This window comes from Xenopus tropicalis, chromosome 1, assembly GCF_000004195.4.
Source record: "Xenopus tropicalis strain Nigerian chromosome 1, UCB_Xtro_10.0, whole genome shotgun sequence".
Lineage (NCBI taxonomy): Eukaryota > Metazoa > Chordata > Amphibia > Anura > Pipidae > Xenopus > Xenopus tropicalis.
The window spans coordinates 100,415,295-100,559,473 of NC_030677.2; the positions used below are offsets into that span (position 1 = coordinate 100,415,295).

General features: G+C 39.2%; 2 protein-coding genes and 1 non-coding gene across 7 annotated transcripts; 1 reads left to right on the forward strand and 2 right to left on the reverse strand.

The window, feature by feature from the left end:
- Positions 1-20,930: 20,930 nt before the first annotated feature.
- Positions 20,931-30,819, reverse strand: wdr18 (WD repeat domain 18). The gene is given in 10 exon segments (NM_001037264.1): positions 20,931-21,618; positions 21,749-21,820; positions 21,918-22,081; positions 22,770-22,894; positions 23,240-23,298; positions 23,378-23,521; positions 25,396-25,537; positions 28,282-28,415; positions 28,742-28,852; positions 30,548-30,819. Coding segments are annotated over 10 exon segments (1,287 nt in total). The 5' UTR covers positions 30,758-30,819; the 3' UTR covers positions 20,931-21,492.
- Positions 30,820-50,345: 19,526 nt separating this feature from the next.
- Positions 50,346-97,112, reverse strand: arid3a (AT-rich interaction domain 3A). Of its 5 annotated transcripts, none has more exons than XM_012960732.3 (9): positions 97,014-97,112; positions 92,190-92,790; positions 88,801-89,053; positions 62,782-62,854; positions 60,853-61,036; positions 60,192-60,442; positions 59,593-59,850; positions 58,264-58,356; positions 50,346-57,607 (listed from the first exon to the last, which is right to left on the reverse strand). In XM_012960732.3, the coding sequence occupies exons 2-9, from the start codon at positions 92,549-92,551 to the stop codon at positions 57,456-57,458; spliced, it is 1,626 nt and encodes a 541-aa protein (XP_012816186.1). In that variant the 5' UTR covers positions 92,552-92,790; positions 97,014-97,112; the 3' UTR covers positions 50,346-57,455.
- Positions 97,113-142,877: 45,765 nt separating this feature from the next.
- On the forward strand, positions 142,878-142,949 carry trnaa-cgc. The gene has a single exon. It is a non-coding gene; the product is annotated as a tRNA-Ala (tRNA).
- The last annotated feature ends 1,230 nt before the right edge of the window (positions 142,950-144,179 follow it).

Here is a 144,179-nt window from a genome sequence, read left to right on the forward strand (position 1 = left end):
ATGCATCCCATTGAAATATTAACTCCTTCCCTGCCAGATTAGAGCTCTTGAACAGATCAGTATGGGCATAGGCGGAGGGTGACTTTTTTGTTTGGGGAGGCTTAAGATGGGCCATACATAGACTGACCTAAAGCTAATGTGGATTCACTGCTGGTGTAAAAAATTAACCTTTTGCTTTTTTTTTTTTAACCCTAAAATGCTTAGGATGTAAAAGTATTCATACGTGCACTTCTGTGAGGGGATATGCAAACATTTGTCTTTGTGATCAATCAGTTAGCTTAAAGGGGTAGTTCACCTTTAAATTCACTTTTATTTTTAATGGTTTTTCAGTTATTTAGCTTTTTGTTCAGCATCTCTCCATTTGGTAATTTAGCAGCTATCTAGTTGCTAGGGTCTTATTTACCCTAGCAACCAGGTAGTGCTTTAAACATGAATAGTTAAGGGGCCTACATAGAAAAATAAGTAATAAAAAATGATGATAATAATAAAATTGTAGCCTCGCAGAGCAATAAAGTTTGGCCCCCATCTGAAATCTGGAAAGAGGCAAAAGAGAAAGGCAAATTATTTAAGAACTATAAAAAAAAAAAATTAATTAGGAAGACCAATTGCAAAGTTGCTGGGAATAGGCCATTTTATAACATACTAAAAGTTAACTTAAAAGTGAACCACCCTTTTAGATGTGTTCACGTTAGTTTTATAGCAAGAAAGGCAGTGGGTAGTGACACCCCAAGCATATTATATAGAGTGAGATGCAGTCTGTATTTACAAAACCAGCACATTATATGCAGTGAGAAGCAGTGGGTACTGATGGCAGATATTCAGGCCCTGGCACTATAACACTGGCACTGATACACAACATTGGCCCCACTGTCACTAACTAGAAATGAACAAAACAATGACAAAAAAAAAAAATTGTAAGTGCAAAAAACAACAACAACAAATATATAAAAGCACAATGAGCTTTTTCAGGGAAAAGAGTTAACTTACCCTCCATCTGTTAGGGTAGGGGATAGATTATATATTATTATAGATGTCAGGTCAGGCAAAAAACAATTTAATATCAGCTAGGGATTCAGCCTTTAGAACTGTATAGTACCTGTGGGAGTGGGATGAAAACTGCAGCCAAAGTTTAGAGTTGGTTCTCAGGTAAAGTTTACAGCCTGCAGATTCTTCTTTTTAGTCTTCATTTCTGCACTGCCTTCAGTTTGTAATATCTCCCGAGCCCTGTCTGCATCTGTGCCTTGATTGGTCAATTTTACTGTCTGTGCTCTGATTGGAGAAGAAAGATCCAATCAGAGCACAGCAGAACCGGAGCTTGGAGGAACTGAAGATTTCCAGGACAGTGTAGAAATGGAGTGAGGTTTTTTTTGTTTTTTTTTAATGTGCCAAGCAGGTTTGGGGAGGCTTAGCCTCCCCTAGCCTTATTGAAAATCTGCCTATGAGTATTGGATTCTGAGAATGCAGTTAGTGCAACTGTACATTCTAAATTGTAGAAGCAGCCAGTAATTAGATTACCACCAGCAAAAGTCTGGTCACTTTGAACCTTTCTACGGGGAGATTAGTCGCCCGAGACAAGGGAGATTTGTCGCGGCGCAACTAATCTCCACGTGTACCCCAGCCCTAAGCCTTAAAAAAGTGTGTGTCAGGAATTTGAGTAAAGTGTTATTATTTAGGGCTGTGACACACGGGGAGATTAGTTGTGCCGCGACAAATCTCCCTTGTCTCGGGCGACTAATCTTCCCGAAATGCAATCCCACTGCCTAGAATGTAGATCGCCGGTGGGATGGCATACGCGGCGGCGTGATTTGCTGAAGTTGCCGAAGTTGCCTTGAGAGGAAACTTCGGCAACTTCCACAAATCACGCCGCCGCGTATGCCATCCCACCGGCGATTAACATTCTAGCCGGTGGGATGGCATTTCGGGGAGATTAGTCACCCACAAAAAGGGAGATTTGTTGTGGTGCGACTAATCTCCCCGTGTGTCACAGCCCTTAACGGAATCCTTTGGCAGCCCTAAGTTTCTCTGTGACACTGATGTTGGTATGTAAAGAAATGAAACTTATTCTCTGGCATTTCTGTAACGGTAATAGTTTAGAGCAGTTGCACCCTAACATCTTTCCCTTAGCTACTTATTAAAAATTGAGGAACAGGGCTAGTGTGTGGAGGGTAAACCTACAATTTCACCCCTAACTTATGTCTGGCTTTTAGGCTTTATAGCTCACCTAGTGCCTGGGACTAACCACCTGCACAATGTTCTACCCTAGGCTGCAGTTCTCATTGGTGCGAGTGCTTACATTGGTATGCCAGACAGGGCCGTATTTATATATAAGCATGGGGTGCCTATATAATAGATTCAAATTTTTGTAATAAAAATCTTCCCAACAGAGATTTGCTGTGTAAATATGGTGACATAGCTGGGGGGGGAGAGGGTAATCAGGTCCATTGTTGCACATTGTGGGCAGAAGTGATGTCACACATAACTGGAAGTGACATCACTCATACTAGTGCGCATGCATAATTCACAAGCTGGGGGGTGTACTTAGGTCCAGTGCCTTGGGTGACACGGAACCTAAATATAACACTGATGCTAGGGATATCAAAAGCTGACAACTTATAAGAACTAGCTAAAGCAATACTGCATAGGTTTCAGTCCCAAGGATTCCCCCTTGTGCTACCAGTCCTAGCTATCCATATTCAGTAACCCCTCCCCCTGTGTTCCCTATATAAGACCCCCTATTTTTATACATAGTGTTGGCCTGCAGTGGATGGGGAGCCTGTAAGTGTGGGTGAATGGGGTGCTTAGTTACACCATTGGTAAGGTTCAAATGATTTCAACACATCACCATCTGTGTTGTTCACAGTGTATGGAACTATTACACCAGCATCAAACTTTGCACCTTTTAGTACATTACACCCTCCGTAATTGTTTTCAGCATAGAATGCAGGGCAGTAGGGAATTATCTGTCATACCTATTAAAATACAGTCACTGCACACAGTACCAACATCTAGGAATGTTTTAATAAATGGCCATCAGAGGCATTTACACAGGGCCCTACAGAACATCAGGCCCACTATTAGACATTTTTCCTGCTATGTCCTATGCATGAATTATCTTCCAAAAATGCCTCATTTTACACCATAACCAGTTTAATTTATTCTCTTTTTATTACTTTAACTTTGACATTGAGCAAATGTCTCTTAGACAGGGGGCCCAGCCGGGCAGCTTACATGATATCTTTAGTGAAAATGTTTTTTTGTTGTCGTGTAGGGTTGTGAGGTTCTGCTTGTTTATGGTGATGTAAATTATGCTGTGTGTGCCTAAAACATATTCAGCTCTTATTACAATGCTCCACATGAAAAATTGTGTGTGTCATGACACAGCTTACAGCAAACAATGATCACAGAGCAATGCACTTCTCATAACGGGAATATTTGAAAATATGCACTTATCTCTTATTTGAGCAGATGGGCTGAAATGAATGAAAATTAAAACAATTCTAAAAGGTTCACAGATATCATCTTTCTCCATCTCATCAGTGAGCTAATGATCCAATCCTGGCATTTCTATGCTTTAGTAAATGACCTGGCAGTTTTTACCAAGTGGTAAAGAGCAGTAAATGACTTGACAAAACTTGGAATGGACCATTATCTCAGTTATAAAAAGAAGTGAGCTGACATCTGTGGGGGTATTTGCTTGGCTGACTGGCCAGTTCTAGTTACTGACATTCCCCTTGCAGGGCAGTAGCGGTTTAAATATACCATTACTTTTTCTTACTAGGGAAAAACACTTTTCAATGTTTTTTCTCCAGCTGTAACATTTTTGGTTTATTTTGGGCATGTACTACTATTGCCAGCAATTTTCTGGCATGAAAATTTCTGTCACCAACCATGAAATTCCAACAGGCATTGATTTTGACTATTTACTGTGTCAAGTAAATACTGTATCACACTGTTTGTGTAAATTTTTGTCAATTTGCCCTATTTGCAGGTGACATTCTCTAATGCTGAACTACAATGCACACAGGCTGATTTACCAGTGATTATGACTCTGAGGAACAGGGCTGGAACTAAGGGTAGGCAGAAGAGGCAGCTGCCTAGGGCGCAACGATTGAGGGGCGCCAGGTAGGAGCCTCTCCTGCCTACCCCTAGTGCTACTTTGTCATTGCCTCCGCCGCTTGTCATTAGTGGCGGAGGCAATGACCGATCTAATCGCCCTGCCCCCCTGCACCGCCTCCTGTGCTTTGGCGCGCATGCGCCGTTTGGGGGGAGCGGGGAGGTGGGCGTAGTTGGCCGACCGGGTTGCCTAGGGCGCCCGGTCGGCTTGGCCCGCCCCTGCTGAGGAACCATTCATAAAAAAGACTAGGGACTCACCAAATCCAGGATTCGGTTTGGGAATCAGCCAAGTTTTGTCCTTTTTCAGCAGGATTCGGATTCGGGTGTATCCATGCCTCTGGCCAAATCTGAATCATGTGACTTTTTGTCACAAACATGGAAGTTGGAATTTTTTTGCGTATGCAAATTAGGATTCAGATTCGGTTTGGTATTCACCCAAATCTTTTTCAATGGATTTGGAATTTGGCCGAATCCCAAATTAGTGGATTTGGTGTATCCCTAAAGGTTTAGAGGTGCTGGTCAGTATTCTAACCAAGGATATTTGCTAAGTGTACTGCCTATTTGTGCAGTGCTAGTGTGCTTGGTATATGGGGTGCTAAGGGGAACAACTACGCAAAACTGCTGGAAATGTTTTGCACTCCATTACTGTTTAATATTTTGTGTTTTTTGTGAGCATTGCCTGTGGGAATATATATTCTTTTGCACCAAGTCACTGAGGGTGCGGTACACTTTCTCTATATGTTTTTTTTTTTACCTGCACCCAGGGCTGTTATTTTGGCGACGTGTGTGCTCCACACTGTTCTCTCTCTATATATATATTTATACACATCAAAGTGTTTATATTATATTTATTTTGGTTAGATCTATAACTGTAATTAATCTTCACTAAATGAAAACTAAGCACTAAAGGTGAATTTTGCTAGAAATGCCATATTTAATATAATAAACTGAATGCACTAGGTTAAAGTTTCAGCAACACTATAGTAGTAATAATATAGGTCTTTACAGTTGTCACAGGAGCTCCCCATCTTGGATTCTATCCGGGGTCAGTGCGCTCTGAGCAACTGTTGAGCAGCTAAGCTTAGGGGGTTGTCGCAAATTATCAAGCAGAAAATGAGGCTGGCCTGTCACATAAACTGATGCTACAGGGCACAATTATGTTTATATAGTACTACACTATATAGTTCTATCTTGTAGTTTACTCTAGAGCAGTTTGAGCACTGCCCTTGAGTGACTCCTAATAGCTTGGTGGAAACCAAGGAAAGGACAGCAGGAGGACAACTTCACCAGATGACACCATCCCTTCTACCCATACACGTAAATGGGCATAATAAAATAGGTACAAAACTCTAAGTGACTAAGGTAGAATTCTTACCCTGGTTAAATGAGGGTCCAGGTGTTCATGCCCCAGACCTTCAGCTTGAGGGAGCCAATTTAGGAAATCCAAAAATGAATGAAAGGCAGGCACTCCGGAACTAAAAAAAATGTCTATAGTAGATATAGTCTATATAGTCTATGTAAAAGCACAAAGTTTATTATAACTCACACAGAATGCCTTACCCTTACGCATTTCAAAGGTCTCAAGGTACTTAGTCATAGGCTTAGTAAGTAAATGGGCATGCGAGATATATTAAGCCATTGTGGTGTTACTTTGACCTTGTGTTCAGAATCATTGTTCTACTGAAGAAGGATCTTTTCAGTGACTTTTTATGATGACTTCCAACCAGGTTTAGGTTGCTATTCACTATCCTAGTCAGTGGTAGTAGCTGCCCAAAGGACTACGTACACAAGCATCTTGAGTCACACTGCCTTCTGAATCTACATGGTCTCTCCTACCCCACCAAACCAAAAACAATTATTTGAGAACATAAACATGGTCTTGGGGACTGGGATTCCAGACCAAGTGTAATTGTTCTATAATCAAAAGAGCCAATGTGCCTTAATCACCTTGCACTCCAGATAATGTTCATATATTTTAATTATAGTTAGGAATAAACTAGTGACTACTTTTAGATAAAGCAGTACTTTAAGTTTGCAAAATACCATCAAAGATATAAAGCAAATGATTGTTTAGTATAAATAAATGCTGTTTATGGGCTATAAAAGCCTTTAATATCATGGTGGTTATTGTTGTAGTAAAGCATTTGTCGATAAAACAAAAAGAAGGTTGTATTGGAGAGCATATATACACATTGTATATATATATATATATATATATATATATATACATACATCTATTGAATGAGGACTGAATAATCACTACAACTGAAGGTCACAAGTTTCACAAAAGTGGTTAATACCCAGGTAGGTTCTGGGTCAAATTACCTTAGCAGAGTGAATGATGTCTGTAAGACAGAGACATAAGATTAAGATATTTCTCCACTGTATGTCAAGAGGTATAATTATTTCTAGCAGTGAGCGAAATCAATTTGCTAGTGGTTACAAAGCTAATCTGATAAGACAGATGCAGAATGCACACAGCCCATATTTCTCTTTTTAAGACAATACTTTGATAAATCAGAAAGTCTATGCAAGGAGATTCTTTCTCTTTCTTTAGTTGGGACATACAAGTAGAGCTACAGTTGATAAATAATTGGTGCAGGTAGTCTAGTACCCAGACTATTTATTTGTTAGGAGCTGATATTAAACATATGTACTCGTGTACATTCATGAATGATTTCCAGGCAAATTTTGAGTACTACTAAAGGTATAAGGCTGCTGAAGGTGTGGGCCAGATACATTTCTGGCTTTAAAAAAAGGGACCTGCTTACTCATCACCAAAAGATTTCAAAATAACACATAAATACATAATATATACAAGAGAACCACACAGTTTCAGGGCAGATTTAATAACATTCTGCTTTTTATGGTTTTAGAACCAGGAATTTTTTGTGGTTCTTATGTTTCTCCATGAATCTTTGAGGACTCTCAAAAGAAAACAACCCTGAAAACCCCGTTACAATTTGCCTTGGACAGCTCCTCTTGACTTCTATATAACCTTGGCAGTTTTTAGATGTGTTTCTATGCAATTTTTTTTGTGCTTTTTACGCTTAATAAATCACACAAAAAATTACACTAAAAATTTGAGTTTTAGTGCAAAAAAACACAAATTATGAAAAAAAGAAGTGTTAGTAAATGCCCCCTATAGTGTAAAACCCCAGAAATTAGAACAGGCACATAGCAACAAGCATTACATAGGTTCCAAAAGTAACTTGGCTCAGACACTGTTCAGTATAAAGAGAATGCTTTGGCTGTGGGTGGGCCAAAAGGGGTCCCGACTTCTGAGGTGTTATCTATTGTACATATTCTGCTTGGGCTGAAGGAAGAAATTGGAAATTTTGTTTAGGTTTAGGGTGGCGTCAGGGACAGCATTAAAATTTTGACCAATGGCTTTGCATTCCAGGTCCTCTACTCATCAAATGGCTAATATTTGTTTAGATGCTCCTTATCATACAACTGCCTATAAAAACATATTTTCATATCTGTCTGGACCAGGATATAAATAATGGAATAGTTCAGTCCAGCCCTCTATAGTGATAACAGGGTTTCAAGAGCCTGTTGAGAGTTTTGAGGCATAGAAGTGTAGACAGTACTTTGGATTTCTAACTGATGTGCAAATTTAATAAATACATTTGTTAAACAGATCAAACTCTAAAATGTTTGGGGTCCATAAAAAGCTTTTTCAAATCAAAACTTTTAACTTAAGGGAATAAAAAATCTTGTTAGTCAGTGGTTGCCTAAAATGATATTGAGCTTGCTCATTGATTTGCTTTTATCGATTATATGTAGGCTTACTATGACGTAAGTGCATACCTTACATTTAGTTTCTTCCATTTATCTGCCACTACCCTGTCCAATCCATCCTTCTGTCTAGTGCTCATCAATTGACTACAAAATTAGTGTGTAAATATTGAACGCTTGTTGGTTGTTAAGAGAATACGGTCATTTTTATAGTTAACTGTGTTTATATTAATACCTGCCATAAAGCAAGACACCACTGTTGTTTTTTGCCAGGTTTCTTGTTCCTGTTTCTAAGTGTTCTCATTCCCTCTGAAGACTAATGTCCCTGCATTAAAATGAATTTATACTGTATATATATATATATATAATTACCAAAACACATGATTCTCAACCTCCAAAAATCTGAACAAGAGCCTTTTGCTGAGGAACTATATAATTACTATGTGGGTCAAACTCAAGATTGACATGTTATCACACAAGCTCATTTGGCAAGAGCTATTGTATATATATCCCATCTGTGCCCTCAGGTACCAATTTATAAATACAGCTTTTCTCAGGGTGATAACATCATTTTGAATGTTCTTTATTATAATACTGGAACTTTCTTTTGCTCCTCTGCATATCTGCATGCTTTAAAATACATAACCTGCAGCACTGGCATTTTCTAACTTCCTAGTTGTATTGTGACACTTTGAGAAAAAAAAACATATCTTAAGCTGTAGAAACTTAGAAGATGACAGTACTGAAGGTTACGCCTGAATTAGAGAATGAATTAGTAGAAAGATAAAAAATGAGGAAAAAAATATAGAACTTAAAGCAGAGAATGAAGAAATTGCGAATAAAGATGAAAAGGGGGTGGATAGTAGGATACAACCAGTGTAAAGGAGTTAAGAAGGGAAAAAGTAAAACAGAGAAGTTAGAAAGGGCAGAGACAAAGAACATATAGAAGCTTTAATATGTTTTTCTAAACCCATTTGCTCATTCTCTATTCTTTACATATAGTAATGCAAAGTTTTGTTTTTCTCTTCTTTTCATTCATATTACTCCTCTGTTGGCTCTTTCCATCTTTAATAATGCTATTCTTTTTCCTACCACTAGTATCTTTAAAACCATTTGTTGCAATAGGAGTGCAATAAAGTCAATAAGAAAGATACACAGCTTCAAACCATTACATGGAAAGAAAAGTGACAGTTTTGCAGACTTAGGGGCTGATTTACTAATCCACGAATCCGAATCCCGAATGGGAAAAAATCGGATTGTAAACGAACATTTTGCGACTTTTTCGTATTTTTTGCGATTTTTTCATCACCGTCGCGACTTTTTCGTAGCCGTTACGACTTGCGCGAATTGTCACGACTTTTTCATAGCCATTATGACTTTCGTGAATTGTCGCGACTTTTGCATAGCCATTATGACTTTCGTGAATTGTCGCGACTTTTGCATAGCCATTATGACTTTTGTGAATTGTCGCGACTTTTGCATAGCCATTACGACTTCGCGAATTGTCGCGATTTTTTCGTATTGAGCGCTCGAAAAATTCGCAACAATTCACGAAAAAGTCGCAAAATACTGATCATTACGAAAAAAACGCATTCGGTCACTTTTCGGACCTTCGTGGATTAGTAAATGTGCCCCCATGTGTTATTATTGAAGTGGCAGACATTTTTCCATGTAGTGGGAAAGTTCTGGTGCTGCATACTATATGGCAGGCATATGAGGCATGATTGCCCCGGACAAATTGCACCTTCTAGGGCCCAAACAAAGCACACCTGTCCCAATGGTAAATAAGTTGCAAAAGTGAAATGGGAAATTTTAATTCCTCTCTAAGTTAACAAGCTCCCCGGAAAAGGGTCAGCTATAGAGGGTTAAAGAACAAGGCCATTATTAAATGCATGTGAAAATGTGCTGGTTGGAACAAATACCCTCTCAACTGTGGTTGGCTACTGAGTGATTGTGATAATATCTTGTATGTTTTCATTTCCTGCACCATGTTCAGATAATTTACAGCTAGCTACCTCTGCAAAATGATCCTGTACTCAGCATTCTAGTTACAGAGCATAGCATAAAGAGAGCACAGAATTACCCAGAGATGGTGAGTCAGTGAAGATATACTAACACATTTTAGAAACAGGATTTTTAAGCTCTGAAAATATCACCTTGAATTAAAATATAAAAAAAATAATTCCTCAGCAAGTGTTGGGTTTAAGTACAGGGAGTGGGAATGTCCTACTATACATTGTGAAGGGGGAATGTCCTGCTATACATACTGACAATGGTAAGTACATGCATACAGCTGGCAGGGACATTTCTATCTGAACAATTTATTATCTTCTGCCTGTCAGATTCCTATACTGCCTACAGGACACAGATAGGGATTTTGCCACATACTTCCATTACCTAGTGTAAAGTCTCTTTACTGGTCTCTTTATTGGTGGCGAAAATAACCAAGGTGACATTACACATACTGACACAGAATATGTCAGCGTCCTTCCCATGGAAATTTATTCATCTTTTCACAATTACACAGAAATAAGGTGAAGGAAGGTTCCATTGTGCATCCAAAAATTGCACTTTGCACAATATTTGTAAATGACCCTTTAAAAGTCCTAATGGATCAGGTAAACATCAATGTAGGCCTGGCCAGACCAAGGATGACAAAGATGTCATTGGCTAACTTGAATATATATTGTAATATTTGAATAAAAGGAAGAAATTTCTGTAGCAGCTTTTTGCACAAAATGATAAATGCCCTTAGTTTATTAATACAGGAAATTGATAGTCAGAGACATAGGGGTTGATATAATTGCGACTTTGGAACAATCTGTTCTGATCGTTATTATGTAATGATCCCTCTATAATGAGCTGGATCAACTTTGGGACAAAATGCAAATTAAAATATCAATGAATAAACCACCCTGCATTCTAATCAGCAATGGATCTACAGAGTAAGGCTAATTACCCCCCACTCCTAGCACTTAACCAAGACAGGTGGCTAGGGGGCCATTATACCTGTACTAAGTACCCCAAACACATTACTGCAGAACTGTCCCATTACCTACCAACCAGAAATACATAGATATATATATATAGATAGATCTATGGATGTATATATAGATATATAGATGCATCCTACCCAAAAGGTTTATTCTAAAGAATGCCAAAATCCTTAAATGAGATGTTCACATAAAATGTTCACCTTCCAATAAAAATCATTGACAGTTATTATATGATTTTAAATATTTTTTATTTTTACCATTTCACATTATCTTTGTTTTTAAAGCCGACTGGCAGAGGCCCAAACAGAAAATTGCTATTGACTTTCATTTATTAATTTCTTGCATTTTATTTCATCATTTTGCTCTGCTGTTCTCCAGGGTTCAGTGCCCTCACTGTGGTTTGAATTGCAAACTGCAAGATTAATAGAAGTGTACCTGGTTTTTGGGGAAATTATTTTTTTTTTATATCAAATTGGAGACAGGCATTGTAGACTAAAAAACAAAAACAAAAAAGGTGAACTTTACTGTCTTTGATTTGAAAAATTTAAATATTCAGCAGCTTAATATTTAGTGAGCATCTATAGAAGGCAATGGGAGGTGTATTTTCAACTCTGAAACATTAAGGGCAATGAAACAAGTGGAAATTTGTAGCCTCCATTAAAAATTCGGTACCGCGGATGATAAATCTCACGTAAATACTTTGCCCTTTGCTAACATTGTAATCGCAACATGTAAATTACATTACTCTTGGCGAATCAGCTTAATCGTGGGGAATTGCCTGCCTTCACATTTTCAAACCAAACTGTCACAAGTAATGTAATTTCCTTGTGGCAATTAAAAAGTTACTAAAGGGAAGGCATTTTTGGAAAGATTTGTCACCTGTGGTAGTGAATTTGTAATGTGGGAGACAAATCTCCCAGTGTGTCATGCCCTAAAGCAGGGGTCCCCCAACCTTTTTTACCCACGAGCCACATTCAAATGTAAAAAGAATTGGAGAGCAACACAAGCATAAAAAAAGCTTCCAGGAATACCAAATATGGCCTGTTATTGGCTATTTGGTAGTCCGTATGTAGACTGGCAGCCTACAGGAGGCTCTGTTTGGCAGTACCTGCTTTTTTTGCATCCAAAACTTGCCTTCAAGACAGGAATTCAAAAATAAGCACATGCTTTGAGACCACTGATAGCAACATCAAAGGGGTTGGAGAGCAAATTGTTTCTCGCAAGCCAATGGTTGGAGATCACTGCCCTAAGGGCTCAGAGTGGATATCTACCTGTCACTACTATTTGTGCTTTAACTAGAGCATTTTGCATAGGTCTCTGTAGCAGGCAATAACAAAGAGGCTTGTGTCATAATGGACCACAAGGGATCACAATATGGTGGCTCAAGGTAAAAACATGTAAAAGTGCAAAAGTTACTGATATATAACTTCCAGTTTGGTAATATTCTTTAATAGTCTACTTAATATGATATAAACTGTTGGTTAAGTATTCATTATTTGGGTATAGTTTTTTTTAACAAAGATTATGCAGGCCTTGGTGGGGGCTGATATGTGAGGGGAGATGTAAATGGGTCGGTCAGTGATATGAAAGGGTAAAGTTGTGGTTTCAAGGGGTGGAGTTGGCTCATCATTCACTGAATCAGGGCGAGGATTTGGTAAGTGTGGATGCTACGAAGAGGAGAAAAAGGAGGATTGATTACTTTACCAGAAAATACATTGCCAGTAAATTTGTAATACCAGCTCCAGGGAAGGGAAAGGGAACAAAAAACTGCATTAAATGTCATTATGAAAGTTGCATCTTGTGTGGCTGCAAGCCTAACTTGGAGAATGTTGCAAAGGTGGAAAAACTGTTCTAAATGGCTCTAAAAATTCTTTCAAACATATGGATATTTCTGCTTACAATGCAGAAGCTGCTCTTAAAGTAAGCTTTTATCAAACCTGTCTTGAAAAAAATGACATCTACAAGCACACCCCTACTAAATAATGTTTCATACTTCACTATACAGCAAAAAAATCCAGTAGCACACTGAAGATGCAAGCCGTGAAAAAATTTGTTTTCACTATACATCCTAGAGGAAAAGGATCTCATTGAATGCAAGAGCATACAAACGGTTTGCTAAGAAAGACCTCTTACTGTTTGAATGTCCATGTAACATTTCTAGCCACGAGATTCCATCTAGGTGGAGCTGGGTGGATTATGTTCTCCTGGTGAAGATTACAAAATAGTTTCCAAAATACCTTCTTTTACATAGATAGCCGAGGTACCTAATTTTACCTAAGAAAACTGGAAAAACGTATTGACTCGAGTATAAGCCTAGGGTGGGAAAGGTATGTCCTTTTTCATTATGTCATTTGCAAATAAATGTCTGACTACACTGCACTGACTCAGGGAGGGGAGGCCAAATTACTACAGCCCAGCTTTACTACAGCCCTGCATTACTACAGCCCTGCATTACTATAGCTCAGCATTACTATAGCCCTGCATTACTGTGAGGTAGGCAAGCCGTTCCCTATGTATATACAATAGCGCCTGATACAGTAGCCCTATGTAAGCCAGGCTTTAGAGCAGGATTAGTGCTGCAGCGCTTCCCCTACATATATAACAGGCCAGAGAGCACACACTCCCCCACCCCTCGCTATAGAATATTATTTCCAGGCTGCCCCACGGTAGCGGTACCTCCTCCTCCTCGGTTCTCTCATCTACGTCGGCCTTGGCCCCCTCTCCTCAGTCGAAGCTTGAGGAGGATGCCAGGCCGGATGCGACGTTATGCGCATGAGATCCAGTGTGTCGCCCGCGGCCCGACGAGCCCTCACTGGCAGAAGAGCCTCAGGAAAGCCCGGGGCTCACCGGCCGGAGTAGGACGCAGCTGGACAGCTGGGGAAGGAGGGAGAGGGCAGGCTGGTCCGGGCGAGGGGGCCCTGGCAGACAAAGGAGCCAGGGGAGCGGGGGGGTGCGTGCGTCGAATGTCAGCAGCGTTGCTAGAGGAATATGTACTCTCTTCTGCTCATGTGCAGTCATAGACATACAGTATATACAAGCCGAGGCTGAGTTTTTCAGCACATTTTTTTCGTGATGAAAAACTCGGCTTATACTCGAGTATATACGGTAAGAAATAGTACTGAGCACTCCAAAAGCAAGACTGACACCATAAGAAATTACATTACACAACTAAATCTCCCTCCCCATTCACCTCCCTTCCCACCTCCCACCACACTCCTGTTTCTTCTTTGTTCCTTCTACCCTGTACCCTTACATAGTACTGAGCACTCCAAAAGCAAAACTGACACCATAAGAAATTACATTACACTAAATCCCCCTACCCTGTAAATGAAAAGGAAGTCTCAAAATTTTGGCCTCCCCTCACCTTACTACCTGTCCACTAGATCCCATTCCCTTCAAAAGTCTCCACAATGCCAACCCCCATCTAATCAAAGCTGAAACTCATATATTTAATCTTTCCCTCCCAACTAAAACCGGTTTTCATCTTACCTTACAAATAGTTTTCAGTGTCTATTTGTTGCGGGCGACTAATCTCCCCGTCTGTCACAGCCCTATGACTTTACAAAAACTGCGCCCCTTCTCTGGACTTTCCTCTGCCTTCAAAAGATCTCTAAAAACGGAGAAGTTTACCCTCCTTTAGTTTAACTTTAGTGTACTACTAAATGCAATACCCAATGCTACATATCTTCCCTTGCTTCTGATTTTACCCATTCCCACACTTTGTGTCTCAACACCACCTTCTTTTAGATTGCAAGCTCTTTTGGGCAGGGTCCTCTTTACCTCTTGTATTGGTTACTGGTTAGTTTCTATGTAATTGTGTTGGGTTGAAAACCCCAACATACTGTTCTTCGACTTTGGCTTATTCTTCCGCTTCTTCTTATTCTTAGCTCCCCCCATTTTCTAAACGCCACTCCTCCTACAGTTTTAGGGGTACAACACCCAAACTCGCCACACATCTTCGCCCTATAGCGGAGCAGGTTGCTTGTGCTTTTCTAAATGATCCGGCCCCCCGTCTTTTTGTGGCTCCACTCCAATCAAATTTCACCCATTGACTTTAATGGGAAAATTTAAACTGCTGCCAATGTTACAGCTTTGAGGCTATACTCTCCATACTTGAATCACACAGTCAAGGGCTCAGCCTGAATGAAAATATGATGATTGCTGGATGCCCAAAAGTGGGCGGAACTGTGAACAGCCAATCAGATTTTACCTATTGATTTGGCGGATATTCAACCTGCTGCCATTCTCACAGTAATAACTCCAGGGTCCCCAAACTTTTTACACTTGGTCACTAGGGGACTGCAGTTTTAGATTTGAAAAGTGGGCGGAGCCACCAACAGCCAATCAAATTTCACCTATTGATTTTTATTGGTTTGATGCCAGAGTTCCCAAACTTTACACAGTCAGTCACTGGGTGACTACGTATTCAAGTTTTTAAAAAAAATAAAAAAAAACCGCCAAGTGGGAGGGGCCAACAACAGCCAATCAAATTTTACCCATTGACTTTTATGGGAAAATTTAAACTGATGCCAATTTTACAGCTTTGAGGCTACATTCCTCAAACTTGAATCACATAGTCATAGGGTCAGCCTGAATGAAAATATGATGATTGTTGAATGCCCAAAAGTGGGTGGAGCTGTGAACAGCCAATCAAATTGGACTTGTGGAAATCCAACCTGCTGCCATTCTCACAGTAATAACCCCAGGGTCCCCAAACTTTGCAGGGTTAGGCACCAGGTAACTGTGGTTTAAGGTAAGAAAAAGTGGGCTGAGCCACCAACAGCCAATCAGAGTTTACCTATTGACTTTCAATGGGGAAATTCAACCTGCTGCCATTCTCACAGAATTAACACCAGGGTTCCCAAACTTTTCACAGTTGGTCACTAGTGGACTGCAGTTTTAGTTGAGTGGGCGGAGCCACCAACAACCAATCAGATTTCACCTATTGATTTTTATTGGTTTGTTGTCAGACACTGGGTGACTACGCATTTAAGGTTTTTTGTATGTGGGTGGAGCCACGAACAGCCAATCAGATTTTACCTATTGACTTTAAATGGGGAAATTCAGCCTGCTACCATTCTCACAGTATTAACCCCAGGGTCCCCAAACTTTTCACAGTTGGTCACTAGAGGACTGCAGTTTTAGTTTTGAAAAAGTGGGCGGGGCCACCAACAGCCAATCAAATTTCAACCTATTGAATTTTATTGGTTTGATGCCAGGGTTCGCAAACTTTGCACACTGTCACTGCATGACTTCGAACTCAAGGTTAGAAGAAGTGGGCGGGGCTGTCAAAAGCCAATCCTATTTCTTCATTGTTTTCAGTGGGGAAATTTTAACTGCTGCCATTCTCACGTTTAATGTCAGGGTCCCCAAACTTTGCACAGTTTGTCACTGGGTGACTATGTTCCAAGTTTAGAAAAGTGGGCGGGGCCAACAACAACCAATCAGATTTCACCTATACACTTCATATGTTTCAATTTAAACTGCTACCATTCTTTAAATATTAATACTAAGGTCTCCAAACTTTGCAGAGCTAGTCACCAGGTAACTGTGGGTCAGAGTTAGAAAAAGTGGGTGGAGCCACCAACAGCCAATCAGATTTTAACTATCGATTTTCAATGGGGAAATTACCCCTGCTGCCATTCATACAGTATTAACACCAGGGTCACTAGAGGACTGCATTTTTAGGTTTTAAAAAGTGGGTGGAGTCAGTCACTGAATGACTACATATTCAGGGTTAGAACAAGTGGGAGGAGCCACCAACAGCAAATCCATTTCCACCCATTAGATTTAATTGGTTTATATTTAATTCCAGGGTTGTTATATTTAGTTTCCAGAGTTAGTTACTGGGTATTTGCCGTTCAAAAAAAGAAAAAAGTGGGCGGAGCCACCAACAGCCAATAACATTTCACCTATTTACTTTCAATGGTGAAGTGTAAAATGCTGTCAGTCTCACAATTTTTATGCCTGAATCCCCAAAATTTGCAAAGTTGGTCACTGGGGGGACTGCAGTTCAAAAATAGGAAAAGTGGGTTGGGCCACTAACAGCCAATCAGATTTCATCCATTGAATTTTATTGGTTTAAATTTAAAATGCTGCCGTTCTGTAACTATTAATCCTAGGGTCTGAGTTAGTCACTCAGATGTCACTCGTTGACTTAAAGTGGGGAAATTTAAGTTGCTGCCATTCAGACACTATTAAAACCAGGGTCCCCAAACTTTGCACAGTGGTTTTTACTATATAACTGTGGTCCAAAGTCAGAGAAAGTGGGCAGAGCCCATTCAGTGACATCATGTTTTTCAACCCAACATGAAGTTTGTTCTCAAACTTCCCTTTCTAGTTCTGTATGTTTAGTGTATAGACCCATTTATTTTACCATGCTGTGGAATATTTTGGCGCTTTTATATATGATGATAATAATAATAAATGTGAAGTCCAAAGAATGAACAAGGTAATCTGTGATCTCTGCTCCAAATACTAAGCTCAGTGGCACCAAAGACACTATTGTGGCTCCCTGCTGGTCCTGTCAGTATTATATGGCCACTGGGTCATTTTACCCATTTATTTGGACTGCTCTAAAACAGAAAAATTGTTCTCTGCCCATCATTCTCTGAAATTCCTTCAAAACAGAAGCTTTCATTAACTGTGGAAATGAATTTAAAGGGCGAGATGAACCACTGACAGAATGAACTTTTTTTGACTGTTCAAAAGCAAAGTTATACCAATTTTATCAACAACACACATATATGGAATTTGTCTCTATATTCAGTAACCTTCATAATTAGTTTTTTTTCCATTAAAATGAAAGCTAAGAGCTGTCATGTCCCAGCAGCTTGTCATTTTCTAATCTGAAATAGCAGTACATAGGCACCAGTTACTTCCAATGAAAAACACATGAATCCCAAAACTGTGATCAAAAACCACAATGTTTGTTAACATGGATTGTTTCAACATGATCTTAACTGGCTAAAATGTTCTTCAAAAGAGGCTCAGAATGTGAATGGTGTGACTTAAATATTAAAGAGGATTTTAATAGAGTGGGAGGAGACCCTGAGTAAATGTTGTTTTAAGTTTAGGTTGTCGAAAATAGCGAAATGTAAACAAACTAGAAAGTTTAAAATCAATATAAATTAAATGCAGACAATATAAGATATACAAACTTAGAGGATTTTAACAAAGAGGATAATGCCACAGACGGATATGGAAAAATATAAATGAAATGGTAATATATTTTAAGGAAACACCTTGGAAATCAGATCACAAGGAAAAGTGGCAAAAAAGAGGACACAACACTACACAGTTCTTGTCACAGTTCTATTGAGGAGTCTGTCTTATCCGATGGTATGAGGAGTAGATCAGACTCCACACATTCACTTTGCTGACAAGGGAAAAACACTAAACTCACCTCTAGAGCAAACAAAGAAAGTTTGCTTTCCATAGCAGAACAACAAGGTTTCTTTTCTATCTAGTTTTACCAACACATCTGTGAGGAGACTCCAATGGTGCTCCTCTTAATGCCTAAAGATTAGTAGGCATTAGGACAATACTATACGTAGTAATCCAGAGCATACATATAGTTAATCTATCCTCTTTATCTCTAACAGCATCAAAAATATCTCTTACAATCACAGCCTTTGTGAGTGATTTTAAACAGGCTCGAAGGTTGCTGTATCAGATAGATCAACAACAGCAAGAAGACCATATCAACCAGACTTTCTAATTATTAGCCAAAATATGATTTCAAGATCTTAAAAATTCTTATGGATCTTTGGAATGATCCTAGTAAAGAGTCATTTAACAAACATGTACAGGGGACTAATGAAACATGATTGAAAATTTACAGAGAGATGCATTTGTTGAGAAGGTCAATATATAAACTAAACTGATTTCAAAAATGTGTTCACAAAAACAAGAAATAACCTTTGAAGGTTCCTCCATTGGCACAATATAAAAACACAATATATACTACAATTTATTGTGCTTTTAGAATGGAGTTAAATTGACGATGAGGTTACTGAGGATACTTGTTGGACCTCCTAAAAGGTTTCTGCTTTGCCAAAGATGTACATAACACTCAGTAAGCCTTCCCAGGTCTATGGTCTCAGAAAGAGGGTTCATTGATTTATCCGATTTGTACCCTAACAGATGTGGCATTATACTGCAACTCTTGAGATTTGGATACCTTCTTTGAGATTGGATTCGCATTTGGTAGATTAATCGCATCTTGAAAACTGATGTTTTCTGTATAAGTACTGATTTGAAAGCACTTTATATATGTATACTTAATCTAGGTATCCAGAAGTTGATTACATTCCTATTGGAGTCAACCTGATACATGGTTTCAACCAATTTGTTAAGACATTTTACATTTTGTATTGCGCACAATATATGGCAACTTTGGATAATCATGCTCCCAGTAATCCCAACTTTTACAAGAAAGGTTAAAAGCTGGCTCTTTCAACAACAGAACATGTAGATTTTAACAGTCTAAACCAGTGCTGTCCAACTTCTGTGGTGCCGAGGGCCGGAATTTCTCTCGCATACATGGTGGAGGGCCGCTAATGGAAGCAAGTTTTGGCCACTCCCCCATTTTAAACCACACCCACTTCAAACCACACCCATTTTATCACAATGGTCGCTGCAGGGATATCAACCATCATTCATATGTTAAAGAATTACAGTATATTATGTTATATTAAGACACACCCTTAAATCCATATGCCTCCTCCTCCCCTGTGGATAGCACAGCAACTCCCAGCATATAATTACACACCTTAGGGTCCATTTAATGGCTATTTCCAACTGCTAACAAACTCCCAGAACAAACCCCTGGCAGGTTCACCTCCCACAGGCAGCATAGGGTAGGCAGAGTATGGCACACACAGGCAGCACTCTGCCTGTCCTATGCTGCCTGTGTGTGCCATACTCTGCCTGTCCTATGCTGCCTGTGGGTGCCATACCCTCCCTGCCCTATGCTGCCTATACACAGGCAGCATAGGCCAGGCAGTACATACAATGTCTGAGGTGTGAAGAGGTGAACAATGTGGGTGATTATAGCCTGAGCCTGAGGTGTGAACACTGCAGGGGATGAACAATGCAGAGATTAAAAGGTGTGAACAACACAGGGGATTACATATTTAAACAATACAGAGAGATTACAGCCTGAATCTGAGGTGATAACCATGCAGATGCCAGTTAATCTCAGTAGTGATACCATTTAAAGCTAACACAAAATTAAGCCATCAAAGCAGCCAGACAGGTGGGGGGCCACACAGAGGGGGTTCGAGGGCCGCATGCGGCCCGCGGGCCGCCAGTTGGACAGCACTGGTCTAAACAGTTCCATAAACATACAGCTAGCAATAAGTTTTTGCAAGCAAATTCTTTACACCCCCAGAAATGTATTGAAGGAAGCCTATGAAGACACTTTTAAGGAGTTTTCCCTATAATGCTGATGTATGACTTCTACTATCAAAAGGAGAATACAGTGTATGCATTGATTAAGAAATAATTGACCCACTACATATATTAAGTTGGACAGCATTGGCCTAGAATAGAAATCGAGATATAACAAACATAAAAACAAGAGCCTTAAAGTTTTCTTGGTGTGTAGTCATTGTAGTACACATCAGGGTTGTTGATGCAAATATCCTGAAACATGTAACTAATTAGTGTCCTGCAGTAGACATGACAGTTGCAAGAAACACAATAAGGACACATAGATGTGAGCGTTTGTAAGCAATTTTTCCACTCAATGAAGGTGCTCTCAATTTGTATATATTTGTCCATTAGAGAGGACATTAGAGAGGTGGGGGGGTGCATGTAATGACATTTAAAAAATTGAACTCGAGTGTGATGAAATTAAATGCTTTAAGATGTATCCGTGCTAATTTGAAATAGAATAAAGAACATCACAAATAGAGGCCTTGTTAACAGCAATTTTGAATGCAGTACACCTTAAATGGACATAAAACTCCTTATAAAAAGTGCTCATGTATGATGTACCATGGAAGAAAATCTTCCATGTTAGAAAACCACACTCCACCCACTCTACAACTTAAAGTATAAAAGCTGAAAACAGAGTAAAAATGTACAAAGCGATTATTTTATTAACCAATAAAAAAAGTACTAAATACAAAACATGTGGTACTATATGCCCCTGTGCCAGAACAGTTCTCCTGTGCATATACATAGCTTAGTTATGACCTATTGTAAATGATATTACAGAGGTTCTGTGGCTTAATAAGACATAAATAAGATATAATACCCCAACCTGCAATCACACTGGCATGGTCAGGATAATTATCATACCAAAACATGCTGTGTGCCATTACCCTAAATAACAGAAATGGCAATGGAAAAAATAAGATATGACTAGGAAAATCAGTATCACCTGTAAATACCATGTAATGCCTAAGGTTGATTATTAAGAAGATAAACTTCGTTTATGTATGATACATGTGTGGGGAAGAATAATAAATAGTCATTCATTTATTGTCATCACAGGTACACAGCACAGAAAGTATAAAGCAAAACTTTGAAACCGCAAGGCACAGAATATTCTTGTGCATGCATTTCATTCTGCCATTTTATATGTTGCAATTGCTAACTATATAAAATGTAAATATATGTGTAAGCAAACATTTTATTGCTTAGTGATAATCCTGGCTGAAAAGTCAAAGAGATCCTTGTTGATTTTCCGTACCACATTAAGTTCTTCTTCTAGCTCGGACGTTCTAGACCGAAGCTGTTCCACTAGTCCTGACAGGTTCTGGAAAGAAAGCACGTGGAAAGAAAAGAAGTAGAATGGTTTAGAGGGATGCTGAAAATACAAGCAACAACAAATTCATTTTATTTAAAACTGCACCCCTCAGAACAGGACCTAATCAAAGTGTACGTACCTTGCCCTCACTTTCACCAAGGAGGGACTGCAACTGCTCTGCTCTCTGCAGGTATGTATTCTCCCTAGATCCCTAGAATTTTAAATACATGTTAAGAAAAAAAAGACACATTCACACAGAAAGGAATGACTAAGCTGTATCAATACTCTCTTCCAGTTGCAATACTGACCTGCTGCTTCCCAAGCCGCAGGATTACTCCTCCGCTCTCTGGACCCTCACAGCCCTCAGCTCCCTGCAGATGTTTGCTGAAGTGTGGTAGAGGGAAGCTTGGCTTACTCTCTGCTCGCAATATGTTACCTGGAGCAGGTATTATAAATACATTTGTCACAGGTCCTAGAACAGAAAAAGAAGGTATGTCATAAAAACATTTAGTGCAAGTGATAGGAGCTGAAATGTGACAAAGTACAGATATGCAATCTATTATTCAGAATTCAGGATTATTTTGCATAAGGGATCTTTCTGTAATTTGGATCACCATACCTTAAGTCTACTAAAAAATAATTTCAACATTAATGTATTGCCGTTAATAAGGATTAATTATATCTTTGTTAGGATCAAGTAAAAGGTACTGTTTTATTATTACAGAAAGGATGAGATTGCACTATGCCAACCACAGAGACTCCAGAATTCCAGATGCCTGTCGCTTTGAAGCTAGTATCAGAAGGCTAGGCTTCAGTGGTGCCCTTGTGGGAAAATTTACAAGGGCAAAGTTTCTATGTGCTCTAAAGCATTGGATTGATAATTGTATATAAAACGGATAGCAGTGAGCCAATATTAATAAAAAAAAAAGAACCTAACCAATTTATTGCAATAATGCACAATTTGTGAGGGGGGGGGGTGACACACAAAATAATTTCTGTGTTTGCTAATTATGCTTTGTTAAATGAAGATGAAATCAACTTTGCTTGTCATTTACCTTCTAAAATCTGGTCAGTATCATGTAAAGGTTCTGTACAGATTACAAAAATTAATTCCTACTAAAAATTAGTGTTGCAGTAATAAAAAAAACAAAAAAACACACCTCTATGGGCAACAGTTCGTAAACACTGCTTGCTGTGAATGTCCCAGACACAGACAGTTTCATCATGAGAGCCAGAGATCAGCATGCTTCCATCCAGAGACACTGACAAGCACGTAACCTGGTTCCTAAAAAACAGACATATATTATGGAATGCCGTAACAAACATCCTACGCCATGCTAAAATTTGCTACTTCATATCACTGACAGGGTGAAACCTATATACTAATAATATTATTATGCAATGTTTCACCACTCTGAGGCTCCTGACTGACAAAAAAATAAAATGTAAAAATTAAAAACAAATACTGCTGGGAAGCCTGTAACATTCCCCAGTTGATATTCCAATAAATCTATGTTATTTTGAAAAAATAGCATTAGAATATATAATTTCCACAAATTTACATATTTCAGTGCCAGGAATCTTAAACTAATATAGACTAAGGTTGTTCCCCAATAATTTTTCTTCCTACCTGTGTCCTTTAAACACCATCTCCTGTTCAGGATGGAATGGCCTTTCTCTCTGCTCTGGCTGTAAGACAAGGCTTGTTAATTGTCAGTGATTATGTGTATTATAGGTGTATTTCTAAAAAGCCATTATGGAAACAAACCGTAGCGTAGAGGTCAACTTGGTATATAACTCCATCACTACCCCCACAGAACAAATGATATTCAGCAGGATCAAATGCCACCGACATGATCCGAACATCAAAAAGGACAGAGAGAAGGAGGTCACCTGAACAAATCTCCCATAGCTACAAGAAAGAGAGAAAATCAAACAGTGCTTCATATCTGTAGACTGCTAATATGTTGTCACTATATTTGCTGATAGATACACACAAGATTTTACAAAATTAAAACAAAAGGGATTTAGAAATTCTACAGTGACTTCTCCCCAGGACGTGGTACTCTGGGGATGGCACTTTTTTTTTCAAATCACAGAATATTCATGGCTACAGCTGCATGAAAATTCAGGTATGGGATCTGTTATCTGGAAGGCCATCCCCCTTAAGAGTCCATCGTAATCAAATAACTCAAATTTAAAAAAAAAAAATCCTTTTCCTCTGTAAAAATAAAATAAATCGATCCTATCATATAAATCAGTGATCCCCAGCCAGTGGTTCATGAGCAACATGTTACTCACCAACCCCTTGGATGTTGCTTCCAGTGCCACAAAGTAGACATTCTATAGAGCCCTCTATAGGCTCCACAGAGGGACTACCAAATAGCCAGTTATATCTCTTATTTGCACCCCCAGAAACTTTTCCCATGCTTGTGTTGTTCCCCCAAACTTTTTCCATTTAAATGTGGCTCACGGATATAAAAGGTTGGGGATACCTGATATAAATAATCATTATTGGCGTCAAAACAATCCTATTGGGTTGATGTAATGTTTATATGATTTTCTAGCAGAATTAAGGTATGGAGATCCAGATTACGGAAAGAACCCTTATCCGGAAACCCCCAAGTCTGAAGCATTCCGGATAACAGGTCCCATACCTGTTCTGTCTTGCCTAAGGTTAATGGCACACAGGTAATTTTCTAAGCTGGTGTATTCACCAATTTTCCATTAGCCACATTCTGACTTCTGGTACTCTAAAGTCATTATGGAATGACTGTGGCCACCCCCAGAATGTCAGGTCCTAGGTCACAATGAAAAATGTACAAAATATTATCAGCATTCCTTTCAAACGTATTACTACCTGGCAAACCCTGAAAGCAGTTTGAAGATTCCTATAGTCAATAGGCAACATTCTAATGCAGACATCCAAATCCGGAAAATCACTGGGTAGTGTGCCACATGGCATTCAGTGCCTCTGTATGTTAATCACTAATTTAAAATAGACTAGCTTGCTTCCACTAAATAAAGGCTGCCAAATTCTCTTTTAGAAAGATGGAAAACATAAGGTTGCCAGGGTATGTGGGGCCCAAACAAAGAAACAGTTTAAATTTCACAATGGACGGCTTCAGAAGCTGTGCCTCTTCTGTCCTCTCCTAGTTAAAATTTGAATTATTTACTTAAAGGAAAAAGAAAGGTAAAGTCACTTGGGGGTGCCAAAATGTTAGGCACCCCCAAGTGACTTTAACCGCCTACCTTTTACCCCGGGCTGGTGCCGCTGTCAGGAGAAAACAGCACCAGCCCGGGGTAGCTGCCGGCGCTTCCTCCTTCCGGCTTCGCTGCGCGCGCATGCGCAGTAGAGTGAAAAGCCGAACTTAAACATTTAAGTCGGCTTTTTCGCTCTACTGTGCATGCCCGGCCACCGGCAGTTTAGGAAGTGGAAAGCGGAAGGAGGAAGCGCTGCGCTCCAGGTGCCCCGGGCTGGTGCTATTTTCTCCTAACAGGGGCACCAGCCCGGGGTACAAGGTAAGCGGTTAAAGTCACTTGGGGGTGCTTAACATTTTGGCACCCCCAAGTGACTTTGCCTTTCCTTCCCCTTTAAAATGGACTTCATGTCTTCCTGTAATCTGGAGTTTTCTGGATACCATGTTTCCAGATGAGGGATCTCATATCTGTAGTATCAATTGATTTCGAACTATTTAGCCATAGTAATTGGAAGGTTGATTTTTAATGAGACTTATGCCACCTAGATGTTGAAAATGTGTACTGCACAACACAAACGTCACTAACCTTTACTGTCTGATCTAGAGAAGATGTGACTACTCGGGCCTGTGGACCCCCAATACCACACTGTACATCTGTGATTGGTAAGCTGTGACGGGACCATACATAACGAGGTTCAGGCCCTCGGGAAGTTTCCACCTGCAAAACACTAAAAGAACACACTCAGTTGCAAAACTGCTAAGGAATAACTAAGCTATGCACTATCACAACAGAAAAGACCACTGTTTGACAAGCTGCAATTTCCAGACTGCATGATGCATTCATTCCTTGTGGCACTTCCACTCAGATGCTATTTATAAATTATGATTTTTATATGGAATGACACTAATAAAATGCTATACACTGCTCCTTCTAAATAATGAATTAAATGCTAACACCACAAGTATCATTTGAAAGAGAAATCTCAACATAAATACAACAGTGGGGTACAGTTATCAACACTGGATAATTTTGCATCTGGGCAGTATCTTATAAAAACAAAAAATTTGCTTTCACTCTTCTACAGGAAGTTTGCTAAAAGACATCTAATTGGTGACTGGTATATTTGAGTTATTGCCCAGAGTTAACAAATGAGCCCAATGTCTTGAGGGGTCTTACAGAACTAACTGCTGTGGGTTTCCCAGCCTAAACAAAAGTTGTAAGTTGTTACTTTGCAGGTACTGCCAATTTGGAAACCCCTGATGCTCAAGGCATAGAGATGTACCAGTTTTTAGTACTGCCGGTCTGTAAGCCAGCATTTAACTAATAGAGTGCAGAGAATACTTCGGCTTCTTTATCAAGGCTACTACCACATGGGGGGGTTTCTTAGCCTACGTATAAACTGAGGCTGATAAACCGCAACTCCACAACGATCTGCAGAGGCGCTGTGTGGGCCTGGGTGCAGACACCATTCTACAGATCAGAGCAGATTCTCAGCCTGTGTGGCTGTAGCCTAAATGAGTGGTTCACACTAACTAATAGGACGAATTACTATTTAGCTTTTTGTCCAGTAGCTCTCCAGTCTGGTATTTCAAACTGCATTTTTTACATACAATCTAGGTTAATGGTATTAATGTATATAGCATAATGTTCAATCGGAGCTGAGCTATACTATAATTATTGCGCTGAAAAAAGCAATATTGACAACATTATCTTTTACTTTCTCCTGTCATGGCTCAGTTATGGTACATAGCAGATGTATGATCTTTTACTGCTGCTTATTACTGGTTATTGCTGCCAGTAATCATTTGCCATTACACCTAAAAACGATCAAAGTTGATTTAGACAACTAGCTGCAGTCAAAGCTGATTCCACAGAATTCAAAAAACATTCTTTCAAATGGAATCAAGATCGGACCCTCCCCCTACTGTCTCCTAACAATATCCACTTTAGGATAAGAATAATTGAGAATAATTTGTGGAAATGTTTTTCTGTATATGTTAACCGTATTGTTTTGTATTTGTATCCCTTCACTCTGTAAAGTGAGCATGAAATGATGGCACTATATAAATAATAATAATAAATTGTTCCCAGGACTGCCAGCACTGAGATAAACGCTTAAATTCAGTGAACCACTGAAAGATTCATGTTTTATAATGTGTAGAGCAGACTAAGGGGCACATTTACTAAGCTATTTTGAGAAAATTGTGTAGTGTTATTTATGTGTAGATATTTTTGCGATTTATGAATGGGTTTTCACCAGTACACAATTTTTCCTATTTTTTTTTTTGGAAATTCTTGCTAAAAAAATAAGATAAATTCCTATAATTTGTGATTTATTAACGTTTAGTAAACTTTTTTTGGGCAAAAACAATTTGGCAGGTTTGATCTGTCAAGTACCATTGAGTCCTATAGAGGCTCAGTATAGCCCATGACAGCCTGTCCTTGACACATTTTCAAGGGGAAGTTAATCACTTCATTTCTTTTCTATGTCACACATTTTCAAGGGGAAGTTAATCCCATTATTGTTTTCTATTGCACCCAGTTTCAGGTGAAACTTAAACACTTTATTGTTTTCCAAGAGTTTTAAAAATAATGTGATTTTCAAAATGTAAATTCAAATTTTTCATATGACTGATAACAGCATTTTATAAATACAACAATGATAAAAAAAAAAAAAAAATTTAGTAAATCAGCCCCTAGGTGCCTGCCTTTATCTCTTAAGATGTTACATAGTTACATAGTTACATAGGGTTGAAAAAAGACCTGTGTCCATCAAGTTCAACCCATCCAAGTAAACCCAGCACACCTAACCCACACCTACCAATCTATACACTCACATACATAAACTATAAATACAACCACTAGTACTAACTGTAGATATTAGTATCACAATAGCCTTGGATATTCTGATTGATCAAGAACTCATCCAGGCCCCTCTTAAAGGCATTAACAGAATCTGCCATTACCACCTCACTAGGAAGGGCATTCCATAACCTCACTGCCCTCACCGTGAAAAACCACCTACGCTGCTTCAAATGGAAACTCCTTTCCTCTAATCTAAAAGGGGTGACCTCTGGTGCGTTGATTGTTTTTATGGGAAAAAAGAACATCCCCCAACTGCCTATAATCCCCTCTAATGTACTTGTACAGAGTAATCATGTCCCCTCGCAAGCGCGTTGAAAGTATGTTCTCTCCTGAAGGTGCAGTACCCTATTATGAGTTATTATTTTCACCTTTGTATGCCTTAGATACCTAATACAAGACATGGGAGACAGAGCATAGCTGTTCTTTGCTTTTTTTTTGTGACAACCAAAATATTGGGCAACTTTGCCTTCATCTGACATGACACTGAGCCCGTTAAAAATGTTGAAAGTCTGGCATTAAAGAGCCTGCATCTTCGTTTCCCTTATTTGGCACTTAACTTACACACTATTGAAAGGACATAATCTTATAAGAAAGAAGTTTGGCTACCTGTAAAGACTCCACACCAGAACCAAGCTGTCCTTGGCTCCAGATATGATATGACTGCTGTCATCTGTGAAAGTCAAGCAGGTGACATCTTGGTAGTGATTGTTTAGTATAGCAAGGAGGCGTCCAGTGCAAACCTAACAGAAAAATAGGCAAATTGAAATATGAGCAATATAAACTTATATCGGCATACTGGTATTATCTTAATTATTATTAATAATAATATTGTATTAACTCGCATTAATATTGTATTAACTTAATATTATTAAGTTTAAGTAAACATACATATGCAACTAAAGAACGTCTAAAGGTTTAAAGCTTGTAGAACATGTGCAGAATACCTTGGATTATTCATGTAAATAAAATAATGTATAAAAAAAAAAAAAGAGAAAGCTATGAAGAATATATCCATTTATCTTTTCTATGACATGATGCAAATCCCACAATTTGAAGATTGCCTCACCTCCCAAAGGTAAATACTTTCAGCAATGCCAGACACTAGGTAAAGTCCATTCGGAGAGGTAGCCAAGCAGTTCACAGGCCCTGGACATACAATCTTCTGCTGCAACTGGTCCTAAACATATAGAAACAGGTAAAACAATGATGGTGTGCCCCAAAAGACTGGTTATGTTTCAGTCACAGAAACTTAAAAAGTATCCTAGATCAGTTCTCAAATAAATATCTGAAGGAAAACAAAATAAAACAATTAAGTGACACACTAGGTTCATCTTAAGGTGCCCGTAAATTCACTGATATTATCATATAAAACAAGGTTTCGTATAATATTCAGTGTGTGTATGGTGGGTAGACAAGGAAAAAGTTATTCGCAAAACTCTTGGATTTCAGTCATATTGTCGATCAGCCAGGGTGGTGGCAGTAAGTTAATGTTAAATTGTCAGATAAGGGTAGAATTATATTGTTTCTACCTGCATATCTGATGATTCAGCTCTTAACATTAGTGGAGAGGATGAACGAGCCTTCCTGCGAAAGATCATTATTGTAATGTATATGGCCACCTTTAAGCTGGCCATACACGCACCGATACTATCGTACGAAACCTCGTTTCATACGATATTCGGTGCGTTTATGGCATGTTGGCGAGTCGACCGATATCTCAGGAAGCTGCTGATATCGGACGACTCGCCGATCGGCCAGCTTAGAAAATTTTGATCGGGCGCCATAGAAGACGCCTGACCAAAATCTGCCGTCAGGGCTGAATCGGCAGAAGGAGGTAGAAATCCTATTGTTTCAGCCCTGACTGTGTGAGGCGGATCTGATGGTTGCACGAAACATCGTCCGATCGCCACGTGTATGGCCAGCTTAAGACTAACTTCATGCTAGACACCAAAGGGTCCCCAATTATCCTAAAAAAAAAACAAAACAAAAAAAAAAACGAGGATACCGGTACTCTATACTAGAAGCTATAACAATCTCGGGCATCCTATAACCCGATCCTATGGCATTTCTGTCACCAGAGGCTGTAAATGCTCTTCTGCGAGTAAAAAACTTGAGCCTGGTGATATACCTAGTTCCCACCACTAGCCAAATGTCAGTTTTCAATTTTCCTGGCTATTTAATATGTCACAAAATTTAACTGAATCAGATTTTAGTCCTTTACTGCAAAAGTTCCACCAACCCGGCATCCCTCTTTTCTCAATGAATCCAGTGAAGTGGATAAATCTGAAAAGTCAGTGCACAATTCCATTAGTGCAGCATTTCTTATCCTTTTTTCTCAAGAAACCCATATTAAGTTGTGGGATGCACTTTGCTTTAGAACCAGCCATACACCTTGTCTTAATTGCTTTTATCTGTTATAATAAGAAATGTCACATTGCTGAGAGACCATGGAAACCCACACTAAACTAATCACTAGTATTTTTGGCTAGCCTGTGTCTAAGCAATGCACACAGTTCATTTTCAACAACTGCATTTTCAGCACATACAGTTAATATTGGCTGAGAGTGACACCAGTTCAGTCACAGTTGGAGTGGAGAGTCACAAGAAGCATAGTATTGTAATCTTGACATTTCTGAAAGCACAAAACTTGGCCGATCTAAAATCTGAGTAGCCTCGCACATTTACTTCATTGATTTAAAAAGAAAATGGCCAGTCCTGTCAGGATTATTCTCTGAGAATCATATAGGGATACAAAATGCCTGATGTAAAGCAAGCGGGAACTGTTATAAAACTACAGCCCCCCCATAATCAGTAACAAAGGTAGAACGCAAACATTACTAACATCCAGCCAAAGCGCGGCCCGGTACCTTACCCGTCTCTGCAGCTCCCACACATTGATATAGTTTTTGCCGAGCTGTGCGCCCAGCAAGTACTGACCACCGAGTACCGCCAATCCCCGGTTCGATGTATTTCCCCCTCTATAAGTCAGAAGCACAGAGCCCGTTACCGGCTCCCAAACCGTGCAGTTTGCAACTTGTCCTGTAGCGTCAGCGCTAAGCACTAGCTCCATGGGCGCCGCCATGTTTAGTCAGAGCGGAAAGTCACGTGGTAACAGGGCAGGGATGGCTTCTACACCACGTGACAGTGAGCCTACACGTCCCCTCCGAGGTTAAACAGTTCTTATAATGCAGTTATTTTGCGGAAGGGCTGCCTAGAGAGCATTTAGCAATTTTCATATAATATCACAAATGGCAAGTAAAGCTGTTTATAGCATGTAGATTTTGCCTGATTTGCCAACCAAACTTTTGTGGACTATATGGCTGACCAGTGTCGGAATGGGACCCCAGGGGCCCACCAGAAAACCTTAGGCCATGGGCCCACTCTCCAAAGTATTTTTCCTCCTTTCCTCACTCAACCTCTTTATTCTCCTAGTCTCTTTTATTTACATGCTAGGATCTATTTTTTCATCTATTTCACCTGTTTGTTCCAATTCAGAAATAGGGAATGAACATGAAACAGGCCAAATGGTCAGGAGCAGGAGAGCCCACTGACACCTGGGCCCACCGGGAGTTATCCTGGTGGGCCAGTACCACACTGTGGCTGACCCAATAAAGCTGAAAATGTGATACGGAATTATGCTCCTCTTTTCCGCCATTGTGTTCTTGTTTCTCCTATTTAGTGTGTAATGTTGTCTCTTCTCCTGCTTATCTTTCCCTTTCTTGCTTATTTATTTGTCTTTTCCCACATGTAATTCTGTGCAAATGCCATTCTCTTCCTTTTAAACCCACAGGTGTGCTAGCCAACCCTTTACTGCACCATTCAACTAATGTGCCTTTTCTCCCACCTTTACCCCACCCCATGTGCTAGTCTCTCTTACTCCCTGGTTCCATGTTCCAGTGAAGTAACATTGAGCTCTCTGTTAGTAAAATGTTGCCACCTTTTCTGGAGAAAAACACTGGCCTTTTTATATCTGAATCTTTGTTCCCTATAACATTGGCATGATGCATCTTTTTTTACCAGCCAGGTGGTAACTCTTACCAACATTTACTTTCCACCCTCCCCACATACTAGTACTAAATGTTAAAGCAGTGGTTCTCAACCTTCCTAATGCCGCAACCCTTTAATACAGTTCCTCATGTTGTGGTGACCCCCAACCATAAAATTATTCCTAAGACTATCGGAAATATGTGTTTTCAGATGGTCTTAGGCGAACCCTGTGAAAGGGTCGTTCGACCCCCAAAGGGGTCCAGACCCACCGGTTGAGAACCACTGTGTTGAAGGGTCAGGGTCTGAAACAGGCATTGTGGACATTAGGACATCTGGAATGGGATTGCAAGCTGCAGTGGGGCAGAATAGGGATTATGGCTGGCCCACAATGTGTCTGTATTTGTCATGGATCCTTAGTGGGCCCCTGCGGCCCCAATACTAGTTACGCCACTACATGTATCACTTTACACTTTTTTTTTTATCAAGAAACCTTTTTACTAATTTAATATAAGAAACATTAAACACATCAAGGTTCATGTTTGTTTTCAAGCCATACATTGTTAATAGAAATAGAGCCAAACCACTGATCCATCCCAGGCACTCCCTTTATGCTAAAACCCAAAGCAAAACCTGACAACTCTCTTGTAAGAGAACTAAACACTAAAAAAAAATATTGCTAGTAATACCATATTTTATATACTGAACTAGTCATGTTCAGCATCTTTATAAAAGTAATGATCCAGTACTTCAAAGTTGTCACAGGTGGTCACCATACTGCAATCTGTTAGAAGTGTCTCTGACACTCACATTCTCAGTGTGCTATGAGCAGCTATTGAAAGGCTAAGCACTGCAAATTATCAAGCAGCAAATGAGGTTAGTCTGTAATAATGCTACAGGGCTTATTATTAAATTCTGCAGCTAATCACACTGGTTTCAGAGCCGTCATGCAGTAATAATCTGTACTATTTACTAATCAGCTTTATATTGTGACATATTCTCTATATATTCACTCTTACCTTCCAATTTGTGCCTGTATGTTACCCAACCACTCAGATTGTAAGCTCTACAGGCAGGACCTCCTTCCTACTGTGACTCATACCACATGGCACTTATTCCCTGTGTATTTATATATATTTATTGTTTTTATTTATTATAACACTTGTCCCCCTGTGTGTAATTTTGTAAGATTGTACAGCGCTACGGACCCTTGTGGCGCTTTATAAATAAAGTTATACATACATATACAGTATATTGTGAGTGGGTCCCTAAGCTCAGTAACTGACAGCAGCACAGAGCATATGCAAGGAATCAGCAGAAAAGAAGATGGGGAGCTTATAGGCACAGATCTTGCCTGCTAAAGGGCTGTGGTTGCCTTGGGCTGGTACAGGAGGCCAAAACATAATGTACAACATTTTTTTTAACTTTTTTTAGTTAAGCTTTAGTTCTCCTTTAAAGTAACAGTTCAGTATAAAAATTAAACTGAGTAAAATAGATAGACTGCAAAAAATAAAAAAATGTTTTCCATATAGCTTTCTAAGCTGTTAGCAGTCAGTAACCAATCAGTGACTAGAGGGGGGTCATAAGGGACATAACTGTTCAGTTAGTTTGCTTTTGAATCTGACCTGCGTGCTCACAAACCAACTAAACAGTTACATCCCATGTGGCCCCCCAAAGTCACTGACTAACTACGAGGTTAGAGAGCTGAAAGCAGGAAGTGGTGTTCTGGCTGTTATGTTAGATGTCTTCTTACTCCAGACTTTATAGATTACATTTTTGCCTAACTATATTAGAAATATTTTTTAGTTTGTGCAGTCTGTTTTACCCTGTTTCATTTTTACATGGAACTGTTCCTTTAAAGGAGAAGGGAATTTACAATCACTGAGGGTGCAAAAATTTTAGGCACCCCCCCAGTGATTTTTATCGCTTACCTGAAATCTCTGGCCGGTGCTCCTGTTAGTGAAAAAAACTCCACTTGCCTTGGTTTATGCAATGAAATGATCATCTTCCTTCTTTAGTCTTCACGTATGCACAGTGGAGTAAAAAGCCAAACTTAAACAAAAAACTGGCTTTTCACTCATCTGTGCATGTGCGGGCCTTGGGATCTTGTCAAAAGGAAAAGGCAGGAAGAGGATCGCTCACCTGCATTAAGTGATTACAATCACTGGGGGGTGCCTAACATTTGGAAACCCCCCCCCAGTGATTTAGCCCTTCTTCTACTTTAGGTCTCTTGGGACCCCTAACTGCAGCACCCCCTCTACCCTCTTGATGGCGGACCTGCTCACAGCCATAACCTACATAACATTAGTGAGGTTTAGCTCTTATTCGTGAAATAAAGTTGTTTTATTATCCTTTGACTCTCAATTCAGCCTCCCACCATCCAGTCTATATGTTCTTGAATCATTTTGGGGTACCTCTAACCAAAAATGTAAGCTTAATCGGGGGCAATGTATTGTTAACAAGATTTAGATACCAACTTTTGGATGGTTTGAGCAGGATTAGTGACAATTCATTAAAACTAAAATGTCAAATGTAACAAAAAACCCCCCAAAGAATTACAAACAAAACCCCTTGCTACTCTGGTCTCCAGCTTACTAACTACTACAGGAGTCCCTTACTGGGACAAGAAACCTACTGGGATTCACAGGGTCACTATACCTTTTCTAGACCAAAATAGTTTCTTTCAGAGTCCTTTTCACTTTTGTAAACTAGCAGCACTCTTCATTTTGGGTCTCTGGTTCTCTAAAGACCCTAGGTTGCTAGCAGATCTAACCTGCTAATTATTCCCTAGGTGAGATAAGCCAGAGGAATTAACCACCTCAAGACTGCTATACATAAAAAAGTAGGACATGAACCTAGGAAAATATATCTCCCTTCAAACTCTTTGCCCCTTGTATTAGTTAATATTTGTATAGAATCTGTATGTTTGGTGTATACACCTGGTAGATGAACTTGAAAGAAAGCTTTACCTCTTGTATCAGTCAATATTTGCATGCAATCTGTATGTGTGGTATACACCCAGGGCACAGGGGTCATTGAAGTTAGGGAAGAGTGGGCCCCAAGAGGTGTAAAAGTGCAATCCGTGGGTCATGAAGGTGGTCAGTCTTGCAGGAGGGCTGGTGGGGTTTGTGTGGATTGTGGGTATGGGTTCAACAAATGCGACATGGCTAGGGCGGAAAAGGGTGTGGTTTTGCATGTGCGAGATAACGTTTTTTCATTAGAGAACAAGTCTTGTTGGTGGGGCCCAGGTGATAATTGGTGCCCGGGGGCAGGGTCCTGCTATCTAGGTAGTGTGGGGTCCAATAATTCCTGATGGCAGCCCTGTATACACCCTTGTATTGTACAGCTCAGCTCAGTAAAATATGCCAGTGCTTTATAAATAATAATAAAGTTAGTAATGATAATAATGTGCACTAACACTTCCCCAGCCCAATATTATCCAGTAGACTATAAGCATCATTGTCTGCAACGGCTAAGTGGCTAGTTGGCCAAAGGGGGGTAAGGTTGGATACAGGTACTGAGGAGAAAATACTACTTGGCCCAGCTCTGCCATCATCAGTATCCAGACAAAGATGAAAGGTTTACAATGATATCTTTCTGTCTTGGGTACATTTTCAATATAAATATTGATCCTGATCATTTGCTGCTACAAGTATATAATATATATGCCGCACACACAGGGACTTTAAAAAAAGAGCAAAAAATCTTTATTAATCCAATGTTTCAAATTTTTTTTTTTTTTGCACAATTAAAAACTCTCTGTTCTGGGTGATTGGATATGTGTTTCAGAAGATACCTGTAAAACTCCTGACAGGGAAGTTTGCTCCGGATAAAGAGAATTTAAATATGTGTTTGCTGAAGGCACATAAGCATATCTACTGACGTACAGTTTCCCCTTCTTGAAGTATGCAGTAATAAGTTGTATTATCATTTCAGTCATTTAACCCATTCTATCTTAAAATGTTTTTGATCTATTGTGACCAAACATATTCTTAAATATCTGAGAAGAACAATATTGAAGAGGAGATACATAAGTATATGTAAGTGTATTCATGACTCCAGTTGCTAACCTGAAATCCTTGGCCAAACTGAGCTCATGGTGCCACAATGAGCATCATGCTCCTGATCATGAAAGTTTATAGGCACTGTTTTAATTTTGGGGGATCTTCCTTCTTAATAATTTGGCAGTCTTATGTATGTTTGGCATCATATGGGCGGATGCCTGTATACTTAATTATGATGTTTTGTCTTTGTACCTATTAGCCCAGTGATCCCCAACCAATGGCTTGTGAGCAACATGTTGCTCACCAACCCCTTGGATGTTGCTCCTAGTGTCCCCAAACCAGGAAGTTATTTTTGAATTCCTGACTTGGTGGCAAGTTTTGGTTTAATAAAAATGAGATTTACTACCAAATAAAGCCTCCTGTAAGCTGATAGTGTGCATAGAGGCTACCCAGTAGCTAATCTTAGCCCTTATTTGACACCTCCATATACTTTTATGATGCTTGTGTTGCTGCCCAAGTCTTTTTACATTTGACTGTGGCTCAGAAGTAAGAAAGGTTGGGGACCCTTGTATTAGCCTATGGAAGATAAGATGTTGCAAGATGCTTGCAAGCTTTGCAGTATTGTACTATTATGAGAAATCTAATATTTAAAATGATTATGGCTGAAAATAAATAAATAATTCATAAAAAAACAAACTTAAAAAATTTAATTAATATTTAAAGAGTACATCACATCTAACTAAATACTAATTTCAAGGGGCTTGCCCCTTCAGTCTATTTACATTCATGGTTCTAACTGTCCTTTATGTCCATGGGCAACTTTTGACTCAAACAAATAAAACTGTATCTTTTCACTCACTGTACCTACCCCTTAGGCCATTTACTATGGTAGAATGTTTCTAATCGTTTGATAATGATAAAGACCCTTCTAAGTGTCTAATTACAACTACATCTGTAGCAACAGATTGTTGGTAATTTTGGTTAAACTGGCATCTTGCCTTTGTTTGGCATAATCCAGGGGTACAATGACTTCATAATGCAGAAAAAGGGATGATTCCTGGGAGAATAAACAGAAAAAAGAAACTCATCACGTGAACCAACTGCTTCATAACATGATATTAATGATGCACATTTGACAAGTTTTGTATTATGAGACTGGCAAACTATTCATTTGTAGAGCAAAATCTGGTACAGGACTATGCATAATTTTGTATGATAAAAGATTCTAGAATGTGAGAGAATTATGATATATGCAGCTTGTCTGTATGGGTATGCAAAAAATAACAAACAAACAACAAAATCAATTCCAGGTAAACGTAAGATCAGGGTACTTAAAATTAGAGTTCTACTGTAGGTTCTTTGTATTCATTTGTTTGTGGTGGTGGTGTTGATAGTAAACTTTACCACTAAGGGGCAGCAAAACCTTAGCACAATTTAGGTGTGGCAATAACTCAGACACCAATCTAGAGAGGGGAATATGCTTGTTTTAGAGGGAAGCCACTGTAGATCATTCATATTAACAGCAAATCAACCTAATGAATTAAAAGAAAATAATTCCCTCATTACTGGTGATTTGATTCTTGATTAATTCTATTCTTGCTTTCTAAGGCTAATGTCCCACGGAGCGATTTAGTCGCCCGTGATAGATCTCTGCTACCTTGGGTGACTAATTGCTCTGAAATCCCTTTTCCTCTGCCAACAAAGGCAATTGATGGTGGAAAGGCCTACACATTGCTTTGGTTTCCCAGAGTTGTACAAAGTTTTCGGCAGGAGGGAACCTCGCAACTTTGGAAAACCAATCAATGCATAGGCCTGTCCACAGGGGATTGCCTTTGTTGCCAGTGGAAACCGTGCAAAGGCATTTCGGAGCGTTAAGTCACCAGTGGTAGCAGGGATCTATCACAGGCTACTAAATTGCTCCTTGGGACAGCCTAAACCACTGGCTTTATCTAAATTAATATCCCTACCAACCAACAGACAAATACACTAGGGCTCAAGGCTGTTAATCCAGGCTCACTATCAGAGTGATATCTTTGCTTGCAAACTTTCCTTGCAGATGATTAGGGATTTGGCCCTAGTATTTTAATCCTTTAAGTGGCAGCAATGTAGAGTCTACATTTCCAAGTTCCATTCAAATTCATGGAAAAGTGCATTCCCAGGCAATACACAGGTACCGTAGTTGGCAGTTAAAGGGTTACAAATCATTTGGGAAGGTTGTTTGTTTTTCTCAGCTTTAGGATTCTCTGGCTCAGCATCTTAAGTGCTAGGGCCATTGTACAAATATGGAATGGACTGTTAAAAAGTTAAAAATGTTTGTGTCTGAATGATATGTAAACTGATGCATAAATTAATTCCTGGCCCAAAACCGTTGTGCTTGCTCAAACAAATACAGGGGTGGCTTTAGACAACAGTAAAATGGTATAAAGTGCCATTGTACTGTACTGTACAATCCTGTTAGACCCCATATCTGTAGAAGACTTTCTTGATTGAAAATACTTTGAACTTAGATGGTATGCTGTGCAGGACAGTGACCTCCTTCCTCCTGTGTCCAGTGGTGTAACTAGATGTAACTAGGCCCCAGCAAATTAAATTTAGTGCCCCCGAAATATCCAGAAGTTAACATGTTTTACCAATATATACATTGAAATTACTCATTAATAGTTAGGGTTTCATGAGGCCCTTTATACATCTTGCCCCCCTGCTTCCTTTAGTTATGCCCCTGCCTGTATCTCAATCTTTGTAACTCTGTATATTTATTTATTGAAATGTTTGCGTTCTCTGTTTGTACCATTATTGTATTGTAAAAATGTACAGCTTAATATACGAATACCACTATATAAATAAAGTTATATATACATACATACATACATACATACAACACTGGAAAAACAAATTAAATTTCTAAAGGGGGAAAATTAGAGTTTACCACTTTATCTTAATGATGAATGTCATTAATGGACTGTCATTAGTTCCTTTTCATTATTCTTACCTATGGCATTTGAGATATAAATGTGCATCCTCCACAAAGCACCCTGTCTTCTACTGCAAACAACTCATGATGGATTCAGCCAGTCGTGGCAGGTAATATCTGTCAGCAACTCACAGCAACAATGTCTTGCCTGCAGTTGGAAAAAAAAGGTTAGGTTAAGGAACTCACAGATCAGTTACTAAACAACTATATTGGGTAAAATAACTATTTAGATAAGATAATTCAAAATTAGTAGTTTCTAATAAAAACAGTTTTACTTTTTGCAGTATTGCCATGTTCCAGGATGGTATAGGTGTGATACAAGAAGGAAACTGTTACAGTTCAGGTAATCGGAAATCACTCTGGGTAGATTACAAATCAGCGCAGTCAACATGTTATTCACACGAATGTGAGCTTATGATGTTACTATTTATGTTCTTGCAACTTATAAGGCAAATATGTACAATTTCCTCCTTTCTAGGAGAAAACTATCTGTTATTTTCAGTTGTTTTATCAGCACTTTAAACAAAAGGGCAACAGGTAAAAATGTAGTTGCTGCTTATTAAAACCAGCCTAATATCCACCCCTTTTTTTAGATTTCAAATATAATTCTTTTCATCTTTCCATATCAATGAAACTGAATGGTTGACACAGTTGTATTTACTTGCAACATATGTTTTGTCAAAAAGCATATCATCCAGGATATGCCTTACCTTTCTGTAAAGTGGAAAACCATACATTAATCACAATATTTGCCTAGGTAAAGCAGTGGTTTGCTTTGCCTGTGTGCTGACAGAAAAAATAATACTAAGTTAGTACTGGATCACAGACAATAGTAATGGAACTGGCCTGAAAAGTATAAACAACCCATTTCCCTAATGTTTTGATTTGCACGTGAAGCACGCCTTCTGTAATGTTTTTGTACACATATGAAGCTGTAAGTACGTGGCTGTGTATTAAAATTACATATATATATATATACTGTATATATAAAAGCCAAAAGTCAAGAATGTCGGCACTCACAATATAGAAGCATTCATCCACCTGGGTGCAGTACTGAAATATTGTCTAGGTATGTATCTTTTGGCGAGGAATCCGCACTCACAGGACTTAAGTACAGCAAAAAAAGATCTTTATTTTATGAAAAAACTGACTTTGAGAAAGGCTGTAGCCACAGCCGAAACGTCAGTTTTTTCATAAAATAAAGATCTATCTATATATATATATATATATATATATATATAAACTTCCAAGTAAATGCCGGCACTCAGCGTATAGATAAGTTTCTGTTGCCTGGGTGCAGGTCCAAATAATGTTGAAGGTGCTTGAGAGAGGGTCAGCACTCACAGGACTTATACAAACAAATTATTTTATTAAAGAGGAGACTAACGTTTCGGCTAGCACTCTAGCCTTTTTCAAAGTGGTGAATACAACAAACACAGTGTCTAAAAAGCACAAAGTGGTGGGAAAAAGTGGAGATGACGTCATCAATGTCGCCAGAGACAGAATACCATGTGGGTCTATTTCAACTCATGGGGCTCATGTGAAACAGAACTGTGTTGATACAAACTTGTTACTTTCTCGGCTCATCCCTGACAGCTAGCTACAGTAGCGTGTTAATTTTGATACTTTTGTTTCTGTTTAAGCTGCTGCTTAGACCTTTTGATTACTTGCTTGTACTGATTATTTCTTTTTTGTTTTTTGTTTCATTGCATGTTTTCAGTTTTTTATTGATTTATCTCTGGTATTCTGTCTCTGGCGACGTTTGATGACGCCATCTCCACTTTTTCCCGCCACTTTGTGCTTTTTAGACACTGTGTTTGTTGTATTCACCACTTTGACAAAGGCTAGAGTGCTAGCCGAAACGTTAGTCTCCTCTTTAATAAAATAATTTGTTTGTATAAGTCCTGTGAGTGCTGACCCTCTCTCAAGCACCTTATATATATATATATATATATATATATATATATATATAATACACATATGTAATACACAAGAGCGATGAATATCTGGTCACCGGTTACAATCGGGGCTTAGTTATGTTATTTTTGACACATTACTCACTGAAACTTATGTATTATTATAAATAATATACCCCTTGTTGTAAAATATGAGGACATTAGAAGTCACTTTGGAGTTCCATGACCTGTATAGAAGCACAAGGCCTTAAACCTTGTGTTTTATTTTGGTCATGGAACTCCTCTGTGTGCTCAGGTGAGGACATTGGGTGGGGGACCCTGCAGGGGGGGCCAGGTTAGGGGATGCGGCTGGCGGGGGCACCAGCAGGGCCCATGGGGCAGGAGCCCCGGTGGGCCCTGCACCCCACAGTCCGACCCTGAATATCCCTATATTTTATAACAGGGAGTACGTTATTCACTATATCATTTATATAATTAGCTCTAGGTACTGAGGTTAGTTGCACTTCTTAGTGAAATTGGGTTATATCATAAAGCAGTAGGATCACTTGAGGTTGAAGCACTGACCCAAAGAATACCGTTACCATCCCAAGGCATGTATGCTTTCTAATGCATAGAGAACGCTGTAATAACCACCTGCCTAAGGTGTTCAGTGTGCTAGTTACTAAATTTGAAACAAAATATAAATCAGGGGAGCAAGAAGACAGAAAAGTGTAGCAGGTTTGTACTCTGCAACCTTCCAATAAATGGCCAACAGTGAAACAAAACATTGCTAAACATTTGGTGGCAGACAAGGAATGTGTTAAGACGTGCCCTTATCAGCCCATAGCCTGCATTTTTTTCCTAATTTGGGAAACCACAAATACCCATTTGTACTGGACAAAAGACAAGCTTCAATTAAAGCCAAAGATGCTTGTCTGGACAACACAATGGTCACCCCTAATGTACTACTTCCTGTTCCACTGGGGAGTGTGGTCTTTTCTTCTCACTCTTCTTTCCTCCTTTCTCACTACCCCCACCACAGTTATCTCTTCCTATCTACAACTTTATTTGCTCTGATTGTGGTTCTTCCTACTCTTTTAGGCTACTGTCACACATAGCAGATATGGGAATTTCTAGGCCCATGGAAATTAATTGTTGGAAACTGAGCCCTAATTTTATAATTATGGAAGATCTTACTAAAAAAGTATAAGATGGTCTTTAAGATTACATACCTTAAATAAAATATGTTAACCAGTGCCATGGACACACACTGAATTTGATTTAGTGCATGGTTGCCTGGAATACACACTCTCCTTGTCTCTCACTGCAAGTGTAGTCAAAAGCTGGCTGCATATGAGCAGATAATATCTGCGGGCTTAGCCACTCCAGACCAGTTTGTTAGCTGATTTGCTTTTGCATTGTGGGAAACTGACGGCCTGCCCAAAGAAATACAACCGATACAACTGCTCCCTGGTTTCTTACCCTTAGCACCAGCTATTCCTGTTGTCACTGTATCCAAAGGAATCTACCTGTCACTACACATGTGGTGTATATTTTGGTTTAAAAATGCACAGAAGTGTTTGGGCCTGAAATCCTCCCCCGCCTGATGCCATTTAAATCCATGTCAACAGATACAGGAAGTATATAGGGTACTGATGTTTTCTTTGTGGAATAAACCCCAAGTGCAACCTTAGCCTTAGTAGTGTATGGCTGAGTTGTGCTAATTCCCCTCAGGGTTATTGTCTGGAATGCTCTTGTTAAACCAACAGATCTCTTCATTCTGTATTCTCTCCACCCCTACCAAATTGTGTACTATCTTTGTAAAAACAGGCAAATTATTTTTGCTTCTTTGTGAATGGAAAGGTCCTAGTGAGGAAAAAGGTCAACTGTGAATCACTGCTAAGGTACTAGGAGTGCATTTGTAATAATGATTTGGGGCAGGGTGTATGTGTGTCATAAAACTGGTGTATTGACCAAGTCCTTTTACTTTTGTAGATCTCACTTCTTCATAAGGTAAGAAAATATTTGGGGTAGGGAGAATTTGCATACCTGTATTGGATTACTCTAAATTACCCATAGCAAAGGAGGCTGTGAGCACAGTGGTTGAACAATGGTATAGGAGGAGTGCTCATCACCTCACCACTGTCTCATGTTCCTTGTGTGTGTCAAACAATTCCTAGAACTGCAAGATGCAGCGGAACTGTTTTTATTGCTGCTATTTACTTTTGGGTGTACTGATACTTAAGAAAATGTTGTTTGTAGTTCTTGGGAGTCCTTACTGCCCCTCCCTGTTACTATGATGTGCTTGGAAAGTCAGGGGCTGGTGAGATTATGAATGCTACCCCACCAGCTTGGCTCCCACTTCTGTTTATATTCCCTTAACTTTTGTGCTGAGTCCTTTGAGTGTGAGATACACAGATGGGGGGAGTTAATGGGAAGGGGGTGGGAGATTTTCAGGTGTGCTTCCTCTCTGTGCCTTTGAAGTGGTGCTGTTGAGATCATTAAGTTAAATAGAAGCTACAATAAACTTAGCATATTTCACATTTTTATGCCCCCAGAATAAAGAGGGCCTCATGAACACTTCCTGCTGACAAACTTGTTCTCATTCTGCACCCCTCTCCACTGCCCGCCCCTCTCTCCTTTAGTTAAATTGCACATAGCTACCAAACAGAAGCCGTTTACAAGGCTTTATCAGCCACAGCATATGTCATGCTTCCAAATCTCTTGTTAAGTCCTGGATCTATCACAAAGGGGTGTTTATCCTATACTACACAGAACTAGCTACACATTCTCACTTGTGGCTTGCAGTGGGAACAAATCTACAGCAATTTGATTTTATTTTAATAATGTTGTTGTGTAACTGTATATAGTGCAAATTAACAAGGCCTGTGGATAAAGAGCCTAAGAGGAAGAGCATAGTGCCTAAATAAACTGGTGCAATACCGAGGTAGCATAGTAAACTGGACTTTATACTTTTTAGAGAATTAAGTGAATGCCTAGTTGCTAGGATCAGTGAGCTAGCAGCCAGATATTTGCCGGATTTGGCCATCCACAAGGTTGATCATAAAGGAAGGGGGGGGGGGGGGGGGGGGGGCAAAGGCGGTTTGTTGGGAAGAGGACCACAACAACATTTAGACGTGACCCTCTGCCAACTCGATTTTCAAGCCTGAGTTTAGGCAGAGTTTAATATATTAATATGTTTGCTCTATAAATATATAAGGGAAACCAACATTGACATTTCTAAATAAAAGCCTTATGATTGATTCTCTTTCCTACATTAAAATACAAAAGGATATCTATTTAATTGGGAGACTCCAGATCTTTCAATGAGCCTCTGACCTTCCCTGCCTAAACTTGTGGTAGATCATTCATTTCTGTGAATTAATGACATTTGCAGATTGTTTCCCTGCTTAACTACCCTGTACAAATCATCCACGTCAAGAATGGGCAAAAGTTGGGGATTTTCTCTTATATCTACTTGTTGTGTATTCTCTATTAGTGTGTATAGTTTGTGCAGGGCTGCCAGGTGAGGAAGCAATTGGCTAGCTTCTGAGAGACCTTTTTAAGACACAGTATAAAAAGCACACCAAGTAGTAGACAGCCACAAGGGGCAAGTTTATACCTGGGGGGGGGGATACATGATGAAAAGGTGAGAACAGATGAGAAAGTGGCATGGGGTAGAAAGCAGCAGTTTCCTCTCACACTACAAAAACATACAGGAAGAATAACTGATTCCTGATAAAATTAACCATAGTGTGTGGGAATGTGACAGCAATGTGATTATTGTAAACATGGCCATAGACTGAAAGATGCACTCCTTTGGTAATGTCACAAAATGAGCAGATCTTTTCCCCAATACGCCCACCTTGAGGCCAAATAATCAGATCACATTGATGGGATGCAGGCAGCAGGGTGAGCACTGCATCAACAAACCAATGCAATCTTCACCATGACAGGATTTTTAAACCCACCAAGTCAACATTTGCCCAATTTGCAACCAGATATCCGTCGGGTAGCCTGTCTGAAGGCCCCCATATAAGGGACAGAGAAGCTGTCTTTCAGAAGCTATTAACAGCTGTACTGGGGATGTGAATAATGTATAATCTCTGCAATTCCCAATAAAATAAGTCAATACTATTTAAAGAATAAATAATATTAATCTACTTGAGGATAAAATCATCTTGCCTTTTTCTAAATGTAAAACTAAGAATAATTTTAGGGTAAAGACACACAGAGCTATAAGTGGCAGCTACGTGTCACAGCTACTAAAATAGACAATGTTGATAATTTACTCTACATGAGTTTTAGCAGAGGCAGTTCTCAGTATTGTCTGTGGCAGGGTATTTTCTGGAGTTTAGTAGCCATGAAAAAGTAGCTGCTACTAAGCAGCTGTGTGTCTTCATCCTTAGGCTTATGGCACACAAGACATTTGAACCACAGCTGCAGCATGGCAGAAACCAGTGACTGTAAGAATGCCCCCGTCTGTCTGCCACCGCTGCTAATGTTTCTGAATGAAAAGCACAGTGTAGGAGGCACATGGTGTGGTAACAGTTGGTCCACTACTCAAATATTCAAACAAGAATGTTTGAGCAGGGGTATGCATGTCACTGCTCTGTGTGCTTCACAGGGTCCTTCTCATTGAGCTGTAGCTGTGGTGACAGGTGAACAGAAGCCTTTTGACCACCACTGTTTACCAATGGAGGGTAGCGGTGATATGCCATTAGCCTTTCTAACCCTAAGCATACAATTTAATTTGCAGCTCTTTATAAAAGTTTATAGCCTGTTACACACTGGAGAAAATATAGCTTTTCTAATGATAATGTATAGTTTTAACTGTATCAAAGATGCTTTTGCCTATTGTCTATTTATCTATATTATAAAGTGATTACCCACTATGTATTATTGAGGCATGGTCCCTTTAAATCAGATGCTTCTGAAACAACTGACTTTTGTGACGACACAGACAGATATTAGCAGGAAATGTCCTAATGTCGTTAAAACAGTTGAAAGCAAATTTTGAACTACAAAAATGCTCAGTAGAGCGCTCTAAGCTATGAATGTAGAATTTAATATTTTTTGGGGGGATGGGGAATGACTTTAAATTCTATCCATTTCAAACATTTGCAAATGATGTGCAGTAAATAATTGCTTAAATATGTTAAAGAAATGCATAGACAACAGCACTGAGGCTGCTGCAAGCATTATGGAGTTAACATTTGGATGGTGGTGGGGGGACGAACAGGCCGAAATAAGAAACTTTAATAGGTTTTGGGTTTCCCCCCTCCCAGCAATAAACGTACATCCTGTGCACACACAACCCTTTCCTGCCATCTGATCAACATACCACTAATTAAACTGTAAATAACTCAGATGGGTATAGCAAAACTTCCCCCCTTTCTTAAATAAAAAGATACAGGAGGATTAAGGGGCAGGGTTATAAGGCAGATGCAGCATTCTTACACCCTGTTGAAGATACAAAGCCCCAGCAAATATGTTCTAGCTTTCATTTTGGATGTCTTTAAAAAGACAACAACATATAAAATGCTTATTTGTAAAAGGTGTTTAGGAATCTTACACATGGGCCATTTTGCGCATTACTCAGCAGAGAAAACAGCTCTTAAGTGAACCCATTTTTCATAGACAGAAAGCCACTGCACTGGAACACAATTAAAAACACAGTCAAGTATGTGGCAACACAAAGCTGAATTAAAGCTTGCTTCACATGGGTTTATTTGCTTGGGCTTTCGGAATTTGACTATACTGCCTGACTGTCTAGGCATGTGAATTAGCTCAGGGGTCAGGTTCAGCAGACAATCCCTGCAATTTTATTAGATTCAGAATGAAAAATTAATCTGCTGATGCACTTTCATGGTTTAAAAGCACATACATACCACAACTCCAAAATGAGAGATATATATGGATATATTTTTTTCCAATTAGAACCTAATTCAGCAGAGGTCAGATGCTTTGCTCCTTACCCATGATTTAGAATCAAGTTCACAAAACATGGTTTTCTGTGTAAAGGGTCATTATTTTTCTTACTGGAGGGTCCCCCAGTGGTCTCACATGTCGTCATAACTTTGTATTCTTGGTATTCTGTAAAGCTAAGCCAATACAACCATTGAAGCCACACCTTGTTTTCCTGCTTTGGATCCTAGGTTTGTATCCTATACAAACTAATCTAAGGGCAGAGACACACGTGATCATAGTCATCGCACAACAAATCTTCGTTGTTGCGGGCGACTAATCTCCCCGCAATGCCATCCCACCGGCTAGAATGTAAATCACAGGTGGGATGGCATATGCAGCACAGCAATTTGCAGAAGTCGCCTTAAGAGGAAAATTCCAGCGAGTTTGGCAAATCACGGCGCGGCATATGCCATCCCATCAGCGATTTACATTCTAGCCGGTGGGATGGCATTGCGGGGAGATTAATCGCCCGCGACAGCGAATATTTGTGGGGCGGTGACTAATCTCCCCGTGTGTCACTGCCCTAAGGTGGTTAGAATTTAGTTGATCTTTCTGTGTCTGGGAATAAGCATTTTGGCAGAGTAGGCAAAATGGATCTTTACTATTGGTGAGGTGACATTGGGTTATTGAAAATAGAAAAACAGAAAAAAGTGTTTGTCTTCATTGTACAGCCAGTAAAGGGAGGAAGAAAGTCCTTTACTTGTTGTCGAAATGGTTGTAATTAGATTTGTAAGAAAGTACATTTTATTCTTTATACATCTCCTGCAAGTATCCTCCAATCTATGGAACCACTTGTCCTAATACAGTAATACATGCAATAAAGTATATTTATTTTGTTGTGGGTTTTTTTTTTTATGTCAGGCCTGGACATTTGGCAAATACCAAAGGGGCTGCAATAAGATGCTATAGACAGTTATTATTTATTGATGGGGGTCTGTTTGTGCCTCTGTGTACTTAAAAATGCCAGGGACTGTTTGACCTTGATTAATGTCTTTGTGAAACATACCTCAAACACAGTGTATATGAATTATAGCTTACAGTTCTGATTTCATCCAGTTCCATGTCAGGACTGCCTTCACTAACAGCATGGTGGAGATATATTTCACAACTAAGAGCCTTTAGTACATATGGACACTTTACAACAGACATATCTCTATTAAAAAAAAAAAAAAAAAAGCATTAAAATGATCGCATCTGCTTCTGATCAGAGCTACAAGTCTTGTGTGAATAAGGTCTTATGTTTCAACATTCTCTTTTAGATTGTAAACACTAGCGAGACTGCAGCAGGCACAGGGAATGGCAGCTGGCTTCAACATGTCTTTTATAACTAGTGATCTCAGGGGCACTACAAAGAGATTACACTGAAATAGTGTTGCTCTTATAAAGTCTTTAGACTTAAACTGCAGCTACCAGGAGCAGTAAAACCCACAGCTGTATTTCATTTGGAAACGTTGTAGATGAAATTTATATACAGCGAATTCCGTGGGATGAGGCTTAAAGGGGCCAAATCAAAATTTAAACTTTGTTCATTTAAAGGTGTGTAATGTAACTATCTATATAGCAAAATAAAGATTTAGGGTTGCCAGGTACAGAGAGCACATCTAGTCTGCCCTGAACCAAAAAACAGGAGGGGTTTATGTATAAGGCTGGCTTTATTAATAGTGACTAAATTAGGACCATTCTGGTAGGGGCCTCTTGGACATTTATTTCATGCTATCCCAAAACAAAACATAATTTAAAGAAAAACAGGTAGGGTGAACCAGTGGGGTGGCGATGGTTAGTTACTAGAAATTCACAGCAATCGGAAGATATGGAACTTTGCCTTGGCCCTCCATTGTTAAAAAGAGAACAGGGCTTATTATGAACATAATTAAATTAAAACTGACAAGTTTTATCTGGGTCAAGTAATAAAAGAAACAGAGAAAATAAAGCTACTACATGTGTTGTCCTTGCAAATTAGATAATTAGATAACCAGAGTTCTGACACAGGGTGCTTCATCGCCTTGCAAGAAATTTTCACACCCCACACAACGAAGCTTCTTTTTAACATAAGTTTATTTTGTTCATTTTAAAATATCAAAATAAGGTGTAGATATGTAATTACTTCTGCTTGTTACCTAGTCACAATTGACAAATCGGCCAGCAATATTAAGGTGACTGACTCAACACTGCAGACTTTATGCATTTTGGAAAGCTGGCTAAAACCAGAAAAATTAAATTCACCCCCAGCTTACTCTTAAGTCGTCAATCATGTGGGCTAGTTGACGGACAGCTCAACAGTGAGCTAGGAAGGCAAACAATCTGGCTACCAACCCTCCAACAATAAGCAGCCAATTGGCATCTATTGCTGTCAGGATGTATCTGCCAATAAAGGCTGCCTTTTTAAAGCAAAGACAGTTCTTTTCAGTTGGGGAAGCCAGGCCCCCAATGATAAATAAACATTTCTAAACATGGTACAGCCGGCCAGCAATTAAAAAAAAAAAATTATTGCCACACAGATTATGGTGATTCTGGACATGGGGCTCTCATCATTTAAAATGACTGCCCATGGGCAAATTATTATATTTTGACAAAACTACCTTCAGACTTTGCCTTCATGCAGCCAAATGCAGATTTAAAGGGGTAGTACACCTTTAAATTTAATTATGAAAGACATTGCTATTCCAAGAATTTGCAATTAATCCATATGTATTAATGGTTGTAGTTAAGTTATTTACCTTTTTGTTAAGCGGCTCTCTAGTTTGACATTTCAGCAGCTATTCGGTTTACCAGGCAGTGGTTTAAATGAGAGACAAGAATATGAATAGAAGGCCTGTATAGAAAGATAAGTAATACAAAGTAACAATAAAAGTGTAGCCTCACAGAGCAAAAAAAGAGTAAAGCAAATAATCCAGAAACTATAAAAAAAATAATGAAGACCAACTGCTAAGTTTCTAGGAATTGGGCATATAACATACAATACTAAAGATTACCAGTGTCAATGCAATGTTAATATTGTTTAAAATTGTTTACATAATTGTGTATGGAGGCTTGAAATTTCGGCTGATATCCACATAATAGATATTGGCTGGTTCAGGGAATGGGCAGGGTTGAAGATGTTTTCTGCCTAGACACCATGTTGGCCAGTGCATTTACAGTAGCAGCTGAGGGGGTTCAGAGGAGCCTCGGTTGTGGTTCATGATGTTCTGATCTTTTGCACAAATGATTGAAGCAATAGAAAGGCCCCTTGTACTCTCTCTGATCTACAATCCAGTTGTCTGAGAACACAGCCATTCAGACTGTTTACGACTGCCTTTACAGGTTTCAAGTAGTTTATGGTGGTTAAAAAGCAAGGTTTGTCGCCTTAACCCTTTAAGGCTCTGGCACACAGGAAGATTAGTCGCGACAAATCTCCCTGTTCACGGGCGACTAATCTCCCCAAATTGCCATCCCACCGGCAAAAATGTAAATTGCCGGTGGGATGGCATACGCGGCAGCGCGATTTCAGTGAAATCCCGGAAGTGCAAGAGCCCTCAAGGTTAATGGCACACAGGGCTGTTTCAGGTGGTAAATATTGGGGAAAAAAAGCTAGATTACTCGCATAGAGTAAAGGTAGCTCTAACAGGTCATGTGTATGGTGTGTTAGTCTGAATGTTGGGGATGCCAGTAACTGTAGCCTACCTAGAGAAGCCCGTGTGCTTGCAGTCACTCAAGAGAAATTCATGGACACTAGGAGAAAGTGCCATTTCTGGCATAATCCGGGTACAATGCTGATGCAATGCCACTGTAAAAAACACAGTCTAAAAAGCATTTGGGATAATCCTCCATTCTAGGTAGACATGCCAAAAATAAGGAGAACAAGCCACATTAAAAGAAATTTGTTTAATATTTCCATCCAGCTCAAAGTTACAACATTTTTTTTGCCTCTTTAAATATTCTGAAGTTTAAATACAATCTGCATAATGTTATAAAATGTAAACTTTCAGGGTTTTTTTTTTTTTTACCATTTTAGTTTTTACAACATTATAATATATTTATAATCACAAGGCTTTAAAACCTGAAGGATTGAAGAAAAAAAAAACAAAAAACAAACAAAAACAAAAGAAAGAAACCTGTGAAATACAATTCCAGCTTTGTGAGTGTTGATACCCACACAGAGTTCTGAGGTAGAGATATGACATTCCTGAGTTTAACCCTTTTTGCTCCAGAAGGGGCTGCAACATATTGCTGCACAAAGTGTTCCAGGTCCTTCTCGCGCAGAAGGGGTAACTAAATGATTTGCAGTTTATTGTTTTCTTCACCACTAAATTCTATAGCCCTGATGTATGCAGAACAGGAGAATACCCCCCTTCCCTACCCCCCTCCCCTACTTCCATTAAATCGGGTATGAACAAGGCTACAGGACGAGGTGGTGAAAAGTTTCCTACATAGGATTTCACTTTTTTTTCTTTTTTCTTTTTTTAAATTCAGCAGAATTCTCCCTCACCCAAACAAAATAATTACATAACACATTACTAAAACTAATGAAATCAGCCCTTTTAGCCCCTAAAATACAAACAAAATACAAACTGGGAAAGCAGGAAGAGAGATGTGCACATGAAATCTAAGTTCTCCTAGCCAGGATACAAAACGCTGCTTAGCAATGAATTGCTATAAAAGGCATTGTATGCATCACAAAATATAGCTGTGTGCTAACTATGGTGCTATAAAGGCAGAATGCAGTCCTTCAAAAAGATCATAAGTTCCCTTAGGCAACCCTAAAGATGGAAATTGAAAATAGGTGTCAGAAAAACCACCCAAGCCCAAACAAAAACACATTTACTAGTCAAGTTTATTTTTAATATGAATTGATGCTACCAGTTCACCAACCTTAGGGCTACAGCACACATGGCATTTTATTACAGAGACACAAGTCCCCAAAGTTCCCCATAATTTAGCCTTCAAAAATTTCCTGATAAAAATCCATAGTGTTGCAATAAGCTGCCTTTACATGGGACACATACAATGAACCTAAGTCATGGCTTCATCTATTTCAAAGCAGTCAGACACAAAGCATTGTCAAAACATCCCTTATTAAAAGGTGGCTCACCGTAATCATAGCCACTAATGTCAGCCATTAAAGGGGCAATATACACCTATGTTTAAACACAAGAAGTATAGATGTAGGCTGTGTATAAAAGTCAGATTTCTTGTGTAAAAAAAAAAAAAAAAACCACAACAAAACCCAATATTATTTTAATGCAGGAATGCCACATTTCCAGAAATAATGAGCGCTATACAAAATCCAGGCTAATTCGATTGATTTCAGGCCAGATATTGGTCGGGCGGGCCCGTCGGTAGTGCCCATACACGGGCCGATTAGCTGCCAAATCGGTCTAAGGGGCAGATATTGGTGCCCCGTGTATGGGGACCTTTAGGTTTTCTCTCCCAACTGTTCTAAATATATATATATAAAAAAAAAAAAAAGGTTGGTGGGAGAAGTGTAAATCCTACAATGTTACATCTCTTAGCAGATAGGTGCAAAAAACTAGGAAAATCTCTTAATTCATTCATGTTGCACACCGGATCTATATATTGCCCCTTTAATAATCCCAGCTAGCAAATTAAGCAGATAACGAACGCAACTGCCTGCCTGAAGGCATGCAAAGCAATAGCCTGTTTCATGCAAATCATTGATCATATGAGAAATAATGCTTACAAAAACAGGGAAAACATTGAAGACCAGTGTAAACTGATTAAAAAAAAAAAAGATGCACCTACTTCATGAAGGCTAATGTCTTTAACGTGTAGAGAATAAGGTAATCTATGTAGGGCGCTTTAACTTGTGTAAGAGCAGTGGGTGTCTACACACAGAGCAACGCCAATTGGTTTGCACAGGCAAACAATGAAAATCCTTTTTCGGCATTATTAGGATTAAAGAAAGGAGTAAGCCTTATCAAATCACTGTGCTCAGTTCCTGTCAGTGCTATCACGGATTCAATAACTTCACACAAATGAACATATTGGATGAGTGAACACAGTCCCATGTAGATGTATGTTTTATCAACTGCTGACTGAACACACGTCACTTTCCTTCTTTACTTCTGATTGTTCATGTGGTGGTTCTTAAAGTACACAAGAATAACTATTACAATTGGGCGCTTACACTTGGTAATAAAGGAATGTTTGTCTGGGCGTGAGCTATTTTAGACCATGATAAAGTAATGAAACAAAAATAAAAAAAAAAACACAGCCATGTGCTCCAGCTGGCAAAACTACATGACCTAAGTCACAGCTGACATTTATTATGATATTTATTCCAAATTCTTGTTTGCATACAAATATATACCAGGAGTGTTTTCATACGAAAATACATTCAGTGGCTAATAAAAAAAAAAAAAAAATAAAACAAAATTGTAAAGGACCAATAAGAAATGTCCATGTGCATTTACACAAAGAACAGGCACTTAAAAAAAAATGCAGCGTAATTTATGTAAATATTTCGTATTTTAAAGAAAGCAAACATTTACTTTTTTGGGGCCAAAGTCATGAATATGCATAGTCTTATAAGGTGCTTCACATATTTCCAAAGGGAAGATATAAGGAGTCATTTATAAGACAATATGCCAAACGTGACTTCCTCTTTGCAGAATTGCTATAGCTTTCAACTCTTATGGGCTCATTTTTGGAGTTTGTTTTTATAAATCGAATGAACTCGTATATTGAACGGTCACTTATTTTCTAAGGATAACTCGTTTGAATAAAAGGAAATCTAATATCTCCAATTTTTAGAGTTTACGAGCTATAAAATCTTGAAAAATTCCAGTTTGAGAATATGGCTTGACTTTGCCCATGACAACTCCCATCGACTTGTATAGAAACACGCAAGCTTTTAGAAGGCTAGTTTTTACATTCAAGTTTTCGGGTTTTTTTGCACTTGAATAGCAGACATTCGAGTTTTCGAACCAAAACTCCAATTTGTGTTTAAGCGCAAAAAAAACAAACAAACAAAATCTCAACAGTTGATAAATCAGAAATAAGCAACTGGTTAACTACATATAGATTCTGTGCATACTACATGATGATGAGACCAGAGAGGATATCATGTAATCAGATTTTTAGATGAATTAATTGGATCGGTTTTGATCATTCTGAATTCATGGTGGACACAGATTGAGCTATAGGATAAAGTTCAGTCGAGCAGTTTCTTAGGCTCATGGCACGCAGGTATTTAAGATGGCCGTAGACCTCTCACGCAAAACCATGAACAGCTGCTCCAGTAGGCAGGGATCTTGGAAGTGATGGCGCCATTTGATAAGTGCATGAATAGGAATTAGATGACAGCAGGCAAAGGTATTTACAGTCATTGTAGTTTAGTGTGCTGCTGCATTCTTAAGTTAATGTGTGTCACAGCCCTTTAGAAGCCTTCCAAATAATTTTTTCAACTGGTTTGCCAGAAGCAGAAGCTACTAATATTTGTTTGCCCTTTAACACTAAAACATCACATCTACTTGAATCCATGTTGGCACTGACAGGGAGAAAGCTATTAGAATATGATCGCATTTATCTAAATACATTATTTTGGGTGGACATGAATGGACTGCCCACACCTTAAGATGACAAAATGACCAGGTTGGTGAAACTCATACTGTTTAAAATGACTACTCGCGCTAGTAAAAACAGTCTTAACACAGGCTTGTTTCCAGAACAGGTAGCACAAACAAGTAACTACATTAAAGGGCATATCGGGAAAAATGGTTATAAAAAGAGGAAAAGAAACACTGTTTACACCGCCCATCGCCGTGTATAAGGCTCTAAGAATTTAGCACTTCTCTTCAAGCCAGCATATTTACACTACCAGCTTTATTAGATTTACAGCTGTGAAGGCCTGTGTTTCTTTAATGAAAAGCTGAATAAACATTTTTTTTTGTAAATGTTTAAGCAGAAACAATCCAAATGTCTCTACTAGTCAAGTCATAGGCAACCTTTGGCACACCAGCTCTTGCAGAACCCCAAAAAATGGAAAGCTGGGTAAAACTATTCCAACAGAGCTGAAGTTCTGAAGCTTGCCTGTGCCAAGAGCTACTTACCCCTTGTCCTTCCTAAGAAATAAAACAATGTGCTAATATCTAATCTGTCAAATGTGAAAGTTTAAGCAGCAGACAAAATCCCATTCCTGCAGTATGAGAAGTGAAGCCAGACAAAACAATCTATTCCCCTGAGTTATAATCTGGCCCCTCCACAAACCCATGCAGAGCAAGTCATTATATACACACTATATTATATTTTTATATATATATTTATATATTATAGAGAATATTTCTTTATTTTACTATCCCAAACCCAATTTTAGGGCACGGACAGAAAAGCAGCGAGAACATGAGAGAAAGTAGGGCAGCGCACACCCTGAGAGTTACAGAGTCCCTACATGACGCACCCTCTCTCCTTATTAGGGCACACACAATTGGGAAACTAATTCTCTATCATACCTCTTCAGCAGTTATGCTCAGACGGGGACTATATAATAAGGCCTCTGTGACTTGTAGAAATTCATATTTTGAGTGTTTTTGCAGAGATTTACTAGCATGAGGGAGAAGGAGATGGCTAGCCCTTAATAGGGGTCAGTAATGCTTAAAAACAAGTTCTGTAGAATGACCATGTATATACAATGTAAATTACATGAAAGTATGCAATCATGTATCCATCTTTAGTCTAGCATTTTAAGTGACCCACACCCCACAACTGCGCACACTGGTGCTTTGAGCAATTATTGTAGACAATGGCCTACTCACTTTATTTCCCATTGCAGTCAGTGGAAGGGTAATCTGCGGAAAGTCACATCACTGATCAAAACATCCATGTGCCATAGCTTTAAATTAAAAGTTCTCCCTAAACTGATATTACCTCACAAAATGTCACTTTATTTGCCATGTTTAAATGCATTGTGAACCATAGATCCATGATTTTGCTTTGTAGGCACAGTGATTTCATGTATCAAAATGTTACTGAACTGCTCAAGTATTGCACATTAACAGGGAACACACACACTTTCACCCCTGGAAAAAATCCAATGCTCTGCTTCAGTGGTTGAACACAGAGCCACGGGGCTTGGCTTATAACCAGGCAGAGAAGCTTGCCTTGTTTTATATTCTTAACTTAAAAGTGTGCCTCTGTTAAACTGTCTACCAAGATTACTAGGCAAGTTTATGGATTGCTAGGTGGTGTGCAATGCAAACTTGGATCTTTTGAAAATGTTGATCCTTCACTCAATTTCCAGCCAGTTAAGTGGCAGCTCAGATGACACACTACAGAGGCAAAAGCAGCAGCCAGTCTGGAGGGGTCTTGGTGATCAGTTTGGACATTTGGACAATTTTCATGTTAAAAAAGTTTATGACAAGGTAGTCCTCAGATGAAAAAGCAATAATAATAATAATAATAATAATTTGTGGATTGGCTATTGCTTTCTTATAGTAAAAAAATTAAGTTATCTTATTTGATAAAACAATGGCCCTTTAATTCTCTGTTTCTTAACACTGGGAGCCAGGATGTTGCTGCTTCAACCAAGCATGGTGGCAGTTGTAGTCGAGCAAGATCTGGGGATTCAAGGCTAAAAAAACAGGTGACTGCACAAATGATGTGCAATGTAATATCCTAAACAGACCTTTTAACAAACCTGTCTCAAAGGGCAGAAAATGTAATGCCATGAATCCCAACAAATCCCAACATTCCTTGGCAGCTAGATGGTTACATGCTTGATACCCCTGTTACAAAGTTTGAATTTCCACATGGGAACACCATTTTAGAAGGTTGCCATAACAAAATAGCCCTATGTTCAAGTTGTAAGTAAACAAGCTTGATTTTAAGCAGTACTGACCAATGACCTATTTGATGAGGTGAGTAAAAGTTAAGGGCTGTATAAGCTGTATAGATATTTTTTCTGTCAGATTTTACACCTACTGTAGGACATCAGTCTCTCAAGGGAAGAACACAGATGTCTCAAATACCCACAGTGACTAGGAAGTGGGGAGAACAATAACAAAAGTCCAAGCCAAAATGGCTGGCACACATTGTTTTGCACTCAATTGTCACTCCACAGAAGCAGACCTCAAACATCCTCCAAGGCCTGTATCGTCAGGATTCAAGATGAACTTGAGGCAGGAGGCTTAAATACAGATTAAGTAATACAACCCCAGAAAAAATAACTGCAAAATCAGAAACAAAGAACAACCCGCTACCCGACATGGTACTCGGGTTTTTAACCAAACGATATGACCCGTATAAATATTGCAAAGGTTGGTTTGAACGGAATGGTGGAGGCTATAAAGGTTCAGATGCTGCCTGAAACCCAAATCTTCTGGCAACCACAAAAATAAAATAAAAAACAAAAAACACATTCAGTGATCTACATTCCCAGCTGCCCCCAATAACATTCCGAGTCTGTGGAGGGGTGGGAATGTCAGGACTCACATGCCCATTGGGGAGACGTCTTAGGCACATCCCACTTTGCTGATATTCAGTGCCTCTTGTAAGTCCAAAGTGGGGGGGGGGGGGGGAGTGGGGGTTACAGAAATATCCCATTTTTATTTTTTTTTTTAAAGTTTTTCTTTGATTTTCAGAATAAAAGGCATTTACATGAAAAAATCCATACCCCCCTTGTTTTTCCTATTTAGATATTAAAAGTTAAAAGGGAAAAAGATATTTGCATGTGGATGGATTCCGGAGCGCAGCTTGGGATGAAGGGGTAGGCAGTGTGGTTTTGGAGGTAATATAAAATATATTTTAATTGCAGTGCAAGAAATGAGGTATTTGTGTTTTTTTTCGCTTAGGGAAGAGATTTCTGACTGATTCTGCGCTGGCTCAACCTAGCCCCCACCTAAAAACACCCCAGCACTGCGTTCCGGGAGCTCCCTCCTGCGCGGAGTAATAAACCTGAGTGTGAAACAAGGAACAATTCCAACATTTTTGGCGTCAGCTGTGTGAAGATTTGGCGGCTCAATGTCAGGGAGAAGGATTGTTAGACGTGGGCGCCGAGGGGGCTGGGGGGGGAGCAGCTTGCGAGGTGCTGCTGCCTCCTCCAATGCTGCCAGTCCGGTTGGAGCTCCCCTTGCTAGTCCCAGACGCTGAGGTAGGAGGCTGAGCAAAGAGCACACCTGTGGAACACAAGGGTTGAAAGAATGTTGAGGCAGACTACACTGCAAGCTGCATACACAGAGAAAGTGATAATAAACATATACACACACATATATACATATACACACACACTAAAAAAAACATTTAAGAGTTGTAGAGCTGTTCTCCCTTAAACCAGTAACCAATGCTTTCAAAAAGATTTTCTTTTTCTGGAAATTCTGACTGTACGTTATTAGGTATGTTTATACAAGGAGGCACTTTATAAAGCCTTGCACACCTAGGAAGGTGGAGGCAGAACAGGAAAGCCAAGGGGGAGGGGATCTGGTTGCAGAATTCCATCAAGCAAAAGGTGAGCACAAGATGGGGGCTGGAATTTAAAGTACTGCAACATACTAAAGGTGATCTTATGCAACCTGTCATTTACAGCAAATACTGCATATTTTTTATTTATATATATATTTTTTTTTTTTTACACAAGTCTCAAAACTCTCACTTGGCTTCAAATTGAAAAAAAAAAAAAAAAAAAATAGGAATTGACAATTTTCCCTTTGTAGTCCAATATAGAATGCATAACACATCCCACTGATTTTATACCCTGAGAAATGTGCAAGTGGGGGAGGTCACTTAGTAAGGTACGGTTACATCCTACACTAGGGTCTGACCTACAGTAGCTTACCTGTGTACACAATACCATTTAGCTCCACGGACATGCTAATACTGTTAGTTCCATTGGTTGTGAGGTTCACTGCAGAGTCTTGTCTTCCTTCAGCTGAAACCAAAGTTAAAGGGTTGTGTGAGACTGCAGCTGTACTACATTTGTTCATTTGCATGATAATCATAAGGCTATAACAAACAATAATCCCTTTATACCAAATATAAACTAAAAACAAAAGATCTGTGAAAATGCCTGTCACATTACAAACAATGCAAGTTTGCATGTAATGTAACAGGTGTTAGAATAGACCTAGTTAGAAAAAGGGCTTTGCATAGACAAAAAGGAGTTCAAATGAAAGGGTTGAGAGTTAGAGATGCTAGTATGCATAATTAAGGGATATATTTATCATGCTGTGTAAAAAGTGGAGTAAAACATTACCGCTGATTTTGCTCATAGCAGCCAATCAGATGCTTTGCTTTGATTTTCTAACTGTTGAAATCTAATTGCTGATTGGTTGCTCTGGGCAACATCACCAGAAATGCTTCACTCCACTTTTTACACAGCATGATAAATATACCCCTAAGTGTTCATCTCCCCAGTTTTGCATGTACCTGCAACTGGATATTCAAATCTAATTAACTAAGGCTCCTAAATCATGATTGGCTAGTGCGAAGTCCTCAAAGGATACAAATATAAGGCTAATGCCACACGAGGCGTAGGGCGGATATTTCTGGCAAGCGTAAAAGGAGGATATCTTTACACAAAAACTAATTTTGCTTAAAATTACATCTTTCATTAAGGTCCCCATACACGGGCCGATTGTAGCTGCCGATATCGGTCCCTTAGACGGATTCGGCAGCTAATCGGCCTGTGTATGGGCACTACCGACGGGCCTGCCCGACCGATATCTGGCCTGAAATCGGCCAGATCTTGATCGGGCAGGTTAAAAAAAAATCTAGTTGGATCGGGGACAGCATCGGCTTATTGATGCGGTCCCCGGACCGACTTTGCCTATGCCCATCGTTATAATTCGATCATTTGGCCCCAGGGCCAAACAATCAAATTAGCCTGGATTCTCCCGATATCGCCCACCCGTAGGTGGGGATATCAAGAGAAGACCCGCTCGCTTGGCGACATCACCAAGCAAGCGGATTGGCCCGTGTATAGGGAGCTTTATGCAATTATTCAATTTTATCAGATGTGGGAGGAACCAGAGAACCCGGACAAACACACACAAGCACAAGTAGAACATAGACTGGTTGCAGGTGGTGCCACGACTGGAAATGAACCTGCAAGGCAGCATTTCTAACCATTGCAGAGCTGTGCTACCTCACTTCTATGGAATATTACCTTGACTGTTAATGCGAATGTTCATGGGTAGCTGTGCAGTCATTGCCAGGAGATTGTGCTGGATGGCTCGCTGCAGTCGCTGCTGCTCTTCTGTACCCAATGCCATTTTCTTTTCTGGGGGCTCTCCAGATTCAAGCTTTTCTCTGAGTTGCTCCAGAGCAGCTGCCTGAGCAGCTACTTGTGCTGCCACCATAGAATGCCCAGCTAAGGAGACTGGAATTCGCGGTGGAACTGTCAAAGAGATTGGGGAGTCCTCCTCTAAAGGAGATGGTGACATTTCAGTATTTTGGCACTTGGCAGATCACTGGTTATTATGCAACAATAATAAAATAGCCTAGACAAAAACACAGAATGTACACAAATGCAAGACACTCAAGGATGTTTCTCAATCATAATCGCCATGCTATGTGACAAAAGTGATTTAGGTAATTATAAAATGTGTTCAAAAAATATCAATATACACAAATGTATGCTACAGTGTGTAATTACAAAAAAAAAAAGTGAAAACAGCACAAATTATGAAAAATCTTAACATTTTATAGGTCTGTACTGTCAATGCAGTCTGACCAAAATCTCAATTAACTTTTATATTGACTCACCTTTTTTGATTTTCTGCATGGATGAGAGAGAGCTCCCATTTGTTGCAACACCCCCTAGTGACAGAGCAGACACTTGTAACTTGGGGGATGAAAGCATGCTTGGGGCACCACTTGGTGAATATGTGAATAGGGAGCCCCCAAAGCTTTGCCTACGTCCTTCCCTCCTGTTACTGTCAATGGCAGCCTGCAGTTCATTGGGATTACTAAGGCCTCTCTTCTCACATTCATAGGGATACAAGTACTTCATGTATCTGTGGGAGGGGGGGAAAGTAAAGTCAAGCTTACAAATAGCTGAGAGCTTTTAAGTCTAAAATATATGACCTACTTATATTCCCTCTACATATCTACATACATATACAAAGTTATAATTCATTATAATCATATTGCTTGCCTTGAGCAGAACTTCTACAGTTACAGAATAGCTCAGTGTTTGTTGATTACAAAGATTTAGGTAAAATTTAAATAAAAGTAAAAGGAAGGATAGCTAGACTGATTCTTCAAATTCAGGATTTATAAATACATAAGTAATGGTGGATGGGTTTCTATAAAGCCATAGTTAGAAGTATGACAAAAAAAAAGCCTATATCCCACAGTTTTCAGTTTGTGCCAGTTACAATCTACCCACTCATGCCATACTGACCCCATATCTCTGTATACTTACTGAGTGCGCAGTGTAAAGGCTGCACTGGTGATTGAAGTTGGTAGATTCAAGCCTTTAGTGATCTCTCTCCACAGCTTTTTGTTAATAACTTCCACCAAACCACCCTTTTCTGTCACCAGGACATACAACATGTAAAGATCAAGGACCTGCTTGGCCATAATTGGGATCCGATTCACAGGGGTTCCTAAAAAAGTGGTATATTAAGGATGTAATTTCCCATTTTCACATTTATTTAGTGTCTTACCTATAACATTATCAGGCTGAACAAATCCAAATCAACCATGTTAGTGCTGATGCAGTGAGAATAAAAATAGTGCACAAGATATCTCTGAACCTCTCTTAATGGATGTCAGTATATACAGAAGTGGATGACAAACTAATCTAGGGAGCAGCTGGTGACACCACTCAAAAGAAAATCATCATTAATCATTAAAGTTTCATTGTAACAAGACCAACCAATTACAGTGCAATGTGAAGATCTCACTGTTTATACAGAAAGTATTCACACAAATTGACTGGGTCATTTAAATGTCGGCTAAGACCAATGGCACACTCTACACTAAGAGAATATGCCGAGTGTACCTTTGGTCTTAAGGTGTGATGTGTGTTGAATTGGCCCGTTTGTCAAGTTGTTTCTCCTGTCCTGAATTTTGGTGCATTAGAGACTCATTATCTTGGGGTAATTTCCAAATTGAAAATAACTGTGCACAGTATCATGCGGACAATATACTTCTCTGCAGGCTGAGAAAAGCAGATCCAGGTACACAGAGTGAATTTTTGACCTGAAATGCACCCTCATTTTTAGGCCAAAATAATCTCAGTGTAGCTGCACAACACCATGGCCAACACCATGCCTGCCAGCGGAGTAACAAATATGTGGAAGGGAGTGGATCAGTTTTTCTCTGCCTTTACAGAAAATCTGATCATCCAAATAGTGTAACCTTAACCTAGTGTATTAAGCTAAGTTTTACACCAACAAATTACTATCTTAATTGAAGATACATGTGCTAGGTAAAAGTTACAGGTGAAATATGGATGTAGTAAGATGAAAAGGCAAAATCATTTACAAATATAAGCAATGGAGGAAAAAAATTGAAAAAATGCTACAAAAAGGTCGAACGAGGCTGTCCAACTGGAGGCCCACAAGCCAGATGTGGTCCTCCAAATGATTTCTATGCCCCCAGTGTAATTCAACTCCACAGACTTGCATGCTTCAAACAACCTTTTTGGCTGTAACGTTCTAGGGCAAAAAATATAATAAACAAAAAAACAACCAGAAAATCATACAAAAACATTTGTAACAAAGAATCAGAAATAAAAAAAAAAAAAAAAAAACACAAATACAAGAGTATTGTAGAAATGATACCTATATTGGCTAACAAAAATACATTGCAAGCTTTCGGAGCTCTAAGGCCCCTTCATCAGGCAAAATACCTGATGAAGGGGCCTTAGAGCTCCAAAAGCTTGCAATGTATTTTTATTGTTAGCCAATACAGGCATCATTTCTACAATACTCTTGTATTTGTTTTTATTTTTGACACTGGCTAACATGGTACTACAGTTTTTGTTTTGTGAAAGAATCAGAAGAAACTCTGGATGGTAGAGGTGTGACACTACAAAGGTCTGCCCCTAACAGCAAACAAGTTAACCCCTCCCATCCCAGTAGCTCAGCTTATTCCACTAATTGCTCTGTTGATAAGGACAATACCCTTGGGGAGAAAAAAAAAAAGCGGGTGGGGGTCTGGAATGCTGCATTCCCAGGTGGGTGAGAGATCAGAGAGTGCCCTTAGCTGAAATTCCTACTGCCTCTTCTCCTCCCCCAACTAATGTGAAGTAAACAGAAAATTTAGGCGACTAAAAAAGTTCAGTGTTTGATCTTATGATCATAAAAAGTAACCGACATGTACAGTAGCAAGGGCACATAATTACCTCTTTTCTGCATAAAACTAAACAGATCGTCCAGAAATTCCTTCCTTTTAGGATCACCATCCAATTCATAGAGCTGTGTAGGGAAAAAAGTCATGTTGATGAATGTAAGCTGACCAAAGCAAAAACATGGGTAACAAACACTATAAAATACCCTATGGGAGACTTGGAAACATGCAATGAAGAGAGGCAGTTGGCATTAGAAATGTTAAGTTGTCAGGTTTTTATTGTATTTTCAAAAAAAAAAAAAAAAAAAAAAAAAAAAATCAATCGTCTAGTATAAAGAGCACACATAAGCGGTCATAATAAAGACATAAATGTTCTGAAATGTTTCTGGAGGCTACTGGCACAGTGAATAGAGGTGAACACATTAACATCTGTTGCTACTGGGAAAAGGAAATTAAAACGTCAAACTGAACGAATGAGTAAGGCAGACAGATCCCCTGGAACGCATCCAGCATCTGTCAGCATGATGTAACCTGTGGGGGATCCCTCTAAGTGGAACACTAAGGGTGTGGGGGGTTTGTAATGGAATGCCGCAGGGATGCTGCTGGGTCTCATCCATATACACCAGCTGTGCCTCCTGTGCGTGGCAATATGTAAGCAAATTTACGGATTGTGGTACCTGTAACCACTATACTGGCACGTTGCCATCCTAAACAGTGTTGTCCTGCCAGAATCTCTGTTTACTCTTTTACGTATCAGAATACAGCTTTGGGCGATGAGAGATTGTGTTTAACGCCTTTTCAGCAAGAGCACAGATTTTCCCAGCTTCTGGTGTACTTCCCAGCACAGTAAGAAATTAGAGCTAAGGCAGCATAACAGAGTGTAGCAATTACTGTTAACTCTCTCAAAGGCACAAACCTCACTGCAATACCATTCACTGTTCTGTCAGTAAAACCTTACAGCAATGATCCCCAAACAGTGGCTCGTGAGTAAGATGGACATTGCTCAGTGCCCCCAAAGCAGGTAGTTATATTTGAATACCTGACTTGGTGGAAAGTTTTGTTTGAATAAAAAGATTTACTACCAAATAAAGCCCCCTGTAAGCTGATAGTGTGCATAGAGGCTACCCAATAGCCAATCTTAGCCCTTATTTGGCACCTCCATGAACTTTTATTATGCTTTTATGTTGCTCTCCAAGTCTTTTTTCCATTTGACGGTGGCTCACGATTATAAGAAAGGTTGGGGAACCCTGCCTGACAGTATGCACTCCTACTCTTATGTACAGTAGCAACTAAAGAACGAAGATCCAGCAAAGCCTGATCACACAACACATTTGTGGAGGTTACAAGACTCTCTAAAGAGTTTTTTTTTACTTCACTAATCAAGTCAGACAGATTGTGTACAAATGGAGAAAATGTAAGACTGTTGTTACTCAGAAGTGGTTGACCATCAAAGATAACTCCAACTGCAAGGTGTGTAATACAAAAGAAGTAATTTCTAAACAATGGAATATTAATGTTCATGAGTCCACAATCAGGAAAAAACTGAGCAGCAATGGTGTGTATGGCAGGGAAGCAAGGAGAAAGTCAATGCTCTCCCACAAAACTACTGCTGACCAATTACAGTTTACTAAAGATCATGTGGACAAACTAGAAGGATACTGGAAAAATGTTTTGTGAATGGAAGACGAAATAGAACTTGAGAAAAAACTTGGACTTATAGAAAAAAAAACACTGCATTCCAGTATAACATTAACCCGCCTGTGAAACATGGTGGTGGGAGTGTTCTGGTTTGGGCCTGTTTTGCTGCATCTGGGCCTGGATGGCTTGCCATCATTGATGGAACAATAAATTCTGAACTATTCCAGAGAATTCTAAAGGAAAATGTCAAGACATCTGTCTGAACTGAACCTCAAGAGACACAGGGTCATGCAGCAAGACAACAATCCTAAACACACAAACCATTCCACCAAAGAATGGTTAAAGAATAAAGTGAATGTTGTGAAATAGCCACGTCAAAGCCCTGATTTTAATCCAATTGAAATGTTGTGGAAAGACCTAAAGCAAGCAGTTCATGTGAGGAAACCCAACATCTAAGACCTGAAGCTGTTCTGTATGGAGGAATGGGCTAAAGTTTCCCAGTCTCAATGTGCAGGACTGATCAACAGTTACCGCAAACGTTTAGTTGCAGTTATTGCTGCACAAGGAGGTCACATCAAGTACTGAGAGCACAATTCACTTACTTTTGTCACATACATGTTTTGGTTTTTTTTTTTCAATAAATACATGACCAAATATAATAATTTTTGTTTAATTTGTTTAACTAGGTTTTCTTCATCTATTTTTAGGACTTTCAAAATCAGATAAAGTTTTAGGTCACATTCACATAAAATTACATTTTATAGGGTTCATAAACTTTAAGTGAATATATAAGAGCCGATACACACATTAAACCCCAGTGTGTTATGGGCTGCCCAAAATAATGATTACCGTATTTTTCGGACCATAAGACGCACTTTTTTTCCCCCAAAAGTGGGGGGAAAAAGTCCCTGCGTCTTATGGTCCGAATATACTTTAAGAAAATGTTTTTACTTGCCCGTGTGGTCTCCGCGCAGGGCCCTCCTCTATTCACCGGCGCTTAGCTGCGGCGCTGTGCGCATGCCCATACGCATGCGCGTCATTGTGCATGCGCACAGCGCCACAGCTAAGCGCCGGTGAATAGAGGAGGGCCCTGCACGGAGACCACACGGGCAAGTAAAAACATTTTCTTAAAGTATATCTGTAGGCTATATGCTGGTACAGATGGGGGCAATATGTTGGGTGCTGCTGGTACAGGTGGGGGGAAATATGTTGGGTGCTGCTGGTACAGGTTCGCTTTTAATGCACATAAAATATTTTAGGACAGTATTTGTTTCAGAATCTTTTTTTCTTCATTTCCCTTCTCTAAAAACTGGTGCGTCTTATGGTCCGAAAAATACGGTAGTTCTGCATTTCCCAGAGTTTCTGTGGTATGCATCAGAGAACACACTTCCCATACATATTTAACCATTTGCCTTAGATTTTAAAAATGGGGATTATTATCTCCACACACATAGTAGAACGCCCATTTAATGTTTTTCAGGGGGCCAGAATAAAGTGTAAAATCTGCTTTATTTGTTGTTTTTTTATATACTTGAGCATAGGCATTTGTTCTGCAAACTACTGTTGCATTCTGACAGTACTGTAAACAATATATGAACTCTAAAGAAATCAAAGGCAGTGGTGGCAATCCTTTTAAAGTTTTGAAGGCAGATATGGGCATTCTAAGCAGCTTTGGGTGTTCTCGAATTTGGCAAATGTATCACATACCTAATAAGACTTTAGAACTTTCCTAGGGCTCACATACTGACTTGCCCTATGAAGTGGGTGTTATGTTATTCTGCTATTAGGCTAAAAAAAAAAAAAATAGAAGATGACTAGCCCAACAGTCGGTTTCCATTAATAAAACAAATCTCTACATTCCTTTCTTATAACATTTAAAAGCAGAAATAGTCTTTTATTCCAGGAACAGCGTACTTTCCCAGGATAGGGGACTGACTTACAATAAAAGAAAGCTTTCGGCCATGTAACCGCTCCTCCTCATGTCACTCTGCAAGCTCTGAACCGTACCCACCCTTTGGTAAAGCCAAGATAAATAAAAGATGAGAATGGCTATATAGCACTTCCCTTGGATTAATTATTTAATGAGTTGCTGCCGCATCAGCCAAACGAGGGGGCGGGTGTCAGAGGGAAAAAAGGAAAACAAAGGGTGGGGAGCGGAGTTTATAAAGGAACAGAGGAGAAATGCAATATTTGCATTGTTATATTATACAGTACTGCAGGAAATTATAGTGCATTACCTTAATTATAACAAAAACTAAAGAACTTGTCATACAACAAGTCTTCAAGGAGAATATATGAAGCATTTTTGTACACAATATATTACAGTTGTTATGCTGATTTTATACACAGGATAACCAAACATTAATTTTTTAAACTAAAAGCCCATTGAACAAATGCTCAGTTTCAGACAGAACGCGGGAAATAGGAAAAAAAAAACCCCAAAAAAACAGAAGTACAGAGTGGGAGACACTAAGGATTATGAGTGAAGGAGATTTAAAGAACTATATAGGGATATACAGGATACCGAGAAGGCTGGTACGGGGGCCACATGGAGGAAAAAATATCTAAGAATTTATGTTTTAAAATTCAGGTAAGGGATCAGTTATCCAGAAACCGGTTATCTATAAATTATCAAGAGAGTCACATTTTTTAATGTTTAAAGGAGAAGGAAAGTTACAATCACTGGGAGTGCTCGAACGTTGGGCATTTCAGAGTGATTGTAATCACTTACCTGACACCCTGGGCCAGTACTCCTTTTAGCAGAAAATTGGACCGGGACGGGGTCTGTGTAACTGCGCAATCTCTTCTGTTTATATCTTTGATCTTCCAAATTCCTGGGCCGGCGCATACACAAAAGGGTGAAGATGCACCCTATTGTGCTTTTCCATCTACTGCACACACACAAATGATGCGAAGACAGAAGCCTCAGAAGAACACTCAGTCACAGATACCCTGGCCCGGTGCAGTTTTCTGCTAAGGGGCACCGGCCCGGGGTATCAGGTAAGTGATTAGAATCACTGGGGCGTGCCTAACATTTGGGCACCCCTCAGTGATTTTAACTTTTCTTCTCCTTTAAATGTTTTAGTAGCACCGGAGCTGTAAACTAAAGTGAAAATTTGCATAGAAAAGCAAATGCATATGATTTCATTTTTTTTTGCAAATTTGTAAGGTGTTTCTACATTTTAATTGCTATTGAAGTGGTATTTTCTGTCCTACAACTCTATAGCTGCACTGATGGTCCCCACTACAAGTACCACTGAAACAATACAGCAAGTCAACTCCCCTCCAGAAACATTTCTCACAATGCCTTGCATGCTTGGAGATTTTCTTTCACAGGCCTGTTAATCGCAGAACAAGCAAGGCATTGCAGGAAATGTCTTAGCTGCAAGAGAGCCAACTAATTCCTAAATGATAACTGTAGTCAGGAACAGCAGTGGAGGAAATAGCAAAGGATGGAACATTAGTGCTTTCAACAGCAATTACAGTAACAAATAACACTGCTAATTTTGATTGATTTTAATGAATATCGAAAAGTTCATTAATCCAAACTTTCAAAACAGAATGAAGGCATTATGATGCATACCAAAGAATTACTTTTTCTGAAAAACCCTGGTCCAAAATATCATGATCATAAATGTCATACTTGCTTATCTAAATATAAATGTGTGACTCCCACCCCAGGCCTCAAGTTAAGTCAAGGGGAACATGTTAAAACGTGTTTTAAGATCTGCATTTGCCTTCTCAGAGAATGCTAGTTGAAAATATATGCTCATGATTAAAGAGGTTGTTCGCCTTTTGAGTAAACCTTTAGTATGATGTAGACAAATTGCAATTTCTCTTCATTTTTTATTACAGAGTTTAAAATTTTACTTTTTGTTCCACAGCTCTCCGATTTGGAATTTCAGCAGTTATGTGGTTGCTAGGGTCCAATTTACCTTAGTAACCAGGGAGTGGTTTGAGGTGGTGACTGATAGATGAATAGTGGGGTGGCTAAATAGAATAACAATAATAAAAGAGTAGTCTCACAGAGCAATATTTTTTTTTTGCTGCTGGGGTCAGTGACCCCCATATGAAAGCTGGAAAGAGGCAGAAGGCAGCAAATAATTCAAAAACTATGAAGGATAAAAAAAATTACCAATTGAAAAGTTAATTAGAATTTTCCATTCTATAACATAATAAAACATTTAACTTAAAGCTGAACTATCCCTTTAAGGGATAATGATAGCCAGGATGTTATATTATAAGGCCACTGAGATCTTTAAAAATATAGTGTAAGAACACTAAAATAGGTGAGAATTGTCCTCCTTGTGTTTTTGTTGATTACATTGCTATGTATGTATATTACTTAGTGCAAATTATGCACACAGCACTGTACAGCAGTTAAGCAATGTGATTTTAACAATTTAACAGAATTTAGTGTACTATGGCTCTATAATAAAAATTGTAAGACAGGGTTAATGCATTCTGACATTCCAGCTGTTGGAAAGTTATAACGTATGCATAATATGGGGTTGTGATAGGCAGAATATACAGGAATATCCACTCCTGCAAAAGTTGTTGCCACCATCTATGATGGCTACAAATGGCATTAACCAACCAATCCCTAAATTTGCCAAATGCTAAACAGAATTCAAGAATTGCACATATATGCTAAAAAAAAAAAAAAAAAAAAAAAAAAAAAATACATTCCAAAGCCTGCCTTCCCCATTATCTAACTGACTAAGGGCTCTGGCACACAGGGAGATTAGTCGCTCGTGACAAATCTCCCCGTGTGCCAGAGCCCTAAAACAGGCAAGTATCCAAAACCAATACACTGAAACTACCGAGCATCCACTATCATAGCCAGATTAACAAGGTGATTGCTCTGCAATTAAAAATGCAATTCTGAAAAGGACAGGGCGTGGCTGATAAATGTTGTGTAACATCTCTGATCAGATTCCAATGTAATTTAACTACAGATTAGCCATGTTATGTGCGATTGTTTGCCCTGGGCACCACAGGCTTGAAAAACTCCCTGTTCGCAGGCGACTAATCTCCCCGGGGAGATTAGTCACCCGAGACTTGGGAGATTTGTCGCAGGCGACTAATCTCCCCGTGTGCCAGAGCCCTTAAGGTGGCCACACGTGGAGATTTTCGACCGATTGCCGCGCGAAAGATCGTTCCTCCACTGACGTTCGGGGCTGAATTGTCAGATATGGAGTTAGAAACAATAGGTTTCGTATGATATTGGTGCGTGTATGGCCAGCTTTACCTGGTTTCTAAATTTCATTCACTCTCTGGAGGGAAGGGTATTTTATATGTTGTTTTTTGCACAATACTTCAATGGACAAAACAAAGCTGCATATTATCCCTGCAACCTATTAAAATGTATTGTATTTGCCTTTTTCTTCTCACAAAGCCCCTGTTTCACACAGGTCTAGCAAGTTTAACTGCAAAAACATCACACAACATACCTGGGCATGTCTGACTGGATAAATGCATGAACAATACATTTAACAAAATGCACTCAATATACAGCCAGAAGGTCTTCCAGCATTTTATAACCCCCAACCCATGCATTAAAAACATCTTTATGTTTATGACATCTGGCCAGGGGGAAGTGGGAAGGTATAGTTTAATATTCCTGCTATAAGCACACTCAGCTCAGTACAAAAGCAGATGATATTGGACTGTGGCGATTATTAATTTATGCAGTTTGTGCTAGAACACAGAGCACAGGAAATGATCTACTGACCAGTTACTGAGTATTACATGACTATGTCTTAATGTTATCAAAGGACTGAATATATTGCATAGGATTTTGATATACTAGAAGCAAAACTACAAACACTTTACTCTTATTTGCAATTTGCAACAAGCACCTCTCCCCTTTAACTGAAAAAAAAAAAAAAAATGCTTCCCCCCTCCATCATATCCTTTATTGAAAAACAATGGCTTAAAATAGCTAACTGAGTAAGCTAAAACACATACAATTTTGCTTACATGTGAATTCATAGACAAACTGGCTTAAAGCAGGAAAATAACCCCTTCTTGCCAGTTAGTGGTTAGAAGACCTTACCCAATACACATGAATAGAGCAACAGAAGGCAAAGTAGAGGATGGCATGAAGAGTATGAAGAACTTTTGGTTTTTTTTTAATACTGTTTCCTTTACTTGTTTTTGAGGAGTTCTTATAAATTCTAACTGTCACAAAAACATACATTTGTACTTTAAAGGAGAAGGAAAGGCTAAGTCACTCGGGGGGTGCCAAAATGTTAGGCACCCCCCAGTGACTTTAATCACTTACCTTTTACCCTGGAATGGTGCTCCTGTGAGAAGAAAACAGCACCAGCCCAGGGTACCTGCAAGTGTCTCCTCTTCCTCCTTCAGTCTTTGCGTGCTTGCTCATGCACAGTATAGTGAAATGTCGAACTTTAACAAAAAACTTGGCTTTTTCACTCTACTGCGCATGCACTGGCCCCCGGATTTAGAAGACAGAAGAAAGAAGGAGAAGGAAACGTTAGGCACCCCCCAGTGAGTGTATTTACAGGGGTTTGTGCCGGCTGCACATGCACAATAGAGTGAAAAGCCACACTTTACCAAAAAAGCTGCCTTTTTCACTCTACTGCAGGTGTGCAGGCCCTGGATTGCAGAGAAAGATAAGAGTAGTAAGAGGATTGCTTGCCTGCATGTACCCTGGGGCTTGTGTGGTTTTTTTGCTAACAGGAGCACCGGCCTATGGTATCAGGTAAGTGATTACAATCACTGGGCTGTGCCTAATATTTGGCACCCCTCAGCGATTTAAAATTTCCCTTCTCCTTCAGGGCAAAGACACAGATGGCAATTAGTCGCCACAACTTTTAAAAATTCAGTTGCGGTGACAAATCATGCCATCTGTGCGTGACCATTAGTTCACTGTGACTTTTTTGAAAAGTTGCGACGACTAATCCACCCGTGCAGCTTCACCCTTAAAAAACAGTATTCACTGAACACCGCTTCCCTTAATTTTTGCCCGAAATTGGTTGGACAGGCCGACTGGTGGGCCCCATACATGGGCCAATAAACTGCTGATTATGTTGGCCCGTATGGCCAAATTGAGTTCACACCCATTTGTAATCAACCTAGCAATACAAACACAGAACTACAGAGGACAACCCTACCTAAAGACATCCAAATTAGATCACATTTTAAACTTGATGCTGCCAGTTTTCATACATTTTATGACCTAGGCTTGCATTTTCTCTCAAGGTCTGAAAGTTGCCAAAACAATTAACTGGGCTGACTCAAATGCACAGACTGTCTGGATAAACTACCTGTGATCATGTTGCCGCAGGTTAGTCACACAAGCAATGTCCACCTGTGACAACCATACCTACTTCCTTTTCTTATTCCATTGCAAAGTTGGTCAAACCAGTCAGTTAATCTGAAAATTGGCCTGTGTGGGACCACATTTAGGGTAGCCACACACTGAAAGTTGTGCTTGCTTGGCCTCATGATTTGGTGAATAAAACCAGACTGAGCTATTTATTCAGCTCATGGGTCGATAATATTGCATAGGCCCATGAGAATGACTTAGGCATAGACTGCATACACTACTTAATTGGGGGTCCTTAGCTTTACTATCCATGGTTTCTGCATTATAAAATTATCAATTCAATTCATTTTTTTTTTTTTTATAAAACGTATCCAAAATTAAAGAATTGGGGAAGGGGGTACACTGTCAGACTGCATAGGTCTAATTCTCTTCTCATTGTCACCACTTCAAATTCATGTATACTCAGGATCATTACGTCGTATAGTACGTGAGTGTTGTTCTGCCCTGTGCTGAGTGAGCAGGAGTTACTGTGCAAGCATGAACACAGGACATGGATATCCAGGGACATGTGACACTAATAATATGAATTCCAGAGCTGAGAGTCACCCATAGTTGGGGGAAGGGATTTGTATAACACTAATGGAAACACAACACTGAACACAGCCTAGTCACTGAATAACAAATGGACACACCATTACCCCCCAAAAAATAAAAAATTAGTCAATGTAGGAAGTACATTTTATACCTAAAATTACAGACTGTACACAAAAAACGGTTTCACATTTGAAAAGAAATCTCGATACATCAGTTTTGGCAACAGCATTTTGTAGTGAACAAAAGTGCTAATCTGTATGTGCACAAGAGAGTCAATTGTTTCTGCAATGATCACTGCGATAACAATGGTGTATGGTATAGTATTTACCAACTACATACTAGTTTGATCAGATACTGGTTCTCTCTTTTTTTTTTGTATCTCTTTGTAAACTTTGTGTTTTCCATTGCTATGTCCACTAGCTTGGTTTTTTGAGAGGAGAGGTTTAAAAGGATTTGGGTCACTGTGTGTTAAGTCTGTTTGGCTGACCCTGAGGAAGGTCACTGCTACTGACCAAAAAGTTAGGTTAATTTAAATGACATATACACCATTGTTTTAAGCCCTGTAATGCAGCAGCATTTGGGTATCCCACAAGCCTGCTATCTTGCCATGACTTTGCAAACACCTAAAAACTTCAACTTTGTATTTGTTATTTAATATGCTGCTGCTTTTTGTGTTCACCTTTTCTAACAATATAATCAATTTTTTTTTCCCTTAGCAGACCCAAATTAAGAGAAGTCAGTCCAAAATGGATTTTTATTGTTACTTTGTTTATTACCTCATATTATATAAAACAATTTTACTGTATTCATGGGACCATGAGGACCTACCCATGGACCCATATTTGGGTTCTGACCCAGTGGTTAATAGTCACTGTTAAGGGCTCTGGCACATGGGGAGACTAGTCACCCGTGACAAATATCCCTTGTCGCGGGCAACTAATCTCCCCAAAATGCCATCCCACCGGCGAGAATGTAAATTGCTGTGGGATGGCATACGCGGTGCCGCGATTTCCCTGAAATCACGGAAGTTGCTATGGCGTATGCCATCCCACCGGCGATTTATTTTCTCGCCGGTGGGATGGCATTTCAGGGAAATTAGTTGCCTGCGACAAGGGAGATTTGTCACGGGTGACTAGTCTCAGTGTGCCAGAGCCCTAAAAATTTACCTAGTTTATTCAACGTTTAATGGGGCTTCAAACAAAAAGATTGTGTGTGGGTTTGCATACAATACATGTTATGCTTATTTATAACTACCCCTTTCAGTGCTAGAAAATCGGTAGCAATTTTAAAACAAGTAATGCAAAAGGCAGCACTAAGTGTGAACATAAATATACAACAACAAATGATACAGTTACAAGTTACAGAGACAAACAGATGCATAACATGGATGTATGTTTTAAACTGCTTAGTGCAGACATTTAGTCTGTAAATGTGATCACTCCTTAGTAAGCACTTTATCAAAGTAATTACTGCTCAGTGTTTGGGTCCTACTGGGATATTATGCATAAGCACATTGTCCTTCCCACTTAACTAAAACCAGGCAGTGCATCTTGTAGGTCCATGACTAATGTCCACACAGGAAATACTGTATCTATAGTTTCTGCACAGATTTTTCCTTTGCAAAATTCATGATTTGGGGCAGTGAACACTTACTACGAATAATTGCTAGATTGTGGTAATGTTGTGTACTACTAAAGGGCAAAAGTACATGCATTGCTTTGTCTTCCACAGGAGACTGTAGCTTATGGGAAAGGCAAAGTATCTAAAAATACCTTTAAATTCAGTAAAATGGGTAACACTGCATGTAACTCACTTAACATGTGGCATTCCGCCTTAATCCTGGGAAAATGCCCTCCATGGCCATACTTCTGTAATTGAAGGCATTTGCAGAGCCTAGAGTGCTATGTGTGCCATCACCCTAACGCTGTATGTTGCATTAATGCCACTAATTAGGCATTAGGCACTTTGACAAGCTAAACAGCAAAGCAAAGTAAGCTTTAACAGGTACGGTCAACAAACAAAGGATTAAAAATATGTCATGTGTAAAAACAAAATATATGTAGTATTGCTGGAAAGCAAGTGGGAGAAAAAAAAATAAAAAAAAAAAAAGCTTGTGTTTTTTTCTGAGGGTGTTATCTAGGGTTAATGTCCCTTTCCATTATGGCCATTTAAAAAAAATGCTTGGGATTTGAAATATAGGGGGGTTAGATAAGTTCAACATTTTTTTCCTGGTCAAATATCATAGTAACCCAAGGTTCCCTTTAAGGTGAGTAACTTTAACACAGGTATAAATAGTAACCTACAAGAGCTGAACAATGATTTAAACTGTAAACTCTTGCTAGTATGGTCCTCTGATCCTACTTTTTTACCCTCTAACTCTTGTTTGTTATAAATGAATGTAAAGCACAAACTTACTGGCACCATATAAATTATGATATTACATTTTAACACTTGCTTCCGAAACAACCATCTTAAGTTTTATGAGAGCAAACACAGTAAAATGGCATTTAATTAATTCAAAATCTGTTCTGAAGCATGCAAAATGTCTGAAAAAGCCCCAGACCTCAGGGGGGCTTAGGGAAGACAGCAGGCACCATTTCCGGCCTCTGTTATTCGGAGCTTTCTGAATAATGGATTTCCATAGAACAGATCCCATACCTGTATAACTATGCACATACCACCCTGTACCATGAAATTGCTATGAAGCTGCTAGTAGATACTGTAAACCACAGTGACCAGTGCCCATTTCTGCTGAAGGAAAAAAAGCTCTGAATGTAATACTATGAAAACTCATTAAGCATAAAATATAAACCACACCATTTCTGGGGCTGCTGAGGTAGTCTACAAATCACAGGTCTGTACAACAAAAGGAGGACATCAAGAAATTATACAAATATAACAAGAATAATGCTTATTAGAGACTGCAATCAAGGGGAGTCTTTATTTAAGATTCTTTGCCTTGCAAAGATGATTCAGTTTCACTAATGTAATAAAATAATTAAAAATAAAGCTTTAATGTAATACTTTTGTATAATACTAAGAAAGAATTATTAACACTTATCTGGTAACAAAATGTTCCAATACGCTGTCATGCCTTGGCCACAGGCCAGAGTACACTGAACGCTTAAAATAAACACAGTGATATGACTGTGCAGCACTCGGACTACTTAGTAAATAGATGCTGCCGTTCTAATCAGGTTCAACTTAAACTGTCTCAAACTTTGGAGAAACTTTTTGGATCAACTCCCACTTTATGATTTTTACTTAAGAAGAAAACCTCTTACACGGTTCCTGAATATCTACAGAGCAGCACACAACATGGATCAGTAATGCTACTTGAAGTTTTATTACAGTGAAGTCCTTTGCAGCTCATGCACTTACTGCTAAGCATACTACCATTTTAAAAATGGCTGCTTTAGTTGTGAGCGCACGATTAAAAAAAAAAAAAAAAAAAAGACAAATACTGCTGTTGTCAGTTGTTTTATCATGTGCATAAATACACAATGTTACCATTAATTAAGCCACACATTAGCCCATGTATTAACATAAACATAAACAAAGTGATGCCAGTGTGTACACAATTCATAATCCTGCTAGATCTTGAGCACTGCTGATTGTATTGCTGTGTGGACATTCAGTATATTTATGGTTTTGAGGCCTGCAAATATAAAATAAATTCAGAAACCTAAATTCATGTGTTACCTGCAGGCTGCACAATTTGGATTGTAGTTATGTACGAGAAAGCAACACCAAGAGATTACACACTAAAAATCCATGCTTGGTAATGTGCAATAAGCCTAAAGAATACTTGAGACATAATTGTAGTTCATCCCCAAACTGCATAACCAGATCATCTTGTATGTTGACAAAAATGTTGATCTTGGCCCTATTTGGCCACCCATGTCTCCAAACTGGAACGATCATTGTCACAAGTGTGGTCTACTAGACCCGTTGGATGAGGACCACTTCAATATGCTACTCGTCAACCAATCCAATAGAAGATATTTAAATTAGATTTATAGTATGTTTCTATGCACAAGGGCATTTAGGTAAGAGGATGTCACATCAAATGACAATTTCACCTTAGATTACAATACATTAGTAATCCTATATTGAAGTCCCTTGGTACTACCCATTTAATCCCATAACATATTTTACACTGAAGAAAAAAAAAAAACACATCTGCAGGGAGAGCAGGGGTTGCTAAACTCTGGGGGAGCGAGCGCGCGGGGGGGGAGGTGACATACAGAACTTTAGGACACGCAGACCGGTGCGGGGAGCGGGGGTTTGTGGCAGAAGGGGGAGCATGGCAAACGCAAGTGTCAGGCAAACATATGAAGGGAGGGGTTTGTGAGCAGCTGCGGGGATGGGGGGGGGCTGGTTTGTGCTTTTCAGCAATAGCCCATACAGACATGCTGGACAAGATGGCCGCGCCGTTCACTGAAACAAGTATGTAGGTTCTAGTATGTATCTCTGTAAAACTTTCATTAGGCAAGCCAGAAATATAGCGTTTTTACACAGCAATAGCAGTACTATTTAATAGTGTGCTTAATAGATTTTGACTTTCCTTGTCCTTTAAGGCTTGCACCCTTGGGCACTGTCTGGTTCCACTGCCCCGTTGAAACTGCTCTGGCATTTAGATGGAAGCAAGTCAACATCACATGTATACTAGGTTGGAGTACCAAAAATGCGCACCTGGTGAGATATATGTATAAATTTTATAGGGACAATTGCGGACACATGGACAAATTAACAGATGTTTGTTTCACACTTAAGCTCTGTCAACCTGTAAACGGAACTCGAGCAAAAATATTTCTATTTGAGCTTTATTAAGATCTCAAGTTGTGATGGCACGAGTTTCTAGGGCACCAATTATAAACTGGCTCTTTTGCCTCCCAATTGGAAGACTAGACGGCAACTCCATTTCAGCACAAAAAATAAACAGTCACAGAGCCAACTGGAGAAACTTCATAGCTTAAACTGTATCTATTAGGGCAGGGGTACACAGGGAGATTAGTCACCCAGTGACAAAATGCCTTATGATGCCCAACGTCACCACAGGGTAAAACACCCTTAAGTATGAAGCCTAACATTTGATCTTGCCACCATTTTAGGATGGTCTTTAAAGCTATAGGGTCATTGTAATAAAAGTTGCACGGTTTGCAGCAGGTCTAGAAATACAGAGCAACCAATCAGTGCTTAATGACTGCCCGATAAAAAGCAAACAGATTAGTTGCTATGCATTATCAGACCTAGTGCAAATTTCTGATTCCTGAATTGTATACACCTTTCTTTAACACTGTCAGCATGTTGTAAATGGAGTATAACCCCCACTCAATGAAACTCATCTGGCCCCAGTATGCAAGGGTTATGCCCTCTTCCACGTGTTCTTTGTTAAAAGGGGAAGGCCAACAAAATCCTAAGACCACCATTCCCAAATAAGGATGTCATCAATTTGTCATGCCTCTTAATCGTCTGTTCCCTTTTATGCCCAGACGCTAGTTTGCATGTCTCTTTCACAAAGAACTTCACCCCCTGATGGACTTGCTACTTACAAACTAAAATACCAGCTGAAGAACAAAAACTAATCTGCTATGTTTTAGCAAAAGTAAACACTGATATTAGCATATAGTTAGGAAACAGCACTGGATGAATTTAAATCTACAGTAAGATTTAAGATATGAAAGCTTCCAAGGTCTTGAGTCATCACAATAAACTTCTGGTATTCTGATTCTGGAAAGTGAGGGTGGGGGTTGGACTAGGATCTGTTTATAGCAGGCGGATCACCCAAACCCACAGAGGAAGCATTGTTTTAGACCGGGGTTCGGAACTGCTGCACGCAATCTGGTGGCATGCAAATAAGCCAAAAAACAAAAACTAAAAATATTCTGCAAAGCAGGAAATTCAATAAGGGGTGGCAAACAGGAGAGAAAAAAAAAGCTTGCAGGACTTTAGCACTGCAGCATTTTTTTGTAATAAAACCCTGAAACCAATATCAATGCCATCAATGTCATACATTTTAATTTTAATAGAGCATAATCAACTTTGATTTATACAGAAAAATATCCAATATGCTGTAAAAGCAGAATGAGCAGGAAATTAGGAATTTGTTTAGTAGTATATAAATGAGCTGCTGCATGGCCTTTCAAAGGAGAAATGGCTCAGGTTACATAGCAGATAACAGATATGCTCTATAGAATACAATGGTGTTTTACAGAGCATAGTTACCTATTTTACCTGTACCATTTAGCCCTTTTTGTTACACAAAAGACAAAAAGGAGTGTGCTTTTGCAATATTAAATAAAAAGTTGCGGGACGTTTGTAACACATCTGACATTGATCCAACAGTGTCATGGAAAACTGTTAAAGGCATGTAAATTCTCTTATTTATACAAACTGACATGTTTGACAGTTTATCATCATATCAGTCCAGACCATTATGCAGCTTACAGGTCCCTATCACTAACGCAGATACTATGGGCCTTACTATAAGGTTTCAGTTGTATCCTATAGGTCCTTAACGTATGGCCTTAGAAGCAGGTCTATTTTCGCAAACTTGAGCAACTTGAAATTTCAGAGCATCATAAATCCTGACTAATTTATTTTATACCATCTTATATAGTTAGATGGTCTACATACCACATTTTAATGCACTAAAACAGAGGATCAATAGAGGCCTGCACAATACCAGCAATGCTAATCAGTTTGATGCACCACTCTTAACAATTCTATTTCCCTTACTAATGGACACATCTGCAGATCAATGAACACTTTTGAATACAACTAAAATCCTCACTGAGCCAGCCTACAAGAAAAACTCATTGGCAGTGCTTTGCTCTGCAAATGCTGAAACATTTGCAAAGCTCTGTACCAAGTGACCCATAAAAACCACTGCATAATCACAATTCCTTTTTCTTTACACTTTCAGCTTTTTTAAGTTGTACATTGGTCAAATTAAAATGATACTCTTGCTTTAATCTTCAAAATACACTTTGGCTGACACACACAAAACACAGTAAGCAGGGTATGCAAGGGTCTGTTAATATCAATTACAGCTATGAGAACTCTAGACAGTGAGTGCAGACACTGCGTGCCAAAGAAAGGAAGTGAAATAACTGAAAGCGGGTGCCAAGGGAGAAGTGAAAGAAGAGAATGAATGTCTAAAAGGGCAGCAAAAAATTATCAAAAATCATTAAAAAAAAATGGATAAAAATGTATATTTTATTTTTCCGCAAAATTCTCTGGTGTCCACTATGTGTGATATTAGCCTTTAAAGTGTATAGCCTCCGTAAAGAGCCGATAGGAACATTTGACTTAGTAAATACTTCAAGAAATGTATTTTATACACAGTATCTCCTATGCAAATGTCAGTACAACTGGCCTGCTGAAACTTGAAAGGCATCCATGGCTAAACAGCAGTGTATTTACATAAATTACATTAGGCTGTAGGCACAGCACTTTCCGGACAGTAGAAAAAACACAAATTTGCCTGCTGTGGCTGGCAGGCGTTTCTGGACAAAAAAAAAAAAAATTCAGGAGCACTGGCACTTTCCCATTCCCAGGAAACCTTTAACTGGCTGAGCAGCACATGTGCCACAGCACTTAAAGCTCCCAAAGCAAAAACACCATTTAAATTTTTTTTTTTGTGCAACAGATAGGAATATATGTGAAGCCCTTTTGTTATTTATGCGTTACTGGTCATTTAAAGAAACAGTAAAATAATTAAAATATAATGTACTGTTGCCCTGCACTGGTAAAAGTTGTGTGTTTGCTTTAGAAAGACTACTGTAGTTAATAGAAATAGCTGTTGTGTAGCCATGGGGGCAGCCATTTAAATTGAAAAAAGGAGAAAAGGCACAGGTTACATAAGATGATAACAGATAAACTGTGTAGAATACAATGGGAATCTATGCTACTTATCTGTTATCTGCTTAGTAACCTGTGCCTTTTCTCCTTTTTTCAATTTAAATGGCTGCCCCCATGGCTAAACAGCAGGGTATTTATATAAACTGTAGTAGTGTTTACGAAGCAAACACACAACTTTTACCAGTGCAGAGCAATAGTATATAATATATTGATTATTTTTATACACTTTCATTTTTTGGTGTTACTGTTCCTTTAAAAGGGGATGCTCCCTATATAAAAAAAATCTTTGATTATTAATTAGGGCAGGGCGGGTTTTGAATAAGATCTTTTTAGGCTAGGTCACAACACCTTATGTCTGCTAAAAATCATTTAAAAATGACATACATCAAATAGGACTGTTTTGCCAGCAATATGAATTTGTGCAGCATGGCTACCATCAAGCACAAGGTACTGTTTTATTACAGAGAAAATTGAAATGATTTAAAAAAAAAAAAAAAAAAAAAAAAAAAAATGTACTATACTTACCTTTTTAAGTAAATATAGTACAAGAGATTGTCGTCCTATAAATTTAGAACTTTCTTAATATATACCTGCTGAAGCATTCTACCACTATGCCAAAGGCCACTTTTTAATAAAGATTTGGGATTTACGTTAACTGAAAGCACAGTAAGACAGAACCTTAGCTTTTAGCACAAAGCACCTCTGAACAAGCTGCTCTGATCCACCCAAATACAGCTTGGAGCTGGCATGAATGAATCAGGTGTTACCTTCAGGGATGGTTAGGCGCATGCAGATATGAGATTATGGTTTATAAAACATGGCTCAGGCCCAAACCAGAGAAGGGAAACAGCCACTAGACAGACAGGCAAAATGCCAAACCATGATTCCTGGAGAGTACAAACATGCATTTGCAGAGTGAGAATACAACAGATAGACAATGCATGAACATTTATCTTACTGGAAGTATTGTTAATGCCTGATAAAATATCATGTTCAAACATTTGGGAACCCATTCTTAAATTACATAGCTTTACTGATATTCTAACTGAAGTGCAGCTTACACTACCTTAGTGGGAAAAGCTAAATGACATTCCTCATTCGTAAATAATTTCATGCACAACTATTACTTTTTTTTTTTTAATTTTTTTTATTTCATAACTTTAACAGATAAGAAAAAATAAAACGTGGTATGTCATGTGCAAAATGCAGACCTCTCTTAGTAACACCCCCTGTGGCACAAACCACAGCCTCTAAAGTTTAAAACCTACCCATCCCCCAACCCAACTGTCTTCCGTGGGTGCTTACCAATTAAAGCAGGAGCTGCCCAAAAGTCAACACGAGAATGCTTTTCCACTCCAAAATGCTTAACAACCAGAGCATTTGCCCTTCTTAACAGTTCCCATTGTGACAGACTTCTCAGAGCTATAGTATGTCCCATTACTGTAATATCCTGGAAGGGGTGGGATTTTTGCATATACTACACCCGCCATGACAACCTCCGCTGCTTATTACTTGGAAAATAAAGGGTGTATTATTGTTCAAGTTATTACTGCAGGTTATATTAAGACTAACTCTGTAGGTTACAAACAGTTGCTACACTAGGACTAAGGTTGGCCATACACTTACCGATAAAATCATTTTTTACAATTTACAGACCACATTCTGCCTCAGAATTATCGTCCCAATAATTTTTGTACCATGGCGATTGGTCATTTAGTCAATTGGGCAAGTTAGAAAATTTTGGTTGGCTTCCAATAAAATCTGTGCATGTATTGTGTATCTGATGATTTCCTTGGTAGACCTACAATGGAAGTCACTTTTGTACTATCGGTGCCTGCCCAGAGCCGGATTTCTTAACTGGGCGTCTGGTTAATCTGATATCCGAACATGTGTTGGTAGAAGACGTGTATGGCCAGATTTAGGAGCTACAGTTCACCTGAATAAAAATCCCAATGACTTCAACTACTGCATTTACCAGCTCACTTACTGATGCCTTTGATACATTCTTATTTAAAATAACTTTCACAGTTCCACCTGGAATTAAAGAGACAAAGAGACCCCACCCTTCCCAAGTTTAGGACACGCACAGTGGCACTGTACACACCTTACGTCTCTGCTACACAAAAGCCCAGACAGGGAGCGGGGCAGGTGCACCTAGCAGAAATCCTGCTTTAACACAGATGTTAATCTGCCTTGTTAGGAGAGAAGCTGGACAAAAATAATCTCCCTTGAGGAAAATATAAATTGCAAATTAAATATTTGCAATTTGCCACTACCTGACAAGTTTTATCCTAACCTCTTTATTTTTGGCACTTGTACTAATGATTTCATCTTTCCAGCTTGTGACCACTAATAGTGTTCAAAACCATTAGCAGAAAAGGCACACATAGTTAGTCACTATCCACTGCTAAATCACAAATGTGAACTGGGGGGGCCTTTATGTTTCGCAGTAGCTGCTCCTGTTGCTACTGCCTATTTTGGCTGTTAAAGGGTTGGTAGGTGTGGATAATGAAGTTACTCTTGACAAGCAGCATTCCTCTCCCAAGATTTCGGATTCCGTTCTGCTGTAGGGGAAAAAATACTTTTACAGTTGTGCTTCCAGACACAACCTTAAAAAATATGTACACAGAAAACTTCAAAGCCCCCAAAACAGGTGTTATAAGATTTCTGGCAAAAACCGAATATACGTCCACCAAAATAAAAGACAAGTTCTTTGAACTATGAAAATAACCACTGGCAAAAATGCATCAATTGGGTAATTGCATGAAGTTGCTTGAAAGAAAACTTTGCACTAATACCCAACTGAAATTTATTCCCAGCAGAGATTTTCATTGTTCCGGGTGCAAAGAATTTTTTGGACAATTTGTCACCACTATGGATGGTGCAGATTTCCCACAGAGAGTTTTGCATTTCTAAACGGACCTAAACAAATTTAATTTGGAACATATCTTCAGTTGCGTGAACTAGGGAAGGCAGGAGAGGCAATGATGAGGGTGTACTCTGCGCTATCTTGCCCCCGCAGCACACATCCCCGGCTTGGCCACCCTCTAGTGGCCAGACCCCCCTGCAAAAAAAATCTTCAGAGAGGCCGGCCACCAGCCTTAGTCTGTAGTTATGCCACTAATTATCTTCTTAAAAGGGAAAATGTATCCCTTTTTGTAGGAGTTTGTTCAGTTGGGCTTACATATCAGAACTCAAATATAAAAAAAGTTTGCCAAATTTTTAAATTAGGTTTTAAAAATGAACGGGGGAACAAAAAAAAGTCTACAACCATTAAGGGCAATGGCACGGGAAGATAAGTTGCCTGCAGTAAAATCCCACAGATGACCAATCGGCAATCAAGTGAAATACTGGTGGGAAGGCATACGCAGCACTTCACTTTCTGAAGTCGTCGAAAGATTCCTATGCCATTGCAGTAAAGTGTATGTCCACTAAAAGTGTTTTTTTTTTCTGTAATTCTAAGTAAACTTTCCAATATAAAAAAACAAAACAACAAAAAAAACGTATGTATGTTGTAATGATGTTAAAAGGCAGCATTGGCCTTGAGTATATTTGCTGCACTTTTGGTTCTGACTCCTGAAACAACGTACCATAAGAGTTGAGTAAAGACCTAGAAAAAAAATGCTGGCTACTGCTACACCGTTTCAAAAGGTCACAACCACAGAACAGAAAGGGATCAAGAGCTTTCAATAGAATTACATTAAGAAATAACTGTACATTTAACATTCAGTGGTTTTACAGTTTTTGGATTGAGATTGTGTCTTCATGCAGATGTATTTCTTCCACCTCAGCTTTAAGAGGCAGAATAAACGTTCTACTTTCCTACTTGTTGATTAAACTAATTACTATTAGTTTTATACAGCAGTCTCAGAGAACATGAGGATTTAGGTGGAAAACTGGTTACATTAATATATCCTTTCCAAATGTTTTTTCAGTTGCTCACAGTTTATTGTTAAAACATTTAGCGTTGCTTAGAAACAGGGTTAATTTTGCATACAGATTTACTTTAAAAAGAAATTATGAAAGCAGAGCATATTGTGCAATGAACATTTCCACTTATTTGCATTTATTCAAGAGAGGCAGCTGCCATTTTGCAACTAAATAGCATCACCAGTGGTCATTAAAAACAAACAAGCAAACAAATCCTGCATTGTAAAAAGACAAGGGTCAGGAAAGCCCCCTTACATAAAAATGCAAACATGCAGCAACAGGACATTTACAGGATAAGCTATACCTCCAAGCTTCCAAGGGTCAGTACAGAATACAATTTAACAAGATAAAAATTTATTTTACATTTCAGTGATGCCGACATCCTATAGGCAACATCACATTAAAAAATAAATAAATAGGATAAATTAGTACAGGTATAGAACCCATTATCCAGAATGCTCGGGACCAAGGGTATTCTGGATAAGGGGTCTTTCAGAAATTTGGATCTCCATACCTCAAGTCTACTAAAAAATCAAAACATTAAACCCAATAGGACTGTTTTGCATCCAATAAGGATTATTTATATCTTGGTTGTGATCAAGTACAAGATGCTGTTTTATTACTACAGAGAAAAAGGAAATCAGTTTAAAAATTCTGAAGTATTTGATTAAAATGGTGTCTATGGGAGACGGGCATTCTGTAATTCGGAATACATGTATTGCAGTCAATTTTGCCTGCAACTCTACTATAGAATACTGTTCTGCGTAGCATGCATTCCAACAGCCCACTGCTCTTCTCATGATAACTAAAATTATGCCACAAAGTCACTTGAATTACCACACTGGTTCAGTCCTGGGTGATGTCAGCAGCCAATAAGTTCGTAGTGAGTCAGAGGCGTGGACATCAGACAAAAAAAATTACAGCAGCTAAGGGCCATTCCAGCACAAAATAAAAATTGCCTGGTACAGGTTTAAAGTACAAAATCCTCATGATACTGTAGTTTGGTTGGGAAAAGATGAGGAAGAAGGGAAAGCAATCTATGGGACTACAAAAAACAGTGGTATAAACTTATGGCTCATCAGCTACATTGTACTGCAACTCTCAGACAGCTGACTGCATGTTTTGCAACTGGTGAAGAACTTCAGCCCTTGCATTACTGTCCAAGTGCCTAATATTAAACACAACAGGCAATTATATTTTTGTTAAAGGTAAAAACCCACTTTTAAATATTACACACAGACAAGCAAAGTGTAAGTTTACCCCTTTTTATACATAAATTCAAGCTCTGGTTTCCGGCAGTTTTGGGGAAGCAATTTACATCTTGTTTCTTAGAGACTGAAAAATTGAAGTGGGATTAGAAAAATGGTTTTCCTGCTTTGCCAGAACAAACAGCTTGTTTTTAACACTTTCCTCATCAGCAATGCAAAATCATAAATGGCAGGAAAGTTAGGGTGCTAGTACTACAGATCATACCATTTCCATATTACATTTAAATAAATGAGAAAATGCAATGCTAGACAACCTGCGGTTTCAGAGCAGCTGCTAGCAGGGAAGGACTTGCATAAGTTAAGCATATATACATATTGCAAAAACAGTATTGCATGGAAGCAGTTAGTATTTTAGCTTTAGAGCAGTTCCTTACCCTTTACTCCGTGGACACAAACTAAACCAGCGAGTTAGTTTACATTAGTTAAATAAGTCCTTTGGTATTTATTTGTGGCTCACATGCAACATTTAGCTGCATATATATATATATTATATATATATATATATATATATTTATATATATTTACACATACACACTATGGTTAGGTATCAAGAGGGACATATGCAGCAATGTAAAAATATAGCTTTTCCTTCTTTCCACCTTTTAATAATATGGCAGCAGCTTTATAGCCATATTTTCCCAAATCCCAATGCCTTGTATTTGTACCACCTGTCGCGAAAGGCTAACTTCTGATAAGGGCTGTGACAGACCGGGAGATTAGTCGCCGTGCGACAAATCTCCCTGAAATGCCATCCCACCATGGGAGCGGCAATTTGCCAAAATAGCTGAAGTTGCCTTGAGAGGAAACTTCGGCGATTTCGGCACCACGTATTCCATGCCACCGGCGATTTACATTCTCGGCATGTCTGTCCCAGCCCTAAAAGTATAAATCTCTTGTCTGGAAAACCCAGTATACAGAAATGGTCTCTGTAATTATAAAACAGTATCATGTGATTGACGGCTGCTCAAATCCATATTGGTGGCAACAAAAATCCTGTTGGGTTTATTTCATGTTTTCAGTAGATAATGTTTGTTTAGCAAAACATTACTGAAAAACCCCTTATCCAGCAAATCATAAGGTTCTAATTATGCTGGATAGCAAATCCCAAATAAAGGCTTATGCCCTAACAGATGGGGACACGGTCGTAAGTGGGCCACAAACTGCCCAAAAATAGCAGCCACTACACATCCACTGGAATTGCCTTATGTAAAACACTTGCAGAAAACACTTATTACATGCAGCAATCCCAGTTTATTGCATGTTACATGCTTTGATTCCAATGAATCTGGAGGGGCAGGTATTTTCAGGCATTTTGTCACTTGTGGGAAAGAAGATTTCCAGTGGGCGACAAAGCATCCTGTCATTGCCCTATAATTTCTATTAACTCAAATGTCTACTGAATAAATCACACTATATTTTGCCGCTTAAGGGCAAATGCGCCTGGTGCACTCTTAACTTCCAATTTGTGCCTGTATGTTACCCAACCACTTAGATTGTAAGCTCTACCGGGCAGGGACCTACTTCCTACTGTGTCTCATACCACATGGCACTTATTCCCTGTGCATTTATATATAATTATTGTATTTATTTATTATATCCCTTGTCCTCCCTGTGTAATTTTCTAAGATTGTACATCGCTGCGTACCCCTGTGGTGCTTTATAAATAAAGTTATACATACATATACAAAATATGTATAACCAAACATGTTATACAACTACATATTTGTAGTCAGTTCTGTTTATTAGCTTTGGCAAAAGTGATTTGTAATAGGCTACTTATAATGCTTTAATTGATACTAAGCACTCCATGAAGAAAAAAAAAAGCACACTTTTCAGCACAGCTTTCCACACTGTTGAATATTTCCCAAGCTTCAGGTCTCAGCATACACTTAACCCTCCTTTCATTGTGATCTCACCCAAAAGCAGTTCCTAAGGAACACATTTCATATATTTACACACAGAACAGAATGTTTACATCCATCCAACTCCCTGTCCTAGTGCCCCCTCTCCACCCTCAAAAGACACACCCTACCTCCTCCCGTTATGACCCCCTCCCCCACTACAGGAAGCGAGAAAAAAAGCCTACACAGAGACACATTATCAAGGGGAGGAGAAGGGAAGCCAAGTGATATAAACAAGTATCTAGTCACGCAATACCTGCTACTAGACAGACAAGCAAAATGGCAACATAGAGCAGCCTGTAACAGATACTGCAGTCTGAGGTAATGTAAACCCAATTCACAGCAGAATTTATCAAGTCAAACTTAAAACATAAACTCTGCTAAAGCATAAAAATGATATTCATAACATTGTGTGGTTACTACAGAACAAGATACATTACCTAATAAAAATAGCTTTACAGAAATAAGTAAATTTGAGCATACATTGCTTCTTAATATAAGAGCTCCAAGTAGGAGGGAGGGCTTTAATAACATTTTCTTTCAAAATCTGCCACAAAATACTGAATTTATACAATGGTGCCTGTATTAGCCAGTGAAATACTGAGACATTCCAGACATGCATTCGTTTATTTATACCTTGTTTTCTACACACAAACATACATACAGTTTGTACAGGTCAAAGGAATGTTTCGTTTCTTATAAACAGTAAGAATACAAACATAAAGAGCAGCTCCTTATCCTACCTCTAGCACAAATCCAGTTCCCCTCCCCTCCCATCTGGATTACATCTGCTCTCTTCCCCCAGGCTTCTGGCTCCCCTCATATCACATTTGTACTTAGTAAGACCTAACAACAAAGACCAGTCTATCCAGCACATTATGTCCTTTGGCATTCAAACACATTATCAACACACTGGATACGTATCCAGGGCTGGGCAAAATATACAAAAGATTTTATACAGTTAGCATATTTAAGAGACAGTGGGTACAAAAATAAAATAAACAGAAGCCTATATAGAAGGCAACTGTATTTCAGTAGTTTGTTTTATTAGACTAATCACTTCACCTACTGAATAATATTCTCCACATTAAAGGGTAAACAGGTATTTCATAAGGGAACACACAAGCAAGGCAAAGGACTAGGATGGTCAGACTGAGGGGGAGCAAAAAAATCCAAAAGCATGTATGTTGGGAAGGCTTTAAAAAAAAAAAAAAAAAAAAAAAAAAAAAAAAAACAACTACTAGGTAGCAAAATGGTAGCCAGTTGTACTAAGGGTTATAGAACATGGGTGCTTTTCAATAGTCTGAATTGAAATTCAGCCTCTTACTGATCTCAATGGGAAATGGGCATGTTCTGGCCCTGTCAGATATTTCCCATATAAGTCAATAGGAAAAAGGGGCAATTTCATATGCTTTTTAGCTTCATGAAAAGCAAACTTAACTTCTAAACAGACTAAACTTCACCAGATGCTAAAACAATCAGCCAACTTTTATCCAAATAAGTATAGTTCAATGCTGCCTAGTGCAATGTAGCCAGATCTCAAAACAAATCAGGGTCTGAGAGAGAAACTAGCAGGTACGTACCTGTTTAAATTGCTCCTCATATGTCCAGTCTCCATGATCTTGCAGTTGGGGGTGTCCTGTGTGAGGGAGCCCTGCACGCTCTGCTCCTACAGAACGCTGGGTTGGAAATGCCTGTGGATTAGGGTGCTTGGGGGGCAATGTCGACCCCTTGCCCACCCTGCCAGCCTCACTCACTCCCATCCCTTCCTCCATGTCCTCATAATCATCTTCCTCTCCTTCATCCTCAAAATCATCCTCATCCCATTTTCCCTTCCTAAAAAAAATGAAGCAGGATGTGAAGACCTATACACTATATCACTATAACTGCAATATTAGCATCAGGTGATACTTATATAAGAGTTATAAAGCAATATTTATGAAGTTTAATGCCACAAAATGCAACAATAAAATCTGCACAGAAGATGTTGATCTATAGGGAAACATTTGTAAAATTTGAGGACTTTTTCTCTTTGGATTTATCCAATATAGCTGCTGCTCCATGTACATAATCAATTTGTGATATCATCCAGATTTTTACTCCTACAAAATGTACCTGGTTACTGGCAAATACAACACCAGTCATTACAACCAAATGAGTAAAACAATTTGAAAAATCACAGTGCAAAGTCTCTGTTTAATCACAAGTTCTCACCAAAACCAACCACAAAAAAAAAAAAAAAAAAAAAGGGACTGGTATTACAGGCACTCACATATCAAAAGCAGATACACATGGCTTTTAAGCACTGCAGTTTCATAAGTAAACTACAACAGGAAATTAAAGTATCCTTTGCTTACACTAGCAACTTGGCACTGGCAGTGTGAATCAAGATGATGCCACTTCTCGCTACTTATCTGTTTGAGGTTTGTAACCGCTGACTGCCTGCCAATAAATGCCGGCCCACTGCCAGCTTCCAGGCGTGCACTGTAATACCAGTTCATACAAGGGACAAATTAAGCAATGGAGAAACCTATATCAACACTTAACTCTTTCAATATGCAGCAGGCCGCCAAGGAAACAGTCTATATACTGCAACTGTACATATGTACACACAGAACCAAGTAGTGTATATATAATTTTTTGCAAAAAGGAAGTGACAAAGAGGCACAATACTGACACATAACCAAATTATGACAGAATGTACTAGAACAGAAGACAAATCAGAGAGGTGTTACTGAGAAAGTGTATGGACAACTTTCACAATTAAACTGAAATAATTCCTGGTAACCAAATCAACCATGGGTGGCAAGTTCCACAACTGAAGGTCATTATTGTTTCCAGCTAGCTCAAAACAGTGAGATTAGCCCACCATGAAACACACGTGCTGCACAATGCAGCCTGTGGCAGAGAATTATCTAGGTCAGTGATATAATATTGTGGCCCTTTAGCTGTGAACTCCAGTATCTGCTTTTCAGTTTCATGAGGCAAGCAGCTTTAGTTTAGAGAAATTGTAATCATGAAACTTTGACACCACCATTTAACAACTTCAGAGCTTCCAACCAGGATCTAACCACTCAATATACAGTACACAAACCTTACAGTATGTAATATATAGAACACTGGTGGGAAGGGAGCAGTGGGCGTTTTACCTATTTTGTAAAGAGATCTCTAAATGCCATTAATTGGTTAAAGGAGATGAACATGTTGAATCACAGGAGGCGCCAAGGTGTTAGGCTAGGACACCAGAATATGGCAGAGCTTGCACAAAAAGTACATCTGGCCGTTGCAAGAAGAATTTGAATAGTGCCAGCCCAGGGTAGGAAGTAAATGACTAGAATCAGTGGGGGTGCCGAATACTCCCACTCTACCTTTCTTTCTGTCATGGGGAAATAAGTTTTTTTTCAAAACACATCAGTTAATAGAGTTTTTCCAGAATCAAAATCAGTTTTCAAAATATATATATTTTTTAATATTTAATTTTGAAATTTCACATGGGGCTAGCCATATTTTTCATTTCCCAGGTTTCTGAAAGCTCAGACTCAGGCACAATGCACTAAGATGGCTGCCTACTCACCAATATTACAACTAAAAAATAATAAATTTGTTGGTTCAAGAAAAAAAAGTTTAAATGGTGGAGTGAATTATTTGCTATGTAGTGTAATTTAAAAATAAAGTACACTATAAAAATCATGACAGTATCCCTTTGAAGTTTTAATTTAACAGGACTGTTTTATCTAGTTTGCTTTCCAAGGGCAGTATAACCCCTTTGTTCACCAAACAGGGTTTGTGCGAAACATACTTTGTCTTGTTTTAATCACAAAAATGCTATAGTTATTTTTCTTAAGCTTAGCAGGCAAACAGGGAACCTGAAGCTGCTCCACATTTAGATTACCAGTGCACACATAATGCCCTATGGGGATGAACTTGTCTGTGCACTGGTAATCTATTTCTCTACCTTGCAATTCCCCCTTTGCTCTGTTAAACTCCAAAACACAAAAGTCATGTTCAGCACAGGCCCTATTTATTGAACTTGTTAGGCAAAAGATATATTGCCCCATTAAAATCTAGTTACTTGTAATAGAATAAACACAGCTCTGTCATACCTAGCTAACATGTATTTTCTACTAAATAATATACACAGGGACAGAAGTTCCCATATCGTTTTGAAGAAGGTATTTGTCTTCACTGTAATCCCTCTTTGTGCAGACTGGGGCTGGGCTGTTGATTTTCTTATATTTATATATTTTACCTATTTAAAAGGACACCTATCACCCCTATATTGTTATCCCCACCAGAGGTGTGGACTAATATATCCCCACTCCCGTTGGGGGAAATAGAATTGTAAAAAAAGCAAAAAAAAAAACCCATTCTCCCTGCCAGTGCTGGGCTACCAGCACCAGGAGGGAGCTCCTGGTGCGGGCAGCAATGTTGGTTGGCGTGCATGTGCACAATAAGCGATCTCCCCGCATATACTATGCGCCTGTGCCTGATATAGGAGCAGTGAATGTAAATCACCTCCTACGTCACACATGTGCAGAATAAGCAAGTTGCGGCACTCGCTCATTATGCATGTGCCCTAACATGGATGCCCGCACCGGGGGCTCCCTCTCGGTGCAGGTAGTCCAGGAGCTATCTGGAATGTGGGCTCTATTAGCCCACACCTCTGGCGGGGGAAACAATATAGGGGCGATAGGTGCCCTTTATGCAGAATTTTAATGTTGCATATAGTTTTTCCTTTATCACCAGCAGTCTAAAGGTCAGTAACTTATTGAGGGTGTACCTGATCCCTAAACAAATGGGAGGGCAATGACCCAACAGAGCTAGAAGGACAAATAATTCAGGTAAACAGTATCACGCAATGCACACAAACGTGCAAAGCCACACACATGCAAAGCCCTAAAGACTCTTCACACAACAGAAGCAATGTCAAGAAAATCTCTTCTCCAAGAAAAAAAAAAAATATAAAACTCACAGATCCTCCTCCTCTGATCCCATATCCGGGTACCGTTCACTTTCCCCATCCCTCTCTTTTTCATCCTCCTCATCAGATGCCATGCTTTCCCCATCTTCCTCTTCTTCATCAGAAGCAGCTGGACTAGGCTGTTGGCTGAGTCCAGCAGCAGCTGCCCTCATGGCAGCCAGGGCTGCTGCCTGTGCCCGCTGGATTTTTAAGGCCTCTGGCTCTGCTTCCTCACTTCCATTGCCAGGGTAGCCTACTGATGGTGGTGTGCGGCCTTCAGAGGAGTCCTGCTGAAGCTGCCTGGCTTCCAGCTCCTGCTGCAACCGTGCCCGCTGCTGCCGCTGGAGGGTCTCCATCACCGCTTGCAGCTTCATGGCGCGGTGGGGCAGGCGAGCGGGGACACGTGCTGGCTCCTCCACCTTCTGAGACGTTAAAGGACACTCTGGCAGAGATCTTTGGATTTTGGGAGGGAAGTCACAAGATATTGGGGGTTTCAGCTTAACAAAGTCAGGTTTTTCCACATGGCACAGGCTCCACACTTCAAGATACTTCTTGTGCGTTGTCTAGTGTGTTGGATGACTTAGGAAAACACCATGTGACTTCAAGCTGAACCCTAAGGGGAGGGAGGGGGAAAAAAAAAAAATCACTGAAAGTGCAGTCAATAAAATTAAAATACAGAGCTTCCTGGGCCATATACTTGCACCATCTGTCAGTCAAATACATACACAAAAGGGTAGTGGTTCCTGTGGGGGATGCCTTACGGCAGGCTCAGAGTCTTGGGGGGGGGGGGGCGAGTTTCAGCTTGAAGGCCAGTTAGAAACTTATGTGGCCAAAATTCTGACCTAAATGCTCCTGGAAATCTATCTTAAAAGTTAAGATCTTGGGTGAGCATAAATGAGTTCTAAAGATATCAACCTTTTGGCTAATAAATTACTGTTTACATATGTGTGCATTCTTTTTATTAATAGGGACAAGCAAATGTTGGGCCTAAACAGAATTTGAGTGAAAACCGCAAAAATTGATAAATAGATGGGTATGGATTTGGCACAGCCAGTTCAAGACTGAGAGGTGCTAAAAGAGAAAATTAAACAGACTAGAAAATTTGAAAAGGTTAACTGATTAACAGCATAGGCCAACATTTTTACGTGTGACCGTAATGCTATATTTGCAATATACATATGTGCCTGTCAATTGTACTTCTTCAGTTTTTTTTTTTGTTTTGTTTTTTTAAATCTTACCATTTGCTCTGATAAAATGTACAGCTTTCATTAACACATACTATATACACACACACAAAGTTAATACTATATTTATATAGGCATAGAGGCATATTTATAAGGGTATTTACAAAATATATATTGGCATATTTATAAAAGGTATGTAAAAAATATGCCACATTTAAAAAGTTCTGCTGTCTAAGTGTAAATTAGCATGAAAACCATTCATTACAATTACAGAGAGTCTACGACACTTATAAAAGGCTTTTTAATTTTTTTTTTTTTTTTTTAAACTTCCAATTAACTCTTAAAATTACATCATTATTCCACACTACTCTACACATGGTGAAAAGAATTTCTGCTATGGAAAGTGATGTAAAACAATTTGGCACTCAATGCTGCTTTTTACGAAACATTTTTCTCTTTCACTTAGCTACGCATACACATAGAATCATAACACAGCCTTCTGAACACACGTGACTTTACACAGCGTTCTGTCTCGCTGAAGTGTTGATGCTTGGTGTACATCCGTTTTAAGCATACTTAAAAATGCCCCTTTGTACACAACGTACACACACTTTGAAAAAAAAAAAAAAAAAAAAATTCACTCACTACATTCACTGTGGCATACTAAGCCACTGTTTGGGTTGTACACTTAAAATGTATTTTTCTGAAGGTTACATTTTATAGCCCTTATGGTGCTCAATGGAAACCATTCACCTAAACAGGAGGAAAGACAGCAAATGTGCCAGTGCATTTCCTGCCCTAAGAGGAAGGACATACATCACTGGGGACAGCTTAATAGGATGATTCACTCATAACCTTTTCACTGCCTATCCACACTGCAATAAGCAACTCCAATGGCCACAGACAAGTAGAACTTTCTATATATTTAGCACTTTACTTCTGCCAGTGGATATATTACACTGCTTTGCACCATGCTGCAATTAGCACTCATTACAAGCTAGTAAAGTATTTTAACAATTGTAAGCCACTACAGAGAAAATACCAAAGGCCAAGAGTTACAGTCCAGAAACCCTGTCCCACAGAACATGTACCAACCCCCTTCCCTATGAACCCCTAGAAACCCAAAGTCCCTTCACTGACCGAAGAAGAAGATCCGGACGCTGGGTGTGTAAAGAGGAGAGAGATCACACACTGGGTGTGCAGAGATTAAACAAATACACCAACTGCAGGCTGGGTGGGAGGCCTGGGGGGGAATTAATGGAGGGAGGGGCAGTGCCTCCCCTCCCCCCCACAGACATTAGCTCTTAATTATCTAAGCAGATAGGCAGGATTAACCCACGGCCTGCTGAAATATTCAACATGACACTGCGGTGAAACAAGACTATAATTGTGAATCCCACACTGGAAAAGGACTCAGCAACTGCAGAAAAATACATATTAACAGGTAAAATGCAAGTCAACATCAACACACAGCTAAATACAGGAACTGAAAGGCATTATTAGCCATTATGTGTGTACTATCCAACCATTAACTTATTCACAGGTTGCTCATGCCAAATGCAACAATGTCACAACTGTTTATATCAATTCTAAATTTAAACTACTTCCTACCTTGATATTAGAGCCTTTAAGAAATCTTTAAACAGCAAATCCCTGACCCAACTGGGAATTCTAATGACTGCTCAGACCTCCTCCACAGTGAGTGCATAGCTTCAGAAAAGTTGCATACGACCTGCCAGATCTATTTACAGTTCATTAAGGTTTCCTGGTTACTCAGCTGCACACTGAACATGGTCTGACACTGAATTAGTTAATACAGCAGCTGTAGGGCCCCTCCACCCCCTAGCTCCTGGAGGCTTCCTGGGAGGAGGAAAACATGAAGGGGGAGAGGGGACACTCCCCAAAGTGTGTCTGTACATAGGGTCAATGCTCCTGTGCTCCACAATGGGAGGTTTGTGTTAGACACGAGACTCCATATCAATGCAAGGCATTAGTAACACAGGGATAAACACGCGGCACATTAATGCATGGCAGTGGGCCTGCAACGCTAAACAGGGAGATGTGCAGCATTAATGTTTTGCAAATAAAGCTTTCCTTGTAAATAAACTTAAAATGAGCAATTAACACATAGGGCAATTTTAGACTACAGATGACTTGGTATGGTAGGAAACTTTTAACTACAAAAGCTGCTTAGAGTAAATTGCTACTTTTGCTCTAATGCTTCCACCAACACAGTAAAGATAATTCAAATCCACCACCAGCCCGAGTTTGAGAAGCATGAAATGGCTATCTTTACATAATTGGATGGGCAAGTGGACTGGTTTGCAGCTCACACAGTGGTCTGGTGGGTTAGCTATAGGGCAGGGGCATAACTACAGAGAAAGACCTTGCCCAGGAGTGTAGCGGGCCAAATAATAAAAAAGATAATATATCTTGGTAGAATTTGTCAACTTTGAAATGGTTTTGGGCCCTAAATTGAATTTGTTATGGCGCCCATCAATATCGTTATGCCACGGTTAGAGGAAGAATAGTTACGCCACTGTTACAGAGGAAGAATAGTTACGCCACTGTTACAGAGGAAGAAGATCCTCTAACTATTGTGGGGCCTCAGTAGGTTTAGAGAGCCCAGTGCAGCACAAACTGTTAAGCTGTTTTAGTACATGTTTAGGAAAAAAGGCTTATACCCAAAGGTTAGGAGCATTAAAATGAAATGTTGCTAGGGCCTGGGAGGCCCAGTAAGTTATCATGTCCCTGAGTGCCCTACATGAAATAAGCATAGAGTAATGTGCGAGTATGTCCATACAAATACACTGATCTCAATTACTGTTATGTATTGGCGAGTACTAAGCGTTTAAATGTACGGCCCGAGCACAGGTGCACTTGGGCCGAGTTGCAGCAAATATAAAGGTTATATTGGCAGCCATGGGGGGGGGCGGACGGTAACAGATACTGTTGCGCCTTGTACTCAGGGCTCCGAGTTCAAAGTACAACATATTCTAAACCATGTGCCCACTTCGGTGACCTTTTTTTTTATAGTAGTAAGACGTATACGCTTCTGCCCCATAGTGCGAGTGGGACATCGACTTGGCACCCAACATGGTGGTGCAGCCAAAAACTCACGTGTCGCAGGAGCAAACAAAACTCACACTAACAGGTGACTGGCGCACACTACGGGCTCAGAATAGCGCTGGTCTCTTACTACCTAACACCAACCAACCTTCCACACCTCTTACAATTGCCCTCATCACAAAACCTGCCCTCACCCCTAGGCATGAAACGCTTATTGATCTTTAATATTGCCAACACTCTCCACCCCGTATAATGTGCGCTACTAATCCGTTAGCCACACAGCCCACGTGCGGCCCACCAGCTGTAATCGAACTACAACACTCCCCCATCCCGACAGCCAGGGGTTGGTCAAACCTGCCAAGTCTTTTGCGATTTTCAATACGCTAGCGTTCCTGAACCTAGCATTCACTCTTCTAACCATCACAGTTTCCATCCCACTCTCTCAGTGTATTTCGTTCGCTATGCACACATGCAAACCCACCCAACTTCCCCCTCTCTTACCCTTACTGCCTCCGCTGTTTTCTCTTCGAGGAGAAACTTGGGATCTAATCGGGAAGGTGGGGCCACAACCAGATGGGCTTACCTGATTGGACGCTGGCCAGGGAGAATCTGTAAACTGCCATGCTCAAAACCCTAGTAAGCCAGCAAATTAGTTACCCCAGCTAAACAAGGGATAGTGTGACAATCTCCAAACGTCAGTGAGCAAGGGATCGTCTGCAAAGTACAGTATTGCCTATTTATGGAAGATACCACAGCCTTTAAAAGGGAGAGTCAGCAAACTAGCAGCCCGCGCCCTCACTCACATACGTAGTCTGTAAAGTACTAATTTTGGAACGCTGGACAGGCTTGTTTGTAATCTAAATAGTACGAGGGAACGGCTACAAAATACGACGCCGTAAGAGGAAGGGGATATCAAAAAGAAAGGCAGCATATTAATCCAAGTCTTCATGCCCCCCAGCGAGAACCTTATGGCTATACATTGTGCAGGGCTGAGCAGAAAGCTGTGTAATCATGCGGTAGTCATAGCTTAGTACTGTAATAAAATAGCGTGTATGTCGTCATATTAACTCTAACAACCCCAGGAAAATCATTGTTTTAGGAATCGAATTGTCCCAGTTATTTTGTTTCTATACCAACAAGCAACACTAGCAATCTCATGTCACTCATCAAGTAAAGTGCGCAAAGGTGTCAACTATACCAGTGTTCTATTCAGGACTGGCTACCATGGTGCCCCTTTACTAAAGTACTGCTCCTGGTGTTTTTGCCCCATAATGCACCTGGCTCTATCATGTGCCACTTTCGAGACCACACAGTACTATGCCTCTCTTTCCTATAACTGTCATCTCAGTATACAGTAGGGAGGCATGTGAACAGGGTATGGATTTTTGCTGGCAGGCCCTTACCATGAATGTCATGTAGGACAGGGCTTAGGGCAATTCACAGAGAACAAATGTAGTAATCACTTGGGTGGGTAATAGTTGTTTGGCATTCCCCAGTGACACTAATCACTAAGCCACCACAGGCCACTGTAACCGTGGCACCTTGCACCAGATTTGCAATACCTAACAAGGTGCAGAGTGTAGTAGCACTATCTGGTTAGAGGCATAAGTGCTAAGTGTATAATCTCTGAGGATCTAATTTGCCAATATAGGCGGTAAACCGCGTTAGTGCTGTTGCCTATGGCAACCAATAAGCACCTTGTTTTGAGCAGTCTACTGTAAGAAGGGCCCTGATTCTACTAGCTTCTGTTCAGTGTATGCGCTAACTGATGTAAAATGTGGATTTCAAACAGAACATGCAAGTTTGTGTTTTCTGGCCACAATCAGTACCTTGTGTACAGGGCCAGCACATAGAAGAGAGACTGGCTGATTCAGTTTTCTCTAGTGGTGTAAAAACACAGTTTGTGACATGGTCCTTAGAAATTAAAGCAAATGCCTGGTTGCAGTTTAATGTAATGTAGCTGTGTGGTTGGTAAGGATAAAGTATGTCAACTTCAGTAGACTGTATGTAAACACTCTGCCATGGCCTTAGAACTTAATGGGGACTCTGAGGTGAGGCATTACGCGCTGTTATTTTATCTGTTTGTCTGCAGTGTAAATTAACATGGTGTGATGGATTTGAATAGCAGTTCTTTATTCAGGACCAAAAATCTATTCTGCCTTCTGTTTTGTGTGTATGAAACCACTGGCCAGCCTTGAATTGACACAGTTGCTCTTCCTATTTTGGTCAATTGATCTATGCAATTTACTTATTCAAGCATTCACACTAGATGGCTCAACCTGTGATGGCAACTAACACTATACAGAATTAACCTATGTTGTCAAGCTTTGTTCCGTCAAATCAGTACTACACGTTTTAGGATATGATACTCACCCATCCCCAGTTAAAGGGAAACTAAAATGTAACACCAAGCCACTTTTTAGTATTCATTAGTTTTCAATGATTTTTCAGTGATTTTAGATTTTTTAAATGCCATTACTATTGAAAGAAAAAATTGTCTTTTGCAATTCTATCCACTACATGTCTGAATAAAGCAGCAATATAGTAGAAGCCCGCTGGCCTCCAGTCAAAACTTTACCACAATGCTGCTTACACTGATTCTTCCAAGCCAGGGTCGGACTGGGAGTGCAGGGCCCACTGGGGCTGCAGCCCCAGGGGCCCTGCAAGTGCCCCCACCGGCCGTGTTCCCCGCACCCCCTTGCCCCCGCTGAGCCTCCCTTACCCTCCACAGGGCCCCCGTTGAGCCTCCCTAACTCCCCCGCAGGATCCCCCACCCAACGTCCTCCCCTGAGCGCGCATAAGTTTAACGCATCAGGGGAGGAACGGTTGGCTGGAGGAGCGCCGGCAAGGGTCGGATCTGTATATATAATTACACTCTTAAGCTCCACAGTTGCTCATCTCTAATAAACTTCCGTACTATTTTCAGACCGCGTGTGGGCTTCGAATTATCGTCCTGATAATTTTTGTACCATGACGATCGGTTGTTTAGTTGATCGGGCAGAATAGAAAATTTTGGTCAGATACCGATAATATCTGTGCATGTATTGCCTATCTGCTGATATCCTTGGGTGTCCTGCAATGCATTTCCGGGACATCACTTTGATAGTTGTCTGGAAGTTATTTATAGTCAGAACATCCTCCGATTAATTTTTTTAGGACTTTACCCTTCAATTTCAATCTGAATGTTAGTTTTAGATTGTTACATTTAGACGTGATTGTTGCATTTATTCGTGAAAATGATAAAAATCCGAACGTTCATCTGAACATGTATTGCCACCTTTAGACACCAGTGCTCTAGAACAAAAGTAAATATGTTCCTAAGCAAACACACGAGGAGTTAACATGAAGTGACATCATATGTGTTATCTGATTCAAACATTAAGATACGATTGTTTAGTATAAAAATACTTCAGGACATAAAATTAACTAACTGCATATCTAAAAAACGTTGTAACTAAGCTGCGCTGGTGACCTTAGAAACATTAACCTTTGGAAAGTAGTTTGCTATTTGCACTGTGTGACCTAACACTGTTTTTAAAACATCTGGCACCTGACTCTATCCTTATGCATCTGTTTTCATTAAAGGTTTTGGACACTATATCATATAAATGTCAAGAAAAGGCTATTTCACTGGGGTTGGGGTGCCTAAATGTTAGGTGCTCCTAGTAAAATGAATCACTTAATTTTTTCTCTGGGTCAGTGCTTCCTTTGGTATAAACTGCACCTGCACCTGCATCATAATTTAAGATGACCTTACCAGATTTGCAAGTGGGCTTCACAAATAAGACTTGCTTTACTGTATTAAAGGGTACTGTACCTTTAAGGTAACTCTTTGTATGTTATACTATTTATACTTATTATTAGCAGCTTTTTAGTTGGTCTTATTTTTCTTTTATACAGGTATTTTTGTAATTATTTACCTTCCTCTTCTGCCTTTTTCTATCTTTCAAATATGGGTACTGGCCCCAGCAGCAAAAAAAAAAACTTTGAGGCTACAGTTTTATTGTTATTGTTACTTTTTATTACTTGTCTTTCTATTCAAGCCTTTCCTAGTCATCTTCCATTCTCTTAGTAAAAGGACTGCCTGGCTTCTAGGGTAGATTGGATACTAGAAATCAGATAGCTGCTGAATTTCCAGTCTGGTGAGCTGAACAAAAAGCTAAATAAATACAAAAATCATTATCACTTTCTACATTATACTAAAAGTTACTTTTGACATTTGCATTTGACCAGTTTTTTTGTATTCTTACATTTTATAAGCCCTTTTCAGCCACTGTATGGAAATAGGTGCAACAACCTGGTCTGTTATCAATTATGATGTGAAAATTGTTTTTTTATTACTGCTTGACAATAGAGGTAAAAAGTAATGTAAGCCACTTTACAATGTAAACATTGTTTTTCTTAAACTGCTATCTGTGTACTATGTTTCAAGTCTATGGCCTTTCAAATTACCAGATTTGAACATCACTGAATCTGTACAGTAATATGTTATATGAGTTTCCAGTTACAGTTAAAACATCTGAAACAATAGCTGCATTGCTTGTCCAGCACCCAAGCTTATTGGGTTAGGGTGAATTGAACTCATAAATACAATTCCTTGCGAGGCAACTTTGGGCGATTTCGGGAAACCGATGTGATGCGTATGCCATCCCGCCATCGATTTACATTCTTGCTGGTGGGATGGCATGTTGGGGAGATTAGTCACCTGCAATAGCAACGATTTATCCTGGGCGACTAATCTCTCCGTGTGCCACTGCCCTTAAGCCACTGCCCTTAAGATGCTGAGGCAGCATCTTATTTGCCCATGTATGGGCTCTGTCAGATGGCCTATCTGATAGATATGTGACAGAAATTTGGCTAAATATCTATTGGACAGGTTTAAAAATCCCACAGGGACGAGGACCACATGGCTTGTTGATACAGTCCCCTCCTGGCGTCCGGTGTTGCCACCGATTATGACCCTCAGGCCAAATGATCGGCTCAGCGAGATATCCCACACTTCAAGGTAGGCATATCGTAAAAGATCTTCTCAATGGCTGACCTCTGGAATGTAATGGTTTTGGCTTTGTTAAGTGATATCCTTATGTAATATAAATCTTAATTAAAAAGGGTTCATCATAAACTGGGAGAAATCAGCACTAAACCCATGCCAATCCATTCTTTTCACCTATTCCTTTCACCTATTCCAGTGATAGGAAATCCAGGTTGCCTTGATACAGTCTGCCATAAAATGAATAAAGTTTTTTCTCAGATATAAAACATGTAAGCAATATAAATCTCTCTTTACTGAATTAAAAGCTTTGACCCATATTTTACAGAAATAAAAACAGGTTTTGGTACACTTGGGACCAGACTTTTAGCATAACAATTTGAAAAGGGTATTGCTACTAATACTCTAAAATCATATTTTTCAGCATTCCAAACTTAACTAAAAAAAGAGGGGGTAGTCTATCCAGACCAGATTTCAGCTACTGATTTGGGTCCTTCAGACTAAAATTGGCCAGATCTCGAGCAGGCAGGTTAGATTTTCACCTCGGATCGGGGACTGCATCAGCTAGTTGAAACAGTCCTTGGTCACATCCAATATAATTTACAGAATAGTCATGGCTCCTGTGTATTTTATATATGTCAAAGAAAATGTCCCCGCACTCATCTCCAAACATTCTATCGATGTGCACGGTCGATCCTTGATAAAGTGAAAGAAAGATATTTTGTTATTTTTATACTTATACATGAGAGTGCTGGTCCTTACCAAACACATGTGTATATATATATATATATTTTTTTTTTTGTGTAAATTTGCTTTGGCAAAAATTCCAGAGGAATCCCACATAGAAATGGGGTGTACATACAAACTCTAACACATCTAAGCCCAGGGCCTATATTTGCAGATTTAGAGAGTCAACTTTATGGATGCCTATTTAGAAAAAAAATGCTTTTTTATTTAAAAAATTCTCAGCAATTGCCACATGCACAACCACTGTCCTACTTATTCTCCAATCTGAGAAAGAAGAGGGCAGGCAGAAGGTCAAGCCTAGGCAGTGGATATAAATCTGGTGCTGCAGCTACTACTATGATTGGAATTCAACCTAAGAAATGAGTGGTACAATGCACTTGCCATTCTCAAATTGCCACACAGGGTGGATTTGGTTGAGAATCCTCAACTATGTTTCAAAAAGCTTATTGTTGGGGCTGATGCAGTGGCTCTGGGTGCAGGCACACAAAACAGATTTCAGAGTTTAACTGCATACTCAAGCAGTTATGCATCAAAATCTGTGTTGATTGCCTGCACCCGGGCCGATGAAATGGCTCTGGGTGCAAGCACAACAATAAGATTTTTGAAGCGTAGGGTAGATTCTCGGCCTGCGTTTTTCCACAAGCCCTGTGTGGCATGAACCTTCTATTGCTCGTGTTTTCTACTGATATGTGGCATCCATCTAAGGAAGAGCCACAGTGATCATAAATAACCATAGGCCTAATAGTATCAATAAACAGAGTGGGAGCGGTAAGACTAAGAAAGTTAAACAAAGCAGTACAAACAAAAAACGTGGAATTCTTGAATATATGTACCCTTATGAACATTGGATCTCTTAACAAACAGAGGATGTATAGTTTATATATTGTGCAAATATGGAAAAAAGCCTTGTGCACTCAGGAAACTAAGCCCTCATAATATTCTGTTTAATAAGAACAATTAAACATTGCTTTTTAATAGAAAGTAATAACTTCTATTTCCTAGTATATCATTATTTCCTGTTTAGCTTCATTCTTTAATTGAAGCCTTAAGTTTCCATGGTAGTTTTTAAATGTGGACAACCATCGAAAATGCTCACAAAGGTTCAGTGGAAAATTTTATTAACCCTAAGATTAGGTTCACAAGACTACAGCAGTGGCCAGAATACAAAAGTGCACTTCAGCACTTTTCTTCACAGTGAGTTGTGCATTAAACCTTTATCATTAAAGTACTTTAGGAAATTCAAAATGTGCTTTTTGCAGTTCTTTATAGTTCCACTCAGCACCAGTTGTTCTTACCCTCTGTTCAGAATCAAGCACTGCTGCACCTATTGATGCAGGAGAACACTGGACTTGGACTTTCTGCCCAGGCGGTAACTCCAGGATTCTATTAGTGCCCAGTGTCTATAAAGGATTGGGTGTCTAAAAAGAATCAGGTGCAGCCTTTATTCACATGGTGAACACTGGAAATGACACCAGATGGACTGCGCAATTGTGGTTAATTTGCAATGAAATACACATGCAGTTGCAATTTTCTTGGCAAATTGGATGCAATTCCTTCAGGCGCAGGGCACTTGCATTAGATGCAATGTCCCTTGTAAGGCCAAAGATGCTGGAATTCTGTCAAAAAATGCTGCATTGTGAGAACAAAACATGGCAGTTGTGCCAAAATTGTAGACATAAATGACAACTACGGTATTTTGACCACTGCTGTTTTCCACTCACAGCACTTCTGGCCAGGGTTGGACTGTGGGGTGCAGGACCCATCAGGGCTTCTCCTCAGGGACCCCTGCACCCCCCAATGGCCCCCACCGCCTTCACACCCCCCCCACAGGGACCTCTAAAACCCATCTGACCCCCTTCCCTGAGCGCGCCTTAATTAAACTTACTTGAAGCGCATTGGGGGATGGAGACCGGCAGATCAGTGGAGCGCCCTGCAGGGATCGGGTCTGGGCCGCTCGGGCCCACCAGGTTTTCCCGGTGCCATGGCACCCAATCCGACGCTGCTTCTGGCCCTGTACTGCCCTGAGTTGGCCTTTCTGATGCTACCCCCATTGCTTACATTTTTAACATAGTACCAAGTTGTCATGGGACTGCATTGTCAGCTATCATTAGCTCCTTTACTAGGCTAAAAAAGCATAAAAAAGCCCCAGTACCTTTTTTCTCAAAGTAAATGTGTCTTTTACAGCTTTCATTAGAGCTATTCTTTGACTGATTTCTACATACTGGCATCTCCCCAGGATACTCAAGGCTGCACACTTGTGATTTTTTTTTAACAGGAGTTCAGAAGAAAAGCAGAAGAAGACCCTCCTACCATGCACTTGCTCAGAACAGGTTTTGGCAAAACAAACATAACAGACAATAGTTCCCAGACATAAGTAAGAAAGCAAAGGGGGAGATGATGGTATACTTCAAGCACCTTTCCATGTGTGACAAAGGGCACACATGGTTTCTTTGTCTCCATTTTCTGTGCCAGCAGAAAGGCACTAGCCTTAAAATATATTTCTCCATAAGAATGGTGTTTGGTAGATACATATCTGCCAACATCTGAAGTTTCTTGAGGCTCCAATATATTGCCACACTGTAAGGGCTCTGGCACACGGGGAGATTAGTCGCGCCAAACGATCGAATTACCCTGGATTCTCCCGATATCGCCCACCCGTAGGTGGGGGATATCGGGAAAAGCCACAAAAAAAGCACTGGCACTCAAAGCTGCAAAAATGGGACAAGCCCTATAAAAATCTTTAATGCGGAGGTGCAACGTTTCGGGAAAAGGTCAGCTTGCTTGGATCTGCCCGTGTATGGGGACCTTTACTCCAATAAGCTGTGACAACCAAAGCTTAACAGATAGAGTGCATAAAACAAAGCTTACCACATAAGAGGGTTGATTCACTAAGGTGCGTTAAAACAAGCGCTATTTATAGCATGCGTTAAAAATGTTATCGCGTCTTATTTTTCACGTCTTAACGCACGATTCACTAAAAGGATATTTGCGTTAATTTAGACGCGATGCTGTTTGCGTTATTTAAGTCGTGAAGACTATTTTGTGCGGTATTTGACAGAACGCGCGCTAATTAATGCAGCGCGCTACTTGCCGCGCGCGCTAATTAACGCATGTGCGCTACTTATTGCGAGCACGCCATATTATCCATACACAGCATTACGTTCGTAAAACTACTTTTTTTGAAAATGACTATTTCCCTGCAAACTGGAGGCTACATCACTCTAGGGCCAACACATACTTGAATAAATCACACTGCAAAGTCCATGTTGTGTTGCCAAAAGCTCATGAACTGTACTTTTCTATAATTACCTCCTGCCCCAAGTAGGTGTTAATTTACGCACAGACTAATGCGATATTTAGCGCGTCTAAGAGTTTGAGAATTAATGCAATGCGGTAAAATTAACGCATTTGCTTGCGTGCTATTTAACGCACGCGATATGCAACTTAACGCATGCAATAATACTTTAGCGAATCGTGTTTTTTTGCGTCAATTTTAACGCAAAAAAACATGCAATAAGCGTTATCGCACTTTAGTGAATCAACGCTAATGTGTGCAATGTGCCAGAATACAAGAGATAAATTACAAGATACAGGCAAAATGGTACTGTAGGGCCAAGGCAGATGGAGCAATTGCAAAAAAAACCCACAGTGATTTGGTTGAAATTCATGATTCATGCTGACAGTAAATAATTCAAACACAATCTAAAGTTAAACAATTTTAGTAAAAAACTTTTAGTAAAAAGAAACGGGAAGAAACTGACAGATGTCCTTTCCTCCTCTTCCAGCAGATTAGGTTCTTTATTAATGTTATTGAAATCTCTTTTGTCCAGTTCTATCTGGATCACTACTGGTTAAGGTGTAACAAATGGCTTTATTCTTGAAACAACCTGTAACCTGAGCTCTGGGCTACTGCCTGTGTGTGTTATGATGTGTTTAAAATAAGAAATTTGAGAAATCATTAGCTAATAGGGCTTTCCACTGAGAAAGACTAATGTAAAATAAAAACATGGCTTGTTTTCCAGGAAAGCTGCTGTAGAAATATTCTAGGTAGAAGCGAATTAGTATTGCTATTTAACGACTATGTCACATGACGCTGATCCCCTGGTATCCACCTAACATCAGTGTACAATGACCCTGCATACATATAATGCAGATTTTGATGAAAGTATGCAGAAAGTATGATTTTTTTGTGCTGAAATCCACCTTGTTTGTTCACTGACTGGCACATGCCTTACACGTCAGTGCACATTGATATTGGGTGGATGGCAACAATAAATTTGCCGGCAGAGAACATGTCTTTTGTGACATAGCCCTTTGAGTAAAGATAACTAATAATGAATGCATCAACATGTTAAAAGTCAGTACAGTGTGTACACTAGCCCAACCAGTATTTGGAAAATCAATCAGAAACCAAATAATTTAACCTTGAAGAGAGGAAACATTTACATACAAATAATTTATCTTACTCTACATGAAAGAAAATAGAGAGATGGGAAAAGAAAGGCAATATACATTCATTGGTCATATGTGTAATAAAAAAAATAATTAATTGAGCATTTCTATGAAAAACGCACATATTGACAAAACTGAACTCCACACTTAACCCCGGGGGGGGGGGGGGGGGGGGCGGGGTGCTAGTTTGTAATAGCCAAATCTATTAGCTTTTTCTAATTCTTGTCTTGCTTTGTTATCAGTTGTTTGAATATTTGCCCTGTAACCTGGGACATACGAAGACCCTGTGCAAAAAAATGTCTAGAAAGTTTAGTATATTTATTCACTTTTCCTTTTTCTTTATCCTCAACTTGTATGTTCACCATTGGGGGGTTGATAATGGCATATAACCGATTTATGCTCACGCAAGTGAATCTTAATTGTTCTACTGGTCTGACCCACATGGGCATTTAATTCAATAAATCACACCCTTACTGTCACAAGAATAAAAGCCCTTGATAGAATGCTTAGCACCATGCAGTGGGTGTACCACACTGTTACCAGAAATTATATCACGGCTATGGCCACAAAGACCACATGGATAAGTGCCTCTGGCGAAAAACAACCAGAAATGTTGAACTGTTGTGCACATCATTGCCCTAAAAGTAAAAAGCAAAAATGCCTGCACTAACTATTGATCTGTAAGCTGAAAGTCATGAATTTCAGGGAGGGTAGGAATGGCCTTACCACTGCCAATACACTTCTATGACAGAGTAAAATTATTTACATATGAGTCAGGTGTTCTTTTTTGCTGCGTAGGTGGAGGATTGTTGACTGGAGGCAGATTCATTCCATAAATGTGTCAAACGATGAAAGAATATATTTCCGTATTTAAATACTCAGTTATTCCTGGAGCCAAAAAAGTTCTAGTAACAGCCCTGAGGACAGGTTAGACAATGCTATATTCTATCTAGTTGTGGCTGACCTCCTGATTGAAGTTTAGTTCATAGCAAGACAATGATGTTTTTCTCTTGACATTCTAATTATAGGTGTTATTCATTTTGGTAAAAATAAATGTGCAACAGCAAAAACACTTATAAAGGATTATTCATTACTTGACCACTAGTGCTAAAGGATACAAAAATCATCTCTGGGCTTGCCTGCAGCTGATTCATACAGAGCAGGGATCCCCAACCTTTTTTTTTACCCATGAGCCACATTCAAATGTAAAATTGGGGGACCAACACAAGCATGAAAAATGTTTCTGGAGTGCCAATAAGGGCTGTGAATGGTTATCTGGTAGCCTCTATGTAGAATGGCAGACTACATTAGCATTTGTTTGGCATTACATCTGTTTTTTTATGCAACCAAAACATGCCTCCAACCAGGAGCTTAAAATTAAGCACCTCCATTAAGGCCACTGGTAGCAAAATCCAAAGGGTTGGTGAGCAACATGTTGCTCACGAGCCACTGGTTGGGGATCACTGATATAGAGCTCTATTATCAGTCCTTAGTGTGTAATGTGATTGTAAGGTGTAGCTTAGTTAAAAATCCTGAAGCCATTATTCAAAACAAATCTAACCCTCAGGGTGGGTATGTAAGGATTCTGGCTCCTGCAGCAAAATATTGCATTGATTACATTTTTTTCACTACTTTCCTGCAAGCTACACAAAATGAAAAACTGTGCTGTCCTGATTTCAAAATAAATCTATATAGAACAACTTGTACATTCTGTCATTTTAAATATATAACAAGAGATTTCTGTGTTATCTGCTAGGTCATCTGCAAGCTGATAAATACATATTGCAACTGCCTTCACTTATGTACTAGTATTTGGTGTTTCATGTTCCACTTTTGATATAACTATTTTTATTCATTTTCAAGTGTAGCATCACAAAAAACATACCATTTGGCAGAATGCCAGTTATGCCAATCAGCAATGTTGAGTATGAAACTATATCACAATGTTCCACCTGCCAAAGCCTAGAATTGTATAAAACCCTGCTGCACTGCACTGCTCAACCAAACTTTACTCAGCTGTTGCTGGGCTACAAATCCCAGAACAATTTAACATATAACGAAAGTTGAGGCATAATGGGAGCTGTAGTCTTGCACAATAAAACTTTTTCTAAAGGTTTCTCTAAATCTCCAGGGCCAGCAGTTACATTAAAAAGCAAAAAATCCTCCAATGAGAATCCCAGCTGATCTGTGTAAATCTGACTCCCTGTTCACTGTTCTTGCAATTGGAGTTGGAAGCAATAAACACAGTTTCCTGTCACTGAACAAGTCTGTCCTTTATCCCCATGTCTGATTCCTGTGTGATATAATGAAAAACATGACATAATTATCTCTGTATGTAAGATAACAGGAAGATGTCTGACATAGTGCTGGGAATTAGCATTCTCATTGGTCACTTCTCTTTCACTTTTTTTGGTCAGTAGAATGCTCAGTGGTGAAAAACTACTCATACCATTAATCATGTGTCATATTTTGAGGCTATTTTTCTACCCATTGAAGTGTGAGAGTTTTAGCATTGTTCTAATTCTTCTAGTAGTTACTTAAGATCAAGGAAACAAGCATCTAAAAAACATCTGTCACAAGCTATTTCTTCTACTTTTAATATGTCAATGGTCACCCTTCTTATTTTTTAGTAGCTTTTGCTATTAAAATCCTTGACTCTGCAATTTATTAATATGGGTGAATGCAAAAGTTTTGCTTTTCCTTCTTGAGTGGTTTGCCAATCCAGAAGCTATGCCAAACTGAAGAAATAGATTTTGCTATGATCTCTCATGAATGATAAACCCTGCTTGCCCCATAGTCTTTGGGAAAGTACAATACCCTAGCTTTATAGCCACTGGACTATTTGGAGAATTCCTGAACTCTTAAAATGAAGAATATTAGTGGGTCATTCTTGGGGCTAGGGTGGCAAAATCTGGCTACAGCAGCACCTCCACAAGGGAGTGGGAGGAAGAACTTTCCCGCACGCCCAGACTTCATTCGATCACGCTGAAGAAGGGGTGAGAAGAGGACTGTAAGATAGTGTGTAGGGGGTTTGGGGAAGATAGGGAATAGAGCAAGGTAGGTCTGATCTGGGGCAGTCAGCACTGTATTAGTAAAGGGAGCTGCAGGTCTCTGAGCTCTGAAATAGAGCGCAGAGGCCTGCAGCTATTTGCACAGTGCTCCACTCAATGCGAAAGTGCAATAAATGGGTAATTGTGCCCTTTTTTTGCCCACTGCATGACATCACTGAAAAAAAACTTACAATCTTTTAGGGCCTGGATTGTACATTATTACATTATTATATTATTAAAATAATTTATTTAATACCCTGAATATGGAGCTCATTGGGTGCCCTGAGTAAAAGTTATCAAATAAGTTATTTTAATAAAATAATTAAATAAAAGTGCATGAATGAACATTATATATTTATATATATGTACATAATAATGCATCTAGCAGTTTTTCTACAGTGTTTCTGAAGACAAAAATAGAGATAAATAAGAGATTAGAATGTGTGCAAATAACATCTTTTAACAAAGAAGAAATATTTTTGTCTGCACATTTTTTCTGTGTAATCCATATATAGTAATCATACGGTATTCAGGATTACTAATGAACACACGCAAAAGTAAACATATTTTGGGCATTAACTATTGTACTTGTTGACAGAATAGATTGTGATCTTTAAAAAAATTCAGCTACACCCCCACATTTCTCTTTATTAAAAGAGGAAGCTCAGCCACTCCTTCTTATAGATGAGAATGTCCTTTAGATTTGTCACTGTCTTCTCTAGCAGGGAAATGATGTTCCCGGGCAAGTCTGTGTCGTGCATGAAAGCCTCTTTATGGGTTCACTCAGACAAATTATACTTTTTACATTTCAGTTGTTGTCACCTTTAATGCAGGAAGCAACTGCTATTTTTCTGGTTGACTGCATCTGCAGACTGATTATAATACTGGCCCTCCTGTTTCACCTTCAGTTTTATGGTGGCAGTTGACGAATTCTCTTGTTAGCTGGGGAGGGATTAATCCTATAAGGCTAAAGTTTTTCTCTGGGCCACACCACCACATTGATTTATGCATTAATATATGTGTGTATATTTGTATTTATGTATTTTTAATATATGTGTGGATATGTATGTATATATTTATTTATATATATATATACACTGTATATATATATATATATATATATATATATATATATATATATATATATATATATACACTGTATATATATATATATATATATATATATATATATATATATATATAAATTATATAAATAGTAGTTTGATTCATTATTATTGTCCTTTATTTTCAGAGCCTGCAGTAGGCGCAGCTGCACTTGGATTCTCAGAATAAATGTTACATACATTGTATATAAAAAGCACTACATTGCACAGATGTTTTGTAATCTCTTTTAGTAAATCAGACCCAAAAATATTAAAAGGTCATAATGGCTTTTATGGTTGACAATTTGGCCCTTACAAACTAGGTGTGTTTTATGCCTAGCAAAGTCTTCTGTCAGTAAGGTAAACTCAAAAGTTGAGTTCCTGATGAATTCAAATTATGCCTTTGTACACAAAACAGCACAGCACAAATCTTTGCTAAACTTGTTATTTTTTTACAATATTTACAGAATTTAATTTAAAGGTTGCAATTACAGCATGGGTTGAAAGGCAGAGGAGCACTTGCTTTAAACTCTGTGTCCAGTGGCATAAGTAGTGGGAAGTACGGAGCCCAGTGCTAGAGAGGACCCAGCAATGATGGTTACTCCCTCGCAGACCACAATCCCCATTCCCACCCATGGACTGTAATTCCTGTTTTGTGGGAAGGAAGGCCCGCAGGTCCAAAGTTACGCCTTTGTTCTTTGCCATGTATGTATTTATTTATGTATAGGGTGGCTACCTGTCCGGTTTAAAACCAGACAGCCTGGTTTTTCAAGGCGCTGTCCGGTTCAAAACTGCATGTCCAGGCTTCAGCATTGTGAAAAACTGTTTTTTTTTTTAATACTGGTTCCCTGGATACTGGGAATTTATGCATTTATATCCTTTGTATCATTTAAGTGCTGTCCAATTTATGGAGCCACTTACACTTTACTGAGTTGCATATACTGTACTTACCCAGATATCAGAATCTCTTTATAGGTTTCTTATGAAACCTGTGGAAGATTTAAAGCAGCCAACTGTCTCTTAAAGGCCAGTGCCGCAGATCGCAGATATAAGGTGCTAATGCTTTTTTTTTTTTTTTTTGCCAAACTGTAGATTTTGTGATCTGTGATACTTAATGGAGGGGAAAAACACAAGGAGAGAAAATTGGACAGCTCAGAGAAGCACCTTGTGTAAAGGTGCCCATACAGTGAAAGAGCCACTTGTTTGGCAAGGTCTCCAAAGGACTGGATCTTTTGCCTGATATGCTCACCTTGAGTTGGGCCAAAAGATTGGATTACTTTGACAGGATCCAGACCATCAGACGGGAGGAAGGGTAGGCCTGTCTGAGGGCCCAATACATGGGCTGAAAAGCTGCTGGCTCAGACCATTGAACATATGGCCACCTTAAATATGCATCAAATTATTGTACGGATTTAAATAACAATTTATAACAGTAAAAGAAAAACAGGCAAGAAAGATTAGCTAAGAGTGAACAAATGCATTAAAGTTTTAAACTATATACATAAGAGCAATGAAACACAGTGCGTTTTGTCATCTACACAAAATTGCCTCTCGTACCAACAACAAACTGAAAATACTTTAAGATTGTAGAAGGAAGCATTTAGAAACCTGACATTTAGTTTGAATAGTGCACGTCAGAGCTCTCCATAGATATGGAGATCTGAAGATATGGCAGTACTATAAGTTAGGGCAATCATGTGTGGGAGACAGTATAATTTAATCATCTAAGGGGCTCCTGTCTGTAGGAATTGTTATAGGATGATGCATTAGTAATGATATATTAAACACTAATGTGCCTGGTGCTATCTATTCTTTAACTCTACTCTTTTGAAATATTAATAGTCGAAGACTTATTCCCTGTAAACTGTTATGTGCAACCCAGTGTAAAGTCTCTGACTTCATGACTATACTGCTTTTCACATTATTAATGTTTAAAGACTGCCTGCTCATCTATCTGTAAGATGCAATAACAGTGTTTTAGACAAGCCCACTGCTGAGTTGCTGACTTTATTGCATGTAATTAGTGGGGTAACCAGAAGTTGTTTGGCCCCACAGTAAAATAATTTTAGGGCCCTCCTAAGACATTTTTCAAAAATATATTTTGAAACTGCTCATCATTCAGTTCTTCACACAGAAACAATTCTTCCTTTCCCACACTAAAGCAGAACTGGCCTTGTGGACACACCATATTTCACATACCCAGGCTTGCTTGCTTGCTGTCTGGCTAAGAAAGCCTGCATCATCAGTAGAGAGAGGCAGAGAAAATTGATCTAGACCAGTGAAGGGCAACATGCCTCATATGTGGCCCCTGATTAATCATTAGTGCCACAACATTTTACCTCTGGCCCATAAGGTTCCCTATAATACTTGTAGGCTAAGTATGGTTCTTTATGGATAAATATGCTAGCCTGGTATAAACCTCATTAAAAATACAGCTTATTGTGCAGTCTGATTTTCGGATGCAAATCACCAGGTTATATACCCGCAATACAGCATTCCCCCACAATTTTAGTGTTATTGCATGAACTCACCAAGTTGCATCTAGCAATACAGACACAAAGTAGCATCCGTATTAGTCAGTTGCACTTCTCTTGTATTTGTGTTAGAATGGCATCGCTGCCAGCATGTGTTGCTAGATGGGTAAGACACTTTACATGACCAGTAATACTGAATACGAAGAAATCATTTGCATTGGCATTGGCAAATTAGATACTACTTTTGATTTTTAATGAAGTATGATCAGCTGCCAAATGGAAGCTTCTTTCTCTCTTGCATAAATATTTCACCCATTTAGTGAATTTAAACTGCATTTGTATTTGGCTGAGCTTTTAATAAAGCATTTTTGTGGCTTGGACCCAATAGTTCAACAAGAAGAAAGAAAGGGTATCTTTAGTTAAAATTCAGTATGTAAGTAAGTAAGTATATGTAATGTTTTCATTACTTGTTTTACTAGGCCTTTCAAAGTTTCAACTCCAATACTGTAGTTGGGAGGCAGGTGCCAGATTAAAAAATGGACATGCATTTAGTTGAGACTGGGCCCTGCCCCTGTAAAAGAATGCCCTGTAAAAAACCCTAGTGCTTATTTACTAGGAGGGGTTTAAATGTTCTTGTAGAACCATGGACCTATGGATTCCTGTCAGACGAACACAGCATTAATGTGAATTATCAGCTTTTACTGACCTGCATATCGTCATCTTAGTGCTTACCTACTGCAATGCCCATGTATAAGGAGGGAGGTGATTCCCAAGTAAAGTCATGTGGGGATAGAAGGGTCTATTACAAATAAGGTTTTTTTTCTTTAAAGTATAACACAATGGTTGCCTTTCAAATAATTTTAAAGGGGTTTTTCACCTTTAAATTAACTTTTAGTATTATCCAGAGAGTGCTATTCTGAGACAATTTGCAGTGGATCATCATTTTTTATTATTGCCAGTTTTTGAATTATTTCGTTTTATATTCAGCGGCTCTCCAGGTTTGAATTTCAGCAGCTATCTGGTTGCTAGGTCCCAATTCAACCTAGCAACACGGTTGTGGTTTGAAAGAGAGATGGGAATATAAATAGGAGGGCCTAAATAGAAAGATAAGTAAAATACAATGTAACAATAACAATAAAATTGTAGCGTTACAGAGCAATAGTTTTTTTGGCTGCTTGGGTCAGTGACACCCATTTGAAAGCTGCAAGGAGTCAGAAGAGGAAGGCAAATGATTCGTAAACTATAAAAATTTAAAAAAAAAATTAAGACCAATTGAAAAGTTGCTAAGAATAGGAATTCTGTAACTACATATTCTATACTAATAGTTAACCTAAAGGTGAACCACCCCTATAACAGCAGCAATGTGCAATGGAGAAGTTATCTTAAAGTATCTGACCAGGCCGCTTATCTTAGTACGAACTGATTGTAACCCAATGACTGCTCCTCTGCATTCTGCTTTCTACATGTGATTACAAGTCTCTGAAAGAAATAATGACTTAAAGCAATTTACCTCTGTCCATTACTAATTCTAACAGTGAATCACTTCAAAGAATATGTTTGTCATACCCAATTATAGATGCCCTACAGAATTGTTTAACAAAAAGATAATACACTGAATGTACAATTTGTATGTCAACTACTCTTGGGGCTAACATAGCTTTATGACCCTCAATACTACTATATGCTTACACAATTAACTTTTGTGAGTTAAAATACTATATTTATTCAGGACTTGAGAACTGCTTACTTGACCTTTGACAGTTTTGCATTGAGATGGTCAGATGGACTATCTATTCTAATGTATTCATACCCTTTTGATTCAGCATGCCTCCCAGTACTTGGCCCATTTTGAACAATTACTGTAAATGGTATAATGAATATATTGTGGTAAGTTGCATTGTGTATATGTCTTTGCCTACTCCTTTATTATTTGTTCTTCTCTAGTAAAAATAGACACAAACTAGGCCAAGCAGATTATATAGTAGGCTCTTATTTCACAAATTCTGAAAATAAAAGAAGAGGTGAAGAAGAGGCAAACCGTCAACCTGTTTCTCTTACTGACTCCTGTATTACACATCACATTATAAACCTATAAACAATTACAAATTAGGTTTATCTATACTAGCTTTGGTGGGAAAAAGGAAAAAAAGTATAGCTGCCTGTCAGTGGTGTAAAAACACTGTGCTGGTGCCTGGTGTGCGCACCTTCCTAGCCCTCCTTCCACCCACCCTCAGGCTTGTGTCTCTCTCCCCGGCATGTAAGAGAGCAGCTATAGAGAAAGCAGACCCTGCAGACCTGGCCCCCATGGAACTGCGTCTTATTGGCCCTTTTATGGAGTCCCAACTGATATCTATTGGGAAGGTTTAAAAATTAAGTCCTATAGTATGATACAGTTGTTGCCCATTATAGGTGGCCAGGCTGGGCAGCAATTCAATCCTAGCCGAAGCCTGGCCTAGCCAAACGAGCATATAATCACATGTTGGAGTCACATTAAGCATGGGTCACTTTTCAGCTCACAGGTCACATTTCAGAAGTAAGGTAAAACAATGCAAGCTTCACGTAAAGTTTCACAGGGTGCTGTCCATGCACAAAAAAGTTTAAAAGTTTTCTAAACTATTTTTCAAACGTTTCTGGAGTTTCCCACTCCCTTTGTCATTGCATTAGCAAATGAAGCAATGCATTCCCAAAATGTGAAAATGGAATACAGCTCCTGCAATTGCACTTTGTAAACTTCAGTGTGTGTAGCATATATTTACTGAAATCTGAGACCATGTGATGAATTCCCACCCTTTGTTGTTTTTTCGGTGCTTTTTAAACATTTTAAAACATTTTGTCTCCATTCAAAGAATGTTTAACAATATGTCTGCAGTTGCTCTTTCAAGAATGGTATTGTTCATGAAGAAACAGTGAAATTCCACATATTTGTTTTTTTATTGTTTTTATTGTAATTATAAAATTGTATTGTTTAATTGTAGCACTGACTACCTTGCTGGCATTATATGAATAAATTATGATGTAAAGCGCCGGTGGGATGGCATACGCGGCGCCTCGATTTCCCCGAAATCTCGGAAGTTTCCTCTCAAGGCAACCGCGTATACCATCCCACTGGCGATTTACATTTTTTCCCGGTGGGATGGCATTTCAGGGAGATTAGTCGCCTGCGACAAGGGATATTTGTTGCGGGCGACTAATCTCCCTGTGTGCCAGAGCCCTTAGGGTGAGGGCGCACGGGGAGTCGTGGCAACCGATTGGTGCGTGTGCACATGGAGCTTCTTCTGGCTACAAAATAGCCAGTATCTTTTAGCAGAAACAATTCTCAGTACTGTCCATGGCAGGGTATTTTCTGGCATTTTGTAGCTGCAACAAATAGCTGGCTACAAGTAGCGCCGCGTGTCATAGCTTTTATATAGGGAAAATACTTTTTCAGTGATAAGAAAAGAAACTCTGATTTTAAGCCAAATCACCTTGGCGTATAAATTACCATATGCATTTTCTAAAAATCTATCTTTCTGGAAAAAAAATCTCCAACTTCCTGGAAAAAAATGCAAATTTTCACTTAGCTCCTATAAGTAAAAAAGGAAACTGCTGCACTAAACAGCAAATATGTACATAATGCTTTGTATATTTGGAATGAACAGTATTTATGTACTGAATGTACTATAGAGGTTCTAAAGTTGTGTTGGATAATCCTGTGGTTTTGTTTGCCATGCCCAAGAGCAAGGTCTTTGCTAGTTTATGACAATCTACTACTATAAACACATGAGTGCAAACAATGAGAAGAACAAACTGCAGTTATTAAATATGAAAATTACATTTGATGTGGATTAAAACAGTGTGGGTGCACATTTGAAGTATGTGTCAGCCAGGAATCAGAAAATGTCATGGCATTCAAAACTAATTTAATTACAGAAGAGGGCCGAGGTGCACTGTCCAGAGCCTTCAGCTATGGAAGCGGATGGGTGAAAGGCAGACATTCAATTAGCAGCTTCAAACCCAAGCTTAGAAAAATATACATCTACTGAAAGCAGTATAAAGCAGCCTTTTTTTTTTTAAATAAACTACCTTATATTTTTTTACAGACCTGGTCTGAAGCTGTTCATTGAATACTTGCTTTTCACTACAAAATGTTTTGCCAGGCATGGATTCACGGCGGAAAAATTCGCTGTGCATCCAAAAATTGTCGTGGGCATCAAAAGAATAGTCATGGGCGCCAAAAAAAATAGTTGTGGTATCAAAATAAAAGAATAGTCGCGCGTCAAAAGAATAGTCGCGGGCCTCAAAGAATAGTCGCAGTGTCCAAATAAATAGTGGTGCCGTCAAAATAGTCACACGTCAAAATAAATAGTCGCGGACATCAAAAGAATAGTCGCAGCGTCAATATAAATAGTTGCAGCGTCAAAATAAATAGTCGAGCGCCAAGAGAATAGTCGCGCATCAGAAGAATAGTCGCGTGCGTCAAAGAATAGTCGCAGCGTCAAAATAAATAGTTGCGACTTCAAAATAAATAGTCATGCGTCAAAATAAATAGTCGCAGCGTCAAAAGAATATTTGTGGCAGTCAAATTTTTTTTTACGCATTTTCGCTGTTTTGCAAAGATTTTGCTGTTTCCAGGATCTTTTGAAAGATTCCCAAATTTTTGGGCGAAGCGAAACGGGACAGATCACTAAATACTACTTTTAAAAAAAACCTCTACCCTGTTGTTACCTGCGGCTTTGTGCACAAAACCTCTAATTTCAGGGACACATCTGGTTCTCCGGATCTGAGGGAATAAATAGTATTCATGCTTTTTATTGCTGTATAGCAGTGTGATTTGGCAGCATGTAAATGTTTTCTAGACTTCAAAATCACTATGCCTGTTGTGTTGTTTGCCATATTATATCTCTTTGTAATAATTCTGTGTGCATAAACATACTCAAATGCTTGTTTTTAGTAAAGTAGGATATAAGTAAGGCTCCTTTTCAGGAAAAATATACAACATGCTTATTCAACATCATATTTGTTCAGGCATGTAAAAGCTGAACACAAAATACTACTGTAAACGTTTGGTTTTCCATTGGTCCAGTGTACACAACACAACCAATTTTATCCTAGTTCATTTTCAAACAAATGTGTTTTTTAAAATGAGTATCGACAGGCACATAGCAAAACATGGCAGACATAGAAGACATTCTGCTCTCCCCACACATCCATTTTAATCTAATCTCAAAACCTACTTCTTTCATGTTCCTTCTTTTGAGGTGCATGCTGTTCCATCCCCTTTCTGTGCGGGTGGCAGTTGTTTACAGACCACCTTCTACAAAATCCTTGGCTGCATTCCTCTCTGACTTTGAATCCTGGTTCTTTTTTTCCTATGTTCTGACACCCCTGCAGTTATTTTGAGTTATTTTGATTGCCATATAGCTGACCCTTTCCAGCCCTGGCCATCTTGATTTCTCCATCTAACCTACTCCTTTGATCTCCAGCAGTGCACAAATACAGTTACCTATAAGGATGGTCATTTCCTAGATCTGGTCTTTACCAAAAATCTAAAACTTTCCATGTTTAACAGTGATCCTTTTTCTCTTTCAGATCATCATCTTATCTCTTTTTCTCGCACACTTTCCTTTCTACTAACCCTCAGCCTAAAACCCTGATTTGTTACACTCAAACTGTTGATATAGTTGTTCTCTCTAATTCTCTCAGTTCTAACCTCTCCTCCTTCTGTGCTTCCTCTGATCCTGAGTTACTGGTAAATACTCAATTCTATCATCCATAATCAGCATAATCAACACCCTCTGCAGCCACAAAGCGGTCACGCCCGCAATCATCGTCCCTTGCTTAAATTTCAGACATGATTTCTGTGTTCCTGCGGCTGATTAGCAGAGCGCATTTGGAGGAAATCCCATACAATAACAGACTTCCTCCACTATAAATTTCTCAATGCTGCCCTAATCCAAGCAAATCAAGAATATTATAATACACATGTAAATAATAATGAATCCAACCAATGTCACTTATTTTCCATATTCAACTCACTTCTTCATCCTTTATCAAATAAATCACTTACGTACCCCCCAGGACTTTGCTGACTTATTTAAAAGCAAAGTAGATTCTATCTAAACACAACCTTCAGATTCCCAAAACCTCAACCATCCTAAATCTCCTCTTTCCGTATTTGTATCCTTTGATCTTGTAACGGAGTGTGAAATTTCTTAGCTTTTCCGTTCCTCTCCACCTATAGCTTGCTCACTGGATCCTATACCCTCATCATTACTCCCAGCACTCCCCCACTACGCTGATCTGGGGAATGAGGATTTGTTAGCAAAAGCAACAGAGAAGGAGTGGTTAGAAAGATAGGAAGAGAACCAGGGTACAGCTTGATTTCAGATACCCAAAGGATATAGAATTTGCATAAGGACAGAATGGTCAACAATATCAAAAGCAATGGATATGTCCAGGAGAATGAGTCTTTCTAACCACTCCTTCTCTGTTGCTTTTGCTAACAAATCCTCATTCACCAGATCAGCGTAGTGTGGGGGTGCCTCAGGGCTCTGTACTTGGCCCTCTGTTGCCCCCCTATACACTCTCTCCTTAGGAGACCTTATCTTTTAATTTGGTCTTAAATACCTCTTATATTCACATCCAGATATATTTAGACACCCCTTCAACCTAACCACTGATGTTAAAACCCAGATATCTAACTGCCTCCTATCTATCTCCCTCTTGATGAACCAACACCACCTCAAACTCAGCCTAGCTAAAAAAGAGCTCACGGCCCCTCCCAAACCTAGCCCTTTCACCATTATTTTTGATGGCATGACCATTAACCGTGGTAATTCAACACACTGCCTGGGAGTTATTTTAACCAGTCCCTCTCCTTCTCTAACCATATTGATAAAACTGCCAAAACCTGCTGCTTTTTCCTCCACAATATTGTCAAGATATGCCCCTTTCTTTCGCAAGAAACAGCTAAAACACTAATCCGTTTCCTTATCCTATCTTGTTTAGATTACTGCAATCTTCTACTAACTGGCCTTCCAGGCTCCAACGTGTTCAACCCCAAGTTATATCTTTGGCATGCCTGCCTGTTAAGCAAAGGATAGCATACAAAATTCTTTAACTAACATTCAAAACCCTTCACTCCTCTGCTCCTCACTACATTTCTTCACTGGTCTCCCTGTAAGTTCCTGGTCATCTCCTCTACTCCTCTCAGTCTTGTTACACCATACACACTCACAACTCCCTCTCATCTTAAACCTTTCTATCTCGCTGCTCCTTACCTCTGGAACTCTATGCCTGAATTCCTCCATAGGGAACACTTACTTTCTTAAAAAAAAAAAAAAAACTCAGATTGTTTAGTGGAGCACTAAAACAATGTTTTGTCCAGTCCTGCATTTAAGGGCCAATGCCCTAATCTTGAACACTCTTGCCTTTCAATTTGTGTCTGTACCACTTAGACTGTAAGTTCTATGGAACAATGAACTCCTTCCTACTGTGTCTCATACTACATTGCACTTCATCTGTGTATTTATATTTTTTTTTATTGTGTTTATTGTTTATTGTAATGCTTGTCCTCCCTGTGTGTAATTTTGTATATTGTAAGATTGTACAGTGCTGCGTATCCTTGTAATGTGTTGATAACTCTTGCAGTAGGACCCCTTAAATAAACAGATTCTCCATTGGGCATGTGCAAACATGTGAAATACCACACGACTTTCTTCTTTTGATCCTTAAATTGCTTTGACTTGTAAGAATAGTGCACAGCCAAACATACACCATTTGCCTATTGCCTCACTGGCAGAAATGTTGCTGCATCCTTTAACAAGTCTTCCTCTCTAGTCTTCCTATTGTGACACACAGCAGCGCATCATTAGGAAAACATGTCCAATATTGTGTAAACATTTCTTTAAAGCATGAAAGCCAATTACAGTAACACTACCAACAAGCTCCTGTTGCCATAGACTGTGCATCCCATGTGGCTTTTAAAAAACTAAGCATAGGCTCAGGAGTGTTAGTGCCACCTTGTGGTCCTATTCTACAGAATTTTATGTTCTAAAATTGAACATAAAGAAATATAAGAACACAAAGTTAGTGTAAAAATGCAATGCTATTATAATTAAAGGGTAATTATATGACAACAATCAATAATCTATTTAAGTACTGCAGTTCACTTTACTGGCTTCCGTTGATGATGAAGCTTCAAATGTTTCCAGTGAAGGGGGTTCCACAACCCTACTCTAGGTTTTAATATTCTCCCATGGGCTGTGAAATCTGGGTTTTTGCCTAGTGGTGCACTTAAGGCTCTACCAATCTTTTACTCAAAATTAGCTATGTTTAGATTATCCATCATTTTTCTCTTTCTATATTTGTAAGCTTTGCACAAAGCGCAACATTAAAAACAGTAACAGATATTTTTCTTCTTTCATAGATGTAAAGTTATGTAACCTAGGTATGAGTACCTGGAGCCATGCTGCCAGCAACCAAAGGCTTTTGAGGGTACTGGAAGCAACATCTAGAGGGCCTCTTGATGTCCAGCACTGATGTGGTTTAGCTAACGGTTTAGTAATTTAACAGGTAGCATTGACAGGTAAGCTGATTGAAACTACACATCTACTGGTTGCTATGGGCTACACAATCGGGGCAAATATTGCAGACAGGTTTTGTGTGAGGTAGTCAGGAGGAAGCAAAGGGTAACTTGGAAGGTATTACTTTGGCATGGACCAAATTAATTAAAGACATTAAAGAATGTCTTTTTATGAAGGCAAGTGAAATGCAAAAGATAGAGGGAGGAGCATTGAATACACAAATCTGTTCTGCAACCACTTTCTTTATTCTTAAAACCAGGGGGTGCATCTTGGTCTGATACTGATGCCGCAGCACTTACCTACAATGATCATACCATAGCAAGGGTGGGGGGTGCCGTTGTTGAGAGAACAGTTGCACTGAATAAAAGAAAAGATATGAGCAATTGCTAAATGCTTATGCAATGGTAGGGGACAAGTAATTACCGTTCAGATTAATGGAAAGGAATTTCCCCATGTACCATTGCCCTTAGGATGGTTAAATAAGAGGAACATTTTGTCAGTATGCGTGTCAGCAACTCACATAGGTACTGTGTGGGACAGTTTAATGAATTATGACTTTCCACTAAGCAGGGGTGCAACTGTAGAGAAAACAGACCCTATAAGTGCTGAAGGGCACAGCGGGTATAGGGACCATGACTGAGAGAGGTCCTAAAATGATTTTTCTGTGGAGTTCAGTAACTGCTAATTACCCAGTTATCACTAATGCCTATCACATTCACACACCATACTAGCGACAATTTCACAAAACTAATCTGTTTGTAAAATCTAGTCTAAATTCATTTGCTGCTACCCAATAGCTTTGGGTAGTTGAACCCTTGTGCAATTTTAGCAATACACAGACACCAGGATAGATAGATGAACCAAATCTTTATCAAGCGGGTGTTGTCTGAAACCAGTATCATGTTGCTTGTGGTAGTGCTTGCTAACTGCAAGAGAAACTCTTGTCAATAATAATTTATGTCAAGTACCACTGCATCGCCCTTGTCAACTGATTGTAGGTTGATGGAATAATCCGGTTGCCGGGATTTCACAAAGAGAAGTGTTGTTGTGTAAATTATGCTGTATGTTTCTATGTACACAATACAAGTCGAGACATATCAACTGTGTAGATTCAGTTTTATTGTTATTCATATTTTTGTGTTGCTTATGTTTTTCTCAGACCCTGCTATTCATCTAATTTATTAATACACAGCATCTAGTTAAAAGTTTAATTTCTAAGCATTCAGAACAAATAAAACCCTATGATATTAAAAAAATAAATAAAAACCACAAAGAATAAAAAAGTCCAGTTGCAAATTGTTAGAATTCTGCTATATACACTAAAAAACTAAAATACTTAATTGGGGGAATGTAATGTGTATCGCTAACAGAAAAAACGGTTGCAATGAGACAAAAATGTCACTTTGTGAAAAAAAAAAAATGTTAGCGAAAAAATTTGTATTTCTTGCGGCAGAAGGCTTGCGATTGTGAATTTTTTAGTGTGTGCAGTGAATGTATTTAAACTTTTTAAAGAAAAAGGCGCACTCAAAATTACACCATCTTTAAGCAGGAGTTAATGTAATAAATGTTTATGAACAGTATCACATTGCAAGCAGATCTACAGTAATTGTTCGCAAAAATGCCATTTTACACAGCGCATGTGATTTTTATTACAACCCCCTGTTACTTTTAAGGTGAACAAGCCCTTTAAGATTTTTTCAAGTATTTTTTCAAAATGATAAGCCAAATAAGATTCTGTTCAGGATTAAATCATATTTTTTTTTGCTCAAATACAAAAATTAAATGCATTCCTAATTTTTAAACTTCAATTGCTCTGGTTCATCAGCTTAATTTGCTACCCTGTTTTCAGCTACCTTAACTGATAGTATGGGTCAGTTGGTTGGGGAAATAGTGAAGGCTGTGAAATTAATTTCCAGTTTGCAACACTGAAAAAAATCATTTAAAGGAGAAGGAAAGTCATTTTGGCATTTTACTGGCAATAGATTGGCCACATTAGTGCCACCTAGAACACTATATTTATTCTGCAGAAAACATTACCATACCTGAGTAGTACAATACGCTATAAGTGTTCTCTGTTTGTTTAAGATAGCAGCTGCCATTTTAGCTTGGTCTTCATGGCTTCCTGCTTGCAGCTTAGCGGTTATAGCTCAGATTACACATTCCTAAGGGTGGGGGGAGTGAGTTTTAAGAATTCTTATGGGAGGGGGGGCAGGAAAGGGAGCGGAGAGAATTGTGCAGACTCTGACCCCAGGAATAAAGGATTTTTCTGAGAGAGGAAGTCAGATACCCTAAGAACATGTTTACAAATAAGGAGACAAGAAATCCTGTGTTTCTTTTGATAGAGGATTCTTCTTTAAAAGGTGAAATTTTTATTTTATTGATTTAGAAAATCAAAGTAAACAGTGGTTAGATGTAAGACAGGTATCGCAGAAATAATACATAGCTCATAGTGAACGCCACAGTATCTGGAGATACTGCCACAACCCTAGATCCAGCAGGGTTCAGATGTGCTCAAATCTCGTCCTGGTTGCCCCTGAACTCTGAGGTATTATTGGTAATGCTTTTTTAACCAGTTGCTGCCAGAAGGGGATATTAGGTAAAGTCACACCTATCCAGTGCATAGCAATATCTTTTCTGGCTTAAAATAGCTGGGACTGGTACCGGTTCCAGGTGTAGTTGGAAGAAACTACATCATCCAGAATTCCCAGCAGGCAAATTTTTGGGGGACAATATATATGCAGGAAATCTAAGTCATTCACCAGAATATTAATAATATTCTACCAGAAGTTGGACAGGTGGACAGGACCAAATCAGTTTAGAAGAGTTTGATATATCCTTGAAGTTATTTTAAATGTTATAGGTAAATGTAAAGTTGACTGAAATGTATTTTAGTGTTTCAGATTGTGGTACTATTATATTCTTTATAGTTATAGCCTTCTTAAATCTTAATGTATCGGTTAAGGTTGGTACTGCTCCCATGCATTGCTACGATCCTCTGTATGATTCTGACCTGGGCACTATCTTCAAAGAATTTATATGCTATCTCTATAACTGTGAGGGTTTCTTTTTGGTACTATTGTTTCCTACCACACCCCAAAAAACATACATTTGCAGTTATGGTGATAACTTAAAAATTCTTCAATGATTGTGCACAGGTCAGGATCATATTCATAAAATTGTAAGATCGTAGCAAAACAATTGACTTCTGATGAAACTGAACCTAGTGTGTTTTGCGGTGGCATCACTAATAACTACCATACTACAGACCCAACTACCATTGTCATTGTGGTGGGTGGGTGGACATGTGGGGGGTTGAACCAGCAAGGAATGACGAAATATGCCATGGATCTTTTGAGGTTTATAGATTCCTGGGATCACCAAAGAAATATTGCTACTGATCTGCATATTCATAAACTCTCAAGCATCTAGATTAATGTGTACTGTTTTCCTTGATGGCCAGTAGGTGGTGCTGTCAGTAAATTATTGTAAAATTAGAAGACTACAAATAGGCATCTTATACTGTACATGAACAGATTTGCTCATTTTGCAGTGTTGCCAAGTAAGATGTTTGCTCAATTTGACAACCCATGTGCAGGGAGGATCTGATCATTGGAGGCCAAATAAATATAAAGGTACTTAGGCTGACAGCTCGCTTGCATACTGGCTAACCATTAGAACCTTGAAACTTGCTGCCCTTAGCTTGGAATGATACCATAAAAGCAAGTCATGACACATACAATTAAAGGCAAAAATAATTTGCTTTCATTTTAAATTAGCCAGTTCCTCAAAGGGTCATCCTAGTATGCCCCTCAGTTCGCTCAAGTCCCACATATCTGCCCTAACACAGCCTTTGACCTGGAAAAGCAGACATGCAGTTTATGACTGTGGAGACTTGTTCCCTCCCATTATCACTCTTGCCCCGTTGCACCTAGCTGAGAAAAGACGCAATTATTACATTATTACATTAACATTTATTTATAAAGCGCCAACATATTCCGCAGCGCTGTACAATAAGTGGGTTACATACATTGGACGTACAGAGTAACATATAAAGCAATCAATAACCGATACAAGAGGTGAAGAGGGCCCTGCCCAAAAGAGCTTACAATCTACAATGACACCGTTGTGTGGGTGGAGTTCGGCCACAGCTTTATTATCAAATACAACGTCCAAAATTAGTCCTTGCCATGTATATTCAAACTTTTCCAAACAATAAACCATTTTGTTAACGAATGCCAGCCACTGCGAACGCAGTGGGCATGTAGAAGCCATAATACAACATCAGAACTTAAATGGCCAAGGACTACCCCCCGCCATTATTTCAGCGCTCTCTAGGACGATGACCAAGATGTGTATCTAAAGTTAGAAAAAATGGCTGTTAAACCCAATAAATGGAGCCTAGAATAAATACAAAATGGAAATAAGCATCATCGACAATTACTTTGTACTTATGCTTCGATATCTGTCCTATATGTGTGCCGCTGTTTTGAGTATAATAAAACAATCTTCTGTTTGATGTTGTGGGTTGTGGGCATTGAACGTATATGGTAAATACTGAGGTGGTTCTAGCAGTCTTTTGGCTATACACGTATTTATCAATTTTATATTTCTGACTATTCATATATGTCGGAATGACTGTATATATATATATATAGTATACATAGTATGATTACCACACCAGTCCAACATTGGGAAACATCCTAGGAGTTAACTATGACATATCCTTTTTATAGGTATTGCATATGGATTATGGAATTACTCCTGGGTTTGGAGATCCCCTTAATGTTTTTATTATTATTATTATTTTTTCTTATTTTTTCTTATTTTAATCACTTATGTTTTGGTTCAGTATGGGTGTTGTTTGCATCCTAACCACTATATGGATGGTACATTGGGGGTTAACACACCCTGTGGGGGTGGGTCTCAATGGTATATTTAAGGCACTGGTGGGTGTGGAACAACTGTTATAGCTTCTGATGAAGTGGCAGTAGGCCACGAAACGCGTCAAGCTGATGGTGTGGTTTTTGTAACATGTTTTTAATGGAGATATGAAATAAAGAATTTATTATTTTCATGAAGAAGCAGTCTTGGCGTGCTCCATCCACCAACACTAACTTTTTCCGTATCTTTACCATGCCTGGATCGGGGGCATGTTTGGATGTGCAAGCACGGGACTCTGGAAAAGGACTTGGCGTCTGGTGAGTGCTCCCCTGCAATATGTGTTTTTCTACTGTGGGTATTCAGATCCTGATTTATGGGATTATTAATCTTGGAAAGTACAGATTCACGAAAATGTACTAATACATTCTTTTGAAGTATGAAATTACTATTAGTTGCTTGTGGAATTTTTGTGAATTTACCATTATCCTTTTTTTACGATGTGTCTGGTATCATCATAAATAATTTGTCTTATCTTTTATGATCAATATATATTGCAGATTTTATTGATATCTCAATTAAGAAATAAATTGCAGTAAATTTAGAGATATGCAACCAATTAAGCACACAAAAGGATGAGGAACCAACAAAGGTACCTACTAAAATGCTCCTGAAACCCATGAGAAGCCAAGAAGAATAGAAATGCCCCTGATTTTTAAAATGACCTGGAAATAATATAATTAAATATTTCATTGAAATTGCGTATGATATTTAACTCAGTAACTGGACAACTACAAAGACCGAGAGTGAGAAGCAGCCATTACTGATATCTTCAGCATCAGTTATATAGGGTTGCCATTTATGCGGTGATCGACCAATCGCCGCATCATAGCCACACCCAGTGATGTCACTGCCCCACCTCTTCCCCTGTCCCTGTGATGTCACAGCCCCACCTCTTCCCTGCCCCCATGGTATCACTGCCCGCCATCTACCCAGCGAAAAAAGCCAGCAGATGTGGTAACCCTAGTTATATAAGTGGATTATCATAGAGCCTATCCAGGCAGTCACCAGGGGGCCAGCATTGGCAAAAGGGGGCTTGTTGGTGAGGGGCACTGCCCCTGATTTATATACATTCAAATAAATATGAGCAGTATTACTCTGTCTAGCCACACTAATGTTTTATATTATTCTATGCTACCTGAATGAATGAGACTAAAACCACATTTTTTAATTATGGTATGTGTTCTAGAACTTTTGCTTCCAGATACATAATTAGACATTTCTATCTTGCCTTATTTAATTAAGTTGTAAGTTATATGAATGAAGAATATTAAAAAAGAACACAGTAATATGGAGCTGTCAGCCTGTTATTAAAGGATTAGCCGTATTAGCCAAAGAAGTAGATGTTCCTAATTATTCTTAGCAAATGGTTATTATAGGTTTTTCTTGTCTTGTGCTCAAATGCTGAAATGTAAAAAACATCTTTTTTAAAAAATATATTTTATGATTTGTATTGGTGAAAAAGCAACCCTTTCCCTCACTGGCTGCCTACACATTCCTCCCTGAGCCCCAAGTTTCTAATAAATATCTTTTGATATACAGTATTTTTTATGTGATTCAACTGCAGTTCATCTAAATGCCAGTCATATCTATGCACCAAATTGACCTATAATAGGTATAGGTAGTATTGCTAATAATGAATTTCTGTTCACAGCTTAATATTTGACAGTATGCTATCAGAGAACCTCACTAAAATGTTTCACTGTCAACATAGGAAGGAATTATTTATAGTTGGCACTGTTACCATATCTGTTTAAAATGTATATGGTTTATGGAAGGGATTTTATAGGACTAGAGAACTTTCATTATTTTGTGTGCAAAAAAAAAAAGTAATCTATGGAGCAAATTAGTATATCTCCTTCTTGTCCTATTGGTAACAGGAAAAGGTGACAAAGTAAAGCCGTAAAAGACATGTAAACCCCACACACAAAAATCAGTGAACAGCCTCTTTGAAATCTTTCAATACCTGCCACACTGGTTGTCCAGAGGTTAATAGTAAGGCTGCAACATCTCCTTAATCACTTAGATTTCCTTCTCCTCCTGTAACCCACTTGGCTTCCCCCTCGGGAATTTGCTTTGACTTCTGGCTTGTGGGCATGCTCAGTTGTTCTAAGCTAAGATTACTAAACACGCCCTCCAGTCTAGCAGCCAGTCAAGAGATGGCTCTAGCTGTCTGCTTCAATTTTTTTCTCCTAACTTTCTCTCCTGAGCTCAGCTCAAACAAAGTAGAACTTTTATCAAAGACATTTCTGCCTGTGTGACCCTGTAGTCTTGATAAAATGTATGCTGAATAAGGGTCTGTGTGTGTGTGTATGCTGTTTGCAGATTTAAATGTATCTGATTATGTATCAGTGGAAAAATGGCCGCCGGGTGAAAGCTACTATTTGCTTTAGGAAAATGTGATGGTGCTGGCAATCGGAGGGGATATATGCAGTGCAAATGATGCCCTTTGGGTGGGGGAGATGTGCCCAACTGATATGCATTGTAGGCAAATGTAGGCTTATATGTCCTTTAATTTACAAATTAAGCTTAAATGACATGTTCACCTTCAGACAATAGTCCAAATTTGAACAGCCCCTGCCAGAAAAAACAATCTTTGTAAATCATCTTTAAACCAGGACCAGGACAGACTGCCCAAAAATGAAATTCTGAACTGAACTGGTTCTTCATATGACTTCCATTTACTGCTTGATTTGCATCTATTTAATACCATTGGCTGGCAAGTTCAATGAAATGCAAATGAAGCAGGAGAGGGAAGGCATGCCTTGTGCCAGTTCAGTGTCAACTTCCTGTTTGGGCAGTCTGCAAGCTGGTGTTGGCCAATCCTTTGCAAAGAGAGAGCAGAGCACAGAGGGTTTTAGCAGAACTGATCCACAGCTTGTATGTTCTATAGCTTCAAGACTAAATATTTAAAATAATAAAGATGATTTACAGAACTTTACAGACAAAATCAAACTATTGTCTGTAGGGTAATATCCCCTTTAATGTTTAAATCGTGTCTGCAGTTCTACACAGTTTATTTTATACATGGCAAATAATGTCATGGTGTATTCCAGTGGTGTAACTGTAAGTTACCGGGCCCTCATTGAAAATCATTTTAGGGCCAACTTAAACTTTATACATTCTTCATGAACATATGTTAAAACTGTCAGTCAGTGTCCCAATGTCCCTTATTCCTTGTAGATTTTAATCTCTTTTGGGCATGGCTCTCTTCACGTCTTGTATCAGTTATTGATTGCTCTGTATGTCCAATTTATGAAACCCACTTATTGTACAGCGCTGTGGCATATGTTGGCGCTTTATAAATACATGTTAATAATAATATACCTCATGGGCTCTTATTAGGGTCCCCTTTCTTTAAAGATAAAATGCTGATGTGTTCTATTAACTGCTTTCTCAGCTTCTATATAGGGTATTTAGGCTTGGGATTTCCTGTTTTTTTATGACGCCTGTAAGAGCTATACATGTTCTAGTATTATGTTTCTCCCCACTTTGAAGTCAAATTAATCTAGGAAAATGATATTTGATAACCAGGAATGTACCAGATACATGCAAGACTATGTGAGAAAATGGAGTCTTGACTGGAGGGAAGCTGATAACTCCTACTACATATAGCAGAACCAGCAGTTCAGACAATAGCAAAGGGCAGGCAGATACTGATTTCAATTGCAGTAACATTAACCTTACATTATTTTTTTAATTACTGAAAATATGTAATTAATAATTTATGATTTATGACTAAAAGTGTTAGATTGCTAGAGAACGGTTAAATGTAATAAACAGAGCTGTATTTTTGAGGAACTTGAGTAACAGATTTCATCAGTTCACAGAAGGAAGTGACTAAACCAAATTGCCAATGCATGCTATTGTAAAAATGTTTTTTAAAATTGTAGCAAAATATATACAACACATCACCAATGTTTGATAAAGTTACTGGTTCTTAAAACATGTAAAAAGAAAATTATATCTCACTGTGGTAATCTTTTCAATATTAAATCCTGAGCTCTACATGGTACAATGACCAGGGTTGGACTGGGGGGTGCAGGGCCCACCGGGGCTAACGCCTCAGGGGCCCCACACCCCCCAAGTTGCCCCCATTTGCCTATCCCCCGCCGCACCCCCTAACTCCCAACAGGGCCCCCCTCCCAACATGCTCCCCTGAGCGCGCATGCGTGAGACGTGTCAGGGGAGGAAACCGCCGGCTGGGGGAATGGCATTGGGTTTGGCCCAGTCCGGGCTATGACCTAAAGACCCTGACCATGAAACTGGAGCTCGTGGGCAAATTTAAAATCCCAAGGATCTTTTTCACCAAATCAATTAACTGAGTGTGATCAGCTGCAAAGTAAAGCAGACAACATCATAACAGTACTTAAAGCTCACAGGACTGGTATATACAAATTACAGCAAGACCCCCTGAGCACAAATGAAGATCAAGACAGCAGATCTTGTCATAATAATGTTATGGTTCAAGGACTACCGGATACCTGCTCCCTGATCTAACTGTGTTTAGACCAGGGATCCCCAACCTTTTTTTTTACCTGTGAGCAACATTTAAATATAAAAAAAAGTCAAGGAGCAATGCAGGTATGAAAAAAGTCCCTTGGGGGTGACAAGTAAAGGTTGTGATTGGTTAATTAGTAGCCCAATGTGAACTGGCAGACTACAGGAGATTCTGTTTGGCAGTACCCATGGTCTTTATGCAACCAAAACTTGCCTTCACGTCAGAAATTCAAAAATGAGCACTGGCTTTGAGGCCACTGGGAGCAACATCCAAAGGGTTGGTGAGCAGCATGTTGCTCCCAAGCCACTGGTTAGGGACCACTGGTCTAGACATTAATGTGAGCATATACATTGGCACTTCCAGCAAAACAAAGCATGCAACAGACCAACTGACATAATCATATGGTTCTGCTAACAAAACAATTTTAAAGGACAGCTAGGCAACTTGGTAGGAAGGAACAACATGGACATAAATACTACCCTGCCCAGATATATAACCAACTGTGGTACAAAGATGCAGAAATATGCAGCCTGTTTGCAAAAATAAAACTAAAATTAGGGATGCACCGAATCCACTATTTTGGGATTCAGACGAACCCCGAATCCTTTGCGAACGATTCAGGCAAATATCAAACCAAATCTGAATCCTAATTTGCATATGCAAACTAAGGCATAGAAGACCTAAAAACAACTGCGTTTCAACTTTTGCGTTTATGTGGCAAAAAAATCACATGATTTTAAGGATTCGGCTCAGGCAGCAGAGTCTAATATTCTGTTATGACTTATAACTAGAAATGTTGTTCTTCAAGTGCAGAAAGTGCAATTGTGTTATCTACACTAGCAATTTGGCCCCCAGACCACCTTCTGGCACTGGAAAAGTAAGGCCAGGGTGTGGCATTGCAAAGCAGGGTCGGTCCTAGGTCGATTGGACCTATTGCACCCAATCTGGCCCCGCGCCAATGGGGGCCCCGCCGTGATACACTTCAAGTTTTTTAGCCCGGGCCAGAAAAGTTTGTTTGCTAAGTTTGCTCATAGCCTGTACAGAGAGATACCATAAAACTATGGCTCCATATCATGGCTACATGAAAGCTGGTCAGTGCTGCTCTGTTCTGAGAGAATGGGAGTACACTGCAGGGCAAATTGTTGCATTTTTCACGTTTTGTTCCTCTGTCTTTTTTCATTACTACACATTTATGGTTTTTGTGGAAATAAAAAAAGTTATAGTTTTATACAAACTCAAAAACAACAAATATCTGAATGCTGATAAATCTGCCCCTAAGTGAACATGGGTCCACAACTCATTTGCACATAATGCACATTGTTGCTGGGGTTCAATCAGCGTCGGACCCAGATCCGATACCAACCAGGGCGCTCACGCGATCTGCCCTCTCCCTCCCCTGACGCGCTGCAGGTAAGTTTCTTTTAGGAGCGCTCAGGGGAGGGGTCAGAGGGTTATGGGGGCCTCTGCGGGTGGAGGGGGTGAAGGCAGTGGGGGCCATTGGGGGTGCAGGGGCCATTGAGGCAGAAGCCCCGGTGGGCCCTGCACCCCCCATTCTGACCCTGGGTTTAATGATTGTAAATGCTCCTAGAGCTGCTGGTGTGAGTAACCATGGTTCCATTGCTTAGTCCCATATAATGCACATTGTTGTTTAATATTTTTAAATGGATATTTAATATACAGTAGCCATTGTAGTACTCATGTGCAATAAAGGGCCTTGATGGGGTACATAAGCTTACATGGTCAAGTTGTGTTTCTAATAGCTCTTTTTTCCAATTTTTATTAATAGAAATCTAAACAAACTGAACTTAAGTGCTGATAATTATTATTATTTCCTCTTCAAACACTGCCTGTAAATCGCTTGTGGAAGCTGGTCAACTCAAAAGTGTCAGTTTATCCGCTGCAAAAATAGCAGTAGTGAGCGTTAGGCATTAGTCTCTAAGGGACTAATTTCAGATATCCTGCAGTAATTATGTCATAGTTCACATAATAGGGTTTTGTCCACTTTTCTCATGCCTCTAAGACAGATTGTTCATGAGGCCATTAAAGATCCAAAGGATAGATATGCTACCGTAGTTGCTAATTATGATAAATGATCAAAAGTTCACCCTGAGCAACAAATATGTTTCAAATAGAGATCCATATGAATTTTTAACAGAGATATTCCAGTGAGGACTACATATCTTTTGGGTGAGAAAACACCCTGTAAGGGCCACTTTACTCTTTAGTCACACTCTATCTAGAGAGACATTTTCTCTATGCAATTTGTAAATGTATAAACTGTTCTCTCTGTTTGAAGAGCCAATCCAGTTTTAAAGAATATTGGAAACCATCACAGATTTAAGTGTACACTGTTTCCTTCTAATAACGTTTGTGGCCCACTCATTAGCACAGGGTTTTCCGTTGGGTTCTTTTAAACAAAGCTTTGCTTTTTCTTTAAAATGTCCGTTTTAAAAAAGAAGTTGCTGTGTTAATTCTAACTCATACAGCTAGTGTTACAAATATAAGGGAGAACAACAGAAATCACAGCAAATGACTGATTTTGCAGACAAAAAAGCAATAAAAGTAATAAAGGTAGTTTGTATACAAGCAATGGTTTTCTTGCTGTGTGGTGCTTAGTACAGGGGTTTAATTCTACCTGCCTAGGCTTATGGCATCTCTCTCTGCAGGCTATAAGAAAAGTGAGGAGTTGTTCCTGCTACAGCTATGCATAAACTATAACAGTTCCAGCTATGATTGATTTGCCAACACCTAGAGACCTCCAGCCAAATCTTTCTATGTAATTAGGCAATACCCCCTTGCTAAATCTTTTGACCTGATGATGGCTCTCCTTGTGGGCTATGAAAGGTGATACTTAAAGTTGTGCCAAGGTACTCTGAAGTGACAACCTCCTTATGGTGTAACTTGCAGGCAGAATGTGCCTGCTTGGAAACTTCTGAAAAAAGAGGGAAAGTATCAATACAATTATCTTAAATCTTTATATATATCTTAATATCTTAATTAAAGCATCGCTTTAGACCATGCAGCCATCCTGACTCCAGAAACCCACTGTCCAAAGTGCTTCTGGCATCTGATTCTTACAAATATTTATTATTAAATATAGACTTCTCAGGCTGTGTTGAAGCAAGCACTTACCAAATTATTTTAATTGTTTTTAGATATTAAGGCTGCATGCTTGTGTGCTTGGGATGTAGCTCAGTGTGCATGCTTCGTATGTATGAGGTCCTGAGTTCAACCCCCAGCATCTCCAAGTGCTTGAAGGCCAAAAAGGGGCATTTAACTCTCCAAACACACTCTGTTAAAAGAGGCCAACAGTTCTTTATTACTCTGTCTTGAAGAACCAGTTTATTCTCAAGGAATATTTATCCACCATGACCATTTAGTGCACTATGTTGCCTTTGAATAACGTTTGCAGGCACTATAGATTTTAAATAAAGAGGGAGAACTCCTACGTAGCCCACTTAATGTCACAGTGCTTTGCATTTGGGTTCTTTTAAGCAACTCTTCATAAGGATTTGTAAGCAAAAATCAATCTTTGCTGTCAGAACATCTATCTGCATTACAGCATGGTACCTTTCAGTGTTCCATCTAAAAATAAGTTTTTATACTTCTTTTAACACATACAGCCAGGGGCACATCCGAATTTCTGGTTTTAAGTACGATTGGCAAAAATTCGTATTAATAACAATAATTTCTGATGTGTGTTAATTGCACGAAAATTCGTATTGTGGTCATACGAAATTAACATGGTACGATCCAAAAGTTATGAAATTTTCGTATTCAAACAATTGTATACTGCGCAAAAAAATTTCTGATTTCAATGCAAGATTTTGGAATTCTCCCATAGGACTCAACGGCACTCTGCAGCTCCAACCTGGCCAAAAGAAAGTCACGATACTGAAGCCTTAATGATTTCTGAAAATTTTGTAGTCGCTGCTACAAATACGATTTTGCCGCACAAATTGAAGCCAAGCACGAAAAAGTTGCAGGAATTAATGAAAATAATGTGGAAAATATGCAAAGTTCTATAAAGTAGAAAAAATACAAATCTTTCCCATTCGGACCCAATCGTACTTTGATAAATGTGCCCCTTCGTGTTTCAAATATAAGGGAGCACAGGGGCAATACAAGGTTGTGTGCAGACAAAAAGCAAAAAAAAAGTATAGTATAGGTAGGGTGTATCCTTTTTAAGTGCAGAAGCTATACGCTAAGGTTTTTTTTTTTGCTGTGTGGTGCTTTAGTAAAGGGGTTTAATTCTGCCTACATACATTTATGGCATCTCTCTCTGCAGAGAGCTGTTCCTGTTACAGCTTTACCTGAACTATAAGGTAAATGGCACACAAGGAGATCTGTCACCTGCAGGAAATCTGTGCTACCACCACAAATCTACTGAAAACTCTCTATATAAACTTCATACAGTAATCCGGCTTCTCTACAAATCTGCCTTCCAAAATCCTTCTGACATCTGATTCTGACAGATATATATCATAAAAAAACACACTTCTTAAAGGACATGTAAAGCCTACATTTTCCTACAATGTATATCATTTGTACTGCATATATCCCCTCTGCTTGCCAGCACCATCACATTTTCCTAAAGCAAATAGCAGCTTTCACCTGGTGACCATTTTCCTTCTGATACATAATCAGATACATTTAAATCTGCAAAAGCCTACACACACTGACGCTTATTCAGCATAAATTTCATCAAGAATACAGGCTCACACAGGCACAACTGTCTCTGATAAAAGTTCTGCTTTGTTTGAGCTGAGCTCAGGAGAGAAAGGAGAAAAAAATTGAAGCAGATAACTAGAGCTGAGTTTCTATGGGAACCAGCAATGCCATCTCTTCACTGGCTGCTAGACTGGGGGGGGGGGGGGCGTGTTTAGTAATCTGAGCTTAGAATAACTGAGCATGCCCACAAGCCAACAGCCAAAGCAAATTCCCGAGGGAGGGGGGCGAGTGGGTTACATAGTTATAGTTACATAGTTACATAGGGTTGAAAAAAGACCTGTGTCCATCAAGTTCAACCCATCCAAGTAAACCCAGCACACCTAACCCACACCTACCAATCTATACACTCACATACATAAACTATAAATACAACCACTAGTACTAACTGTAGATATTAGTATCACAATAGCCTTGGATATTCTGATTGATCAAGAACTCATCCAGGCCCCTCTTAAAGGCATTAACAGAATCTGCCATTACCACATCACTAGGAAGGGCATTCCATAACCTCACTGCCCTCACCGTGAAAAACCACCTACGCTGCTTCAAATGGAAGCTCCGTTCCTCTAATCTAAAGGGGTGACCTCTGGTGCGTTGATTGTTTTTATGGGAAAAAAGAACATCCCCCAACTGCCTATAATCCCCTCTAATGTACTTGTACAGAGTAATCATGTCCCCTCGCAAGCGCCTCTTTTCCAGAGAAAACAACCCCAACCTCGACAGTCTAACCTCATAGTTTAAATCTTCCATCCCCTTAACCAGTTTAGTTGCACGTCTCTGCACTCTCTCCAGCTCATTAATATCCTTCTTAAGGACAGGAGCCCAAAACTGCACTGCATACTCAAGGTGAGGCCTTACCAGGGACCTATAAAGGGGCAAAATTATGTTCTCATCCCTTGAGTCAATGCCCTTTTTTATACAAGACAGCACTTTATTTGCTTTAGTAGCCACAGAATGACACTGCCTGGAATTAGACAACTTGTTATCAACAAAAACCCCTAGATCCTTCTCCATTAAGGATACCCCCAACACACTACCATTCAGTAGATAGTTTGCGTTTATATTATTTCTACCAAAGTGCATAACTTTGCACTTATCAACATTGAACCTCATTTTCCAGTTTGCTGCCCAGTTATCTAATTTTGTCAAATCGCTCTGCAAAGCGGCAGCATCCTGCATGGAACTTATAGTTTTGCACAATTTAGTGTCATCAGCAAAAATAGAAACAATACTGTCTATGCCCCCCTCCAGGTCATTAATAAACAAGTTAAACAGCAAAGGCCCAAGGACTGACCCCTGCGGTACTCCACTAACCACACTGGTCCAATTAGAAAATGTTCCATTTACAACCACTCTTTGTACTCTATCCTTCAGCCAGTTCTCTATCCAATTACAAATATTATGTTCTAGGCCAATATTCCTTAATTTGATCATTAACCTTCTGTGAGGTACTGTATCAAACGCTTTAGCAAAGTCCAAGTAGATGACATCAACTGCCATTCCAGCATCAAGGTTCCTACTCACCTCCTCATAAAAGGCAACTAAATTAGTCTGGCAAGATCTGTTACGCATAAAACCATGCTGGCACAAACTAATAGTATTGTGAACTGCAATGTATTCAAGTACCCTATCCCTTATTACCCCTTCCAAAAGTTTTCCTACTACTGATGTCAGACTAACAGGCCTATAGTTTTCAGGCTGAGAACGGGATCCCTTTTTAAATAACGGCACCACATTAGCAATCCGCCAGTCTCTCGGCACCATGCCAGACCTCAATGAATCCTGAAAAATTAAGTGAAGAGGTTTGGCAATCACAGCGCTCAGCTCATTTAATACCCTGGGATGAATCCCATCCGGCCCTGGACCTTTGTTTACCTTTACATGTTCAAGTCTCTTTTGAATTTCCTCCCGAGTGACCCATGCGTCAGTAGCTAAATTACTAGCACTGGGCATATTACAAGGGAAGCCTTCATTATCTGGCTCCTCAGATGTATAGACAGATGAAAAATAAGAGTTCAAAATTTCAGCTTTTTCCCCGTTTTCATCAACCAACGTACCCCCCCGTGATAATAAAGTTCCCACCCCTTCTTGCTTCATTTTTTTACTATTCACATAATTAAAAAATAATTTTGGATTCTTTTTACTCCTAGCAGCAATATCCCTTTCCATCTCTATTTTAGCTTGCCTGATAGTTTTTTTGCATGCTTTATTTGCTTCCTTGTACCTGATGAAAGTTTCCGCTGTCCCAGCTAACTTGAATGCCCTAAAAGCACGTTTTTTCTTACCAACCTCGACAATAACACTTTTATTCAGCCATAAAGGTTTTGCTTTGCGATGCCTCTCCTTGCTTACTAGGGGGATATACTGTTGCGTATACCTACAAAGCAATGTTTTAAAGATGTTCCATTTTCCTTCTGTGTCTAACCCCATGAAAAGCCTTTCCCAGTTGACACATTGCAGAGATGCCCTTATACTGGCAAAGTCTGCACGTCTAAAATTGAGTGTTTTAGTTACTCCCTTATAGTGCTGTCTCTGCAGCATTATCTCAAAGGAGACCATGTTGTGATCACTGTTCCCCAAATGCTCACCCACACAAATGTTAGAGATAAGTTCATTATTATTAGAAATCACCAGGTCCAAAATAGCGTCATTCCTAGTGGGTTCTTGAACTGCCTGAAATAAAAAGTTGTCATTTAGCATATTTACAAACCTACTAGCTTTTTCTGACTTAGCCACCCCATTACTCCAGTCAATGTCCGGATAATTAAAGTCCCCCATAACAACAACTTGACCCAGTTTTGAAGCCTCCTCCATTTGCAACAATAGCTGGGCCTCATCCCCCTCATCTATACGGGGTGGTTTATAACATACACCAATGATCATTTTCTTTGTGACCTTCAGCCCTACTGAAATTTCTACCCAAAGAGATTCGACGTTTTCATTGGTAATGTCTTTATTACATGGCTTTAAGTCTGACTTTACGTAAAGACAAACCCCTCCACCCTTTTTAATCTCTCTGTCCCTCCTAAAAAGTGTATACCCATTTAAATTCACAGCCCATTCGCATTTATCATCCCACCAGGTCTCAGTGATACCTATTAAATCATAATTTTCAATACATGCAATAGCTTGCAGCTCCCCTAATTTACCCGACAAGCTACGCGCATTAGCCAGCATGCAGCGGAGATTATTACTTCTCCCTCTGATGTTTACATTAGCTAAGGGAGAATTAGAGCTAAGGCAATTATGAGACTGCTTTCCTTGTAACGGAAGCTCCTTATCTGATAAACTATATGCCCCCCTCACTCCTCCCCCACAACCCTTTGCTAGTCCCCCTACCCCGTCTACACTAATTTTCCCATGGAATTCTAGCTCACCCACCCCCCCCTTGTCTAGTTTAAACACTCCTCCAACCTCTTAACCATTCTCTCCCCTAGCACAGCAGACCCCCTTCCATTGAGGTGCAATCCGTCAGGGCTGTATAGATTGTACCCCAAGGAAAAGTCAGCCCAGTGCTCTAGGAACCCAAACACTTCCTTCCTACACCAAGACTTTAGCCACGCATTTAGCTCCCTAAGCTCCCGCTGTCTCCCTAAACTTGCACGCGGCACCGGCAAAATTTCCGAAAAAATGACACTGGAGGACCTTTGCCTAATCTTAGAGCCTAGATCCCTGAACTCACTCTTTAAAGTCCCCCACCTACCGTTCATTTTGTCGTTAGTACCGATATGTACCAAGACAGCCGGGTCATGCCCAGCCCCTCCCAATAATGTGTCAACCCGATCAACCACATGCCGAACCCTGGCACCAGGAAGACAGCAAACTGTCCGGTTGAAGCGAACCGCTTGACAGATTACCCTGTCCACTTTCCTAATGATCGAATCCCCTATAACCACCATCTGTTTAGGCCTAGCTCTGCTCTCCTCCCCACCACTACTAGTGAAACTGGTCTCCCGGCTGTTAGAGAGATCAGCCTCACCTAGAACCGCCAATCCAGAGTTCACACTCCCATCTTCTTCACACAATCTGGCAAATCTGTTGGGATGCGCAAACCCTGGAGCAGCCTCCCTTTTCCTTTTCCCCACACTAGATTTTCTAACTGTCACCCAGCTTACTGCCCTATCATCCTTTTGCTGCTCCCCTCCCCCCCTACTATCTGACCCCACTAGTTCTTGTTCAGTTAACAAGAGACCCCTCTCAAGATTGTTGATTGAACGCAGTGTTGCGACGTGTTCCTCTAGGACTCTAACGCGAGCCTCTAAAGTGGCAATTCGCTCACATCCACAACAGAGGTATGCACTTTGGAACTGTTGTTCCACAACTGCATACATGTGGCAGGCTGTGCACTGTGTCAGACCTTCAATGTTGCTACCACTCATTCTCCCAGTTACAAGAACAGTTAAACAAAAATAGGTGTAAGGACTTGTAGTAAATACCTTGTTTTACCTTATTTTTAACTCCCTTAGTGTTTAACTCCCTGAGTTTATAACTCCACTTACAGAGTCCCACTTAAAGAGCAATCACTTACAGAGCACCTACCACCAGAGCAAGCTCCACTGGAGTGCCTGTGGTTCTATTTATGCAGTCTGTAAAGGTGAACTAATCAAACCCCACCCTCCTCAAGCTGAGGGTAATTACAAGGGAATGTAACCTGCTGTAAGCCTATGGATCCCACAAACTTTGTAAATTAGCTCCAAAAACAACAATTACTTATGAAAAAAAATAAATAAAACCCAACAGTAAAAAAACACAATGGTTTTGATAAAGTTAGTAAAGAATACTTATCCCTTTTTAGTTGAAATGAAAGCAAGTTGATTCAACCAGCCACCAGCCTGTTAGTAAGCAGCTCACTGGACTGCCTGTGGTTCTATTTATGCAGTCTGTAAAGGTGAACTAATCAAACCCCACCCTCCTCAAGCGGAGGGTAATTACAAGGGAATGTAACCTGCTGTAAGCCTATGGATCCCACAAACTTTGTAAATTAGCTCCAAAAACAACAATTACTTATGAAAAAAAATAAATAAAACCCAACAGTAAAAAAACACAATGGTTTTGATAAAGTTAGTAAAGAATACTTATCCCTTTTTAGTTGAAATGAAAGCAAGTTGATTCAACCAGCCACCAGCCTGTTAGTAAGCAGCTCACTGGACTGCCTGTGGTTCTATTTATGCAGTCTGTAAAGGTGAACTAATCAAACCCCACCCTCCTCAAGCGGAGGGTAATTACAAGGGAATGTAACCTGCTGTAAGCCTATGGATCCCACAAACTTTGTAAATTAGCTCCAAAAACAACAATTACTTATGAAAAAAATAAATAAAACCCAACAGTAAAAAAACACAATGGTTTTGATAAAGTTAGTAAAGAATACTTATCCCTTTTTAGTTGAAATGAAAGCAAGTTGATTCAACCAGCCACCAGCCTGTTAGTAAGCAGCTCACTGGACTGCCTGTGGTTCTATTTATGCAGTCTGTAAAGGTGAACTAATCAAACCCCACCCTCCTCAAGCTGAGGGTAATTACAAGGGAATGTAACCTGCTGTAAGCCTATGGATCCCACAAACTTTGTAAATTAGCTCCAAAAACAACAATTACTTATGAAAAAAAATAAATAAAACCCAACAGTAAAAAAACACAATGGTTTTGATAAAGTTAGTAAAGAATACTTATCCCTTTTTAGTTGAAATGAAAGCAAGTTGATTCAACCAGCCACCAGCCTGTTAGTAAGCAGCTCACTGGACTGCCTGTGGTTCTATTTATGCAGTCTGTAAAGGTGAACTAATCAAACCCCACCCTCCTCAAGCTGAGGGTAATTACAAGGGAATGTAACCTGCTGTAAGCCTATGGATCCCACAAACTTTGTAAATTAGCTCCAAAAACAACAATTACTTATGAAAAAAAAATAAATAAAACCCAACAGTAAAAAAACACAATGGTTTTGATAAAGTTAGTAAAGAATACTTATCCCTTTTTAGTTGAAATGAAAGCAAGTTGATTCAACCAGCCACCAGCCTGTTAGTAAGGGTTACAGGAGGAGAAGGAAATCTAAGTGATTAAGGAGATATTGCAGCCTTACTATTAACCTCTGGACAACCAGAGTGGCAGGCATTGAAAGATTTCAAAGAGGCTGTTCACTGATTAAATTTTTGCGTGTGGGGTTTACATTTCCTTTAAATTGTGTTAATGCATTTACCAGATTATTAATATTTTTCAGCAATAGGAAAGTAGCATTGAGTAAATGTGTTGTTGATGTAGCTTGGCGGTAGAGCAAAAAAACAATGAGCAGCCCCTTTAAATAGCTGGCACTCTTGTTATTCAAAGGTTAATACAGTAGTAATGCTGCAACATCCCCTTAATCCCTTAGGATTCCTTCTCTTCCTCTAGCCCGCTTGATCCACTTCCTCAGTAATTTACTTTGGCTGTTGGCTACTGAGCATGCTCTGTTATTCTCAGCTCAGATTAGTAAATTCCAATCTACCAGCCAATGAAGAGATGGCATTGCTGGTTTCTATAGAAACTCTGCTCCAGCTGTGCACTCTGCTGGAGAAACATATTTTTTCTTTTATCCTCCTGTCCTGAGCTCAGTGTAATGGTTACAATGCTCAGTGTAAACAGGACTTTAATCAAAGTAAGTTGTGCCTATGTAAGCCTGCATTCTTCGTTGCATGAATTTTACAACACACAAATGCTGTTTATAGATGTAGATGTAGGGGTGAAAACTGCTATTTGTTTTTGCAAAATTTGATAGTGCAGGCAAACAAAGGGAATACATACAGTACAAATTATGTCATTTGGGTGGGGGAGATTTGTTTAACTTATATACATTGTAGAAAAATGTAGGCTTTACATGTCCTGTAAAAATAAACTTCTCAGGCTGTGTTGAAGCATGCGCTTGTGTGTAGGGGATGTAGCTCAGTGGTAGAGCGCATGCTTCGCATGTATGAGGTCCTGGGTTCAACCCCCAGCATCTCCATGGCCTTTTAAAGCCAATAAGGGCCAATTAACTGTTCCGTTACATTCTGTCTAGAGTAGGGTGACCAGATCACTTGAACATTCAGGGAAATATCTAATAAATACATGTTGCAGAGCACTGATTGTATTTGAAATAAACTGAGATCAGTTCAGCCCTGCTAGCTGGATTTTTTAGACATGTCCCTAAATTTTCAAGGGATCTGGTCACCCTATTTTAGAGACATATGCTCTATGTGACTTGTCAATGTATACACAGTTCTTAGTTGCTCTGTCTTGAAGAACCAGTCTAGTTTCAAAAAAATATTTACCCACTGTCACATATTTTAGTGCACAATATTTCCTTTGAACAACGTTTGCAGACACTGTAAATTTTAAATGTAGAGACAGAATTCCCAAGTAGCATCTGATTCTGACAGATGTATATAATAAAAAATAGATTTCTCAAGCTGGGTTGAAGCATACCTTTACCAGTTCATTATTATTTTTAGACAACAAGGAAAAGTGCTTCTTGGGCATGTAGCTCAGAAGTCGAGTGCATGTTTCATATCTTTGCATGTATGTATGTGTGGTCCTGGGTTCTAACCCCCAGCATCTCCAGTAAGGCCAGTAACTCTTCAGTTACACTTTATCTAGAGAGTTGGCTTCTATATGCAACTTGCAAATGATATAAACAGCTCTATATATCTCTGTCTAGGACAAACTGTCTGGTTTAAAAAATTGACCCTCTGTTACATTTTCTAGTTCACTATATTTCCTTTGAATTCTCTTTGTAGACATTGAACTTTTAAAGCATGATAAAGTTTATTATCCTAGTGACCCAGTGATAAAAACTTAAATAAACAAAGAACACAGAACAGAAAATTCTGATCAATGGAATAGGGAAATAATCTATGAAATGGGACCTACCTATTTGCACTCTTTTAAAGTGAAACCAACATATTTTGTATCTAAGATGTGATTGGCATAGCCTGCACCCATCTGTATAGCCCAAATCTTAGAAGCTGAATTCATATTTTGCTATGCGGATCCATGAAGAGGATTTTATTCAAACTATTGTAAAATATATTACGCAGGTTGGTACCTCTTGTTGATGGATATTATTACATATTTTCTGGTTTCATGCCCAAAATTTAAAAATGTTTGTCCCACATAAAAACTATATTTTCCCAAAGTAGAATAGAAGAAATACCAGATAACCTGGAAATCATTCTTTATTTTAGCGTGCCAGTGA

Bases quoted from the DNA above. Each gene is read 5' to 3' on its own strand.
- arid3a (XM_012960732.3), bottom strand. From the start codon at position 92,551: ATGAAGCTGCAAGCGGTGATGGAGACCCTCCAGCGGCAGCAGCGGGCA. The intron at 60,443-60,852 runs GTAAGTATACAG...CCCCTCCCACAG, and splicing joins GCCTTTACACTGCGCACTCA to ATACATGAAGTACTTGTATC. The intron at 57,608-58,263 runs GTAAGCTACTGT...TGTGTTCCACAG, and splicing joins AAATGGTATTGTGTACACAG to GTGTGCTCTTTGCTCAGCCT.